This window comes from Gossypium arboreum, chromosome 11 (assembly GCF_025698485.1).
Source record: "Gossypium arboreum isolate Shixiya-1 chromosome 11, ASM2569848v2, whole genome shotgun sequence".
In the NCBI taxonomy this organism is placed as follows: Eukaryota; Viridiplantae; Streptophyta; class Magnoliopsida; order Malvales; family Malvaceae; genus Gossypium; species Gossypium arboreum.
Window position 1 is genome coordinate 12,612,162 of NC_069080.1, and position 120,949 is coordinate 12,733,110.

Below are 120,949 nucleotides of genomic sequence, written 5' to 3' on the forward strand. Positions count from 1 at the left end.
AATTCTATGTGAATCCTCAATTGTTGGGAGTTAGGCTAACTTAAGTGTTTTTGAAGCGAATGAATCGCCTAAAACCGCACGGATTACGAAACTAAAATTCTAGTCTCATAACACTAAGTCCAATATCACTAAAAGCTACTAGCCCAATAAAAGGCAACAAACCTACAAAATTTCCACATTATCATTTAAATCTAAATCCATTTTTTTCAACTCAAATTCAAATAGATATCCAAACAAAATATATATATATAGAAGTTGCACCAAACATTCCTAAATTATGATTCTTATTTTAAATTAGTTTTTAAACTTTAAAATATTTTAATTACATCCTTAAACTCTGATGTTATATCAAGCAAGTCTTTTTATCATTAAAATAATTAATTTCATCATTAAATGACATGTCAAATATTATGTGGGATAAGTAAAACACCACATAACTTTGAAAAGTAAAAACTAAAATTAAAATAAAATTGAAAAAGAGAGAGTGAACGATAAAACTTTTTAAAATATTTGAAAATCTCAAAAAATTACAAAATATCCATTTTCACAATATTAATTTTTGTTTAAAATTTTCATTTTAAAACATGCCACATAAGATCTAACATCTCATATAACAGTTAAATTAACAATTTTAGCAAAAGGACCTTATTGATATAATCTCGATAACTTGGGATGTAATTAGAATGTTTGAAAGTTTGAAGACCAATTTAGAATGAAAGTTATAGTTTGGGGATGCACAGTGAAATTAACTCGTATACATTTAAAAATCTACCCTAAACTATAACATTATCCCCATTTAGCTACCTAAACTTTTTTCGGTCAAAAGTGGCACCTAAAGTTTGACTATGTTTCACTTTTGACCCAACAGTTAACTTCCGTTAAAAAAAAATTCTTATTCCATTAAAGAAAATTATTACCCAATCATATTGTGACATGTGGAATTTTTAATTAAATAAAAAATTTAATATTAAATAAAATTAAATTAAATTAAATTATCATTTAATATGATATTTCTCCTCTATCTCTTTTATTCCTTAAATGATAATTTAGTTCATTTTATTTAATATTAAATTTATTTTTATTTAATTAAAATAACACATGTCATAATATGACTGGATAAGAGATTTTTTTTAATGGAAGCTAACAATTGGATTAAAGTGATAACGGAATCAATCTTTAGGTACCACTTTTGGAAAAAAAAAAGATTAGGTACCTAAATGGGAAAACTTCATAGCTTAGGGGCCAATTTTTATTTAAGCCAAAATCTAAATCCCATTTTTTTAACCTCAAGTAAAATTTCTAAATTTAATGGTAATTTTTTTGTTTCCCAAATATCCACTGAAACGAGCTTAGTGATTAATCATCTGTGTTCTGTAGACCCATTAAGGGGATAAACATTGGTCGCAATTTTTTTAATGATAATTTTTTGCAAACTTTTAATGGTAATTTTTATTATAACATTTCAAGAGACTTCAAATTGTATTTTTTAAAGTTACAAGTGCAATTCACAATTATAAGTAATCTGCATAAGCACAATTAGACTCAATCACTACAATGCACAAATGGAATTACAATTAATACATTTGTTTAACTATTTATAAAATTAAACTATTACATGCATCATCTTTGTTAACATTTACGGTTTAAAAGATATTGTTTATTGTTTAACAAAGTTAATATTTTAAAAGTTTTTATTATTATGTAAATGAAATATTTTATTTGAAATTCAACCGCAATTGAAAAAATAATTTTCAATAAATTTTATACCGTCAAATTTAACCCTATTACAATTTAAATTTATTTGATTTTCTAATAATATAAAGGCTAAATTAATTTATTTAATAATATATGGGCTAATTTAATCTAGTCACTTTCAAAATATTCTAATTTTATTTTAACATAAAGAGAGATTAACAAATAATCTTTATCAACGATATAATTTAGAAAAGAATAGAATAATAAAATCCATGAGATTTTGAAATCACAATGTGTTTATTTTTAAAAGATTTAAGAAATGGGTATAGTTAGGAGGGCTGACAAGGCCCTGGCTCCTCTAAAATGAAAAAAATTTCATTTAGGCTTTTTATATTTTTAAAATTTTAAATTAATTAATATAAAATTGCACTTTGACCTCCTTTAAAAATGATAAAAATTTAATTTAATTTTTAAAATTATAAAGATATAGAATATTCAAATGATGAAATTGTATTTTTATTATAGTAAAAATTAAAATTTAATTTCGACACTCCATAAAAAATTTTTCGACTTCGCCTATGATTTAAGATTAATGTTTTAAAGTTTAAAAGTTTTAAAAAGTTTAAGTTTAAATTTACGAGTTAGAATTAATATTAAAGTTTAACATTTAATGTTCGGATTTAAGATTTAGTATTATTATATTAATAGTAAATTGTTACAAATGTAAGTGAAAAATAAAATTATAAGGTGTAGCCCATTAACTTTTGTAAAGCTTCATTATAAATTAACAACATAAATCTACCTCTTCATGGGAGTTTCACGTGACTAACAAGTGGGTATTTCCTTGGTCAACTCTGTCTTTATTTATTACTGATATTATCTTCAGCTAATAGTGGTTCCAATATGTAAAGCTTTTCTTAGATTATATATGACCCTTATTTTATATATATGCGATCGCTTAGTTTCGAGTAGCGAGGAATCCCATGGCGATTCTCCCACGTCCACCATCAGGCAGAAATCCACCAGGCCTACTCTCGTCGCCAGTTCCATATATTATCCTCAAAATTTCGGCCTGCGTCCGTGAATACGAAAGGGAATCAGCATCCGCCGATAGAATGTTACTGGTAGTTCGGTTCTCTGCACCAAGTTGCATTGGTACTATCAAGCCTTCATCTTTCGTCCCACATCTGCCAAGCCTGTTCCTTATTTCCGATATACGATCGGTAAAACCTGCCACGGTTAGTCCATATGGCTTCACTGTTTCATTAGCCCTCAGGTACAGTAATGTCCGTATCACTGCGTCTTGTCCAGACTCCACCCCCAGCAGTGAAGCAGCCAGCTAAACCACAAAGTAATATACCATAAATACAGAAATTACGGAAGAATATACATAGCTTTTGGACAAAGAAGTTAATGTTCTTACTGCTCGGTTGGTGCGTCCGACAAGGTTAGGGATAGTGCCAACGTAACCTACGAGTCCTACATAAGGTATAACGTAGGACGCCAAGAGATAGTTGAGGGAATTGGCGTACGGATTGAATGGAGGAGATAATGTGGTATTCATTGCTTGATCAAGTAATGTGGCAAAAGCCCCGGCACTTATATTGAGTCGAGGCCTTGGGACTCCTCCTACAGACTCTGTGATCGCCCTGCAAGTTAATGTTTTACAGCATTACTTCATACACATATACAAGTAACAAGATTTCGTCATTGATTAATTAATGTTTGAATAATTAATTCCATTTGTTAGTCTCATGCAAATATGGGATGCATAGCTGAAGGGGAACCTGAGATGTCCAATTTCCTGATAAGCAAATTCCTCTATAATTGTACGGATGACGGGATCCAGATTGGCCTTCCTTCCACCAACTGGAGGAGGACCGCCTAGGGCCAAAGAAGGTGCGATGTCATCAAGCCCAGTACCAAGTGCACCGTACAGAAAAAACTCTGCTTCCAAGAATTCCAAGTTTAAAGCGAATTGGACTTGGTCTCTATCGACAGCCACAATGGGTCTGCACTCAGGAAGAGGAAGAGGAGGAGTAACCCCCATAACAGCAATGAATTCCAATGGGAGAAGCAGAAGCAGGAAGGCAAAGAAGCAAGTGCGAATAGCCATCTTTTGTTTTGACTACTTTAAAATGAATGTATAAAACCAGATTGGAGGAATGGGGTGAACACGCACGACCGAACACACCGTTGCCTTTTATAGAAAAACAAGTGTAAGAAAAATGGTTGGAGCTGGAAGGGAATTAATGTGAGATATATGGGGTTGAAAAATATTTAGCTTCAAATTAAATTGTATGTTTTTAATAGTTTATATATTTATATTTTTTAAAGAATTAAATTAAAATTTTGTTATTTTTAAAAATTAAAGTTTAATTTTATCTATGCTAACAATAAAATTTTATAATTAAATTATAAAAGATAAAAAATCAGTTTTATTTTTGAATCCGAACCCTGTGAACCGCCATGACGTCGCCCGAATAGAAGAAGAGGTCTAAGCTTCGTAAGATCTTACGATCACACTGCAAGCATGAAGCATCCAAATCCCAAATGACGCAGAGCCTGTTCTAGATTTCTAGTTGGATACCAGAAGCTCCAAAGTCCAAAGCATTCTTAAATGAAGCATAATTACAAATGTACGAAACTTAATAGGGGCAATATTTTGTAGGCTTTTTTTCTATTATTTGGATTTAACTTTCGGAAAGATAACTGAAAAAATTCTTATGGATTAAAATACATAGAATATCCTTTTAAAGTATACTACATATTTACCAAAAAATTGTAGTAGATAAAAGGTTTAAATATGAGACATTAAATCTATGTTTTTTTTTAAATTTTAAAATTATGATTCTTCGTCTAATTTTGCAATTATAAAAAGAAAAAACATTTTTTTAGCTTTTAACATTTTTATATTTTTATCAGGCCCTTTTTCTTTAAAAATAAATAAAATTATTTAAAAATTCAAATTTTATATTTTAAAAATCCTAAAAAATAAAATTATAAAAAATATAATTGAAAAATCGTATGAAGAATCAAAATTTTAAATAAAAAAATACAAAGGAGATAATACTATACCGAACTTAATAGGAACTGTTTTGTTGACTTTATTCCTTTATTTGGCAAAAACCTTTTGGATAAAAATACATATAATTTCTTTTGAAGACAGTACGCAAAAAGTTTAAATCTGTCAAAGATGTTTATATTTTTATGAAATTTAAATTTTAGTTTTATATTGTAATTTTGAGATATTCATTTTTATATATTTTTAATTTTAAAAATACTTGATTTTTTTTGTTCAATTTTTCCATTATAAAAGACAAATTTTTATATCTAAATGTTTATATTTTTGTAATTTTTTAAATGCATAAAAATAATTTAAATTATTAATGTTTTATATTTTTCAGAAAAATTCTGCATGTTTTTGTAATTAGACTTTTAAAACTATAAAAGGTTTCAAATTACAAAACTAAACGAATTACTCAAGATTTTAATTAAAAAAATACAAAGAAGATAATAGTATACCAAACATAATAGGGCGTTCGGCTTTTACATCTGGAAGGACTTCCCAAAAACAATTCTTTTGAAGCATAGTATTGTTAATAGTTTAAATCTATAAAATTTAAATTTTACTTCTTATATTTTATATTTTAATTTTGAGTCTTTCTATTTTTAAATTTTAAAATCTTCATCTCTTTATCCAATTTTTCAATTATAAAATGACAACATAACTTTTTTGGCTTTAATATTTATATATATATATTGTCATTTCTCGTTTAAAGTACATAAAAATTTATTTAAAGTTTATAGTTTTTTATTTTTAGAAAACCCTTAAAATTCTAAAAATTATAAAAAAAATTTAAAAACATTACAAAAAAACTCATTAAAATTTAAAAATAAAAATATAAAAATAATTCATTTGGAAAAATTCAAAACATTATAAAAAGTATAAACTGTTTGAAATTGTAAATATAAAATAAATTTTCTAAAAGAAATAAAATAATTCAATATCTCAAATTAAAATATAAGTACTAAATTTTAAGTTTCGAAAGAGTGTAATAATTTTAACAAAATACAAGATTTCAATCATAGGAATTAATTATCTTCAGTTATTTCTAATTATTAGAATTAAAATTTTTAAACATACAATACCTAACTTTTGGTGTCGTTGGTACTTTAATTTTATTATCTCAACTTGTATTTTGTGATTCATATTGTTTTAATTTATTAACAACATTAATTTTAAAGGATTAACACATAATTTGTCCCTAAATTTGTTAAAAATATCTAGTTAGTAGTTGAATTTGTCCAAAAATTTATTCTTTTTTACTTTAATTTATATTTTTAAAAGAGTTTTAATTTTTTAATTTATATTCACCTCATGTCATATTGAGAGGTGCCACATCATTATAGGATTGGCCATCAGTATCACGTCAGCACAAACTAACAAGATAATACGGAGGTATCAAACTATGTGATAGAATACAAGTTCAGATACCAACTAGATTAAAAAAAAAAAGTTTAAGTACCAATTAGATAGTTTTAAACAAGTTCAGGGGCAAATTAATATTAACCTTTAAATATATAATATTTTTAGTTAAAATCTTAAATATATATATAATTAAAATTGCAACAATATTTAGAAGTAAAAATTTCTTAAAAATTTAGAAAACGTCAAATTTTGAAGGACATGCATCCAAATAATTAATAAATATAATTAAAAATATAATTAAATTGACTTTAATTAAAAAATAATGATTAGACTTTTACCGTTTAAATCAATTACTATGTTATATTTAATTAATTCTCTGAATAAATTTATATTAATATAAAATTTTAATTAGACTAAATTTTAAATAATTTAAAATAGTAAGCAGGACTAATTATTAAATATTAATAACAAACTTTTTAAAGTAAAATAAAATTTTAAAACTGTTGAAAATCTGTTTTGAAAAAAAATTAAAAAGACATTTTTAACAATATACTTTCATTTTTTTTAGGAAATGACAACATTAAGCGATTATATTAGATAAAACCATAATCAATAAGAATTTCTTAGACAAGTTACGATCTCTTCTCAACAACAGGGGCGAAGCTAAGGGGGCTGGCATGGGCCCCGGCCCCCTAAAATGTAAAACTTCTCTTTTAGCCCTTAAATTTTTTTTAAAAAATTTAAATTAGTAAATGTAAAATTGCACTTTGTCTGTAGCATCCCGATTTTAGGCTTAGTCGGAATAGTAGTTTCAGGACCACAAATTCGATGAGGAAAATTTCATTTTTATTATATTTTTATGGTCTATGATTTCACGAAATGATTTCGTGAAAATTTCGTGAAAATTTCATTCGAAAATTTCGACGTTTGGGCACTCAATTTAGAAAAAGGACTAAATTGTAAAAAGTGCAAAAGTTGAGTTTTATATGTTAGAGGTGTCTAATTGTCATGAAATTTTAAATGGGAGGTCCTTAAATGATAATTAAACCATTGTATAACTTTTTGGACAAAAATGACATTAGTTGGGTAAAATTTGAAAGAATAGTAAGAAGGACATTTTGGTCATTTAAAGGTAAAATGAATTAAAAGACAAATTTTAAACCCCAAATGTGTCCCTTTCTTCTTGCTACAGCATAATGTGCCAAGAGCAGCCATGGTTAGGGTTTGGCCAAGCTTCCGAGCTTAATAGTAAGTGATTCCGAGCTCCGTTTTTAATGTTCTATGTATTTTTGAAATCCCGATAACATGATCTGCTCATTTCTACCATTATTTTGAGCTAGGATTTATGTTTAAAAATTTACCCATGAATTATATGCATGTATTTTGATGTTTAATGGTAGAATATGAAGCTTTAAATTGTGTTAAACAACTTTTGCTAAGCGATTTTACGTGAAAACAAGTAAAACGACATAATCGGTAAAAATACCTAATGTTTATAAGTACATGTTAGAGTGAGAATTTGATGTTGCCATAGAAGAGAAAAATTATCATCATGTCATAAAACATAATAAAATATGAAGAAGTTTAATTTCTGAACCTTGGGGCAAAAATGCAAATATGCAAAAGTTTAGGGGTCAAAATGAAAATTTTTAAAAATATGATTTTTAGACCCATGTGAATATTGTGACTAATTATTAGGCTAAATGTGATATTATAGATCAAGAAAATTGAGATTTGGGCTTAAATCGGAAAAATACAAGGTTATGACTAGAATGGTAAATTGCCATTTCTGGATCCAAGGTAAGTTTGCGTGATTTAATAAGCCTATTATTCATGATATTATTGATATACATGAAATACAATTTGTTATAATTGTATTGAATTTGATGTTAATAGAAATTTGATGGGATATGATATTTAAAAGAAATTGGTGATTACCGAGAATATGAGATCTTGCATATGTTGCAATAAAGGTTGTCCCTAAAGGATAATCTTGTGATCTCATTATGAAAAGGAAATGTACGCCTTGTTTGTACAATGTGAAAAGTGGTAGCTTCGGCTACCTGATCAGTGAAAAGTGGTAGCTTCGGCTACCTGATCAGTGAAAAGTGGTAGCTTCGGTTACCTGATCAGTGAAAAGTGGTAGCTTCGGCTACCTGATTAGTGAAAAGTGGTAGCTCCAGCTACCTGATCAGTGAATAGTGATAGCTTCGGCTATCGAATGTGAAAAGAGATAGCTTCGGCTATCGAATGTGAAAAGAGATAGCTTCGGCTATCGAATGTGAAAAGAGATAGCTTCGGCTATCGAATGTGAAAAGGGATAGCTTTGGCTATCGAATGTGAAAAGGTTAGGTATACTTTGTGTATATCACATGAAAAGGTTATGTACACTTTGTGTGTACACTTGAAAAGGTTATGTACACTTTGTGTGTACACTTGAAAAGGAAAGGTATACTTTGTGTATACCATATGAAAAGGAAAGGTATACTTTGTGTGTACCACTCAGAAAGAAACGTACACCTTGAGTGTACAATTGGAAAAGAAAAGGTCCATCAGAAATTCAATAATTCAGCGATAATGACATACATAGTGATATAAAGAAAAATGGTATGATAAACTCATCTGTACTTAGTTGATACTAATATGACGCATATGATTGTCCTGTTTGCATGAGTGGTTGTGCTAAGAGATAGCACAGTGCATTGCTCGAAACTCATGAGTACATGTTTGACATGTGAAATGAAATGGACTTGTGAAGAGAGTGCAAATGAATGAGTGATATTTATGAGAATAATTTTTATGACAAGCTTGTGATAATGATCATTATATTGTACCAAAATAGATTTGGACAGCAGCATTGATCCGACTTTGAAAATCCACTAAAAATAGTGGAAATTGAGTTAGAAGCTTAATAAATTATGAAATTAAATCTTAATGAGTCTAGTTTCACATAAAGGAAACAATGAAAGCAAAAGAATTCTGTATCATGAGATATTTGAATTCTTGTGAGATAGAGTCGGAGTGATTCCAGACTCCCTTGTCTCAATTTTGGAAAATCACTAGAAATTGTGAAAAAATAGTTACGAGTTAAAATTCATATTAATGAAATCTTTAATGAGTTTAATTTCAGGAGAAAGAGATGGGAACATTATCTGAGTCTTGTACTATAAGATAATTAAATTTTAGTAAAGAAAGGTCGAAGCTGTCAAACAGCAAAATAGGGGAGAGTTTAAATAATAAACTGTACTTATTGGCTGGACCAAAAATTATGAAAATTTTATGGTGGAAATATATATGAGTATAGTTTCTAGAAAAATTTACGGATCTTAAATTGAAGTTCCATAGATCCAGATATAAATGATTTAGTGACTGTGACTCAAGAAAACAGCTTAACCAAAACATGTGTAAATGTACAATTGGGATAGTTTTACTATGGAAAGCATGTTAGTAAATTGCTTATTATTTTCATGCGAGCTTACTAAGCGTAAAGCTTACCCCCTCCTTTCCATTCCTTTTAGTGTTGTCAGGTTAGATCAGGGTTGGAGAATCGTTGGAGGCAGCATCACAATATCAAGCCAACACCTTGAGAGTATAAACAAATATGCTAGAATTATCAAGTGAGTGGCATGTATAGGGGCTTAGTTTTATAACATGTGTTATTATAATTTGGCCAAATATATTGGTCTTTAGTGAGCTAATGATTCTAACTTATAAATCTAACTATTCATGTTATGTTTGATATTGGTGATGTACATATGCTTGTTTGCCATGCATGGTTGGTAATATGTTATGTGTTGTTGTGAGAATGCCATGCTTGTGTCTTGATTGTGGATATATAATTGCTCAAATATGCCATGTCAATTGCTATGAAAATGTATAAGTGTATGTAGGTAATTAAGGGTGACAATTGGCTTGGACAATAGCCTTGAAATTGTCTACATGGATAGAAACACGAGCGTGTGTCTAGGCCGTGTGAGACACAGGGCTTAAGCTTACGGGTGTGTGCCTTGGTCGTGTGACCCTAACTTGTTCACGACCAAATGGACAGAGAGCTCCATGAGCACAGGACACGGGCGTGTCCCAAGCCACACGGACGTGTGTGACCAGATGGCCCAATTCCACAAGGGCGTGTGACTCTCCGAAGCAAGAAAATTTAGTTAATTAGTTGCCCAAAGATTTTCAAAGTTCTTAGTTTAGTACCGAACCACCCCAATGTATGTTATAGGTTTCGAAGACTTATATAAGGGATGATATACATGTGTTCGAGATGTTTTAATTTTTGGTGATAATTTTTGTGGCCCAGTTTTGCATGTTGTGAATGTTTAAATCTGGTAACACCTCGAACCCTGTCCCGACGTTGGATACAGGTGAGGGGCTTTACATTGTCCCCCCTAAAGTTATAAAAATTAGATATAATCCTTTACAAATTATAAAGATATAAACTATAAAAAATTAAAATTTTATCCGTCCCCCCTAAAATTTTGTTCTGGCTTCGCCCTTGCTCAACAAGTTCATGACCGAAGTCGTTGGGGATCTAAATAAACCTATCAAAGAACTACCTGTATCAGCACATTTAGTCATGTGATCAACAACACCATTAAAAGTTCTCGGGATATGTCGAATATGAATCTCTCATTTCCGACGCAGAACTTGATGTAACAGCCGTAGTTCCACTAAACTACTATTAGCTCCTCCACCAAACAAAAGTAATTCAACCAACAAAGCATTATCACACTTAACTTCAACTTTTTGAAACCATTTATCCCAAGTTTAGAATAATCCTTCCAACATCGCTCTTATTCCAACTTTAAAGATTGACTCGTAACCAAAACTCATTGCTACTTTCATATTTTTTTAAAACCTATAATTAATAAATTTTAATACAAAAAGTGCTTTCTAATATTTAGTAATAAAAAATTCCTAAATTTTATTAAAATATTTTTAAAATAAAATATTTTTCATAATTTGTATTTAAAATACTATTTCTAATATAAATTTAAAACTATTTAATTAACATATTTTATTTTATTAAAAAATTAAGCATCGATTTAATAAAGAAATGAATACATATATTTATTTATTGAATTAATATAAGTATTTGTTATATAATTTCCAAATTACATTGGTGCTACTTCAACAATGTTGTTTGTGATTTTTAAAATTGAATTAAATAAAATTTAATTTATAAAATCGCATAAAATTAAAATTCATGTATGAGATTGCACATTGAATTAAAATTTATGTATAGTTTTGATATTTATCCCTTCTAAAACTCTTTAAAAATTACTTATAAATTGGGTTGCACACTATTATTATTAAAATTTTTTATATTATTATAAAGTTGTTTCCACGATTAAGTAAAAATTGGTGGCTTGAAATTGTTTCTTAATTATTTTAACCGACTTATTAATAAGCGAGAAGACATATATAATCTGTGATTAATTCTGAAATCAAGCTCGATGTCGCATCCAAAATTAAAACTTTTATTAGTTTGATTTGTCGAAACCACTTTTTGATTTTGAAAACAAAGGTAATCGACTTTTTGAAAACAAAACGTGGAGTCGCCACCAACTTTTTGTTTTGGTGTGATTGGATCGCTTTAATAAAATATTTTATTTCATTTAAATCGATTTTGGCCTATGAAATTTGAGAAAAAGGGTTTGGGAGCCGGTTACGTACAAGGAAGGATTAGCACCCTTGTTACGCCCACCAAATTGATCAAATAATGTCCTTATGTCTAAAAAAAATATTTTGAAATATGATTTCTTTTGAAACACTTGAATGGCTTAAGTTGGTCGTCAAAATTCTCTTGTTTCAAAGGTATACAGCATCACATCCAGCACGATAGGACGTGATCCTTTATACCCTCGAAAATATGATAATTTTTTTACTCCCAAAAGTTTATATGTTGAAAATTACAAAAGGATGGCTAATTATTTAGTCCAACGAAAAACTGAAACTCAGCACGGTAGGGCACGATTCCTCGAATTTCCAAACATTGAACATTGCCTTGCTTTAGAATTTATAAAGCACGAGTGAAATTCTAAAGGAATATTCAATTATTTGGAACAAACAGGAAATCGAAACCCAGCACGATAGGGCACGGTTCCCCAAATTTCCAAACATTAAATATTACCTTCATTTTAAGGAATTTTCAAACGAATAATTGTAAAACCAGCTTAAAAGCATTAATTTGACTTGAAATAGAATAGAATAATTATTTTTTTTAAATTGAAAATTATAATGCAACATTTGTAGACTAAAGGAAAAATAAAAACATGCGGTAATATTGTAACACCCCCACGCCCGAAACCATCACCGGAATCAAGCTTGAGGTGTTACTAAACTTATCTTACCTTTTAAACAACTCTAAACCACTTATTTTAATTTTTGGAATAAACTATTTTTCTGCGTCATGGTTGCTTAAAAATTCATTTCTTGAGTTTCAAAACTCAAAATTTAGATCCGTAAATTTTTCCTGAAACTAGACTCATATATCTATCTACTAATTTTTTTCTAGAATTTTTGACTTGGCCAATTAGTACAATTTATTAGTTAAAGTTTCCCCTGTTTTAAAACTCAACTACACTGACCTATTCTTACTACGAGCCATGTTTCTTCCTGTAAAAAATTCATATGACTAAGACGTTTGTTTCTATAAAAACTAGATTCAACAAGGATTCTAACCATATAAATTACACCTTCTAATTAGTTTTGTACAATTTATGGTGAATTTCCAAATTTGAAACAGGGGATCCAGAAATCGCTCTGACCCTGTTTCACTAAAACTCAGATATCTCATAAAATATAATACCTTTACCTGTTTTGCTTATTCCATAAGAAAATATACATAATAAGATTTAATTTCATATATTATTCATCTTCAAACTATGTTTCTACAATTTTTAGTGATTTTTCAAAGTTACGTCATTTCTGTTACTTGAATCTGTTTTTAGGTTACTTTCACATTTTTCATAATTTTCATGTGATAATCATCAATCAATCATACATATTAATAAATATGTATATCATCGGCTATTTTATTAGCTAATCACTAGCAAGTATTTACACATCATTCATTGTTCATATTATAGCAAAAGTAGCTAAGTTTCTATACATGCCATACCCAAAACAAAACGTCTAGTTATACCGAGTTATTTCTTTGATAGTGTGATCGGCCTCCGACGTTTCCTTCGATCCCCGAGTGACTAGATAAGTACTATAAGAAGAAGAAAATAAAGATATTAAGAACTAGGCTTAGTAAGCTTACAAGCAAATAAATCACAACATTCAACATAATGGATAATTATGCATAATATCATCTAACATCATAAATTTCTTTACTTCTCAATTTCTATCTTCTTCTTTATTCCCTTACCTTCTTTCTTACGACCTTTCCTTTTCATAAGTATAATCTACTTTTCCTTTGTTGTTAATTCACTGTAATTTAACTCGTATCCTGACCCGTTGAACCACTCGGAATACTAAGGATACTAGGGTCGTTCCTGTCTATCAATATCCTGCCAATGCCATGTCTTTGACATGGACTTACATGAATTATTCTGTCTCCAATGCCATATATAATATGGACTTACATGGCTCAATCCTGTCTCCAAAGCCATATTTCTAATATGGACTTACATGTCTCATTTACATTACATCTGTCAACCTAATATCCTAACATTCCTAGGGTTCAACCGGCTTTCTAACACTTTTCCTCTGTCACTCCACCTTAAATTCGACTTTACATATTTTCATAACATAAGTATATAAATGCTGGAAATTGACAATAATAATGTAAAATAAAAGAATATTGCATTTATTTACTGTAACTTACCTTGATACAAAATGTGACTAAACTTTACAATTTAGTCCTTTACTTTTCTTTTCCCGATCTACTCCCGAATTTTGTTCTTCTTGATCTATAATAGCAAATTTAACTTATTTAATATTCACATTTATTAAAACAGTCCTTGACCCAAACTTTTTCAAAATTATATTTTTACCCCTAAACTTTCACATATTTGCACTTTTTCCCCAAGGCTCGTAAATTAAACTTCATCCTATTTTCTTATGTTTTATGACATGCTGATCATTTTTCCCTTCTATGGCAATATCAAAATCACACTCTAACATATACTTATGACTATTGGTATTTTTTCCAATTTAAGCCATTTTACTCGTTTTCACTTAAAACCGAGTAGCATAAGTTGTTTAACATAATTTAAAACCTCATATTCTATCATAAAACACCAAAATACACAAATTTCAGCCATGGGTATTTTTCCAAATATGAACCCTAGGTTGAATTATTGCTAGAATAAGCTTAATCAAGTTACCGGGACTCCAAAAACGTAAAGATCATTAAAAACGGGGCTTGGAATCACTTACTATGAAGCTTGAAAGTTGAAGAAACCCCAGCTATGGAGGAGAGCAAAAATCGGCAGAAACTAATTGAGAAGATGACCATTTTTGTGTTATTTTTCCCTTTTTAATTCATTTAATATCCAAATGACCAAATTACCCCTCCTTACTAAACTTTCAAAAATTCCTTCCATGTCCTAATTTTTGTCCATGAACTTAAAATTGGTCAAATTGTTATTTAAACCCTCCTAATTAATATTCCAAAGTAATTTCATACTAAAAACTTCTAGAATGCAAGTTTTGCAAATTATTCAATTTAGTCCCTAACCTCAACTTAAGCACTTTATGCATGGAATTTCATCACGAAATTTTCACACAATCATGCAATCATACCATGATCCTTAAAATAATAATAAAATAAATTTTTTTCTACCTCAAATTTGTGGTTTCGCAACCACTATTCCGTTTAGGCCCTATTTTGGGATGTTACAAATATGCACTCATAAAATACAATGCCAATTAACAAACTAATAATTAACAGATTAACAAAACCAATAATTAAGTATAACAAATCTAAGACAAATGTAATCGAACTTCTAAACATGGATGGAGAACAACAATACAACAAATATACATAAAATAATGTAAAACAATTAACCCATGAGACACCAAACAACATTAAATTAATATGATACAAAACAACTTCTAAAGAATGATGCATTGATGAGTAAACAACACATGTTAGAATTTCAGATAATTTATAGAAACTATGAATATATAAATAATTTTTAAAATAGATGTTACAAAATGAAGACATTTGAATCAAATAATATGCAAAATGATTTGGAAAAAAACATTTATTTACAATTGGCAATATGTACAAATAAAGATAAATTCAAATAATGTATGAAATAAAAAAGGTATGCAAAGGTATATAATAACGTATAACTTTAGGAAATAAGCTATATACATAATAGATTTAAAAACATATATAAATAATTTAAAAAGACAACTAAATAAAAATGGAATTCAACATGTAAATGGGATCAAGTTAATTTTACTATGAATAATATATGTTCATGTAGACATAAGACATTTGAATCAAATATTATATAGAATGTTAAATAATATACTAAAAAACTTAAAGGTGATTTTACAAAAACAAAATAAAGTTATTAAAATAGCTCAACACATATACATATATATATATATAAAATGTTAGGAACTTTAAAATAATAAGCATTTATGAATTAAAACCTCAATTAAAATAATATATGTACAAATATATAGAATATTCAAGAAATATTATACAAAATGCTAAAATAATATGATAAAAGAAACTTCAAACTAATTGTACAAATAAAAACAAACAAAATCATTAAAATGGATTAACATATAAAAATATTGAATGTATTTCAAAATGATAAGTTATGCAAATAGAAAACTGAATTAAAACCGAATTAAAATAAGAGGGATAATTTATAAATAAAATAATCAAAAATAGGATCAATAAGCAATCCGCGCAAATATATAAAGACTAGAAACAGAAATATCCCCAAGACCAAAATGCTGCCTTGTACCTTGGACTAAAATGCAAATACACACAAATTAAAGAGCTAATTTAAAAAAGAACAAAGCAAAGTAGATAAGGTGTAATTGAATGCCCATGCGAAAGGGGAGGACCTATCGTGTAAATATCCCCTCTCCGCAAGAACATGCGGATCCTAGGGGCAAAGAACCGGATCGGATCGGGTATGGACAACATGGCATCATTTTGGAGCTACTGAAACAAGCTCAGAACGTCACTGTTTTTGGTCCCTTAAAGAGGCTAAAACCAAGCCTCATTCAGCCGAACCAACCCTAGCCTCACTTCCTCTTCACCAGCAAACCCTAAATGCTCCTCTTAAATGCCGATTCACCACCATGAACGGCGACCAGCCTACTCGAGCCTCGGAGTTGCTTTTTCAACCTTAAGACACCCTCTATTCTTCGATTTCAACGAAGTAGAAGATGACCCATGGCACATTTACAAGGTAAGCCCCTTTTCCTTTTTTTTTTCTTTCGAATATAAAAATCACAAATCCAGAAGAATGAAACTAAAGAAAATAAAGCATTTAGAGATTTTTTAATTGGAAATCACCTTGTGTATTTTAGTATGCGTAATGTGTGTAACCTCTTACAAGAATCAAATCTCTTGGCTTTATAGCTGAAAAGAAAAAAATCAAAATAAAAATACAATTTTTTCTATTATTTCCTATTTGCTGTTGTGTTTGTCTCTTTTTGCAGGTACGGGGTGTGCCTGGCGCGTGTACGAGGGTTGTGCGCTGACGTACGGAGGCGTGGGCATGGCTGTGGCGCCAGGAGGCCATAAGACGCTGCGGCGCGAGAGAAACCCTAGGCTTCTGTTTGGCCGAACCTAGGTCTAGGTTTTGGGCCATTAGGCCATGTATTTTGGGCTGTAATTGGGTTTTTTGTAATGGGTTTTAAATTTGGGTTTGGGTTTGTAATGTCTTGTAATTTGGACTTTGATGATGGACTATTTAAAAATTGGGCTTTATATTTTATTTAGCTTTATTATTGTTTTTTGGTTTGTAACGGGCCGAGCAAATTGGGCCTGTTACATTATTTATTCTATTTAATTTTGAAATCACTTTTTATTTACTATGTCACTGTTTTTTCGATTTTTACTTATTTAATTTTATGATACTTTAATCACTTTTTTTTTAGGCAGGACTGCAAGATTAGTGGGCATGGAACTGTCCACAAGTGTCTTAATTATGAGAAATTCGAACTCAACCAAATCAATATCTGTGGAATTTACCTTATATCCTATATTTGCAAATTTTATATTATGTTTAGGTTTAAGCTTTATTAACGATGGATTCGGCACCCATCACTCTGTGTATTACTGTGAGACGAGGAGCGGCTGGATTTATGGTGTGAAACTTTAACAGAGGGGTGAAAAAGGTGTCCCGTTTTTAACACGAGCTGACGAATTTCACCCAACATAGCAATGAAATCGATGGCTTAATGTTAAATCGGTACATTGCCTTATTTTTGAAATTAATTAAAACATGAGAAAAAATATTTCTAAAGTGAGAATTTAAAAATAGATAAACGACACAAACAATGATATCATTAATGAAAAATATTAACATGGAATACTAGAATATTAGAATAACAATAATAATGATATTTACAAAAAAGAAAATAAAAAGAAATCATGTACTAATAATAAAATAAGAAAAATGATATATTTGGTAATAATAATATAAAATAATAATATGTACATAAAAATACATGTATATATGCATATAATAAAAGTATATAATAATAATAATAATAATAATAATAATAATATCTACAATAAAAGAAAATATTAGGAGAAATACATAAAATATATATCTAAAAATATTTACAACAATAATATAAAATAATGATATGTACAAATATATATATATATATGTATGTATATATAAGTTAATAATGATAATAATAATAATAATAAAAGAATATAAAAATATAACTTAATAATATTAAAAATAAAATAATAGGTAATAATAGTAAAAAGGGAAATATATATAGTAAACACAATATTAAAATAATACTATAAATATAAACGACATATATATAATGAAAACACACAATAATACTAATATTGATAATGATAGCAATAATAATACTAATATAATAAATGTAATAGTGGTAATAATATAATAATGATAGCATGAATAATATATACAAAATAATAATAATATAATAATAATATTATTAAAATACAAAAGTTACTATAATAAAAATATTAAAATAAAGTAATAAAACATTGCTATATATATATACACATACATAAAATATACACTAATATAATAATAATAATAACAATACTAGCAATAATAATAATTAGTAATAATAATATATACACAATATGGTATTAAAAAAATATATATATATATATAATAGTATTTAAGAATATATACATAAGATGATATAAAGTACATACATGGAATAGTATAAGAAATATATAACTAATGACATTAAAAATATATACATAATATATATAAAATACATATAATATATACACATATATACACATAATGGATCGGGTCGATCCGACCCAGGGCAAAACGACGTCGTTTTATTAATGGGGGACCAAAACGCACCGTTTTGGTCCCTATAAAAGCCAATTTTTTTTTTAAAATCATTTGATAGCTTAGGAAGAAAAAAAAAAGGGGGAAGGGGGAGGGAGATTTCCAGCCATGGGCCGGTCACAGGTCCGACCGTCGGACCGTCATCCGTCGCCGAAATAAGAGATAACTAAAATAACCAAAATTCGAAACGAAATAAAAAAAATACTAAATAAGAAATCACCTCTGATTTGGGCTTGGTGCTTTTGATTCCTTTTTTATTCTTACTATTTTGGTGTTAATCTATGCCTTTGCTAAGTTTGTTGAGTAAAAATCACTTTTTTATTGATGAAAAAATTACCGACCTTTTTACAAAATTTTAAATCGAGTTTTATAGCCATTGTACAAAAATTTCTTTCTACTTTCTGTCTTTTCATTGCTGCTTGTAGGGGATGGGCATGGTGTGAGGACGGTGGACGTGACCTTGGTAGAGGCAGGTGGGGGTGACAGAGGGTTTGTGGTGCGGCGCTAGGGGTTGATTAGGGTTTCAGCTTTTTGAAACCCTAATCTGGTTGATTGGGTCTAGAGTTTGGGCTATGTGGGTTTGGGTCAGGGTTTGTTTGTAATGTTGGGTTTGGGTTTAATTTTGTTGGGTTCATTTTTGTAAAAGGCCCGGGCTGTTTGGGCTTCTACATTTACTAAAATATAATAATATTAACTAATTTAAATATTATTTAAATGCATATTTGTTACTTTATAATAACATTCTAAAATAGACATTTTATTTCTTAAAAGTACTTTAATAGCAATGCTAAACACTCAAATTTTAAACCAAACTTTTCAAAAGAATTCTCAAAAGTACTTTTCCACAACATTTTTCAAAAATGCTTCTCAAAAGCATTGCCAAACTAACCTTTCCTCGTGACATAGTAACACCGCATGTCAAACAATAGAATGTCTAGGAATATTAAGATGGCACCATACAATTCTGTGCCATTTTACCTTCTCCCTTTGATGCCTTAGCTCATTACAGACTTGAGCCGCTTTGTTTATAGAACCACGTAATTTCCAAAGGATTCTATCTCCCTGCTGCTGGACATAAGGCAACTGCCAAAATTTGTCTTAAAATGATAGAGAAAAATAGACGCAAACACACACACGACTCTTTGTTAGTAAGATTTTGTTAAACAAGTAGATACTTCACTGTTTATGGGCAACAATCAAAAGAAAACCAAGTAAGTTCGATAACCTCAAGTAAACGGTACAGTCGGGAATTCTTATTTACAAAACTGGTCAGGCATAAGTCTCGTCTATCTTCTCTTCACTCATATAAAACCTCGAAAATATCACTTCCCACTATCAAGAATAGTTAACTGATATAAACAGTTTGAATCCTCAAGTTGGTTGTGATCGTAGTTGTAATAGCCCAAATTCACCTGGGCCCGTAAAATAAATAAATAAATAACAAAAACAAAAAAAATAATAATAATAATAAAGTTTTACAGTCCTTTTACAAAACCCAAAATTGTTAGCCCGTTTACCTAGCCCAAATACTTAAATTACCCAATGCCCAATTACACCCAAGCCCGTACTAGAGACCAAATGCTGCCCAAAATACACAGGGCCCAAGTGGCCCAATTTGTTAACGGAAGACAGAAGACCTAGGGTTTCAGAAACCCTAGGCGCCGCAAGCACTCCAAACTGACGCGCCTTTTCATTTCGCGTCGTTCCAGTGACTTTCCATCAACGTCTCCACTGGCGCCGTGACTCCAGCCTTGTATCACGCTGCAATCAGTGCACAAATCAACGCCAGCACTCATCGCGGTGAGATCCTCGCTGATATCTGCAAAAGAAGGAAAGAACCACAGTAGCAAAAGAAGCAAACTTGGAAAGAAATCAAAGGATTCTTTCCCCAAAAATGTAACAGAGGGTTATAAAAACCCTTTTTTTCTAATTTGTAAACACGAATTTTCATATACACAATAAAATACAGCAGTTTGTCAAGGATACGAGGTTTTTTAACAGGCATATATACAATAAAAATAAAGAAACAGAGGTGAATTACTTTTACTTTGTTTTTTTGTTTTCGTTGCGAATACATATAAATATTGCTAAGAATATAAAGAAAGGGAACTTGCCGATGGATTTGCACTAAGAAACGAAGCTTTCTAGCTTCCAACCGCCGTAAGAGGCGATGTTGACGGTGGAGCGTAGGCGCGTGTAAGCCCCAGGACGGAGGCTCGACAGAGCTCCGAGGGCTGCACCCCAACCCTCCTTCAGAGATTTTTTTCTTTTTTTTTTAGAATCGGTTTTAAAATGAAATTTTAGGTTAAAATTTGGCTTATATAGCCTTATGAAAACGGTGTCGTTTTTGCTTAAAACAATAAGCTTTAAAACGGCGTCGTTTCAAAGCTAGAATCCGCGCGTTGACCCGAGATCCGGGTAGGATCCACGCGTTTTTGTTTAAAGGGCTAATTGCCCAATTGATCCTCCCGTATTTTTATGTTTTTAAAATTCATTTTATTTTGATTTTGATTTGGCCCTAATCTTTTGCATTTATTGCAATTTGGTCCCAATAGCCATTATAAGACACATTACGAGTACGACGTCGTTTTTGGGGTTAGGGCTAATTGCCCATGAGTCCCTCAAATTTTGGTGCGCATTTCAATTAGGCCCCAATTTTTATTTATTTGTAAATTAACCCTAGATTTTTAATTAAATTCAATTTTAATCCCTTTTATATATTTAATTTATTATTTACTTTTTAATTATATATAAAAATAGTATATATTATTTTATTTATATGATATTTTATCATATTATTTATATTTCATTATATTTTATTTATATATTTTATTATATATCATATTTTATTATATATTATTCCTATATTATCTTCCTTTTATTATATATTATTTCATTATTTATTATTTATTAGTATATAAAAATTAAAATTTGTAAATTATTATAAACTAACACATATATTGTTATTATATATTTAATGTCTAATGTTTTAAAATTTACTACAAAACTTTGTTCCAATTTAACATATTATTATTTTTATAAGTATATTAAGCTCTTATATCATATAATATATTTTTATTATTTTTAAAAAATTTCTCTTTTATTACTTATATATTGCTTAAAATATCTTTTTTAAATTTTTTATATTTTGTTTTTATCCTTTTGTATTTATTAGGTATTGTTTTAACATGTTAATTTTATCTCATAGATTATTTGTTATCTTTATGTTATTTTTTATTATTATTATATATTCGTATGAGAATTGATTATTTATGTTGTTATTTAAAATTATATTCACATGAAATACTATTATATATGTGTAATTTATATTGTTATATTCATTATTTTGCTATTTTGTATTTTTTGCATGAAATAATAATGTGTTTATATTTATGTTATTTATAATTATATATGCATAAAGTGATAATGTATATTGTGTAATTTTGTCATTATTTATTATTTTTATATTATATTTGCATGGAATGATAAAGTAGGTATCATGTAGGTTAATTTGTTTAATATTGATCCTTTGTAATAAGTTGAATGCATCATCACTTTAAAGAACTTTTATATCTTATTCAATCCAAAATACTTTTAAAAAAGAGAGGCAATGTTTTTGGTATTTAGGAATTCGGGAAGTAGTACCCTAACATGCTGGGTTGCGATTTCTTGTCTGTCTAAATGTCTAAAGTATCCTCCTAAATAGATTTTGTAAATCACAAGATAATTTAAATTTCGAAAGACTAAGAATATCATGTCCAATCATGTTGGATGTGATGTTTGTACTCTTTTGGAGCGAAAGAACCTCGATTTTCAGCAAATTATTTTAGCTTAAAAAAGGGATCTTATTTCTAAATTCCTTCAAACTTTTGACATCAAGACAGAAAAATAATTTGGTACCAATTTTGGGCATTGCTAGGGTGCTAATCCTTCCTGTAACGGCCTAATTTTCAGTGGTGTCGGAAATGGTGATTTGAGATCACTAAATTCGACAAATAAGATTGAACAAGATAGTAATTTAATATTTATGAGTCAAGTAAGAATTTAGAAGAATTTGTGAAATGGTGAAATTAGTGAATTAAAAGAATTTATTTGGTCAAACGGGTCAAAAACGAGGTATCGAGACCTCAAAGTTGAAAATCGAGCTATAAATATTTTTATAAATATTTATGGAGTGTCATTGAGTTAGTATTAAAGTTTCGTTAGAAAATTTTAACGTTTGGATGGCTAATTAATTGAAAAGGATTAAATTGAAAATAGCACAAAATTTGTTAAATTGTGAGTAAATAGCTTAAGTATTTAAAAAGATGGATTTAAAGAGCAATTAGACCCAAAGGTTAATGGCTGGACGGTTTGGGTATGAAATAAGCAAGAAAACAATGTGAACAAGGGCAAAATTGGAAATAGATAAAAGTTAATAGTTAAATAATGATGTAATTGAAAAATCTAGACATTTTCTTCATAATTTCTCAGCCAAAACGCCATAGAAGGTCTGGAGAAAGCTGGTTTTCATATTTTTACATCATGTGAGTCTAATTCTTGCTTTTTCTTGATAATTTTATGTTTTTATGACTTTTACAATTAGGTCCACTTGTAGAATTCATTAGTTTTTGATTTTATGGGTGAAATTGGAAGTTACCCTGGATGGATAAGGGAATTTTATGATGAATTATTATGAAATTTAAGTTCTAATTTCATATTAAGGTGGTTTTATTAAGTGATTTTGATAGGAAATGATATTTAGGACCTAATTGTGAAAAAGTTGTGAATTGAAGGTTGCTGTTGAAATTCAGAATATAAAAGGTTTTGAAATAGTTTATAATGATAAAATAAAGTGTTAATTGAGAAAATTAGTTCAATTGATGGGTGAATTGAGTAGGGACTAAATTGTGAAAGCTGTAAATTTTGGGGTAAAAGTGCAATTTCGAAATTTGAACAGCATAAATTGTGAAGTGAAATAGAAATCAAATAAATGCTAATGAGTAGAAATATTTTATATTATAGATCAAGAATCCAAAGAAGAACGAGGAAAAGAAAAAGTTGCGAATAGTCCCAAAATTTCAATATCTTCTACAAATTAGCCGGTAAGTTCATATGGTTGAATTTAGATGTTTATTTGTGAATGATTGAAGTTTATAATGTGTTATTATATACGAATTTGTTGTGGGATTGTGTAGATTTTGTTAATGAAAGAATAAATGTGGAAATGCAAATTAGGAAAACGCAGGATTGAGTACGTTCAGTATCGTGACGTGTGATGAATTGATTGGATAAGACCATGGTTGTTCCATGGCAAAGTGTGAAATGTAGGTATGGTATCATCCATACTGAGTTGTGAAATGTAGGTATGGTATTATCCATCTTGAAGTGTGAAATGTAGGTATGGTATTATCAAATCCATCTTGAGTTAAGAAATGTAGGTATGGCATTTCCCATACCGAGTTGAAAAATGTAGGTATGGTCTTTCAATGAGGAAAACCATACTGAGTTGTGAATCGTGGCATTGAGCAACGACGTACTCAATTTCGTAAGCCGTTTCCTAATTTGATTATAAGAAATAAAGAGAAGTGATCCAAATGGAAGAGATTGAGTAGTTATTCTTGTTGAGCTCAACTATGTGAATTATTATAACAATGGTTGTGAATCGCAGGAAACTTTAGTAAGTGTTTTGGTATTGTTTGGAAATATTATGTTTGGTAAGCATTACTTTTAACCTATGAACTTACTAAGCTTCAATAAGCTTACTTGTGTGTGTTTAATATTTTTATGTAGATTGACTTGAAGTGAAGTGGGTAGATCGGATCAACACAACAAAGCACACTATCCAGATCAATTCCGGTAGCTTTTGTTTTATGTTTGAAGATTTATATGGCATGTATAGAGTTTGAATGAATTGAAGTAAAGATGTTATAAACTAGTTAACAATATTTGTACTAAAATAGTTTTCGGTAAGTAGCAGTAGTTTGACTTTGAAAAATCACTAAAAATAGTAGAATGGAATTAAATAATGAATAAATTATGAAATCGAATCTCGATGAGTCTATTTTCATATGGAAGAAGCAAAACAGGTATATGAGCTGTATTTTATGAGATGTTTAAATTTTTGTGAAACAGGGCCAGAGTAATTTCTGGATCCCCTGTTCTGACTTTGGAAATTCACCATAAATTTTACAAAGATAATTAGAAGTCGTAATTTATATGTACAGATTCCTTATTGAGTCTAGTTTTATTAGAGACAAACGACATAGTCATTGAAGCTCTGTACAGAGAGATATCTGATTCGTAATACACAAAGGTCAGAGCAGCCGAACCCTGAAACAGGGGAGACTTCAACTAATAAACTGTACTAATTGGCCCAACCAAAAATTCTAGAAAAAAATTAGTAAGTAGATATATGAGCCTAGATTTGGGGAAAATTTACAGATTTAGATTTCGAGTTTTGTAACTCGAGATATGATTTTTTTGCATCTGTAACGCAGTTGGACAGCTTGTCCGGAAAGTGTGATATAAATTGTTTGAATTTGTTTAAGTGCTCAAATAAGTTTAGTAATGCCTAGTGCTCGACTCCGGCGACGGTCTCGGGTAAAGGGGCGTTACATTTATTGGTATCAGAGCTTCGGTTTAGTCGATTCTCAGAATATGTATGATGTGAAAAGTATCTAGAATTACATGCCATATAAATCTGTGATAGTGTGCTGTGTATGATCCGATCTAATCCTTGTTTTTATTATAGATTATCTTCGATTTGAAAAGATGTCAGATAGACCAGAACAAACTGAGCAAGAAGAAGTTAATAGCAGAGTACAAACCTCTGAACAAGGAACAAGTAGTGAGGCTCCAATTTCATTGACGCGAGAACAAGAACTCAAAAATATGATTTATGGATTCATGAATCAGTGGTATAATGAGAATGTGCGAGAAAGAAATCAGACTCCGCAACCTCCTCCCCCTATCTCAACATCTGTAGTACCCCTGGTTGCTCCTCCTTTAATAGATGAATCTAGCAAAAGAACACCAATTGAAAAACTCAGAAAGTTTGGAGCTGAAGAATTTCGAGGGAGATCGGACGATGATCCGGTTAAAGCAGAGTATTGGTTAAAGAGTTTGAGAGAGTTTTAAGCAGATGATGTGTTCTCCGGAGGACTATTTGGGATGTGCAGTTTCGCTATTGAAAGAAGAAGCGTATAATTGGTGGGAAACCATTGAGGCAGTGGTACCTGCAGATAAACTTACCTGGGAATTCTTTCAAAACGAATTTAAGAAGAAGTATGTGGGAAAGAGATATTTAGATAAGAAGAAGAGAGAATTTCTTGATATTCGACAAGGGAATAAAACAGTGGCCGAATATGAAAGAGAATTTGTGTATCTCAAGAGATATGCTCGGGATGTTGTAATTGACAGAGGAAGAAATGTGCATTAGATTTGAAGAAGGGCTTAATGATGAAATCAAAATGATGATTGGAGGTACAGAGATTCGAGAATTTGTGATTCTGTCTGATCGAGCTCAAAAGATGGAAGAAGTGTATAACTGAAAGATGCAAAGAGAAAGAAGAGGTAAAGAGGTATACAAAAGAAGTTTCTCTAGACCAACTTCGACTTTTTCGCCAAAAAGTTCGAAATGATTCGTCGACTGTTATAATCCCGAACGATCGAATAAAAGTAAAACGACTCAACAAGATGTCGGAGTAACTAAGAAACCAGCAGACTAGTGCTAGTAGTGTGCAAAATATTCGAGATTTAGATGTAAAATTGTGGTAGATTTCATATTGGTGAGTGTTAGGGAAGAGCGGAGCTTGCTATAAATGTGGTGGAACCGATCATTTTATTCGGATTGTCCTCAATTATTAAAAGAAGATAGAGACCAAGGGAGAAGCAAGCAAATACTCCTCGAAAGGTAAACGTTCGGGTCAAAGTAGTCTTCTTGGGACTGTTCATTCGGAACGAGAATCTGCACTCGATCGAGACAAGAGTACTGCACGTACATATGCTATCCGGCAAGGGAAGAAGCTTCGCTCCAAATGTGATAGCTACTAATTTCTATCTTTTGATGATTCTCAGATATGCTTTAATTGATCCCGGATCTACACATTCATATATTGCACTTTGCATTAGTGTCGAAAAGAAAATGAATATTGAGTCCATCGACCTTGAATTGCAAGTCACTAATCCACTAGGGCAAAGTATGTTGGTTAATTTAATATGTCGGAATTGTCCTTTGAAAATACAAGGTGCGAATTCTCTGCTGATTTAATGTTGTTACCTTCCGAGAATTTGATGTTATTCTTGGAATGGATTGGTTGATTGAACACGATGCCATAGTGAATTGTAGAGAAAACGGATTGATTTAAAATGTCGACGGGAAATAGTTTCATTGAGTTTGGGGATAAAAGAATGATGTCGAATTATTTCACCTTTCTGACTCAAAAATTGATTCGGAAAGGTAATGAAGCATTTTTAGCTTATATTCTTGATACTCGGGTTCGAATTGAAGATGGAACAATTGTTAGTTGTTAATGAGTTTCTTGATGTGTTTCGAGGAATTACCGGTTTACCCCGGATCGTGAGGTTGAATTCACAATTGATGTAATTCCTGCACAGCCCAATATCAATAACACCGTATAGAATGGCACCGGTGAGTTAAAAGAGTTGAAGACAGTTGCAAGAGTTATTGGATAAAGGGTTCATCAAACCGAGTACATCACCTTGGGTGCACCTGTCTTATTTGTGAAAAAGAAAGATGGTTCGTTGCGATTGTGTATTGATTACGAGCGGTTGAACAAGGTAACAATTAAAATAAATATCCATTACCTCGTATCGATGATTTGTTTGATCAACTGAAAGGTGCTGCAGTGTTCTCAAAAATAGATCTTAGATCTGGGTATTATCAGCTGAAGGTTAAAGAGTGTAATGTGCCAAAGACTGCTTTTCGAACTCAGTATGGTCACTACGAATTTTTGGTAATGCCTTTTGGTTTAACGAATGCCCCTGCTGCATTTATGGATTTAATGAATCGAATTTTTTAGTCTTATTTGGATAGATTTGTGGTGGTATTTATTGATGACATATTGGTCTATTCAAAGACAGAATTCGAACATGCACAGCACTTGAGAATTGTACTACAAACTTTGAGAGAAAAATAGTTATATGCGAAATTTAGTAAATGTGAGTTTTGGCTTCATGAGGTTGGATTTCTGGGTCATATTATATCAACTGAAGGAATTCGTGTGGATCCAAGTAAAGTTTCGGCAGTGGTGAATTGGAAAACACCAAGAATGTAAGCGAAGTGCGAAGTTTTCGGGATTAGCGAGGATACTATCGCCGTTTTGTAAAGAATTTTTCCATGATTGCTTCACCAATGACTCGTTTATTACGAAGAATGTTGAGTTTATGTGGTCTCGATGAATGTCGTGAGCTTTGATCAGTTAAAGAAAATGTTAACTGAAGCTCCAGTCTTAACTCAACCAGAATCAGGTATACCGTATGTTGTGTACAGTGATGCATCTTTAAGTGGTTTGGGTTGTGTGTTAATGCAGTCGGGAAAGGTAGTGGCTTATGCTTCACGGCAATTAAAACCACATGAAAAGAATTACCCTACACATGATCTTGAGTTAATGCAATTGTTTTTGCCTTAAAAATTTGGAGACACTATTTATATGGTGAGAAGTGTTATATGTATACGGATCACAAAAGTTTGAAATACTTAATGACTCAGAAGGAACCGAACTTAAGACAGAGACGGTGGTTAGAGTTGCGTTGAAAGACTATGATTTGGTTATTGACTATCATCCAGGGAAAGCTAATGTAGTTGCTGATGCACTGAGTCGAAAGTCATCCTTGTTTGCACTTCGGGCAATGAATGCTCATTTGGCTCTTAATGAAGAAGGTGTTGTATTAGTAGAATTGAAGGTAAAACCAATGTTTCTTCAACAAATTCAGAAGCTGCAGAATGAAGATCCAAAATTGGTCTTTGAAACGACAAATGGTTCGGGATAATTTAGATTCGAGTTCAAGATTGATGATGAAGGTATATTGCGCTATCATAATAGGATTTGTGTTCCCAATAATTCGATTTAAAGAATGATATTCTTTTCAAGCACATAATAGTATGTATTCTATTCATCCGGTAGTACAAAAATGTATGGTGATCGAAAAAGACATATTGGTGGCTGGTATGAAAAGAGAAATTTCAGAATTTATTGCAAAATGTTTGATTTGCCAGCAAGTTAAAGCAGAGCATCAAGTGCCAACGGGTTTATTACAACCCATTATGATTCCTGAATGGAAGTGGGAGCATATTTCAATGGATTTTGTGTCAGGATTGCCTGTGACTCCGAGAAAGAAAGATTCGATATGGGTGATTGTTGATAGATTGACAAAGTCAGCACACTTTATTCCAGTCAGAATAGATTTTTCACTTAATAAGTTAGCAGAATTGTATGTGTCAGAGATTGTGAGACTACATGGAGTTCCAATATCTATCATTTCAGACCGGGATCCGAGGTTTACTTCAAGATTTTGGAATAAATTGCAAGAAGCCTTAGGCACCAGATTGAATTTTAGTACAGCATTTCATCCTCAAACAGATGGACAGTCAGAGCGAGTGATTCAAATTTTAGAAGATATGTTAAGATGTTGTATACTCGAGTTTGGTGACAGTTGGGAAAGGTATTTACCGTTGGCTGAGTTTGCTTACAACAATAGCTATCAGTCTAGTATAAAAATGACACCATTTGAGGCTCTTTATGGTAGAAAATGCAAGACTCCATTGTGTTGGTCTGAATTGAGTGAATCAAAAATAGTTGGGGTTGATTTGATTCGAGAAACCGAAGAGAAAGTCCGGATTATTCGAGATAGTCTAAAAGCTGCTTCAGATCGTCAGAAGTCATATGCGGATTTAAAACGAAGAGACATAGAATATGCAGTGGGTGATCGAGTATTTTTAAAAGTTTCACCATGGAAAAGGGTGTTACGATTTGGTAAAAAGGGAAAATTAAGTTCGAGATTCATAGGGCCATATGAAATTGTGGAAAGGGTTGGTCCTGTGGCTTATCGTTTGGCTTTACCTCCTAACTTGAGAAGATTCATAATGTGTTTCATGTGTCTATGCTAAGGCAAGTATAGGTCAGATCCTTCACACGTAATTCCCCATACTGAAATTGAGCTTCAACCAGATATGACTTATTCAGAAGAACCAGTGAAGATTTTGGCTCGTGAAGTTAAGGAATTGCGGAACAAAAGAGTACCATTGGTTAAAGTATTATGGCATCGACATGGTATGGAGGAGGCAACCTGGGAAACAGAGGAGTCAATAAGATCACAAGATTCAAATCTATTTTCGGTAACAAATTTCGAGGACGAAATTTTTAAAGGGGGAGAGTTATAACTACTAATTTTCAATTGGTGTCGAAATGGTGATTTGAGATCACTAAATTCGACAAATAAGATTGAACAAGATAGTAATTTAATATTTATGAGTCAAGTAAGAATTTAGAAGAATTTGTGAAATGGTGAAATTAGTGAATTAAAAGAATTTATTAGGTCAAGCGGGTCAAAAACGAGGTATCGAGACCTCAAAGTTGAAAATCGAGCTATAAATATTTTTATAAATATTTATGGAGTGTCATTGAGTTAGTATTAAAGTTTAGTTAGAAAATTTTAACGTTTGGATGGCTAATTAATTGAAAAGGATTAAATTGAAAATAGCACAAAATTTGTTAAATTGTGAGTAAATAGCTTAAGTATTTAAAAGATGGATTTAAAGAGCAATTAGACCCAAAGGTTAATGGCTGGACGGTTTGGGTATGAAATAAGCAAGAAAACAATGTGAACAAGGGGCAAAATTGGAAATAGATAAAAGTTAATAGTTAAATAATGATGTAATTGAAAAATCTAGACATTTTCTTCATAATTTCTCAGCCAAAACGCCATAGAAGGTCTGGAGAAAGCTGGTTTTCATATTTTTACATCATGTGAGTCTAATTCTTGCTTTTTCTTGATAATTTTATGTTTTTATGACTTTTACAATTAGGTCCACTTGTAGAATTCATTAGTTTTGATTTTATGGGTGAAATTGGAAGTTACCCTGGATGGATAAGGAATTTTATGATGAATTATTATGAAATTTAAGTTCTAATTTCATATTAAGGTGGTTTTATTAAGTGATTTTGATAGGAAATGATATTTAGGACCTAATTGTGAAAAAGTTGTGAATTGAAGGTTGCTGTTGAAATTCAGAATATAAAAGGTTTTGAAATAGTTTATAATGATAAAATAAAGTGTTAATTGAGAAAAATTAGTTCAATTGATGGGTGAATTGAGTAGGGACTAAATTGTGAAAGCTGTAAATTTTGGGGTAAAAGTGCAATTTCGAAATTTGAACAGCATAAATTGTGAAGTGAAATAGAAATCAAATAAATGCTAATGAGTAGAAATATTTTATATTATAGATCAAGAATCCAAAGAAGAACGAGGAAAAGAAAAAGTTGCGAATAGTCCCAAAATTTCAATATCTTCTACAAATTAGCCGGGTAAGTTCATATGGTTGAATTTAGATGTTTATTTGTGAATGATTGAAGTTTATAATGTGTTATTATATACTGAATTTGTTGTGGGATTGTGTAGATTTTGTTAATGAAAGAATAAATGTGGAAATGCAAATTAGGAAAACGCAGGATTGAGTACGTTCAGATCGTGACGTGTGATGAATTGACGGATAAGACCATGGTTGTTCCATGGCAAAGTGTGAAATGTAGGTATGGTATCATCCATACTTGAGTTGTGAAATGTAGGTATGGTATTATCCATCTTGAAACATGAAATGTAGGTATGGTATTATCAAATCCATCTTGAGTTAAGAAATGTAGGTATGGCATTTCCCATACCGAGTTGAAAATGTAGGTATGGTATTTCAATGAGGAAAACCATACTGAGTTGTGAATCGTGGCATTGAGCAACGATGTACTCAATTTCGTAAGCCGTTTCCTAATTTGATTATAAGAAATAAAGAGAAGTGATCCAAATGGAAGAGATTGAGTAGTTATTCTTGTTGAGCTCAACTATGTGAATTATTATAACAATGGTTGTGAATCGCAGGAAACTTTAGTAAGTGTTTTGGTATTGTTTGGAAATATTATGTTTGGTAAGCATTACTTTTAACCTATGAACTTACTAAGCTTCAATAAGCTTACTTGTGTGTGTTTAATATTTTTATGTAGATTGACTTGAAGTGAAGTGGGTAGATCGGATCAACACAACAAAGCACACTATCCAGATCAATTCGGTAGCTTTTGTTTTATGTTTGAAGATTTATATGGCATGTATAGAGTTTGAATGAATTGAAGTAAAGATGTTATAAACTAGTTAACAATATTTGTACTAAAATAGTTTTCGTAAGTAGCAGTAGTTTGACTTTGAAAAATCACTAAAAATATTAGAAATGGAATTAAATAATGAATAAATTATGGAATCGAATCTCGATGAGTCTATTTTCATATGGAAGAAGCAAAACAGGTATATGAGCTATATTTTATGAGATGTTTAAATTTTTGTGAAACAGGGCCAGAGCAATTTCTGGATCCCCTGTTTTGACTTTGGAAATTCACCATAAATTTTACAAAGATAATTAGAAGTCGTACTTTATATGTACAGATTCCTTATTGAGTCTAGTTTTATTAGAGACAAACGGTATAGTCATTGAAGCTCTGTACAGAGAGATATCTGATTCGTAATACACAAAGGTCAGAGCAGCCGAACCCTGAAACAGAGGAGACTTCAACTAATAAACTGTACTAATTGGCCCAACCAAAAATTCTAGAAAAAAATTAGTAAGTAGATATATGAGCCTAGATTTGGGGAAAATTTGCGGATTTAGATTTTGAGTTTTGTAACTCGAGATATGATTTTTTTTGCATCTGTAACGCAGTTGGACAGCTTGTCTGGAAAGTGTGATATAAATTGTTTAAATTTGTTTAAGTGCTCAAATAAGTTTAGTAATGCCTCGTGCTCGACTCCGGCGACGGTCTCGGGTAAAGGGGGCGTTACACTTCCTTGCACGTAATCGACTCCCGAACCCATCTTCTCATATTTCCGTAGACCAAAATGTTTTATAAGGTGATCCAATCACACCTAAAAAGGTTGGTGGCGACTCCCGTTTTCAAAATACCCTCCCCTTTTAAAAAGGGTGGTTTCGACAGTAGTACCTATGGATTGATAAATAATATATTGCTGCTAACAAAGCTCCCTCCCTTGAAAGCCACAACTCAATCCATGTCAAGGGCAAACCTTTCCTGCAAGTCGTGAAGTGATCTAGTGTTATCTATCACTATGTATGCTAGTATCCTCTTTGAATCTAGAGATATATGAGCATTGATCCTATTCCTGGCATCCTCCTCTGTTGAATAATCTCTTCCCACGAGTCTTCGAAGAGGTATGTTGGGTTTTTGACAGTAGCAAAAGAAGAGAATAATACAGAGAACAAAGGAGGAAGAAACAAAGAACAATTTACTTGCTCACAAACATGCAGCAAGCAATCTGCTTTACACAACTGATATGCTTGCTCATTTAATATGTAAACAATACATTTATAGTCAAAATACATCACCAAATATTAAACTAACCCTAGTAATCAGCATTAGGATTATTAGAACATTGCTTGTACACATGGATAAACTCACTTATCAACTCAATCATCTCATCAAAACATCAACATCAAAGTTCATTTTCAACCAAACTAAATTACATTGCAACTAAAACAAAAAATATGTTGCTACAACATGCACAATTACTGCAGCATGCATACAAGCTGTATGCACTCAACAAAATCATCATAGTAGCATGTACTTTAACAAAACATAACAGCAGTATGGTTGGCCATTTTTCAACATAGTAGGATCAACCCATACAATAACAATGGGTTTCGTCCACTTATCCATCTTGGCCTCAAACAACAGTGGAATATCAAGAATAATTGCCTTATTCCCTTCTATCCAAAGCTTTAGAATTTCTAAAACGATGCCAGAACAAACTTCACCCATATTTCCAAATCAAAGGAATCCACAGTTTCACGACAAGGTAAATGATAATGGTCATATGGGATGACTTGAGTATGCCAAGTATTTAAGCAACCTAAATAAGAACAAACTTTACACTAAAAGGTCGATTAAACATTTTGATGGTAAACGTTCCACCTCCAAGACTAGTAGACTACAATAGTAGTCTAATAGTAGATAAGCATTGTAATAGGCCTATTTTGCCCGGCCCAGACCCAAATTAGACAACCAAAATAAATAATATTCAAACAGTCCATATTACAATTCAAATCTAAGCCCAAATTATTTAAAACCCAAGTATCAAGTTTTACAAGCCCAAACCATAGGCCCAAATTAACCCTAGACTCAAACTAGACCCTAACCCTCAATAGTTTCTAGTAAAAGTACCCTAGGGGCGCCGCTCCCCCACGTGCCTTGTCATCGCATCCAAGGCCCGAGGCCTAACCCCTTTTTCTAACCTTACACCAAAATGACCAAACCCCTGGCCCGTTGACTCCCTAGGCCTGCAAAACAGAAACAGAAAGGAAAATAGAGAAGCAAGTCTACAGAGTAAAGAAATAGAATAGAGAAACAACAAAATAAAATGGCATGAATAGTAATTAAGCAGTAGCAAAACAGTAACTTGTAAATCGGCTATATAAGGCCGTAACAAGCGGATTGTAAGAGAGATTTTTTAATACGAAAAAGTGAAAATTTAATATATAAAAAAATAGAAGTTTGAAACAGTTTCAAAAAAAAATAAAAGGTGCCTCTTTTATTTATTTTTATTTTATTGGAAATAAATAAGTAAATAATAAAGCTTACTGTCGGTTCGTCTTCCGTCACTGCTGAGAAAAGCTCCCACGACTTGAACGTCTTAGAATCCACTGGGGTTTCGACGAAGGCTCGGAGTGCAGCAAAGACGAAGGCTTCCCTTTGAGATCGATTCCCTTTTTTCTCTTTTGTGGTTTGTTTATTTTAAACCTTAGATCTAGGTTTTCAAAAGGTTTTTTTTTGTTTAAAAAAAGGGAGAGAATAGAAAGGGCTGAAAAGGCCCGATTTCGTGAGCCTCCGACATCCGTTTACGGCAGGGCCACGATGGGGCCATGATGGAGGGCCATCGGACCCCCTTGGCCGACTCCAATCCCTTTTTAGAGAAAATAAAGGGAGTAAATTAAAAAAAAAAAAGAGGCTGAATGAATTTTTTGTCAAATTTTTTTTAATTTATATAGCTTGCAAACAGCGTCATTTTGGGGTATAAGCCCACTGACGTTAAACAGCATCGTTTTAATGTGGAATGGACTAACCCGACCTGCTCCAGCTTAGATCTGCGCGTTTTAGACCAGATGGTCTATTTGTTTCATGGGTTCTTTCGCAATTTTTAACCTTTTTAATTTAGTTCTTTTCTTATTTTTAATTTATCCCTTAAATTTTTATTTCTGTTTCATTTCGGTCCACCTGATAGACACACGCATGTGGACAAAGGGATATTGTCCCATTCAGTCCTTGTCTTTTTTAGCGTGCCTTATTTTGGTCCTTGCTTCTTTTTATTATTTTCAATTTGTACCCCAAATTTTATTTCGATTTCATTTTCATCCTTAATTGGTTTTACTTCATTTTTTATTTTTAAAAAAAAACTTTCTTATTTAATATTTTATTTCAATTTTTTATTTTATTGAATTTATATTAGTTTTTTATTATTTATTATTTATTTCTTGGCTCGTTTTTATGGTGTATTCCTTTTTATATATTTTTTATATGCATATTTTTATTCCGTTTATCTATAATTTAGTCATTTACTTGTTTTATTATTATTATATATGTTCCTTTAAAAATATAATTGTTTATAATCTCGTATTTACATAAAATTTTACTATTATCATCATTATATTATTTTAATCCTTCTTTGTTACTTATTCATTTTTTTATACTTTCATGTTTATATTTTTATGCATATTCTACTTTCTTTCATTATTATTTTATGTATATCATTGTTTAATTAACATTAGATTTAATTGATTATTGCCATTGCTTATTTGTTGCCTCATTATTACAGGCATATCGCCAGTTCACTTATTCATGTTATCATTCTATTGTTATTCCAATCATGTCGCGAGCCGTGTTTAAATATCCATTCTTTACACTATAATCCAAATAAAACAAATACACATTGTTTTAAACATTAGACGTGTATTCATTCGAAAAACTTTGAAAATAAAGGCAATATTTTGTGTTAGGAGTTTCGAGAAATCGTACCCTAACTTGCGGGGTTTCGATTTTCTCGTTGATCCTAAATAACCGAATATCCTTTAGAACTAACATACACAAATTTTGAATAAAAAATTAAAAGGCAAGCTTATTCTCGAGGTTTCAAAAGGTCGTGTACTAGCTTACTGGATGTGACATTTTATTACCTCGAGATAAGATTTTTTTTCTTAAAACAAAGACAATATTCCATATTTGGAAATTCGAGAAATCGTGCCCTAACTTATTGGGTTTCGATTTTTTCTCGTTCAATCTAAATAACTGAATATCCTTTTAAAATTAAAATACATGAGTTTTGAAAATTAAAAAACAAGCTTATTCTCGAGGGTTTAAAATGTCGTGTCCTAACTTACTGGATGTGTCATTACTTCGAGATAAAAAGGTCTTTAACATCTATTTCGATTTATCTAAGCATTTTTGTAAAATTAACATTAATACAAATAGGAATCGTATTTTAAAACTCTTTCCAAGTTTTCTACTTTCGACACTAAGACACCAATTAACCAACTAGGTACCAATTTAGGGCGTTACGAGGGTGCTAACCCTTCCTCATACGTAATCGACTCCCGAACCCATTTTCTGAATTTTGTAGATCAAAAACGTTGTTTTAGTAAATCAAACATTTTATTAAAACGATCACGAAGTGATCCGATCACACCTCATAAAAAGGATTGGTGGTGACTCCCATTTTTTCGTTTTCAAAATCAAATTCGACCTTTTTTCAAAAAAATGGTTTCAACAAGCATTGCTTAGAAAGGCTATTACCAATGTTAAGCTGGTCAACCCGTCAAAACGAGAAAATTGCAGAACGTTTATCGACTAAGGAGTTGACGTTTGGAGTCATCAGAGAAGACAATTTGGCCCAAATTCAAACCATCAACTCGACTATCACCTTGTTAAATGTCCCGGCCCAAATGCAGCCACCACCTTTTTGTACCCATCTGTGCCCCTCTTCAACGCATCATGCAAAACCAAAACTAATTACTATAGATAAAATAACATGGAAGAAACTGTAGACTTCACCAATGCTACCCTCCGATTAACCCTACTATTAACATTTTCCCTCTATATTTTTCCTTTTTTCTTCAACCTCTGAATGAACCTCTTGTTTCCCATGCAGGTCTGGTTAACTTCTCTATTAAAAAAAAAAAAAGGACTAAGTTTTATACTTATATTGATAAGCATGAAAACAGTGGACAGCGCATCTAGTGTAGTGGTATCATAGTACCCTCCCACGGTACTGACCGGGGTTCGATTCCCCGGATGCGCAATTATTTTCACTTTAGTTTCCAACTTTTGCTCTCAGCCCAACAACCACTGTTAAATAACATAAGATGTTAGAACTTATTTCCTTTACCTTTGAAAGCTACCCTTTTTGCTTGACCCACTTCGGTGGTTTCTTCGAATAAATTCAGACTAATGTGCTGAACCTTCAATATAAGTGGAACGGAACAAGAAGGCTTTAAGAATGATGATGTAACTTTAGCTGGGCTGCGTTATGCTTGTTTAGTTCAAGGGAAGTTTGGATTTTTGCCTGGTCTAAAAAACATTATGCATAGTACATTGATCTCTTGGCACGTTGGGGGCTTCAGATTTATCCGGGTATGCCTGTTTGAGCATAGGGGTCTATCCCGGATCAATATTAATGCTTGTGGTGATTTTCCCACTTGAATTAAGAATTGATAATCTGTCCAACATATTTAATCGATATTTTAAAATCAAAAGAAAATTGAATTGATAAAAAATTGGTCAAATTGGATAAAAAACGATTTTAAAATCTTTTAAACAGAATTTAAGTTATTTTAAATATTTAATTTTATTTATTATAATTTACAAATTGAATGTTTATGTTACTATTATTTATTCTTATTTTCTCCTAGTTTCTTTTTAATATAATTTTTTATTTTATAACTATTAAATCAGTTAAACTAGTTTCTTTTTAATATAATTTTTTTTATAACCATTAAATCAGTTAAACTGAAAATTCTAGCCTATTCTTACAACAATGCTGCTTGATGCTCGTAGAGCATATGGGAATTTGGAATGCAGTGAGATTGGTGCTAAGAAACTTGCGAGTTGGAGCCAGCTATCAACGCTTACTTTATTGTGTTGTTCAATTTGTATGCAGAGATGGGGAAATGGGATGATGCTGAGAAAGTGAGAGCATTCGTGAAATTAATGCTCATTTTCCTAGAAACTAATCAATAATGCTTTCGTTTTTCTGCTTTCCAGCCTTAGACAAATAATGGGAACTAGCTCAAACTCAATATTTTATGATCAGCCAGCTCTGCCTCAGCCATTGAACTCCACCCCATGCATTGTGACAGCAATTTTACCACATTTCAGGTTGAGTTTTCGACATTATGAACGTGGTCCACTCGACTAATTTCAAAACACAACCACCGCTCAATAAAAACTTAGGTGAAGGTTGCAGAGTTAAGCTGTTGGGTTCAATCTCCATCCACATTTGAGTCTATGTCTTTGACATAACAATGCAAAGCTTCTTTTAGATTTTGGTGCATATATTATATAATGGGATCAAAAGTACTGTTGTTTTCCTTTACATTTTTTTAGTCGATTACCATTAAATCAAATTAAAATATTATCCGATACCATCGTGCTTATCATTAGCAAATACAAAAATTAAGCTACTAGGGGAGTCTTATACAACCAAAATAAATTAACATGTAGACAAATTAAATTAAAAATTATTCCCAAATCAAACTAGTGTATCAACACATTTATTTTCTTCCCAAAAGATATGTTTGATTGACTTAAAAATTATATTGTGGAGGAGCATCCGACACTAACAATTAAAGAGGATAAGTAAATATTAGAGACTCTATCGGTGTGCATAATTGTAATGGCATCCATTTCAATCTTTAGATGAGTAATTTTAAGTTCCCAATAAATTATCTTTTAAAACTCAAAGTTCAACCTCAACACTAGTGATTTTTGGGATATGTCAATAAGCTTCAATTATCTATCTAATCATCAAAATTCTTTTTTATAATAGTTCTTGTCTCGTTTTGATTTATTACTTTATTGTCTTAATAAAAAATATTTTTTCTTAATATATCTACTAAAGCGAATTAAGTAATTAATATTTCGCTTTGTGTAAACTCACTAAGGGTAGAAAAAATGTTGATGTAATGAAAATATGAATGATGACAAAAGCATGTATAATTATACAAAAGTTGTTAATTTTGAATTTTGTAGATGAAAATAACTGAGCTTTGCATCCCAACTTCGACTTCAAATTTATTAGTGCCAAAACAGAAAACCGTGCATTCCCATAGAAAATTTTTTACAGCAGACGATTTGGACGACGAAATTTTTTAAGAAAAGGACAAAAAGTTAAGGTAGGAAAGAGTACAAAGTTGTCAAAACTCAAAAGAAAATTCCACATGATCACCATTTTCTAGCACCGAAGAGCCGCAAGCAAAGATTTTCTTATGTTCAAATGGAAGGGAAAGAACGCGGTAATGTATAATTGAAAAGTGGATTAACTCCACACCTTTCTGAATGGGAGACAAAACAGCAGATTTGCAATGGGAACTCTATATATAAACATGATGAACGTGAAAGTAGATTTTATGGATTATATATAGAGGGTTTAATTATATATAGCAGAAATTCAGATGAACAATCAAGACACGTGGTTTCACTTTCACAAGTGTATGCATTATGATATGTATATAGATTTTTCATTTTAAAATTCCTGAAGCGTATGAATAACATCGTGGGTTACGCCAGATCACCTCGATATAATTGCATCACAATCTCCCATAATATATCAAACAAAGTTCTCTATAATTAGCAGTTTAATATACAGTCAATGAGCTCAGAATCTTCTGCATATATTGTCACATTGATATTAGTATAGTAATCAGGGTCAGAGAGAAACGCCACAAGCATCACATTTTGAAATTATTATAAATTTTCATAACAATCAAGTGAAAACAACCAACCCTAAGTCCCAACAATACCAAAACTTGTTTCAAATTTCATAATAATTAAAAAAAGTTAACCCTTTGATGATCAGTTTAGTTCCCCTTCTCGCCGAAAGTCATGGCTGAAGCCACCTTCTGGAAAGCAGGCCTGGAGGAAATATCTTCCCACCAAGCCTTAACATGTGGACGCTCATTTATCAGGTTAGCACAAGGGGTTTTCATGAAATAGTAAGTGAAAGACAAGTGGAACAAATCGGCCAAGCTGTAGAAATCACCCGCAAGGTACTTGGTGCGGCTCAGTTTCTCCTCGTATACGGTCAGCACATTGCCTAGCTTCTCTAAGTTTTCATCGATGATTGCTTGATCGGGGACTTTTCCCTGCAGAGGTGCCGCAAAGAACTGGAATATGATCGGGGAAATTGCGGGATGGTATTGCTGGGATTCCACCTCCATCCACACTTTCACCTCAGCCGCTTCTTTTAGGCTTTGGTACCTGATTAGATCATGGCCTGCTTCCTTATACTTTTCAGCCACGTATGCTGAGATGGCTCTAGATTCTGATGTACATAAACATTACAAAAAACAATGATCAAAACAAGTGTTTATTTTATTTCTATCAAATATTTGGATCACAAAGTGATAACAGCTGCCTACCAAAAAGACTGAGATCGCCATCTTCTAACGCTGGAATCTGACCAAAGGGCTGCAAAATATATATCACAAAATTAAAAAGAAGCCATGAAAACTCTAAGCAATTATCAAATGCTCGCAATATATAGTGACTAAAATAAAAGAATAACGGCGGGTTTACGTTCTTGGCTAGGAAAGGAAGCTGCTTATGTTCACCGGCAAAAAGGTCGATTGGAATGAGCTCGAAATCAGCTTCTTTTTCATGCAAACAGGTCATCACACGAGAAGTGCAGGGGGACATGGCTGCCCCGTACAACTTGAGGGCCATTTTTTATTATTATTGAGATTTGAGTGTGAAAGTAAATAAAGGAGAAGAAGTAAGCAATGAAGCTGAAAGAGATAAAGAACGCAAGTGAAAGGAAGGGAGCTTCAACTGTCTTTATAGAATACTAGGTCTGCAAATGTGAAATAGATGGCTACTGTATGGATAGTGCCTTTACCTCGATATTGTATTAGGAAAAGCTTTTTGATTACCCTTATTTTGAAAAATAAAAAATTGAACCTAAACCCAAATTGGTAATACATTATTATTGAGTGGGATAAAAGTATAATAAATATGTAATAAAATGTGTAATTCACTAATGACTTGAAACTTTATCCTGTAGAAAATTTTGATTTGATGATATGTACTCTACCCATAAAAAGATGAATTTTTTTTAATATTTCTTTATATTTTTAATAAATAAAATAACACTTTAAGAGTTTTGTAATCGTTATTAAAATTTTTCATTTAGATTGGTTATAATATATATTCAAAGAATTATTAGATCGGTATCTTTATTGAATTCTAATCTTAATCAAAGACTCAAATATCATTTCTTTAATTGATAATGTCTTATAAATTTATGATTAATTAAGATGGTTTGAAGTTGGAAGAGATTAATTTATATTTTTAGGATTGTATTACAAAACTTTAGTATAATTAATAGGTTGATAGAAAGTTTGAATGGGGTGATTTTTGAAATTAAGATAAAAATTGAAGGGATGGTTAGGGGTTTTGAAACTACCTTTCCAGGATGTTCATCCTGTTGATTTAAAAAATCTCCCTTCTATAAGTATATCTTTCCTTTTAGAGGTAAGTTTCATGGGCAGTGTTAGCATGTGAAGTCTCAGTGGACATATAAGTAGGGACCAATACTTATTCTCTCACTATTGTCTTATTTATTCACCAATATTTTTTAGTTGGACAAAAAATTCTAACAAAACTTGGTTGAGCAAGAGCAAGATTATGAACACACAACATAATACAATCTTATAGTTATCACACTCTTTCAAATTACAAGGGAAACAAAGTCTAATCATAAAGTAAAATTGTCTCTTTAAAGAAAATCTTGACATCTCCATGTATCATTTCAATATTTGGAATCAACAATTGGTACAACAACAAAAAAATCATAAATTATATTATTATAATTATTATAATATTTTATAGTGTCTTAAAACATTATTATTTTTTTGACCAAAACTTTTATATAAATATTTTAACAAATATATTTTTCAATGTGTTATAATTTAGTATTATTAAAACCTGTAACAGGGAAAATGAAAAGAGAAGACACATTTACTAAAGAGTAATTTTAATATTTGTAAGAAAGTTAAAAAAATAAGAACCTACTCTCTTATTAATAATCATGTATTAATACATAAATGAATTATTAAGCTTGATTAGATAATTGATTTAGCCTTTATTATACATAATAAATGTTTAAGTGATGTCATTAATAGATGATTTATATAATTTCTTGGGAATATGAAATTATTTGGATAGATTAGCAAGACTGAATAGGAAGTTGATTTAGCATAATAGTGACAGAGTCTAGTCAAACCACAGTTTTCAGTGCTCTGCAGAAAAAATGGTCAAATAACAAACCAAAGCATCATCTTGAGATTTGTTCTTTAGATTATGTTATTCGGACATTTATTCATACGAGGAGAATCAACAGCTTTCGGTTATGACTTCTACACTGGTCTAAATTTATTTTTATATTCTGTTTTATTGTATTGAAATAAGTTAATCTCTTTCTTTTAATTTAAATAACAATTATTTCCAAAGGAACCTTACTATATTAAAAATTTTATTGCTACTCATTCATTGGAGAATAAACTCAACTTTGTGAATTGATTTGTGCATAAATTAAAACATACAAACATTTTTTTACCATCTAAATTGATACAACTAAAAAGCATCTTTGAAATTTAACCATTATTTAAGCAAAAACCATTTCAACATTCGGTCGAGTTTTCCAATTTCTGATTTTGCTACAATCAGATTTCAAAGATAATTACGCACTGGATCCAAAAATTTATCTATTTTTGATATTATGAAAGTGTTTGACCAAATTAAATATTAATTTTTACAAAATAGAAAATTCTTATAATAATAGTTTTACCTTTTAAAAGTAAAAAGATCTTGACAAAATAGTTTTCAATGTTACCATTTTATTTCTTAGATTTTACATCAAACTTTAATAAATATATTTATTACATTTTTCACATTGAACAACAAAACCGTGATTTAAGCTACCAGTAACAAGGTAATGATCAAAAGAGCTACTAGTAATAAGATTTTTTTTAATTTACCAAAAGTAAAATTTTAATTAAAGAAGCTAAAATTCATTAAAAACTATACTAAAACTACTTTTAGGGTAGGATTAAGCATTGTAAATTTGCTATGCCGCCTCTACGTACCTACCCTAAAAAGAAAAGGAAATTAAACAATGAAATGAACAGGTGTTTATATATAAAATATCTTTTGGGTACACTGTTACAAACTATACAAATCTATATATAGTTTTGTATATTTACAAATTAAGAATACATTAGGCAAATTAGGGAAAAGGTGGTAGAACCTTAAAATATACAATATATTTATATGCCCGATAAATAGAAAATTATTTTAAATAAATGCAGCACATTAGAAAGCTGCCTCAGGCTTCAGAAAGTTGTGATATTCCAGCTGGGTCATTTCCCACCATTCACCGGGTCAAATTGGCATCGGTAGAAGCTTCATCCATAAAACCCCATTACACTTTAGTCAGTGGCCTTTGTCTCGTAAAACTCTCTTTCAACAAAATAAGAAACTAAAACAAAAGGAACATGTAGCAGCAGCAAACAACAAATCTAACACACACACACACACACACACAGAGGAGAAGACAAAGGTTTTGGCCATCAAGAGAAACCACCTTGAAAACATACAGATACTTCAACGAAACTTCCTAAGCATGTACTGATGAAATTTCATATGGATTGTGCTTCTAAAACATTTAACTCTAGGAAAGTGGCGGATCAACCACTCCTATGCCAAGGTTATTGATTAATCACAAAATACCTACTATAGCCGCCCTATATATTAGATTGTTGATTTACCAGAGCATTATAAACTCAATTTAACATAAATATGGAAAACTTTATTCTCATGGTCATAAATAGATGCTCTAAGCAATTTTAAATAACATCTACTAGTATTTGATTTTTCTTACCTTCCATCAATGCCAAGAATTACCACTGTATTCTTTTGATGACCAAAAGCAACAATGTACTGAGAACCTTCAACCAGGCGGAATTGAGCCACTGACCACTCTGAACTGAAGTACTTGGGTAACACACCTGCAAATGGAAAATCAATTTAGGATTTTAGATGCTTTTCTTGGTTTACTGCCCCCAAAAAACCAAACAGAAGAAAACCAAATGCATAATTCCAAGTAAATATATTTGACACAATCTTGTTCGATGTCACATTCTATTGAAGTGGATTACCTTCTCTGCTAGATGAAGAACTTCGACAACTCTCTTATAAACAGAAAGCCCATTTTAGATGCTCATCATATCACTCACAAAATTTGAAGACATTATTTAATGGGTTAAACCACTTTTTGGGGCCTAAACTTTTTTTTAGTTCAAGTTAGGTCTTGAACTAGGCAATTGTTCTAACATTAGGGCCTGAACATTTTTTGTCCAAGTTAGACCCAAAACTTGGCAAGTGTTTCCAAATTAGGGCCTGCACTTTTTGCATCCGAGTTGATCACTGATATTTCCTTAAGAACCCTAAAGTTCGGGACCCGATATGGTAACAATTGCCAAGTCCAAGCCCCAACATGGGAAGAATTATCAAGTTCAGGAACTAACTTGAACCAAAAAAAAAAAAAAAGATTAAGCCCCAATGTGGAAAAAATTACCTAGTTCGGGCCCCAACTTGTTGCCAAGTTCAGGTCCCAAATACTGATTTAACCCTATTTTAAATACCAATTAACTAGGAGCTCATCATTATTAGAATGCTGATTCCCCAGCAGCATCAACTAACACTTGTAATTTTGTTTCTCATGCAAAGGTGACAATAATCTCAGAAAATCACGAATAGGAAGTTTTAAGGGACAATTGGCATCGAATTTTTTCCTATAATAGATTCTATTCCGTTGCCCAAAAACTTATCGATAAGAGAACTGTTCGAATAAATTAATTGCTTTAAAACAAGATTACAAGTTCGAATAGATGGCAACAGAAAAAGTAGTGGGCTAAAGAGAGCACTGTACCTTTGATAAAAGAAAGAGAGGAATGGGGTGATGTAACAGGGTCGGAAGCACTTTGTGACCTGTCAATACCTGGAGATCCACCATTAATCTTAAGGCTGAAAACATGGACTGTGCCTTTGTCACTTGAAACTGCTAACCACTGGGCATTTGAAGAGAACGCCAAACTATAAATTTCAGCTCTATCTGCCCCCCTTCTTACCTATATTTATATACATGAAAACTTCCAGAATGTCAGCAAATATTTTGAATCATAGTAAGTAAGATGATAATTATGGAATCTCAATATAGCCCAGAGCCGTAAGAATCACTAAGCCACTAAAATCATTTTGTGAATATGTTGCACTCACTGCATCTAGAAAACTCAAAAGAACAATATCTAACACTCGTAACACATGACATGATAGTTTAGTAGAAAGCCATAAAAAACTGGATTACTTAGACACATATTTAACTATGAACTAGTTAGAATCCCCATCTGTTCGATTAGAAAGCCCTAATCTTGGTCCCAGTTTCTCACATATAACTCAACTTGCTAGCATTTGCAAGTAACTCGGAAAAATACATTAACCTTTTTCAAGCTGACATAATAAGATGGAAATAGAGCAGATGCAGCAAAACGTACAAAATTCTAGTTTGAGCATCATTGGGCGAACATTCTAACGAAATCTCTTACAAATTATGTGTCTTCGTATTAATTTGACTAAAAAATTACAGTATCACGAGTCAACCAAAAGAATTTTGAAACAATTCCTCGCATTATCAGAAATTTAAACCCACCCAATCTGCTTAATTCAGTTCCAAAAAAAATGAGAAAGAAGTAACAAAATAGTATTAAACGGTATACCTCTTGCAGCAAGCTACCATCAACAGTATTAAAAATTCGAACCAGCGTCCCTTTCGAGCTAGCGGTAGCAAGCAACTGCCCGTCCTGCGAAAGCGCGAAGCACACAATTCTTGAATCATGAGCCATGATAAACTTGGTCCTCTTCGAGGCGTAATGCTCCACCCTAACTTGCCCCTTTTGCAATCCAGGGCAAACCAAAACCAAGGACCCAGCCCCCTGAGACACCGCGCAGAGTCCCTTAGGATTCGCGATAGTCTCAATCTGGTGCAACAGCTTCAAATCCGCGAAATTGTAGACGAAAATCTTTTGTTCCAAAACGACTACGATTCGATCCCTCCGAAGCCGAACCGATCTTACTTCGGAACGGAACGAAAGCTCGCCGATGCATCGGCTCTGATGATCGTCCCATATCATAACCTTATTGGGTGGGTATTGCGGGTCAGGTCCACCGCCAACAAGAGCCAAAATATTGCACCGGAAAAGCATCTCAACGACTCCGATGCCTCCCCCACGATCGAAATCCCGGCGAAATATCTCGCGGAATGGATCGCAATTGTAAATCCGGAAGCCATGATCAATCCCGGCGGCGAAGCAACCGTGGTCCTGGTTGAAGGAGATGTGGAGAAGAGAGGGCGCTGCCGCCGCTGCAGGAGCAGTCGCCTCGGGTGGAGTCGGAAGAACGGCGTGGAAATTACGGTTAGAGTTGGGGGTGGGCTCCTGGTCAGAAGAAGGATGAAGCTCCATTTGAGGTAGAGATTCCGGGTCATGGTCGGTTTGGTCTGTTGGGGAACGGAAGTTAGGGTTAGGGTTAGGGCTAGGGCTAGCTGAAAGGGTAGCCATGGAAGGATTTAGAAACGAAATATGGATGATTCTAAGGGGCCAAAGATCAAAAAATAAAAAAAAAAAGAGATAATTAAGAGGAAGAGGACGGAAACAGATGGATAGATAGAGAAAGGGGAAAGCAAATCCCGATGGTGTCGTGCTGGAAATCGGAGGAGGAGGACAGTTGTTTGTTTTGGATTGGACGTTATGGTTTATTTGGGGGCAACAGTTAAAAAAGAAAACAGTTTATACATACAAATACATACATGTTGGGTTGGGTTTTGAATGATGCATTCGTTAATTTAGAGATGGCGAATAGACAAAAGCGGCCAAGTTTCGCTTCGTCCCTACGCCAGCTTCCCTCTCCCTGTATTCTCATTTATTCCTTAATGAAAACCAAGATTTATTCCATCAATTCTATCTTCAACATTGATTAGATTCGTAATGTCACTATACTACTTTTTTATGTATATTTAATTTATCCAAATTTTTTACACATAAAAGGATTTACCTACAATATAAATTTAAAATTATAATTAATAATTAATAGTATTTTAAAAGAAAATTGATAATTGAGAGAAAAGAGTGGATTGATAATTCTCTTGCTTTAAATTTTAATATTCATAAAAAGTTAACAACAATAATTCTTAAAATCAAAAACATTACATGCATTGTTTTCTCTAACCATTTTACAAATTCAAATAATCAAATATATAAAATAGAAAAAGAAAACAAAAGTGGATTGAAACACTTAAAATGTGTATTATAAAATAAGTGTAAAATTAATTAATTTTAATATAGATATCAAATGACATTTTGGTTTTAATATTATTTTGAATGTATTAATAGTTTATAGATATTTTTTCTGTTTTATTACACTCATAGTACGAAAATACAAATTAGATTCGAACAATTTTAATTATAAACAAATAAAATGAAAATTATTTCAAAAATATTTCTTTTAGAAAAATAAAACTCATTAAAGCAAAACAAAATAAGCCAACTAAAACCAACTCAACATTTTTACTCCATACCCTATTCTACGTCATTTGCTCTTAGAGTAAACATAATTAAAGTTTTAAATCATAATTAAGAAGTATGTTTATATAATATTTGAAAAATAATATGAATTTGAGTGTGTTTGCATTGATTGTGCGTATTTTATGAAGTTTGGTGAAAGTAACCGAGCGGTAAGGATTTGCAATACTATTACCAACTAAACTCATCTACTCTACTTATATTAATAATGTTTGCAAATTTGATAAAATTCAACTTTTCAAGGCAGGTGCTACAAGTGGCAAGGTTTGATATTTTTGGATCAAACTTGCTCAAATTAGTCTTAGTATTGGCTTCGTACAGTTTGCTCATTGTACCACTTGACCTGTGCTGTTACACATGGAAGCTAGGATAATTGGATAATAGCATCTATAACTCTTCTCTTAATTTTTATTTATAAAATCTCTTTATTTAAAATATATTTACTTTAATATTAAAATAATAGACTTTTATGAGTAAAAATAATAGGTTAAGAACTTATTTAACTACAAAAATAAGTTGAGGGTTTGATTACATACAATTTAATGAGTTGAAGAAGAATAAAAATAATAATAAATAATGAGGGTTTAGAAGGCAATTAGCTACATTTAAGCTTTAGTGCCACAATCACTCAACATGGTAAATTTACATATAAGGTCTCTGAATACTTTAGATCATTACATTTCAATCCGATGCCACCAATTTGACAGGAGGCATCAGTAAAACCATACCATTTTGATAAATAATCTAATGGCCATGCCATTTCAATTATTAATTTTACTTTTTGTATTATTTAAGTAAAAAAAAACCCTATTTCGAGTTTTAGAAACATTGTATTAAATTGTAAATGTCTGGTTTTTAAGAGTTGATGTTGCAATATCAGTGGAGATCCATAAACCTCATTAGAAGCAAGAAACTTTGAAGTAATCCATAAACCTCATTAGAAGCAGAGGTTGCAATATCAACAGAGATCGATTGCGTTAAATCATGAATGTTCCATTTTTCTTTCAATACCTCTACTAGATCCTCATTACAAGATATCAATTTTTCCACATCAACCATGCTTGTAAGTACCCCCATTTTCTTCTTCTTCAAGTTTAAGCACAACAATAAAAGACAAATTATTGACAAAGAGGTGAATGACGTTCACGTTTAAAACTAGAACTCATATCAAATTGAATATCAATGAATTTCCTTTGATTAATGTATTCTTTTGAATCGAGTAACTGAATTTTTTTCAAGTTGAGTTTTGAACATATTATTCTCCAAATGTTTTTTTTTTTAATACAAGGTATTTTTATAAGTTAATATTTTTTTTGGTTTTATTTTTTAAAATTAGTTTATTTAACTCAGTCAAAATGAGTTTTTGAAAGGAAACAACAATGACAAATTCAAACGGTTTTTTGAAATGAAAATTGTTGAATCTAAAATTGATTGCACTTTTTTGAAATGACAATGCCTGAATTTATTTTTCATTTAATTCACTTTATTTTTAATCACTTTTACAACATGACATCTCATAATTGAGTTATACGATAAATGAAATTAGAAATTAATACAGCTAGAGAGAGATACTTCTTTGATAAATGAAAAATAAATTCAGGCATCAAAATTAACCTATGAAAGTAAATGTACTGTATACCAATATTTAGTAAAATTCATGGACAAAATTCATCATTATCCCTTATTATTATTACTTATTTTGATATTAACAAATATTCATTTTAATTATATAAAATATAAATTTTAAATATCTTTTAAGAAAACAATATAAATGATATTTATAATTCATAATTAATGGTGAAGCTTTCAATTAGCTGACACTGCTTCGAATTGTGAGCACTTTTTGAAAGTGGCTTAACTAATGCACCAAATTTACTGGTACGCATTTTGTTAAGTTTGGTGAAAGCAACCAGGCGGTGAGGATTTGCAGTACTATTTTGACTAAAGTGGGCTCCTGCTCTACTTATATTAGTAATGTTGCAAAATAAGTAAAATTCAACTTTTCAAGGCAGGTGCTACAAGTGGCAAGGTTTGATATTTTTGAATCAAACTTGCTCAAGTTAGTCTTACTACTGTCTTCATATAGTTTGCTAGGATAATGGTGTGATAGCATTTATAACTCTTGTATTTTAGCAATTTTTTTATTGTGGTACCTAAACTTTCAGAATATTATCTTTTATATTTAAAATTTCATTTCATTTATTAAAATTGGGATTTGCCTTTTTAGCATCGTCAATGATTTGGTGTCCGTCTAGTAGTTAAATGGCGGGTGACAATTATTGCATGTCACTTTACGCCTTATTATCAATTATCAATTTTAAAGAGTAAAAATTAAATTTCCCTACCTTTATTATTTTTGATAAAAATAAGAATAAAAATTCAAAACCGATTTCGAGTTTTAGAAACATTTTATTAAATTGTTCAGTTGAAACTCAACTTAATAAAATAATTAAAATGGTGAGAAGTGATCGTCGTGATGAATATGTTGGACTATTTGGTAAATTTTGTGCACAACATGGTATTATTCATGAAGTGACACCACCATATTCTCCTCAATCAAATGGAGCAGTAGAGTGAAAAAATCGAACCCTAAAAAAAATGATAAATGCAATCCTAAGAAGTTCTGGGTTGTCACAGAACATGTGGGGGGAAGCTGTTTTATCAATGAATTACCTTTTAAATAAGGTGTCCCGCAAGAAAAAGAACAAGACACCATATGAGTTATGGAAGGGTAGGAAATGTAATACCCCTAACACGAATCAATCGTCAGAACAGGGTTACAGAGCATTATCAGGGTTTACAGATCAATTAATCAGACATTTCATATAATATAGCATTTATATCAAAAATCAATCGAAATCAAACATATTGTCCTTTATATGAACCATCAGGGCCCAAAATACACGTTAGAAACAATTCGGGACTAAATCGAGTACTCGAAGATTTTTTCAAAAAAATTTGAAAATTTTCAAAGTTGCAATGGACACACGGCCGTGTGGGCATTCGAAATAGGGACACACAACCGGGTCCCAGCTCGTGTCTGTGCCCATGTAACTTCCTGACTTGGCCACACGGCCAAATTATACACCCGTGTGTTAAGCCGTGTTGAGCATACTGACTTGTGCATTTTTAAATATACAGGGGACACACGGCCGTGTCACCTAGCCGTGTGTCATATACGGTTGAGACACATGCTCGTGTCTCTGCCCGTGTGGACAAAAATAGGCCATTTCCAAGCCACATTTCTCACCCGAATTAGTACAAACCTAAACACAACAATTTGCATATCAACAAGCCAAAACAAGGCATTCAAATCAAGCCAAAATCAAATCTTAAACATGTATTATCACAACATACAACCAATATACTCTTAGGCACCTCAAATGACAACTTAATAACATGTCAACCAAATATCCAAAATTTACATAGATATTCAAATGCATATATGCATAATTGTACCAAATATCCTATTTGGTACAAATTATCAATATACCTAAACACACATTAAATATGTTAAGGCCACATATATAAAACACATCAAAATATATCAAACACAAACCATTCATACGGCTTTTCTCAACAAAACATTTATATACTACCATTGGCCAAAATATCCTATACATGCCATTATAACTGGAATTAATTTATTGAAAGTACCAAAAGAGCCGATGGATAGTGTGAAATAGCTCCGACCAGCTTCTGACCCGTACGAGTTTTAGAATTACTATAAAACACGAAAAATAACACAGAGTAAGCATTTAAGCTTAGTAAGTTCGTATAATTTGGAATGTAACTTACCATTTATTCACATTTAAGGTAAGCATACTAACATGTCCAAACCAATTTGGCCAAAAGCCTAAACACATGTCCGCTGTAACAGCCCAATTTTGACCTTAATTGGAACGATGGTTTCAGGACCACGAATCCGAGTCAGAATAATATTTAAATTTTATTTTCTATGTTTAAAATGTGTGATGTTGCTTTTGTGAAAGTTTCGTTTAAAAATTTTAGTGTTTGGAGGTCGATTGATGAAAAAGGGTTTAATCGCGTAAAATAGAAAATTTAAGGGTTAATGTATAAGGGCCAAATTATGATTGTTTTTATACTATAGAATATTAAGGTTGCAATTTCGCCATAAATAGGAATTACTGGCCGGCCAATATGCATGAAATAGTGGCTTGAATTGTTTATTATATTTTATGGGGTTATGGTATATTTTAATACATGTTAAAATATTATATTTGATAAAAGATGAAAGTGTTAATCTTTCTTATTATTTTTGGCCGAAACTAAGAAAAAGAAAAAGAAAGTTTAAGCTTTGAGATTTTCGGTCCTTGCAAGTTCAATTAGGTAAGTGATTTGAGTTCGGTTTTTATTAATTTGTACATTTTTGAGATCGTTGCTTTGAATACTATAAAGCCCATGCTCGAATTTTGAAATTTGATTATGTATTTATGAAGTGTCATTGTTGATAGTTTGATGAAATTTATGTTTGATGTTAGAAAATAAAATAAATGTGTTAGATTAACATTTTTTGGTATTGGGATTTTTGGTAATTTTGAGCATTTAGGGTTAAATAGCAAAAATACTAAATTGAAGGACTAGATTGTGAAATTAGTGAAAGGGGACGACTTATGTAAGCCTAGTGAACATTCGGCCCTAGCATTGTATATGCAAATTCTTCATATTTTGTGTTTTGTGAAAATTGGATTAAATTGTAAAAGTACATAATGTTATGGGTAAATTCGTACATTGCTCAATTATGTATTTTTGGACCTAAATGAATGAAATTCTATTTGAATGAGCTTAATTTGGATCTTTTTAGCTCAAGAACCAAAAAGATCGGACGTGGATTGGGGAAAATAAAAAATCGTTGAGTAGTCGAATTTAACTGTCCGTCTATATCCAAGGTAAGTTATTAAGCAAATTTTTATTTTGTTGTTGATTAAATTTAAATAAATTTAAGTATATGAGCCGAATTGAATTACATGAAAGATTGATGTTGCCAAATTTAAAGGAAATTGATGAATTTAAATTGATGTGTATTGAGTAATAGAATTTAGGAACTAAGTGTGCGAGTATAAACGATTACGGGTGTGAATCTTGCACTAAGTGTGCGAATGTGGTTATTGAGCACTAAGTGTGCGAGTTTAAATATCAAGCACTAAGTGTGCAAACTATATATATATTTTCCGAGTAAACATTAGCACTAGGTGTGCTATTTATTTGAGTAGATAGAAAATGGTTGAATAAATTAAAGCTTCAAATTTCTTGATGAACAACTATGATGTATAGCTCAAGTTTGTGCAGGTGAGTATCGATTCTATGTAATGGATATTATAAATTGAAAGTATGTATAAAGATAGATTGGTTTTAATGGCTTTGTGCTCAAATATATTAATGTTATACGATGATGGAATGTTAAATGCATTCGGTTTTGTGTTTGAGAGTAATGTAGTATATTGTGGTTGAGCAGGTGCATATTGGACTTAGTTGAAATTGAGTATATGATTAATAAATTTCCTTGAATGTGGTAAGATATTGACTAAATGATCTAGTAGCATGACTTAGTTAGATGATACTAGACTATTAAATTGAACTTGGAGTTTTGATGCTTATAACTTACTAAGCTATGGTAGCTTACTTTGGATGTGTTTTTTTTTTTTCTTGTCTCTATTTTATAGATTTTGGAGATCGTTACGCGCTCGGGAGATAGTTAGTAAAGTCATCCACACTATCTTCAATATTTTGTTACTTTTAAAAGTTGGTTTGGTACTTATGGCATGTATAAGCTAATAACTATTTTGGAGATGTTTAAATTTCATATATGTATAATGGTTAAGTCATGCGAAAATGACTTAATTTACATGTTAAAGTTTGGTTATGTTTGGTTGTAGTTTGAGTTTGCCTTTATTTGTGATACCTAAACTATGCGTATTTGATTATAGTAATGATCAATATGGGTTATAATATTAGTTTGGTAAAATTTGAATATGATGGAATAATGGGCCTTAATCGAGTCTAAGTATTATATGTTATAGTGGTGTAAGTTTAATCATGATATGTATATTTTGTGACAAGTGAGTTGTTTTTTTATATATATATATATATATAAGCTTAAGATTTTGATTAAAAATATATTTATTGTTATTTTTAAATTCGGTTTGGTAGCATAGTCTTGTATAGTTTAAATTTTGCTATGTGAGTGTTCAAATGTTGTTGTAATCGTTAGGTAATACCTCATAACCTTCCGGCGACGGAATTGGGCTAGGGGGTGTTACATCCTCAACATGTTAGCCATGTAAATCACATAAAGGATCCAACACACATGAATGAATTAATCAAGTAATCACATTTCATGAATTTCATGTTTATACTGGTAATAGTTCATATCGAACTCATATAATTTCATAACAGAACTGTGCCCGTTAAACCATTTAAAATATCGTTGGATACAAGGGTAGTACACACGAGGTGTACTGAATTGTAATCTGTCAATTCATATTCATGTATGCTCATATGAGCTGAATAACGGGACATTCATGTGAGTTGTGGTGTGTCCGCAACACATGCAAGACCCCAACCAAATCGGTAACCCTAATGACAAGTCATTTGTATCCTACGAATTTCATAAGGTTCATATGGGACTCGATAATTGTTAAATATACAACTAGTATTTATTCATGGAAAATGTATAATTCACAAACAATAATTCAAATTAACACAGATTAATGTACAATTTAATTACATGAACTTACCTCGATAATGTACGTAGATACGAAGGCGACTAATCTGATATTTTTCCTTTGCCTCGATCTAATTCCGTACTAGGTCTATCAGAATCTATATAAATGAATTTAACTCAATTCAATACAATTTATATTCAATTTAGTCTAGCACATATTTTTGGCAAAATTATTATTTTACCCCTATACTTTTAATTCATTACAATTTAGTCCCTAAGCTCGAAAAATAACATTCATACAATTTAATCATTACTCAAGCCTAGTCAATTTTTATACATATTAATAGCAGCTCATATATTTTATAAAATTCATAATTTTACCATAAATTTATCATATTTTCAATTTAATCCCTAATTGATAATTTCATCACAATTCTCTTTATAAAAGTTGTTTATCTAACAACAACCTTTCATTTTCTATCATAAAACTTCATAACTCAAGCACACTAATCAATGAAAAAACTCTAATACTTTAACGATTTTGCAAATTAATCCCCGAGCTAGCTAGATAAAGCTATTATGATCTCGGAAACATAGAAATCATCAAAAAAGGGGACAAGGATACATACCTAATTGAGCAAAATAAGCTTGCTAATATCTCAAGCTTCCATGGCTAGGGCTTTTTTTTTTATGTTTGGTGGATGATGATGATAATAGATTTTTTTAGTTTATTTAATATAACTTTATTCTTTAATTTCCAAAATTAACCCTAGTGTTTCATGAAATTTCCAATAATGACTATTCATGCTTGACTACTAAGCATTTTAATGGGTTAATTACTATATAAGAACCTCCAATTTCAAATTTTATAGCTATTTAATACCAATAGCTATTAGAACTAAACTTTTGCACTTAATGCAATTTAGTCCTTTTCATCAAATTATGTATGTAAACAGTAAAATTTCTTGACAAAAAATTTATATTGTATTTCTATCATACAGTCGACCATAAAATAATAATAAAATAAAATTTTCTCTGACTTCGAATTTTTGGTCCAAAACCACTATTTGATTTCATTGAAAACGAGTTATTACAGGAAACATTTCTATAACTACTTGAAAGTGTGAGGGTGTCTTGCAAAGGTAATGGTTCATTTACTGAATTAGATAAAAATAAGCCTAAAAACAGTGGATTGTATTTTCATTGGTTATGTACGCCACAACAATACATTTCGATTTCTTATGCATGAATCAAAGAATCTTGAAATTCACAAGAATACGATATTGGAATCTACAAATGTCTCATTCTTTGAATAATATATGCCCTTGTAAGACTAGGGAAGTTGGGCCAATTTCAACAAAACGAACTTTAGAGACTATTGATAGTCAAAACTTTCAACAATACGTTGAAGTCGAGACAGAGCCAAGAAGAAGTAAAAGGGCAAAGGTGGAAAAATCCTTTGGATAAGCTTTTCTAACCTATATTTTAGAGACTAAACCTCAAATTTATAGTAAAGTTTTACGTTCATCTGCAAGCACTTTTTGGAAATATGCTATCAAGAGTGAAATTGATTTCATCATGAAAAATCATACGTGGGAATTAGTGAATTTACCTCAGGGAATTAAACCACTGAATTCTAAATGGATTTAAAATTAATAAGTGTGACAAATATGTGTATGTCAAAACCAATGACGGATATGTAATTCTATGTTTATATGTTGATGACATACTCATTATTTTTAATTAAATTCCATTCTATTTGTAAATTATTTTTTTATAATTGGGTGTCAGAGTTAGGAAGCGGGCTATCAATGTCTCAGCACCCCTTTTTTTTTTTGTAAAATCGGGTACAAGGGTGTTAGCCATCAATATACCAACAACTAATTTTTTTAAAAATTTAAAAGAGTGTCGACCATCAAAGTACCAAAGACCAAAAAAGTTTTTTTTTTTAAAGGGTGTTGGCAATTGGTGTGTGAGCATCACAAAAAATAATTTTTTAATCTGATAAAGGGGTGCTGGGCATTAGTGTACTAGCACCCCAAATTTTTTTTCAAATACTAATATAATCGTATACCAATTTGTATTACAAAACTTTAGTATAATTAATAGGTTGATAGAAAGTTTGAATGGGGTGATTTTTGAAATTAAGATAAAAATTGAAGGGATGGTTAGGGGTTTTGAAACTACCTTTCCAGGATGTTCATCCTGTTGATTTAAAAAATCTCCCTTCTATAAGTATATCTTTCCTTTTAGAGGTAAGTTTCATGGGCAGTGTTAGCATGTGAAGTCTCAGTGGACATATAAGTAGGGACCAATACTTATTCTCTCACTATTGTCTTATTTATTCACCAATATTTTTTAGTTGGACAAAAAATTCTAACAAAACTTGGTTGAGCAAGAGCAAGATTATGAACACACAACATAATACAATCTTATAGTTATCACACTCTTTCAAATTACAAGGAAACAAAGTCTAATCATAAAGTAAAATTGTCTCTTTAAAGAAAATCTTGACATCTCCATGTATCATTTCAATATTTGGAATCAACAATTGGTACAACAACAAAAAATCATAAATTATATTATTATAATTATTATAATATTTTTATAGTGTCTTAAAACATTATTATTTTTTGACCAAAACTTTTATATAAATATTTTAACAAATATATTTTTCAATGTGTTATAATTTAGTATTATTAAAACCTGTAACAGGGAAAATGAAAAGAGAAGACACATTTACTAAAGAGTAATTTTAATATTTGTAAGAAAGTTAAAAAATAAGAACCTACTCTCTTATTAATAATCATGTATTAATACATAAATGAATTATTAAGCTTGATTAGATAATTGATTTAGCCTTTATTATACATAATAAATGTTTAAGTGATGTCATTAATAGATGATTTATATAATTTCTTGGGAATATGAAATTATTTGGATAGATTAGCAAGACTGAATAGGAAGTTGATTTAGCATAATAGTGACAGAGTCTAGTCAAACCACAGTTTTCAGTGCTCTGCAGAAAGAAATGGTCAAATAACAAACCAAAGCATCATCTTGAGATTTGTTCTTTAGATTATGTTATTCGGACATTTATTCATACGAGGAGAATCAACAGCTTTCGGTTATGACTTCTACACTGGTCTAAATTTATTTTTATATTCTGTTTTATTGTATTGAAATAAGTTAATCTCTTTCTTTTAATTTAAATAACAATTATTTCCAAAGGAACCTTACTATATTAAAAATTTTATTGCTACTCATTCATTGGAGAATAAACTCAACTTTGTGAATTGATTTGTGCATAAATTAAAACATACAAACATTTTTTACCATCTAAATTGATACAACTAAAAGCATCTTTGAAATTTAACCATTATTTAAGCAAAAACCATTTCAACATTCGGTCGAGTTTTCCAATTTCTGATTTTGCTACAATCAGATTTCAAAGATAATTACGCACTGGATCCAAAAAATTTATCTATTTTTTGATATTATGAAAGTGTTTGACCAAATTAAATATTAATTTTTACAAAATAGAAAATTCTTATAATAATAGTTTTACCTTTTAAAAGTAAAAAGATCTTGACAAAATAGTTTTCAATGTTACCATTTTATTTCTTAGATTTTACATCAAACTTTAATAAATATATTTATTACATTTTTTCACATTGAACAACAAAACCGTGATTTAAGCTACCAGTAACAAGGTAATGATCAAAAGAGCTACTAGTAATAAGATTTTTTTTTTAATTTACCAAAAGTAAAATTTTAATTAAAGAAGCTAAAAATTCATTAAAAACTATACTAAAACTACTTTTAGGGTAGGATTAAGCATTGTAAATTTGCTATGCCGCCTCTACGTACCTACCCTAAAAAGAAAAGGAAATTAAACAATGAAATGAACAGGTGTTTATATATAAAATATCTTTTGGGTACACCGTTACAAACTATACAAATCTATATATAGTTTTGTATATTTACAAATTAAGAATACATTAGGCAAATTAGGGGAAAAGGTGGTAGAACCTTAAAATATACAATATATTTATATGCCCGATAAATAGAAAATTATTTTAAATAAATGCAGCACATTAGAAAGCTGCCTCAGGCTTCAGAAAGTTGTGATATTCCAGCTGGGTCATTTCCCCACCATTCACCGGGTCAAATTGGCATCGGTAGAAGCTTCATCCATAAAACCCCATTACACTTTAGTCAGTGGCCTTTGTCTCGTAAAACTCTCTCTTTCAACAAAATAAGAAACTAAAACAAAAGGAACATGTAGCAGCAGCAAACAACAAATCTAACACACACACACACACACACACAGAGGAGAAGACAAAGGTTTTTGGCCATCAAGAGAAACCACCTTGAAAACATACAGATACTTCAACGAAACTTCCTAAGCATGTACTGATGAAATTTCATATGGATTGTGCTTCTAAAAACATTTAACTCTAGGAAAGTGGCGGATCAACCACTCCTATGCCAAGGTTATTGATTAATCACAAAATACCTACTATAGCCGCCCTATATATTAGATTGTTGATTTACCAGAGCATTATAAACTCAATTTAACATAAATATGGAAAACTTTATTCTCATGGTCATAAATAGATGCTCTAAGCAATTTTAAATAACATCTACTAGTATTTGATTTTTCTTACCTTCCATCAATGCCAAGAATTACCACTGTATTCTTTTGATGACCAAAAGCAACAATGTACTGAGAACCTTCAACCAGGCGGAATTGAGCCACTGACCACTCTGAACTGAAGTACTTGGGTAACACACCTGCAAATGGAAAATCAATTTAGGATTTTAGATGCTTTTCTTGGTTTACTGCCCCCAAAAAACCAAACAGAAGAAAACCAAATGCATAATTCCAAGTAAATATATTTGACACAATCTTGTTCGATGTCACATTCTATTGAAGTGGATTACCTTCTCTGCTAGATGAAGAACTTGACAACTCTCTTATAAACAGAAAGCCCATTTTAGATGCTCATCATATCACTCACAAAATTTGAAGACATTATTTAATGGGTTAAACCACTTTTTGGGGCCTAAACTTTTTTTTAGTTCAAGTTAGGTCTTGAACTAGGCAATTGTTCTAACATTAGGGCCTGAACATTTTTGTCCAAGTTAGACCCAAAACTTGGCAAGTGTTTCAAATTAGGGCCTGCACTTTTGCATCCGAGTTGATCACTGATATTTCCTTAAGAACCCTAAAGTTCGGGACCCGATATGGTAACAATTGCCAAGTCCAAGCCCCAACATGGGAAGAATTATCAAGTTCAGGAACTAACTTGAACCAAAAAAAAAAAGATTAAGCCCCAATGTGGAAAAATTACCTAGTTCGGGCCCCAACTTGTTGCCAAGTTCAGGTCCCAAATACTGATTTAACCCTATTTTAAATACCAATTAACTAGGAGCTCATCATTATTAGAATGCTGATTCCCCAGCAGCATCAACTAACACTTGTAATTTTGTTTCTCATGCAAAGGTGACAATAATCTCAGAAAATCACGAATAGGAAGTTTTAAGGGACAATTGGCATCGAATTTTTTCCTATAATAGATTCTATTCCGTTGCCCAAAAACTTATCGATAAGAGAACTGTTCGAATAAATTAATTGCTTTAAAACAAGATTACAAGTTCGAATAGATGGCAACAGAAAAAGTAGTGGGCTAAAGAGAGCACTGTACCTTTGATAAAAGAAAGAGAGGAATGGGGTGATGTAACAGGGTCGGAAGCACTTTGTGACCTGTCAATACCTGGAGATCCACCATTAATCTTAAGGCTGAAAACATGGACTGTGCCTTTGTCACTTGAAACTGCTAACCACTGGGCATTTGAAGAGAACGCCAAACTATAAATTTCAGCTCTATCTGCCCCCCTTCTTACCTATATTTATATACATGAAAACTTCCAGAATGTCAGCAAATATTTTGAATCATAGTAAGTAAGATGATAATTATGGAATCTCAATATAGCCCAGAGCCGTAAGAATCACTAAGCCACTAAAATCATTTTGTGAATATGTTGCACTCACTGCATCTAGAAAACTCAAAAGAACAATATCTAACACTCGTAACACATGACATGATAGTTTAGTAGAAAGCCATAAAAAACTGGATTACTTAGACACATATTTAACTATGAACTAGTTAGAATCCCCATCTGTTCGATTAGAAAGCCCTAATCTTGGTCCCAGTTTCTCACATATAACTCAACTTGCTAGCATTTGCAAGTAACTCGGAAAAATACATTAACCTTTTTCAAGCTGACATAATAAGATGGAAATAGAGCAGATGCAGCAAAACGTACAAAATTCTAGTTTGAGCATCATTGGGCGAACATTCTAACGAAATCTCTTACAAATTATGTGTCTTCGTATTAATTTGACTAAAAAATTACAGTATCACGAGTCAACCAAAAGAATTTTGAAACAATTCCTCGCATTATCAGAAATTTAAACCCACCCAATCTGCTTAATTCAGTTCCAAAAAAAATGAGAAAGAAGTAACAAAATAGTATTAAACGGTATACCTCTTGCAGCAAGCTACCATCAACAGTATTAAAATTCGAACCAGCGTCCCTTTCGAGCTAGCGGTAGCAAGCAACTGCCCGTCCTGCGAAAGCGCGAAGCACACAATTCTTGAATCATGAGCCATGATAAACTTGGTCCTCTTCGAGGCGTAATGCTCCACCCTAACTTGCCCCTTTTGCAATCCAGGGCAAACCAAAACCAAGGACCCAGCCCCCTGAGACACCGCGCAGAGTCCCTTAGGATTCGCGATAGTCTCAATCTGGTGCAACAGCTTCAAATCCGCGAAATTGTAGACGAAAATCTTTTGTTCCAAAACGACTACGATTCGATCCCTCCGAAGCCGAACCGATCTTACTTCGGAACGGAACGAAAGCTCGCCGATGCATCGGCTCTGATGATCGTCCCATATCATAACCTTATTGGGTGGGTATTGCGGGTCAGGTCCACCGCCAACAAGAGCCAAAATATTGCACCGGAAAAGCATCTCAACGACTCCGATGCCTCCCCCACGATCGAAATCCCGGCGAAATATCTCGCGGAATGGATCGCAATTGTAAATCCGGAAGCCATGATCAATCCCGGCGGCGAAGCAACCGTGGTCCTGGTTGAAGGAGATGTGGAGAAGAGAGGGCGCTGCCGCCGCTGCAGGAGCAGTCGCCTCGGGTGGAGTCGGAAGAACGGCGTGGAAATTACGGTTAGAGTTGGGGGTGGGCTCCTGGTCAGAAGAAGGATGAAGCTCCATTTGAGGTAGAGATTCCGGGTCATGGTCGGTTTGGTCTGTTGGGGAACGGAAGTTAGGGTTAGGGTTAGGGCTAGGGCTAGCTGAAAGGGTAGCCATGGAAGGATTTAGAAACGAAATATGGATGATTCTAAGGGCCAAAGATCAAAAATAAAAAAAAAGAGATAATTAAGAGGAAGAGGACGGAAACAGATGGATAGATAGAGAAAGGGAAAGCAAATCCCGATGGTGTCGTGCTGGAAATCGGAGGAGGAGGACAGTTGTTTGTTTTGGATTGGACGTTATGGTTTATTTGGGGCAACAGTTAAAAAGAAAACAGTTTATACATACAAATACATACATGTTGGGTTGGGTTTTGAATGATGCATTCGTTAATTTAGAGATGGCGAATAGACAAAAGCGGCCAAGTTTCGCTTCGTCCCTACGCCAGCTTCCCTCTCCTGTATTCTCATTTATTCCTTAATGAAAACCAAGATTTATTCCATCAATTCTATCTTCAACATTGATTAGATTCGTAATGTCACTATACTACTTTTTATGTATATTTAATTTATCCAAATTTTTACACATAAAAGGATTTACCTACAATATAAATTTAAAATTATAATTAATAATTAATAGTATTTTAAAAGAAAATTGATAATTGAGAGAAAAGAGTGGATTGATAATTCTCTTGCTTTAAATTTTAATATTCATAAAAAGTTAACAACAATAATTCTTAAAATCAAAAACATTACATGCATTGTTTTTCTAACCATTTTACAAATTCAAATAATCAAATATATAAAATAGAAAAAGAAAACAAAAGTGGATTGAAACACTTAAAATGTGTATTATAAAATAAGTGTAAAATTAATTAATTTTAATATAGATATCAAATGACATTTTGGTTTTAATATTATTTTGAATGTATTAATAGTTTATAGATATTTTTTCTGTTTTATTACACTCATAGTACGAAAATACAAATTAGATTCGAACAATTTTAATTATAAACAAATAAAATGAAAATTATTTCAAAAATATTTCTTTTAGAAAAATAAAACTCATTAAAGCAAAACAAAATAAGCCAACTAAAACCAACTCAACATTTTTACTCCATACCCTATTCTACGTCATTTGCTCTTAGAGTAAACATAATTAAAGTTTTAAATCATAATTAAGAAGTATGTTTATATAATATTTGAAAAATAATATGAATTTGAGTGTGTTTGCATTGATTGTGCGTATTTTATGAAGTTTGGTGAAAGTAACCGAGCGGTAAGGATTTGCAATACTATTACCAACTAAACTCATCTACTCTACTTATATTAATAATGTTTGCAAATTTGATAAAATTCAACTTTTCAAGGCAGGTGCTACAAGTGGCAAGGTTTGATATTTTGGATCAAACTTGCTCAAATTAGTCTTAGTATTGGCTTCGTACAGTTTGCTCATTGTACCACTTGACCTGTGCTGTTACACATGGAAGCTAGGATAATTGGATAATAGCATCTATAACTCTTCTCTTAATTTTTATTTATAAAATCTCTTTATTTAAAATATATTTACTTTAATATTAAAATAATAGACTTTTATGAGTAAAAATAATAGGTTAAGAACTTATTTAACTACAAAAATAAGTTGAGGGTTTGATTACATACAATTTAATTACATGAACTTACCTCGATAATGTACGTAGATACGAAGGCGACTAATCTGATATTTTTCCTTTGCCTCGATCTAATTCCGTACTAGGTCTATCAGAATCTATATAAATGAATTTAACTCAATTCAATACAATTTATATTCAATTTAGTCTAGCACATATTTTTGGCAAAATTATTATTTTACCCCTATACTTTTAATTCATTACAATTTAGTCCCTAAGCTCGAAAAATAACATTCATACAATTTAATCATTACTCAAGCCTAGTCAATTTTTATACATATTAATAGCAGCTCATATATTTTATAAAATTCATAATTTTACCATAAATTTATCATATTTTCAATTTAATCCCTAATTGATAATTTCATCACAATTCTCTTTATAAAAGTTGTTTATCTAACAACAACCTTTCATTTTCTATCATAAAACTTCATAACTCAAGCACACTCATCAATGAAAAAACTCTAATACTTTAACGATTTTGCAAATTAATCCCCGAGCTAGCTAGATAAAGCTATTATGATCTCGGAAACATAGAAATCATCAAAAAAGGGGACAAGGATACATACCTAATTGAGCAAAATAAGCTTGCTAATATCTCAAGCTTCCATGGCTAGGGCTTTTTTTTTTATGTTTGGTGGATGATGACGATAATAGATTTTTTTAGTTTATTTAATATAACTTTATTCTTTAATTTCCAAAATTAACCCTAGTGTTTCATGAAATTTCCAATAATGACTATTCATGCTTGACTACTAAGCATTTTAATGGGTTAATTACTATATAAGAACCTCCAATTTCAAATTTTATAGCTATTTAATACCAATAGCTATTAGAACTAAACTTTTGCACTTAATGCAATTTAGTCCTTTTCATCAAATTATGTATGTAAACAGTAAAATTTCTTGACAAAAAATTTATATTGTATTTCTATCATACAGTCGACCATAAAATAATAATAAAATAAAATTTTCTCTGACTTCGGATTTTTGGTCCCAAAACCACTATTTGATTTCATTGAAAACGAGTTATTACAGGAAACATTTCTATAACTACTTGAAAGTGTGAGGGTGTCTTGCAAAGGTAATGGTTCATTTACTGAATTAGATAAAAATAAGCCTAAAAACAGTGGATTGTATTTTCATTGGTTATGTACGCCACAACAATACATTTCGATTTCTTATGCATGAATCAAAGAATCTTGAAATTCACAAGAATACGATATTGGAATCTACAAATGTCTCATTCTTTGAATAATATATGCCCTTGTAAGACTAGGGAAGTTGGGCCAATTTCAACAAAACGAACTTTAGAGACTATTGATAGTCAAAACTTTCAACAATACGTTGAAGTCGAGACAAAGCCAAGAAGAAGTAAAAGGGCAAAGGTGGAAAAATCCTTTGGATAAGCTTTTCTAACCTATATTTTAGAGACTAAACCTCAAATTTATAGTAAAGTTTTACGTTCATCTGCAAGCACTTTTTGGAAATATGCTATCAAGAGTGAAATTGATTTCATCATGAAAAATCATACGTGGGAATTAGTGAATTTACCTCAGGGAATTAAACCACTGAATTCTAAATGGATTTAAAATTAATAAGTGTGACAAATATGTGTATGTCAAAACCAATGACGGATATGTAATTCTATGTTTATATGTTGATGACATACTCATTATTTTTAATTAAATTCCATTCTATTTGTAAATTATTTTTTTATAATTGGGTGTCAGAGTTAGGAAGCGGGCTATCAATGTCTCAGCACCCCTTTTTTTTTTTGTAAAATCAGGTACAAGGGTGTTAGCCATCAATATACCAACAACTAATTTTTTTAAAAAAATTTAAAAAGAGTGTCGACCATCAAAGTACCAGCACCAAAAAAAGTTTTTTTTTTTTTAAAAGGGGTGTTGGCAATTGGTCTGTGAGCATCACAAAAAATAATTTTTTAATCTGATAAAGGGGTGTTGGGCATTAGTGTACTAGCACCCCAAATTTTTTTTCAAATACTAATATAATCGTATACCAATATGATACGAGATAAAAAAATACAAAAGTTAAGGCTATTTAATTTCCAACACCTAAAAATTATTATTTTTAACACATGATTGTGTCATTAACTCCCACTATTTTACTTTTAATTTCAAGTTATTTAGGAAATTGGTTTAGAACTAAGATAATTTATATAATTACTTATTAATTTGGATAATTTGAGTTAGATAGTAGAAATCACTGATATGAGCTATCCTTACTATATAAAGCAAGTACGTTTTTTAGGGAACTTGAAACATTTTTGCAAAAGACTTAAAATACTGTTCTTTTTAATGTATTTTCCTGTCACACTTTTTAAGTCAATTGGTTTCCTTGTTTTTGTTTTGATGTTTATGTTTTATTCCCCTTATTTTCTATCTTCTATCTTCCACTATGATGTGAAAAGGTTTGCAGGTGGCAAAGGCACTGCAGTTTATACATGAAAGAGGAAATAGGAATAGTTCATTTGGCTGTTACACATGGAAGCTTTGATGATGGGTTATTTTACCCTAATATCTAAAAAAATAGTTATTTACGTAAATGTTTTTAGTTAATAAATAATTATTTAAATTATTTAAAATAAACAATAAAAATTGGATAAAAAATACTAAATGTTCAGCACTACTAAATATTTTGACACAATTATTTTTAATGATTGTCTTTTGAGGTGAAACACTAAATGGTTGACACTAAATTATTATTATTTTTAAAATTTGTAATATATTGATATACATTTATGTCAATTTAAATTTTTTTGATGTTGAACACTAAATGGTCGATACTATTTTTTATATAATTTTTTTATGTTAATACAATGATATATTACACTCACTTTATCATATTATAAAAAATATATTGAGTTAAAGGAAGAAGATAATCAACACCCACTTTTTCGAGAACCAAATTTCTTTTTAGATGTTTAGACACTGATAGCCAACATCTCAATACTAAAATTGAATATTAAAACCTCATACTCTTTCGAAATAATTATTAAAATATTCTTTTTAAATAATATTAGTTTTAATATATATAATAATAATTTTATATTAATATTTTAAAATTTACGCAATGGTTGCATATTGAATTGGACTTAAGTATACTTCAATTTTTAAATTAAAAAAAAGATAATTGGTATTTAATTTAGAAATAGATGGACTTATGTTAGAATCGAAAAGGCATGATTAAAATTGATATATCATTCATTAGCAATTGGGTAATGTAGAAAGAGTTCAAGTCTAATTAAAGAGTCAAAATTGATGAACAGTTGACATGAGTTCAATGGGTAATATAATAATTGAAAGAAAAGCTGATGGGTCACATCGGCCTGACACAAAGTGATAAAAAAATAAAAGAATGGAAGAGAAAATGATGGGTCACACCGGCAGCAGATGGATGAGTTGAACTTACTAAATATAAGGCCAACTAAAATTTGTTTTGGGGGCTTTTTTATAAAAATAATTTAAATAATTTAATTAATTATTAAAATGGCTTATTTTTTAATTAATATAAAAATAACTTGAAATTTACAATAAAAATTAGTGGAGTTAAATGATTTGACGTCACTAACATGCCACATCAGTAGAGAGCATAAAAAATTAATTTTTTAAGCGAGTCATGTAGAATGACGCTACATGTATAAATATTAAAAAATACTAAAATTTTAAAAAATGAGGAGACTTAAAAAATTAACTAATTTTTGTTGGAATCAATTGCTATGTTAGTTTTTTTTTTTTTAACTTTTTTACTTTTTTGACTTTATTTTTTATGTTTTGTTATTTATTTATTTATTATTATTAACTTTAAAAATTTTAGAATATTTTATTAATATATATTTTCTAAATTTTAAATATATATTTTGAAATTACTTTTTAAATTTTAAATATTATTTTTAAATATTAAATATATTTTTAATAATATAAAATATTTAAATATTTTAACTTTCAAATTTGTTATTAGTTTTATAATATTTTAAATATTATTTAATTTGTTAGTTTTATAATTTATTTTAATTTGTTATTAACCATTCTCTAGTGGAGCCAATTAAATTGGAGCCACCGGATTCCTTGACACTGTTGTTACTTTGTTTTTTTGTTTTTTACTTTTTTTCACTTTCGTTTCTTTTTTTTAAATTTTTTTATGTTTTGTCTTTTATTTTTATTTATTTTATTTTATTTATTTTTTATGATTAATTTTAAAAACTTGAAATATATTCAAACGTTTTTTTGGGTTTTTTATCCTAATATTATAAAAAAAATTATACACGAAAATGGGTTGTCAGCCAGATTAATTACGAAAATGATATATTTGTCGCTACTTACTTGATGAGGGCAACCCATTTTTAATATTAAACTTATTTTGTTTAAAAAATTATTATTATTTTAATATTTATATTAATATATGTGTAAAAATACGGGTTTTATACAGGTAAAAATACTCAAAACGGTCGAGCCTGTCTGTAGGCACAACACCCCCACTCGCACTCCCGTCACGGATAAAGTATGCATTATTAAAATTAAATTAAAATATTAAATAAGAAATAAAATTATAAAACAATATATTATTTAGAAAATAACTATTATTGTAATGAGATGCATGTTTTATTAGGTATAAGTATTTAAATTTTATTTTTGTAATGTGATACATGCCTAAATCCATATATATATATATATATATATATATATAATCATATTAGTGAATCTACTAATACATACTTCATCCGGATAAAGTATGCATTATTAAAATTAAATTAAAATATTAAATAAGAAATAAAATTATAAAACAATATGTTATTTGGAAAATAACTATTATTGTAATGAGATACATGTTTTATTAGGTATAAGTATTTAAATTTTGTTTTTGTAATGTGATACATGTGTAAATATATATAATCATATTGTTGAATCTACTAATACATACTTCATCCGGATAAAGTATGCATTATTAAAATTAATGGTTTGTTTAAACATACTAGTTGAGTCTGTCAAATAGGCGCAACATGTATGTAGGTTCCAGTACATATACTTGGGTTCTATACTAACTCCAAAAAAAATAATATAATATTAATTTTTTAAACGAAAAAATTTTAATATTAAAAAAATGGGACGGACTTAATTCATTACATAAACAGCTCATACAATTCATTTTAAAATTTCCAGACAAGCTGGCTAACTGCATCACAGTCTCTTTAAAAATCATATCTCGAGTTTCAAACTCAAATCCAATTCTGTTAATTTTTCCTGAAACTAGACTCATATATCTATCTACTAATTTTTTCTAGAATTTTGGTCAGGCCAATTAGTACAGTTTATTAGTTAAAGTTTCCCTATTTCAGGTTCGACTACTCGACCTCGTGTATTACTTAATCGATATATCCCTTTACAGAGCTTCAATGACTATGCCGTTTGTCTCTAATAAAACTAGGCTTAAGAATGAATCCATACATATAAAGAATGACTTATAATTATCTTTGTAAACTTTATGGTGAATTTCCAAAGTCAGAACAGGGGATCCAGAAATGGCTCTGGCCCTGTTTCACAAAAATTTAAACATCTCATAAAATATAGCTCATATACTTGTTTCGCTTCTTCCATATGAATAGACTCATCAAGCTTCGATTCCATAAATTATTCATTATTTAATTACATTTCTACTATTTTTAGTGATTTTTCAAATTCACGTCACTACTGCTATCTGAATCTATTTTATGGTAAATTTTACCTATTTCATGGTTTCCATGGATTAGCTAGCAATTTGACATACATAACACCAAATATGATCATGATTAGCCATTCCAATGGCTAATCATTACCAAGCATTTCCATACCACTCAATAACCATATCATAAGGCCATATATACAAAATGATTATAATGCTATACATGCCATACTCAAAATATACAAGCCATTATGCCAAGATGGTATACGGATAGTGTGAGCGAGCCTCCGACCGCTCCCGATTTCCGAAGTGGCTTGTCAAAACTACAAGGAATGAAAAGGAGGAGTAAGCATAAATGCTTAATAAGTTCACATGCAAATAGCAAGTAACATAACCATATAAGCAAACATAAAACATCATTTGCATAATCATCACCAAGACATTCATATCACATTTTCATTTATCATCTTACCATATTGTTGTTATATCAAGTTTTCAACTCGAGGGTTAAGTACATACTGCTTAAAGTATCCATTTCACAACACTTACCAATACGTCCCTTTCATCTTGAGTATTCCTCCATTTGAGTAGAACTTTACCCGTTGAACACATCTAATATAATTCGGATACATGGAAAGTTTGCACATAAGTGCCACATATGTAGCCAAACTACTATGTAACCCGCCCATAGCGAACTCGGACTCAACTCAACGAGCTCGGCGTTCAGATCCATGAGTGAACTCGGACTCAACTCAACGAGTTCGGATGCCTAGTTACATCTCACGAACTCGGACTCAACTCAACGAGTTCGGACATTTGCATCCATAAGTGAACTCGGACTCAACTCAACGAGTTCGGATGCTCAACCATCCTAGTGACATGTCACTTGTATCCTAATCTATTCCTAAGGTTCAAACGGGATTTTCCTCGAACACATATCCTTGCCATCTTCCGTAAAATACCAAAACCAATACTCGATAATACTTTATATTTAACAATTAATACACATAATTTGCATTTTATTCAAAATAACCACAAAGCATATATTTCATAATAAAATCAGCATATCATATAATTAACATCAATAACTTAAAAATAACAATTATGCTACATTATTTACACATGAACTTACCTCGATGTAAAATGGCTACTTTTACCATTTCGTTCACAACTTGGTATTTTCCCATTTTAGCTCAATTTTAGTTTTCCTTGCTCTATCATTTAAAATATAGTCTAATTAGGACTCACATTATTCAAATTGACCCAAAATCATATTTTGAAAAATTAGAATTTTGCCCTAAACTTTTGCATATTTACACTTTTGCCCCAAAGCTCGTAAATTAAACTTCAGCCTATTTTCTTATGTTTTATGGCATGCTGATCATTTTTCCCTTCTATGGCAACATCAAATTCTCACTCTAACATGTACTTATGACTATTAGGTATTTTTACCGATTAAGCATTTTTGCTCGTTTTCACTTAAAACCGAGTAGCACAAGTTGTCTAACAAAATTTAAAACCTCATATTCTATCATAAAACATAAAAATACACAAATTTTACCTATGGGTATTTTTCCAAATATAAACCCTAGGTTAAATTATTGCTAGCATAAGCTTAATCGAGCTACCGGGACTCCAAAAACGTAAAGAACTTGAAAAACGGGGCTAGAATGGACTTACAATCGAGCTTGGAAGCTTGAAAAACCCTAGCCATGGTTTATCCTTGCTATATTCGGCCATGGGGTTGAAGATGAGCAAAATTGGCTTTTAAATTTTGTATTTTAATTCATTTTACCCCTAAATGACCAAAATGCCCTTACTACTAAACTTTCCAAAAATTCCATCCATGTTCAATTTTTGTCCATAGACTTAGAAATTGGTAAAATTGCTATCTAAGACCTCCTAATTAATATTTCAAAACAATTTCATACTAGAAACTTCTAGAATACAAGTTTTGAAAATTATTCGATTTAGTCCCTAATTTCAATTTAAGTACTTTATGCATAAAATTTCTTCACGAAATTTTCACACAATCATGCAATCATATCATAGACCTTAAAATAATCATAAAATAATTATTTCTATCTCGGATTTTATGGTCACGAAACCACTATTCCGACTAGGCCCAAAATTAGGATATTACAACTCTCCCCCCCTTTAGGGATTTTCGTCCCCGAAAATCTTACCAGAAAAGTGGTCTTCACTTTTAATCTCATATTCAGTGCTAAAGAACTTTCACTTAGACTGTACCTCCAATACATCTCTTTAATTTCTCCTATGATCTGAAAGTTTACAGTCTCAACTCTCAACTGTTCTTAAATTTTCAACCCTTCTCAATTTCCCATGATATCATGACATAAAACCCGGATCTCAACTTGATTTAATGGAGACCGGCATTCCAAGAAATCCAACAATCAAAGAGACCTGAAATTCCATGAATCTGATGAGTAGGAATTCATTCAATACAGATATGATTTATAGATCTCGCCAAACATTTAACAATAGGATACATCACATTTTCCTCTTTCCGCCATAGAAATAACTCTGATATGGCCTCAAGAATAATCCTTCTCATTTCCATCCCAATATCAACACTGACAAGGATAATTTTGATAGATCCCAATGCTCGGCTTTAACCCCTTTAACAACTCCGATTTTATGTAACATCGGATGCTCTAAACTATCACATTACCTCACTGTCTTGAAACACATCACAATTCATACAACAGTACATTACTGAAAGTCAGGAAGTCTTTACTCAATGTAAACTAGTCTAGTTCAGACGCTTCGGTTACCAATATTCTCATCTATCCGAACTCTGTCAACATGTAATAAACTTTTCAGCTTTCACAAGATGAAAACCTTATCATTCAGTAGTGACTTTAACTAATATCAAACTCTTTCTAATAAGTATACACTTCTCGCTCGACTATTTACTCTTTTATTCGTACAAAATGAAATTCTATTATCGACTTGGGAAAAATAATCTCGAAATAATTGTCACATGAAATCTTTCAAATAGATAATTTACCATACCAACTCAAACTCGCTTTTATCACTTATGCCTTTCTCGATGTCAAATCCTTACGTAAATTAGAAAACCCCAATACTAAAATCACCACATTACCAAGATCAAATTAGAAGTATAGTCATATTTGACATGATTATCACGAGCTGAAGAACGCACTTCGAACACGAGTCATAATTGATAAATTATGGAACAAAGATAACAAGGAAACCGAATAAAGAAATCCAAGATAGAGAAATCTAGAATAAAGAAATCCAGAATAAAGAAACCCAAGATACGATACTATGCTGGAGAATCGAAAACCAAACTCATAGAGAAAATACAGAATGCCCCGATAATTCTTCAAAGAAAGAAAGTCCAGAAGAAAACATCATTTAATCCCACTGAAATCAAATATAACAAGATCAATATATCTTCCCATACATATATATCAGGTAGGCGCGATCTAAAAAAATATACCATTTTCGTAATTAATCGGCCGATAACCCATTTTCGTATAAAATTTTTTATAATATTGGGGTAAAAATCATTTTTTAATTTTAAAGATAATTTAAAAATCATAATTTAAAATATTATAAAATAAATTAAATAATATTTAAAATATTATAAAACTAATAACAAATTTGAAAGTTTAAAATATTTAAATATTTTATATTATTAAAAATATATTTAATATTTAAAAATAATATTTAAAATTTTAAAAAGTAATTTCAAAATATATATTTAAAATTTAGAAAATATATATTAATAAAATATTCTAAATTTTTAAAGTTGATAATAATAAATAAAATAAATAAATAAATAAACATAAAAAATAAAACATAAAAAAGTTAAAAGAAAAGAAAAGGAAACTGACATATAGATAGGAATCTGTGGCGCCATATTAATTGGCTTCACCAGAAAATTGTTAATTTTTTTTAAGTCTCTCCATATTTTCAAAAATTTCAGTATTTCTCTAGTATTTATACAGGTGGCGCCATTCTTAATTAAGTATAAGAATAACCTAAAATCTACAGTAAAAGTTGGTGGAGCCAAATGATTTGATGCCACCAACATGCCACGTCAGCAAGGAGCATAAAAAAATTAATTTTTTGATGGAGCTATGTAAAATAGCGCCACCTGTATAAATACCAGGGAAATATTAAAATTTCTAAAAATATGGAGGGACTAAAAAAAATTAACTATTTTCTGGTGGAGCCAATTAATATGGCGCCACCAGATTCCCTGCCTGCCATGTCAGTTTTTTTTTTTTTTTACTTTGTTGACTTTTTTGACTTCTTTTTTTTTATGTTTTGTCTTTTATGTTTATTTATTTATTTATTATTATTAACTTTAAAATTTTGAAATATTTTATTAATATATTAAAGAAAATATTTTAATATTAAAGTAAAGATATTTTACCCAAAGTAAAGCTATTTAAAAAAAAAACTAATTCACAAAATTTTAAATACTTTATCCGGATGAAATATGTATTAATAGATTCACTAATATAATAATGCATACTTTACTCCGGATAAAATATGTATTAGCAGATTCACGAAAATGACCTAAACTCTATAGTAAAAGTTAGTGGAGTCAAATTAAAAAATAGGTCATTTTGATAATTAATTAAATTTTTAGGTTATTTTTTAAAAGCGAATATCTTTAAAATTAATTTAAAATTATAATTAAAAATATTATAAAACAAATTTAATAATATTTAAAAGGTCATATCTTTAAAATATTTAAATATTTTATATTATTAAAAATATATTCAATATTTAAAAATCATTTTAAAATTTAAAAAATCTAAAATATATATATTTAAAATTTAAAATATATATTATAAAACAATTCAAATATATATTTCAAGTTTTTGAAATTAATCATAAAAATAAATAAAATAAATAAATAAATAAAGATAAAAACAAAACATAAAAAATTAAAAAAAAGAAACGAAAGTGTAAAAAGTAAAAAAAGAAGAAGCAAAGTAGCAGAGTGAATTTGCTAATACATACTTCATCCGGATAAAGTATGCATTATTAACATTAAATTAAAATATTAAATAAGAAATAAAATTATAAAACAATATGTTATTTGGAAAATAACTATTATTGTAATGAGATACATGTTTTATTAGGTATAAGTATTTAAATTTTTGTTTTTGTAATGTGATACATGCGTAAATATATATTTATAATCATATTAGTGAACTCGCTAATACATATTTCATCCGGATAAAGTATGCATTTTAATAACACATGAAAGATGTGGAGATTAATATTTAAGGCAAATTTGTGGATTATATAGTCGATGAAAGTTGGTAATATTATAAAGTTATTTTTAATACTCGGTTTTATTAGGTATAAGTATTTAAAATTTTATGAATTAGTTTATATTTTTTTAAATAGCTTTACTTTGAGTAAAATATATTTACTTTAATATTAAAATATTTACTTTAATATATTAGTAAAATATTTCAAAACTTTTAAAGTTAATAATAAATAAATAAATAAACATAAAAAAAAGTTAAAAAAGTCAAAAAAAGTAATAAAAAAAAAGAAACTGACATGGCAGGTAGGGAATCTGGTGGCGCCATAATAATTGGCTCCACCAGAAAATGGTTAATTTTTTTTAGTCCCCCCATATTTTCAGAAATTTCAGTATTTCCCTGGTATTTATACAGGTGGAGGCGCCAAATCATTTGGCTCCACCAACTTTTACTGTAGATTTCAGGTCATTCTTGTACTTAATTAAAAAGGTAGGTCATTTTGATAATTAATTAAATTATTTGGGTTATTTTTATAAAAAAGCCTGAGAATCCACAATATTGCAAAGAAGTAACATCAAACAACTATATTAAATTTGCAAAAAAGTCCTTGAATCTCATCCAACTAACTATATTAAATTTCTGCACAACACTCACAGGTCACAGCCCTGTAGTGCATATGGTCTTCCAAATGCTATGGAACCATCCCAAAGGAGAAGGCTTCCGTCGCGGCCAAGTTGACCGGGGAGGAGGCTTTCTCAGTAGCCAACGCATCCTTCTCCATCGACGAGGACGACATCGAGATCCTTCTCTGTTCAATAGGCTTTGTAAGCAATTTGTACCTGGAGCTCGAATGTCGACATTCATATGATTACTAAAAATTATAAATGTCAGCAATGACTTGAGCTTCATACTTGAACTTTCTTTCTTTTCGATCTCAAAATGTTGAAAAATTGCTATGATAGTTTTTTCTATCCATATAAAATCCCTATGTTTGTAATCAGGATCCTTTGAAGTAAAATTCAACTCCAGAGCTGTTTTTATGCAGTATTTTTCTCTTTCCTTTTGGTGAGTGTAGTTCTTTTTACTCAATTCTTGAGCAGACGGATACCACTCTTTTGGATAAAGATATAGAGGGCCATGAAGAGGGATCTGCTGAAGAATTACTTGCTTCATATTCGTTTTTAAACGAAATTTTTGGATATCCAGAGGTGGTGCTCGTGTTGGATATCAATACCAAGCACAAGTTCCCCCATTAGTTGAAGATTGTCATGGTTTACAGGTTGTAAAGGAATAACTTGATTCAAAAGACATAGTGAATGTGCCAAACCCTATTCCAATGGGATTTCCTATCCCTATTTTCTAGACAAAGACCAAGGTTGAAAGATTAAACGGTGCTTTCAAATTTAGAAAAAGCAAAGAGAGACTTTACATCATGCCATTTATGTGCAGGATACAAAGTTGAAAGTCTGTATTCTGCATAAGGTGATCAGAAAGAAGAGGAAGGGTATACAGAATTTCATCTTACAACCAGATCGAAGATGGACGTTGATTTACTCTTTCCGCAGGAGCCAAATTCTAAGCTGAATCGGTATTTTTCTAACCTAGCTCATTTAATCTTTCTAAATAATTAGGCATATATTTAATTCATTAATTAGTCCTTTATATGTAATTTGAGTGCTGTAAAGTGCACACATATATGCTTCTTCATCTATTTATTTTTCCTTTGTTTCCTTTAAACATGAATGGAACACTGCATTATGTTCATGGGGACCTTAATTTTGTTAATTAGCATGGTTTGTCATCTTCTGAATTTTATTTCAGTGTTGCTTGTGTAAATTTGCATCATGCAGGATTGCAAATTTAGTTTCAACTGTATGTATGCGTCTTTCGTTGATTGTGCAACTTTTCAGGGTGATTGAAGTTAGATCACTTTGGAAAGAAGCATACTAGAGACTAGTAATTAGTGATGATTTCGTGGAGTATAAAGTTTTAAACTAAAAAATAGTATAGATGCTATTTAGGGTTTGAGATAGAGAAAAGTTGAAACGGATTATTGAAGAATGTTGAAGTTTCTCGTTACACTGAACCATTGAACCTAATTTTGCAGCAATTTTGGTCTATGATTTGACAAAAATATTTCATCATGATGGTTTACGAGTTCTGGTTATTGCAGGTTTCTAAGACATTTGGTGAGGGAAAAATTTACTTTGAGGAATTCGTGTTTACTATAAAAAATGCAGTTGGCCTTGGTATGCTCATAGAAGCTATAAGTATTGGCAAAGAAAAGAGAGACCTGACTACCATGGAGCCAGTGAAAGCCAATCATATAGTTTCTTGGCATCCTGAAATACCAATTGGCAAAGCATGTTCTGCTCTTACCTCAGCAAATATTATCAAGTTTTTAACAGGAGATTTTAGGTTGAGCAAAGCTAGATCCAGCGATTTTTTCTAGGAAGCTGTTTGGCCTCGCCTTTTAGCCAGAGGTTGGCACTCTGAATAGCCAAAGGATCAGGTTTTTTCTAGTTTGAAGAACTCTTTTGTGTTCCTTATACCGGTTGTAAAAAACTTTTCAAAAAGGAGACTAGTGAAAGGGAACCATTATTTTGATTCTGTTACTGTCATTCTAAATAAAGTTGCTTCAGAAATGATATTTCTTGACTTTGAAATCGAAGTGCCTGAAGGCAGCAAAGAGAACAAAGAGAATAAGTGGGAGCCAATAATAGATCAAGCTCTTGATTTTGTGGTAGATAAAAACAATCGTTACCTCAAGCCATGAAATTCTGGTTGCAATAGGGATATAATATAATTTATGATTGTAGATACTAGTTTGGCCCAAAAGGGATGAACAATCCAAGGTTCGAGAGTCGAGAAGCTTACCTCTTGAAGCTACTAGCTTGTCCCACCCTACTGATACATCCAGTGATTCAGGGGAGGACATATCTGATGACTCAGAATATGAAGCAGAAAAAACAAGTACTTCAAATGCTGTGGTGGCCATAGTTGATGGAGAAGAATGTGTGGACTTCTCAGATTGTGTAAATAGTAATATAAATATTAGTATTCCCCGCACCTCTAACTGCATTGTATCAGTGGAAAACCATGTAATGAAGCTGCGGTATTGGAAACATGGCTTTTGACAGGATGTTAAATGAAAAACATTCACTCTGTAGCTTCAACCAGCCTGATGCTTGTCAAGATACGGCTTTTTAAACAGGATCGTGAACTTGTTACCTGTGACTTCTTTGCCTAAAAGCGATACCGATAGGGAAAGGAAAGCATTGTCACTGAAAGCTGCCTGCATGGAGATGAATATTCAACAAAAACTCAGTCACATACATTGATAGACGTTCCTCAAGTTTTAATAGGTTTTGAATCTGACTGACCATTACTTACAGAGACGGTGCAAAATAGTGACAAATCGTATCTACATGTATTGTTCTTTCAATCAGAAATAGTGGTATAGCCTGAGCCATAGAGGCATCCTGATATAAAGTTTCGGAGGTCAGTCAGTATACTACAATGCACAATCAGTGGCAGAGCACTAAGAACCGACCGTTAACCACAAAAGCATTAAAAGTTCTTGAATGGTTGCAGGGGCTCCACAGAATAACTCAAGAATAGTTCATGGGAGGCCTGTTGTTAGTTCCCTTTTTAGAAATGGTGCTAATAAATCCAACATGGAGGAGAGTTAGGATGGTTTGCAGATTGCCAAGTAATCAGATGAAAGCAACATTGGAGAAGCACTTTCAAGTTCAGTTCCACCACCACCAATCATCTTCCGCCATCTCATCCTCCATCTTCACCCAGAGCCTTTTAGATTTTGGATGTCGGGATGACCCTTTCACTTCTGTTCCCAACCTCGACGCCGCTATTGACAAAGATTTCATTGTCAGTCAAGACTTCTTTTGGTAAATCTTCTTACACTTTGAATAGGTATTTTTCTAATTCGTTGTTTTGCTTCTTCAAATTTTTTTTTTTTATGATGGATGTAGCACTCCTGATTATATCACCCCTGATCATCAGACCTGATGAATGACTTTGATTGCAACAAGGTATTACTATCATTTATAACTTGTCGAGGAATATCTGTTTTTTTTTTTGAGTTTTGAAATGGTTGTATTTTTTGTTGCATAATCTCTTGAAGCATCTCTTCTTTGGCTTGTTCCGTGTTCTCAATCACGTTGCGTTCGATTTCTCGATTTGATTCTCTACCTGTTTTGGACATGTTCTTACCGGGAGATACTGTTTGAATTAGCATCCAAGTTTCTTATTGGATGAATTCTTTTAGCCTTTTAATTAATGTCTCTTCAAAGCTTACCTCCCACACATCTTTGTATCCATATTGAACTTCGCACTAAAAGGTGAAGATCTCTCTCGGTTCGACTCTTCAGAAAAAAGTTATATTTTCTCTGCTGAAACTTTCTTATTATTGTTGGACTGATTTTACAGAAACAAAGATGTTGGAATTTAACGCTGGTACTGTAAAGATCGGCCTAATTAAGCAACGAACAAGAAAAATAGCGGAATAAATTGAGAAATTGAACACGCAAATTTAACGTGAAAAAATCCCTCCAAAGAGGATAAAAAACCACGGGCAAAGATAATTTTACTATAATGGCAAAATAACGAAGAGTACAAAGGATGGAGATAAAGACTAAACCTCGAAAACCCGAAAATAAAAAGAACCCTCAAAACGTAAACACAAAATTCTCTAAATGTGTTATGAGTTCTAATCTCTAATAGGTGTTTTTTCTAATGTTGTAAAAGAGTCTATTTATAGACTAAATTCATAGGTCAAATAATAATAAAATAATCTAGACTAATCAGAGTTTAATTGAAATAAATAAATAGAGTTTAACTAGAAGATTATTTTTAAAATTTAACTGAAAATAGCAGTCATATTTAACAAATCTCCACCTTCACTCATATTTTCACAACGCCATCTTTGCCAAAGCTCGTTACGAGCCTATCTTGAACCATGCAGAGAATTAACTGAGTCGAATCTGTGCTTAGAAACTAGAAGACTTCTAGCCTTCGACTTCTACATTTCCAAATCAAAACTAACCCGGGTATGATTTTCACGAACACAGTGCCCTAACTTTTCAAAACCTGCATCCAAAAAGAGAACCTCTCTTCAACGAAACAGTTATACATTTTTCCCTCCTATAACCAAGTTGCCTCCGCTCCAAACGAATTAACTTCGACTCTGCAACGGACGAGAGATGTCTGATTTCACCGGTCACTATAGAACCTTTTAAAATATAAAGACTGCCAGTTATTTTACCTTTTAACAAAACGAAAGCTCCACGAGATACTTTAATGCCGCTCGACTCAATGTTGATCCTGCATCTTTTCAAGTCTAAAATACTCAAGGAGATGAGATTCTTTCGTAAATCAAGTACATACCTGACATCTGAGAGTGTCTTAATCATCCCATCGTGTATCCTAATTTTAACTGTACCAATACCAATTATCTTACTAGATGAATCGTTTCTTATGTGCATAACTCCACCTTCAACCGAATTGTATGTGGAGAACCATTCTCTATTGAGACACATGTGGAAAGAACATCCTGAATCTAGGATCCACTCGGACGTGAGCTTGGAGTTATCGCTCGTTCACACTAACAAGAAATCATTACTGTTTTCATTGGCCAAATTAGCACCAGATACATCTTCCTCGTTACTCTCAATAGCTCTTTTATTTCGCAGTTTATAACAATCTGCTTTGACGTGACCTAACGTTTTACAATAACGATACCTTTTGTCTCGTTTCTTTGATGCTACCAAAACGGAAGCTTGCCTATCTGTCTTACTATCCAAATAAAACTCATTGTCGAGTTTGTCTCTACTCAACAAGTGACCCTTTACATCTTCGAACGAAAGTTTGTCTCTGCCATAAATCAGGGTCTCCCTGAAAGACTTGTATGAAGGGGGTAAAGAGCACAATAATAGCATAGGCTGATCTTTATCGTTAATATGAACCTCAACATTCTTTAAATCATTTAAAAGAGTAATGAATTGACTGATTTGATCTCTAAGATGCTCACCTTCGTCCATGTGAAACATAAATAGACGTTGTTTCAACACTAAACGATTAGCCAGAGACTTAGTCTCATAAAGAGTTTCTAACATTTTCTACAAAGCAGATGAGGTCTTCTCCATCAATACCTCCTGCAATACCATATTCGCGAGGCACAACTGGATTGCAGACAAAGCCTTTTCATCAAGCTCTTTCCATTCTGTTTTATTTATATTCTCAGGCTTTTTCCCGGTAACAACTGGATTGAACTGGAATTGTCATCATCCGAACTTGTCACAGATTGAAATTTATCTCACCATCGAACTTCTTAATTTCAAATTTTGTTGCTGTCATTTCTAAATGGGCTTATCTTTGAAAATTAAACTAGCTCTGATACCACTTGTTAAGATCGACCCTATTAAGCAACAAATAAGAGAAATAGCGGAATAAATTGAGAAATTGAACACACAAATTTAACGTGAAAAAACCTCTCCAAAGAGGATAAAAAACCACGGGCAAAGATAATTTTACTATAATGGCAAAAGAACGAAGAGTACAAAAGATAGAGATAAAGACTAAATCCTGAAAATTCTAAAACAAAGAACCCTCAAAACGTAAACACAAATTTCTCTAAATGTGTTATGAGTTCTAATCTCTAATGGGTGTTTTTTCTAAGGTTGTAAAAGAGCTTATTTATAGACTAAATTCATAGGTCAAATAATAATAAAATAATCTAGACTAATCAAAGTTTAATTGAAACAAATAAACAGAGTTTAACTAAAGATTATTTCTTAAATTTGACTGCAAATAGGAGTCATATTTAACAGGTACATTGAAAACATAATGCTCGAATAGGGGTGGATGTTTGCAGTTTCATTCATGTAATAAAATAATTATTATTCTACGTGAAGCAGATAGATGTTCTAAAGTTGGTAAGTATTCTAAATTTAAGCGTGTACTTGTGAGGAATATCAAACTTTGCCTCTCTTTACCTCAGGTTTCTCCTTAACAAATTATAAGCATAATCAATGAAAATCCTCTTCACAATCTTTGATTCTATGCTTGCAATTACCTCGTTCTGTCCAATCAAATGAACAATAACAACTTCTTCCCATGCTTTCTCCACTTGTTCTATTTCTTGTTGCATTATCTCTCGAAGCTTTTCTTCTTTTGCTTGCTCTACGTTCGCAATCTCGTTGTGTTTGACTTCTTGGTCTGATTCTTTACCGATTTCAAACATGTTTCCACTGATGGATACTGTTTGAATTTTCATCGAAGTTTCTTCTTGGATGAACTCTTTTAGCCTTGTAATTAATGTCTCCTCAATGGCCACCTCTTACACGCCTTTGTATTTGTATTAAATGGTGTACTGAAAGGTAAAGAGCTCTCTTAATTCGTCTCTTCGGAAAATGTATTTTTCTTTTGTCAAAACTTTGTTAATGTAGAGCGATTTCATGAAACAAAGAATCATAGTGCTTAAATATGGATGGTATACCTTGAACCAACTCTAATTGCAAGTCTAGGAATACCAGACCATGTTTTTGTTCGTAAATATATCCGTTAATCTCGTGGGAGAAATCTTGTTGTCTAGCTAGTAATGGTACTTCCTCGGATATACATTGTTCCAAACATACATTATAACCATTAGAGAGGCTGAGAATGCCAACGTTAAGTATTTTTACAAGGTAAATTTATGGAGAACTGAACTCAAATACATAAGGTCCACAAACCCAGTGGTGACAACATATAAGACTATGCTAGTTTTCTATCTAATGGTCATGATGACAACCAACAAGGCTAATGTGAGTGTTATTATAAACACCACCGCAATCCCTAGCACGTTCAGTAATGGAATAAAACACAGAGATGATGTGTTGGGAATCCTTTCTTTGGTTTTTTATTCCATTATTGAATGTGGTAGGGATTGTGGTAGTGTTTGTAGTGACACTCACATTAGCCTTGTCAATTCTCATCATGATCATGATATGGAGAACTAGCAAATTCTTGATATTCTCGTATGTTGTCACCATTGGGTTTGTGGAGCTTATGTGTTTGAGTTCAATTCTTTATAAATTTACCTTAGGAGGGTAATTGTCGTTGGCATACTCGGTCTTCATAATGATTGTAATGTATGTTTGGAACAATATATATTCAAGAAAGTACAATTACTAGCTAGACCACAAGATTTCTCCCACGAGGTTAACGGAGATATTTACGAACGAAAACATGTCTAGGATTCCTAGACTTGTAATGTTCTATTTGGAGCTGGTTCAAGGTATTCCACTCATTTTGGGGCACTACATTTTGAATGTACCTTCATTGCATTTTGTCTTTATTTTCATGAAATCGCTCCACATTAACAAGGTTCCGACAGAGGAATGATACTTTTTCTGAAGAGTTGAATCGAGAGAGCTCCTCGCCTTTAAGTGCACCGTTTGATACGAATACAAAGATGTGCGGGAGGTGGCTTTTGAGGAAACATTAACTACAAGGTTAAAAGAGTTCATCCAAGAAGAAACTTGATGCAAATTCAAAAAGTATGCATCGGTGGGAACATGTTCGAAAGCGGTAGAGAATTAGACCTAAAAGTTGAAGACAACGAGATTGCGGATACGAAGCAAATAAAAGAAAAGAGATAATGCAATAAGAAATAGAACAAGTGGAGAAGAAACTAATATTGTTCATTTGATTTGATAGAATGAGGTAATTGCAAGTAAAAAATCTAATATAGTGAAAGGGATTTTGATTGATTATGCTTATAATTTGTTAAAGAGAAACCTGAAGCAAAACGAGGCGGTGTTTGATATTCCTCACAAGCGCATGCATAAAGTTGGCATGACTTACCAAATTTAAAACATCTGTGAGCTCCATGTAAAATAATAATTTATGTATTAAGGGATTGAAACTGACAATATAATTGCAATTGATTTTTTTATCAGTGGGATTAATGTAAAACTACATCATCAGCATATATTATATCCAATAGTTTCCATAATATCTAATTTTACTTCCACCCCTATGTTCTTAAAATTTTTGAAATATAGTCTCTCTACATGTTTAATTTAAAAATTAAAATTCAATTAACAATATTTTTAAACCACTTTTCTTTAATAGGAATATATGTTATTAATTAGATTTTTAAATAAATACTTTATATTTTAATTTAAAATTAATAGAATGTCGTCAATTGAATTTTAATTTTAAATTAAACCTTTTAATATTAAAATATCACAATTAAAGTTAGTAAAATTTAGGGAAAAAATTATGTTCATGAAATTAAAACTAGAGAACTTGTTATGCCATACTCATAAAGTCCAAAAGTAAAAGGGCCTAAAGAAGTTATTAAAAAATGTTAAATACACGTTTAATAGCAAGAGAACAAACGGGAGTTGTCAAATACTGATGGTAGATGAGCAAAAACACTCTGACCACACAAAAGATTAAAGCTAGGCAAAACTGGACACGGTTTAATAGCAACAAAATTTGAATTGTACTCGCAGGCATTGGTACTAAAGTTATTCTTTGCAGGATCTCATGAAAATATTGTTGCATATTGCTCTTCTTAGTTTGAAAACAAGCAACTTTATATTCAAATGGAGCTATGTGATTACAGCTTGTCTAGAAAATCGTCTACTCAACTGTTCACAGAAGGAGAATTCCTGAGAGCCATGCATCATGTTTGCATTAGCGGAAATACAGCATCTCTACAAAAGGAAAAAAAATGGTTGGGGATTTGAATTACCCTTATCTGAGAAAAAAAGTATAGATAATGTTTTGAAAATGAAAAGGTTGGTTCGAATCACCTTCTTATGACTCAACATCACATAATCTTTGCCAAATATATCTTCTCTTTGCACCTTTCATGGTTATTAAAGGACTATACATGACCTTCATTTTCTGCAAAGAATGAGAATAATATCTTTCAACCTTTAAACTTATGCTTACATGGTTGTATTTGGAATTTAGGATCAAAACAATAGTTTCCTGCTCACAGTCCTCCATGGTTTTTCCTTCTACTTAGTACACAGTACTTTTTAATGTATTTTCTTGTCACACTTTTTAAGTCACTAGGTTTCTTTGTTTATGCTTTTATGTTTATGTTTTACCCCTCCCTATTTTCTATCTTCCACTATGATGTGAAAAGGTTTGCAGATGGCAAAGGCACTACAGTTTATACATGAAAGAAGAATAGTTCGTTTGGATGTAAAACCTGATAATGCATATGTGAAGAATGGTGTTTATAAGCTTGGTGATTTTGGATGTGCAACTCTCCTAAATAAGAGCTTGCCAGTTAACATTATATGCCTCAAGAAATCCTAATGAGAACTATGATCATCTTGACAAGGTTGATATCTTCTCTTTAGCGGTTACTATTATGTAAGTGGTCATAAATTAAAAAAAATGCAAGGCAAAACCGATCTGGTGTTGTGAGGAAGAGCTTGTCAAACAGAGAAGCTTTATATTACAATATATAATCTGATCGGATTATTACATGTAATGAATCTTAATTCGTGAGTTTAATGAATCTTAATTCGTGAGTTTAGTATAAATAAATTCCAAATGTGTAACCCTATGACGTATGAAACATACAGAATCCATACCATATATAGAAGCAAGTTTCTCTTTGCTTCATCCTTGGCTGGTCCATGTTGATTTTTTCATCTGATGGGTCTAATAATTGTTATCAGGTCATGGTGGATCATGATCCAATACGGCGGCCTTCCACAAAGAATTAGTTGAAAATCTAATTTTTGACAAGGTTTCGAAAAATATAAAAGCCTGAGAATATTTATTATATGTGTCGATGCAGCTAGCTAGAAAGGCTGTTGAGTGGAAGTGGTGAGACCTTGCAATCAGCTGATCCTGTTTCGAATTGTGGGCATTTTGTGGAAGTGGCTTAACTTATGCACCAAATTTACCAATATGCATTTTATAAAGTTTGGTGAAAGCAATTAGTGCGCTCCTATTCTACTTATATCAGTAATGGTGCAATTTTTCTAAAATTTAACTATTCAAGGCAGGTGCTACAAGTAGAGGTGATTATGGGCCAGGTCGGGCCTAAACAAAAATTAATATCTATTTATTAGGTTTGAGTCTGGCCCGGTTTGAAAAATGTGCCTAAAATTTTGTCCAAGCCCAATCTGAATAAAAATGTTAAAACTCAGACTCATCCTGCCTAGATTAAATTTTTTTATAAATATTTTTTACATAATTTTAAATATATATATTACATCAAAAATACTACAAATGTTAAAATAAATATTTCGAACAAATTGAATTTTTTTTTAAAAATGTGTATACTTATATAATAAAATAGATGCAACTTAACAAGAAAATGTCTCTAAAATAATAACAAAATTAACAATAAAACAAGGTTATATAATATTCAAACACTAATAACAAAATAATAGCAATATAATAGTGAAATGGTAGCAAAATAGGGAGAAAATAACAAAAAAAAATCATTAAAATAACAAAAAAATAGCAGTTTTTTTTTTGGCATTTAGTGAATTCGAGTCAGGCCGGGTCGAGTTCAAGCAAAAATGTCTTACTTTAGGCCCAGTCTATTTTTAAAACGGGCCTTTTTTTGCCTAAGTCCATTTTTGGGGCCAATATTTTTGCCTAAACCCTCTCACTTTTTGAGCAAATCTTCAGGACGGGCCAAGTGGCCCGACCCATAAGCAGGACTAGCAACAAGTGGCCTGGTTCTTTTGATATTTTTTGATCAAACATGCATAAATTAGGCTTAGTACTTAACTTGGGCTGTTAGGCTTAGCACTTGACTTCGGCTTGTAACACAAGGAAGTTAGGATTAGAGGTGTTCATGGGTCGGGCTGAGTTTGGGGTCAGGCTCAACCAAAAAATTTAGGCCTATTTGCTAGGCTTGAGTCTGGCCCAACCATAAAAAATGGGTCTAAAATTTTGCTCAAGCTCGACCCGGATAAAAATGTTAAAACTCGGGCTCGACCGCTCAGATAATTTTTATATAATTTTAAATATATATAATATATCAAAATATTAAAACATTAAAATAAATATTTTTCAACAAATTGAAAATAATTTTTAAAATATATATACTTAAATAATACTAAAATATATACAAATTAACAAGCAAATGCAAATATGAGTTGTAGTTATTATATACAAAAGTAAATATGTTTTTTTAATACAAACGTAAATATATATATATATATATATATATATATATATATATTTAACTCCAAACAATGAAAATCTACAAATTTGTGAAAGAATTCTCATCTCGTCCGATCAATTAAACTAAAATTGTGGAAGAATCTACAAGTGGCATGGTTCCTTTGATATTTTTGGATCAAACATGCATAAATTAGGCTTAGTACTTTACTTGGGCTGTCAAGCTTAATATTTGACTTGAGCTTGTTACACAGGGAAGTTCGAACTATGCATGTAGCCATATAGCCATATGATATCTAGGAAAGTAGATCATAGGCATGAGTTGGACTTGTGATGGTCACTAAACTCACTAAAATTACGACAAAGGCAAGCGCACCTATTGAATAATAGTATAGCTATGGTGAGTCGGGAATATCGTATCCACAATGACTAAAAGTACTAGTACTTACTATTTTTCTATTATCTAGCCGGTAAATTAAAGGAATTGTTTACGCAATAGAGAATGAATTAGGAAAAATAATCGAATAAAACCAATGAGATAGGCAATACCCAGGAAAGAATCCATTTAGACTTTACTTATTATTCTGAATCTGAATTAAACGATTTATTCACTTGCGCATTGATCCGTAGAAATCCCTAAATTATATTAATATCTCTTTCAAGAGTAAAAACAACTGACTCTAGGTTGATTAATTAAAATTTTTTCTATTTAAAACCCCTATTGTCGTATTGACTCGATCTATAGATTATTCTATTAGATTTGACTCTAATCCAGTAGATTTATGTCGTCATATTTCTAGGATTGATCGAAATTCCACTCAATTATGCTAGATCTATTCTTAAACAGAGACTTTTGCTCTACTGAAATAGACATATTAAGCATGAATTAATATACAAGACATAAAGAAACCCGATAAAACTTCTAAAGAAATTAAATGGAGATCTTCAATCTTAAAGGAGATCCGCTTCTGAAATGAATCCAGTGGCGTTCTTCGAGTCTTTTCTTCGTTCTTCTCTACGTGCTTCCTTTAGGTCATTTTCTACTATGTATTTATAAACTTTAGAATGCCTAGTATCATTAAAAATTGGCTTTTTCCGCGTAAAAGAGAAATAGGGTGCGAAATCGATGCGAGTTGGCACATGGGCGTGTGGCCAACCTGTGTGGCTCACACGAGTGTGTGCCCAGCCCGTGTGGATCCTGAAAATAGCTCTTTTTTGTTCGATTTTGGCCCATTTTCGCTCATTTTGTTCCCCTGTGCTTACCTAAGTATAGAAACATGAATTTAAAGGATTAAGAGTATCAAATTCATTAATTTACATAATAAATCATAAAAAAACGCATCAATAATAAGATTAAAAATATGTTACTTTTATAACTTATCAACTTACTATATATAAAAGTAAGCAAATATTTTTGGGTAATGTTTGGAATCACGTATTTGCAAAAGAGTCAATAAATCAAACAAATGGAAATAAACAAATTTACAAAAAAGTCATTGAATCTCACCCAACCAACTAATTTAAATATTTTTACAATCCTCATAGTCTTGTGCTGGATATGATCAAGCTTTTGGTTTTTGGAAAAAGGGTGTTTGATTATTAGATTATTATTGAAGGAATGATCAACGCCACTGTCGAAACATGGCTCGAGATTCCAATGTCCGATGGCCTACTCGAAGCCAACATTCCTTCAGTTCCATTGTGTAAACGAAATGGTTCAATGGACATCATTTTCGCCAACTAAATTGATTGCAACAATGAAAAAATACATTCAATTATTGATTTGGTTGCATGAACATTATATTTGTACTTAACTATTGAATATTGTGATTTGTGAATGGAAAAAAAATGTTAAATAAAGTAGTTTTGCTTGGCCTTTCTAACATAACTCGCTCAAGGGAAATCCATTGATGTGAAATTCTAATGAATGGAAATCTCAGGTCTGGCAGGTCTCGTATGTACGGTTAAGATTAAACGATTTGATGATCCTACTTTAGTCCCCATCACCCTCGATTACTCTGCCAATGAATAATGACAATTGCCCGCGCAATTTCAAATTCATTTTCTCCCTCCTCCCACCCACCAAAAAAGTAGAAGTAAAAAAATACTGTGAAAAATGCATTTTATATAATCTCCCGCACGAGCGTGCCAAGGAGAGAAAGAGAGATTGGTTGATGAAGAGGAGAGGAGCGAAGCGGCCAAGTAATAAGATGAAAGGGACATTGGGGAAGCACTTTCAAGTTCAGTTCCACCACCACCAATCATCTTCCGCGACCTCATCCTCCATCTTCACCCGGAACCTTCTAGATTTCGGATCTCAGGATGACCCTTCCACTTCCGTTCCCGACCTCGACGCCGCCGATGACAAAGATTTCATTCTCAGTCAAGACTTCTTCTGGTAAATCTTCTTACACTTTGAATAGGTATTATTCTAAATTTCTTATTTTGCTTCTTCAATTTTTTTTTTGATGATGGATGCAGCACTCCTGATTATATCACCCCTGATAATCAGAACCTGATGAACGGCTTTGATTGCAACAAGGTATTACTATCATTTATAACTTGTCGAGGAATATCTGGTTATTTTTTCTGTTTTGAGTTTTAAAATTGTTTTTATTTTACTTATCAATTTCACAGGAACATATTCCTTGCCCTAAGTCGCCGGAGAAGCTGAATACTCTCAAAAGCAAGAGACCTCGACAAGGTAATATCCAAGTAAATGATGAAAACTAGAATATTTAGAAGGATGGATTGTGGATTTGTAGTTGTTGAAAAGTCCTGATCTTTTATTTTGATGCTTTACTTTATACATATACACAACTTGGAGCTTCGTCATTGCGAAACGATGAAAACAAGTTCGCTTGTCCACATCTACTTGCAATATATGACAACATGGAGCTCCATTTGAAAGTGATATTTGATCCGACTTTCTTAAGTTAAAGTGACCAATAAAGATAAGCTGTGGCATTCCCCTGCTCTTTATCAGAGGGTAAATTAGTAACTTTAGTCATCACACGATATTTTGCATATTCATTGTGAAATTTGGTGGCTGGGTAAAGATCATAAGATTTAAAATAGGGACTCTCCTGCTTAAGGTCATTGAACATGTTTAATGACCAAAACCATAATCTTTATATGATGATATAACACGGTGAAAGAGTAGAAAAATGTGGCCCAGCCTACAACATGAAGTTTAACTGATGGGGAACTTTGTTACTGGTCTAGAAATGATTCAGGATAGTGGTAATAGAAACTAGTCATATTATTCATCATTTTCATGTGGAGTACATTATTAACGGAATAGTTGAGATCATAGTTTTAGTTTTCGTGTTTTCAGTTTTCTTTTTCTTCCTAAAAATTTTGTGTTTCTGACTGGATTTAATATCTGATCTGTTAGCACATATTCCTGTCAAAAGTTTAGGCATAAGAACTTTCTTTTTGTCGTTTCTTTATATTTATGTACAAAAATTTAAGAACACAAGTGGTTTTTATGAACAAATTTCAACTGGATATCCATTCTTCTCTCAGATGGTATCCTGGTAAATCCCCTCAGCCCTACATTATCTGGCTCTCAACAGATAGTGGAACTTGCCAGTGACAACTTTGATGCAGATGAAGGCAACCTAGAAAAAACAATAATATCTGGAGTACAGAAGACGAAAAATTATGTTTCTCAATCTGCTGTTGCTCTACGATGTCGGGTTATGCCACCTCCTTGTATTAAAAACCCATATCTAAAGGATGCTTCAGAAGTTGACACTGATCCTTTTGGAAATCAAAGATCAAAGTGTGCAGGTACAATTCTAGTTTGTAAAGATCAAAGATTTGAGAAAGAAGATACCCATTTGAAGAAACTCTTCACTTCCTAAAATTCTTTATCCAAAAGATTTTAATAACATATCAATACAATATACAGGTTTCTTCCCTGCAATCATTGGTGGAGATGGCCTTTCACGCTATCACACAGATTTTCATGAGATTGAGGTGTCTATCCCTATTTTATATTCCATAGGTTTTCGAACTTATTTGGAATCATATGTTTCAACGCATGTATTAATATCTAAGCTCCAGGCTATTATATTCTCTTTCTTTTTGCCTTGTTTTCCAGCAAATTGGTACTGGGCATTTCAGTCGAGTTTTCAAAGTTTTAAAGAGAATTGATGGTTGCTTGTATGCTGTGAAACATAGTACACGGCCATTGCATCAAGAAACTGAGAGGTAGCGTTCAGTTTTTTTTTTTAATTTCTTTTGCGCAGGTTTCTCTGCTACTAATTGTTAAGAAAATTTTATTATAAAATAATGTTAATGTTTTGCAGGAGAAAAGCCTTGATGGAAGTTCAAGCTTTAGCAGCACTAGGTATAAATCTGTATATACTCTCTTTTTCTATTTCTTAGTTTTTTCATGTTGTTCAATTTAAGAAAAAAAATTGAATTGTAGTCTCAGGCATTGATACTAAAGCAATCTTTTGCAGGATCTCATGAAAACATTGTTGGATATTACTCTTCTTGGTTTGAAAACGAGCAACTTTATATTCAAATGGAGCTATGTGATTACAGCTTGTCTAGAAAATCGTCTACTCAACTGTTCACAGAAGGAGAATTCCTGAGAGCCATGCATCAGGTTAGCATGAGCGGAAATACAGCATCCCTACAAAAAAAATGGCTGGGGATTTAATTACCCTTATCTGAGAAAAAAGGGCAGAAATATAAGTATAGATAAGGTTTTGAAAACATGAAATGGTCTCGTTCCCATTTATTAGCTTGCTTGGTTCAAATCACCTTCGTATGACTTAACATCACATGATTATTGCCAAAGATATCTTCTCTTTTCAGCCTTCATGGTTATTAAGGGACTATACCTGATCTTCATTTTCTACAAAGAATGAGAATAATACCTTTCAACCTTTAAACTTATGCTTACATGGTTGTATTTGGAATTTAGGATCAAAACAATAGTTTCCTGCTCACAGTCCTCCATGGTTTTCCCTTCTACTTAGTACACAGTACTTTTTAATGCATTTTCTTGTCACACTTTTTAAGTCATAGGTTTCTTTGTTTATGTTTTTATATTTATGTTTAATTCCTCCCTATTTTCTATCTTCCACTCTGATGTGAAAAGGTTTGCAGATGGCAAAGGCACTGCAGTTTATACATGAAAAAGGAATAGTTCATTTGGATGTAAAACCTGATAATGTATATGTGAAGAATGGTGTTTATAAGCTTGGTGATTTTGGATGTGCAACTCTCCTAAATAAGAATCTGCCAGTTGAAGAGGGTGATGCACGTTATATGCCTCAAGAAATCCTAAATGAGAACTATGATCATCTAGACAAGGTTGATATCTTCTCTTTAGGAGTTACTATTTATGAGCTTATTAGGGGATCACCTTTGCCAGAATCAGGACCTCAGTTTCTTAGAGAAGGAAAGCTGCCACTGCTTCCTGGGTATTCCCTACAATTTCAAAATTTACTCAAGGTATCCTATTTTCTGCTCTAAGTTCTTCAGTTTTAGATATAATTAGCTAATTATGTTGTTTTCTAACTGCCTGTAAAGCATCATTGGAGATAATTAGTCCTGATTTTCCTTTCTAATATGTCAGTGATTCTAAATTAAAAAAATGCAAGGCAAAATTGATCTGGTGTTGTTTGGACTTGTCAAACAGAGAAGCTCTATACTACAATATAGAATCTGACAGGATTATTACATGTAATGTATCTTAATTTGTCAGATTGGTATATATAAATCCCAAATGTGTTACCCTATCACATATGAAACATACAGATTCCATACCATATATATGAGCAAGTTTCTCTTTGGTTCATCCTCGGCTGGTCCATGTTGATTTTTTCATCTGATGGGTCTTATAATTGTTATCAGGTCATGGTGGATCATGATCCAGTACGGCGTCCTTCCGCAAAGGAATTAGTTGAAAATCCAATTTTTGACAAGGTTTCGAAAAATACAAAAGCCTGAGCATATTTATTATATGAGTCGATGTAGCTAGCTTGAAAGGCTGTTGAGTGGTAGTGGCGAGACCTTGCAATCAACTGGATCCTGCTTCGAATTGTGGGCCCTTTGTGAAAGTGGCTTAACTTATGCACCAAATTTACTGGTGCGCATTTTGTAAAGTTTTGTGAAAGCGACCAGGTGGTCAAGATTTGCAGTACTATTTTGACTAAAGTGAGCTCCTGCTCTATTTATGTGCACCGAATTAAGTTTGTCCTAGTAATGGTGCAAATTTTGTAAAGTCAACTATTCAAGGCAGGTGCTACAAGTGGCATGATTCCTTTGATATTTTTGGATCAAACTTGCTCAAATTAGTCTTAGTACTGTTTTCATACAGTTTGCTCCTTGTACCACTTGGCCTGGGCTGTTAGGCATCGAAGCTAGGTAACATAATGATATTGGCTGGCGCGGATTGATTTTGAAGAAAATTGAAACTATCATTTTTAATTTTTCACTTAATTAATTGTGAAATGATGTTTTTTTAATATTTTATTTTTTTGAAAAATCGTTTTCTATGCATGCATTCTATATATGGTATGTATTTGGATATAGGTCACTTGGTAATGTTAAGTATGGTGCATGCGAACATGTGGTTATAATTTTATTATTTAATAAAATGATTTTATTTTATATAGTTGATTTAACTAATTATTATTAAAATAATTAAACTATTCTATTTAAAAGTAAAATAATTTTAAATCATAATTAAGAAGTATATTTATATAATATTTGAAAAATATTTTGAGTTTGAGTGTGTTTTGCATTTATTTCTTATTTAAGATTTAAGAAGAGTTATGAGAAATTTTAAGTTTTAGTATAAAAAAAGTTTTAAGAACAAACTAGATTTGTACTATTTAATAATTTAATATTTTTTGGCAAAATTGATGTAAATTAATTAGTTTTATTATCAATCTATCAAATCATAATATTTTTAGTTACAAAATAAATTATTCATGTGTTTTTATAGTAACACATTTTTTATATTATACCAACAATAGAATTAATATTAGTTTGGTAGAGATCTATTTATATTAGTGTAAAATTTAAGTGATTTTATATAATTTTGTAACTTTTTACAAGAGTAATATTTTAATAAATTAATCATCATATTTTATTCTCTATTCACATAGATTATGTATGCCAAGTTTAACATAAATTAAAAATTTTCATCTAATTCTTTTATGTTAAAAAAACTCTTAGCCATTAAATATATATTAATGTAGACAATATTCTAAATTAGTATGATAGAGATATCAAATGGATTAAAATATTTAAATGTATGAAAATTGAAAAGTACAAATATCTTAATAAATTTAATGAATTGTTAAAATATTATTAGTAGACAAAGTTACCAAAAGCATAAAACCACTTAAATTTTACACCAATTTAAATATATCCTCCTTTTAAATTACAATGGAAGTGTTATTTAAGATCATAATATTTCAACATATAGATAAAGGAAGTAACTTTGTCTAAAATTTATGTAAATACCTTAAAATTAACTACCAAAATTTTAAAAAATATTTTGATAATTGAGATTAATTTTAACATGCGTGACTTTATTTTTATCATCGTAATAAATTTTGGGAACATATGATTAAAGACTAACTTCCAAAAAAAATATTTTGAGAATTGAGATTAATCTTAACATGTCTAAGCTTATTTTTATCATTTAATTAAATTCTTATCATATTATATATTATATAATTACAAGGTCTACGACCCAGGCGATCTCTTTTAACAACAAATGACATCCCCTATTTAATGGCAAATGACATTTTCTTCTTTATTTTTTATATTAACTTAATTAAATTATTATTGTTAAAATTTGTTTTAAAATAAGACACCATAAATTTAAAATTATATATGATGTTAAAAATAATTTTAAAATAATTAATAAGTAATTGGGTGTAATGTGTCGTGCAATGGTAAGGCACATTGCACTCTCAAAGGGGAGGACTCAGGTTCGAACCTCGAAGACAACATTATTAAGAGAATAGTCATAAATCTTAAATATAAACCTTAAAATAGAAATAAAGAATATAAAAAAATTAAATTAAATAAATCAATAATTAAAAAAAGAAAGATAAACTGTATTCTAAAAGGAAAATTTATGTTTTGATTTTCATATTTAAAATAGTTTTAGATATTTATTTAAAATATAGGATGGTAGAAAATTTTAAGAATAAAAGATAAATGATCATATGAAGACAGATATTTTAATAATTTCTTTTAAAAAATATTTTTTAAAGATTTGGATAATTTTGTTTTAAAAACAAATTGTGATAATTTTAATTTAAAAAAATTAAAAAACTAATTTAAAATAAATTGGGTTAATTTTTTTGATAATTTTCATTTTAAAATAATTTTAAAATAAATTGAGATAACTTATTTGATTTCACGATAAGAAAACTAGGAGAACATATGATAAGGATAAACCAAAATTTGGAAGAAATAAAACAGAGTTAAGTTATTAAAATTTATTTGACAAGTAAATAGAGGATAATGCACATAGCCATATAGTCATATGGCATGTAAGAAAGGAAATCTTGGATATGAGTTGTACTTACTATATACAAAAGCAAGTATGTTTTTTTTTTGGTAATTTCAAACAAATGATAATCCACAAATTTGCAAAAAAATTTCAAATTTTATCTCACCAATTAAATTAAATTTCTCTACAATTTTCACAGCCTTTAAATTATAAAAGTTATAGAGTCCTCAAATCTCATCTATATTTGAATTGTTAAAATATTAATAGTATTAAAAATTATAGAAGATTATAAAATCAAGTTTTACACTAGTTTAAATGAATCATTTCTCTTTAAACTATAATAAAAGTGTAATTTAATATCATAATATTTCAACATATATTATGAGTTTAAATAAAGGTAAAATAATAATTTTGTTAAAAAATATGTAAATATCTTAAAATTAATTTTCAAAAATAAAAATTATTTTAAGAATTGAGATTAAATTTAATATGTGTGAGATTAATTAAATAGTGCGCTTACTTTAATCATCTATTAAATTCTAATAATATCATATATCATATGTTAATAATTTACAATAATCGGATAAAATTAAAATTTTATGTATACAATTGTACAAAATCAAAGTTCATGTATACAATTACATATTAAATTATAGTTTATGTACAGATTTGTAATTTATCCCATTTAAAAATATATATGATTTTACAATAATTTTAAAATAAAATAAACCAATAATTTAAAAATTAGATAAACTGTATTCTATCTATTTTTAAACATTTCTATTTTGATTTTCATATTACTATTTAAATATTTAGGAGGTTGGAAAATTTTAAAAATAAAAGATAAATGATCATATAAAAACATATACTTTTAATAATAAATTTCGATATTTTCTGTTCTAAAAATAATTTAAAAATAAATTGAGATAAATTTATTTTAAAAATTTTGGATAATTTTTAAAATAATTTAAACAATAACTTGGGATAAATTTTGCTTTAAAAAGTATTTTTAAAAATTCAGATAATTTTCATTTTAAAAATAATTTAAAAATAAACAGAGATAAATTTGTTTGATTTTACTATAAGAAAATTAGAGAGAATATATGATAAGGATAACCCAATATTTGAAAAAAAAAAAAAACAGACTCACCATATATAAAATTCTGTGGTGCATATGGTCTTAAGGTCTTGGTTTTTCAAAAGAAAGTAATTAATTATTTGATTGTTTTTGAAGCAATGGCCAGTGCCATTGTCGAAACACAGCTCGAAATTCCAATGTCTGATGACCAGCTCAAAGCCAACAGTCCTTCAATTCCATTGCGTAAACCATATGGTTCAACGGACCTCATCTCCACCAAAACCCCACCTCACCATGGCAGACACTCTAAGGTCTTTGCTCCACCCCTTGTTTATCCTACTCTTTACAAATTTCTTTACAATTTCCACTTACATACTATGTATACATAAATGTAATATATATTGGATTGAAGGATACGAAGTGGTGGGTGGTGTTGAATCTAGCATTTCAAAGCATAGGCATCGTTTACGGAGATCTTGGAACGTCACCACTCTATGTTTACTCTAGCACCTATGTTTACTCTAGCACCTTTGGGAGTCCTTTCTTTAGTCTTTTATACTCTTACCCTCCTTCCTCTGATTAAGTATGTTTTTATTGTCTTACGAGCTACCGATAATGGCGAAGGTACGTCCAACCTATACGTTATTTATTTATTTATTTATTTTTGAGTTTCCAGTAAAGCTGTTTCGGTTGCCTTTCTCTACTAAAGTTTTGGTTCTACCAAATTTTGTTGCAATTAATTCACAGCATCTATGTTTTGACTAGAATTAATATTTGGGTAAATGGTTCCATTTGCTTTTAATTAATGGAGTTTAACATGGATCATCAAATCTTTATATATTTATAATATAATTGAATTATGACATATTCAAGTCAATTTAAATAAAGCAAAAAATAATAGGATATTTGTTCTGAAATTAGAAAAAATTGTTATATCAAATCAAATCTCATATATTTAATAGAAAAGTTAGACAATAACATAAGTGTTGTTTTATAAGTTTAAAACGTAATTCTGAATCTTGAAAACGATATTATTGGAAGAAACAAACATAATTTTTGAACATTATACTTTCTTATAAACATTTTACATTATTTTTTAAAATAAAAATTTAAAATGAATTGGAATATAAATATGGAATAAACTATACTATTAAATGTAAAATATTATAAATCTAACATATTATACTACATATAAAAAAATTGAGTAAAAGAAGAGGACGTAAAGTGTTAAATATTAAATTTTATGGAAGAAATAAATTTATTTACTTGTATTTTAGATGAAATGGAAAAACGTGAATGCTAGAGATAGTGAGATGAATAATGGCGCAAGCAATAGTTAATGGAGGAAGCGTATTTTAATAATTAGGCTTAAAATTATAATTCAAATAATTGCTTATATTATAATAAACACTAAAGAAAACTCAAAATCATTTTAGACAATGCATTAACAAAATGAAGAAAAATCAATAAAAAAAATTATGATAATTAACATAACAAAACCAAAATGATAAAAGAAATCAAAATGCCAAAACTAAGAGTTATATATGCTTTTGATAAATTTTATGGACGTGTAATCTAAAATTAGGAGGAACGTTCGCACTTTATTCGTTGATTTGTCGTTACGCGAAAGTGAGTTTGATCCCCAGTCAACAAGCTGAAGACTGCCGAGTATCGAATTACACACTGGAACTGCCAAGCAAGCGGCTGAAACTAGCATCGGTTCTCAAATCTAGCTTAGAGAATAGCAAATTTGCCAAACTTTTCTTATTGCTCATCACCATGCTCGGTACTTCCATGGTCATTGGCGACAGTATCCTCACTCCTTCCATCTCTGGTAATTCACTAATCATTTTATTAATTATACTTTCTCGTTTATTTCTTTACATTGTTATTAATTAATATTTCATGTTGTAGTTTTATCTGTCGTGGGGGGTGTCAAGGAAGCAACATCTGTCTTGACACAAGGTACATATATTTCATTATTATTGTCTTACGTCGACTATGTATGAAGTTTAGACTAAATTTGGTGTGTAATAAAACAGATATGATAGCAGGGATATCAATAGTGATATTGGTGTTCCTCTTCATGATTCAAAGATTTGGAACTTCTAAAGTGGGTTACACCTTCGCTCCTATTCTTAGCCTCTGGTTTATTTTAATCGGTGGAATCGGTTTCTACAACATCATAAAACATGATACCACAGTGCTTAAAGCCATCAATCCAATCTACATTGTTGAATACTTCATCAGGAACAAAAAAGATGCTTGGGTTTCCCTTGGTGGAGTTGTTCTTTGCACCACCGGTTCGCTTTCATCCCCATACTTCCTCCATTGTAGTTTTGTCATACTAGTTTTTATTGCTTTTCTCAATGCTTTCATTCAGGAGGCGAAGCACTATTTGCTGATGTTGGCCATTTCTCGGTTCGGTCCATTCAAGTTAGCATGTGCTCCATGGTGTACCCGGCTTTGATTTTTGCTTACATCGGACAATCCGCTTACTTTCGTCAACATCCAGATTCGGCTTGTGATGCATTTTTTAAATGAGTTCCAGGTCCATGGACATGGACATGAAATAGTCTTGTCTTTTTTCTTTTTATATACTAAAGTAGCCTCTTACGATTATTATATGTGTGCATATATGCAGGTCCTATGTATTGGCCAATGTTTGTAGTGTCCATTTTGGCTTCAGTCATAGCAAGTCAAGCAATGATTTCAGGAACTTTCTCAGTAGTTCATCAATCACTCTCCCTAGGTTGTTTCCCACGTGTCAAAGTTGTCCACACATCTGCAAATCATGAAGGACAAGTTTACATCCCAGAGATCAATTACTTTTTGATGTTGGCTTGTGTTGGTGTCACCTTTGGTTTCAAGACCACTGTAAAGATTGGCAATGCATATGGTACCAAATTTACTTCTTTCATTCAATGCTTTAAATCTTTTTAGTATTAATTTAATTTTCCATTTGTTACAGGGATTGCGGTGGTGTTTGTAATGACACTCACATCAGCCTTACTGGTTCTCATCATGATCATGATATGGAAAACTAACTTAACTTTGATAATCTTGTACATTGTTACCATTGGGTTTGTGGAGCTTTTGTATTTGAGTTCAGTTCTCTATAAATTTACCTTAGGAGGTGTTAGAATGTGGCCCTCCATGCAGCTCATGCAACAAACCATCAGACCATGCAGAGTAGGCCAAGACCAGAAGCTGCCGAGCCAAGAGCTAAAGTCTGTTTCCAGTTGTTCATTTTGTCCATTTTGTTACTTTGGTTAATGTAATGCATTCTAGTTCATTTGGAACTATGTTTGTTTTATGTTTGATGTAATTAGGTGCTGATAGGTTGATAAATCAGCTTTACCATGTGTGCAAGTTATGTCTATCAAGTTTCAATGTATCTTAGTGGTATTAGGTATACATTAGGTGATGTATTTGACTTATTTTGATCAGTCAATGACTGATATATGTAAGGGCTACAAGCCAAAGTTTTCTTTTAATGAAAATCCATTGAATTTCATTCAAGTTTTTATGCTCCATATTTCTTTGCCTTCAAAAACTTCAAGGTTCTGTTCTTTATTCTTAATAGCAAGCTTAAAGCTTGAGCTTCAAGCATTTTTTTTCCTTCATATTTTATTCGGGTATAATACGTTGCTGCTGGTGCTCTGTTTGCAACTCTTACTTTACCCGGTTAAAGTACACTCAAACTCTAACAATTGGTATCAAGAGCTTTCATCTTAGAGGACCTGTTGTTGAAAATTAAATGGCTTCATCAGGTTTTTCTCCTGCTGCACCACCAGTCTTTAATGGTGAAGGGTTCCACATATGGCAGGTTAAGATGAGGACTTACCTGCAGGCCTTCGATCTGTAGGAAGTTGTCAACACAGATGCTGAGCCAGCTCCACTCAGAGCCAACCCAACAGTGGCTCAAATCAGACAACATGCAGATGAAAGGACCAAAAGGCACAAGGCCATGTCATGCATTCAGAACTGTGTTTCTGATGTTATCTTTACTAGAATAATGGCTTGTGAGACTCCCAAGCAGGCTTGGGACAAACTCAAGGAGGAGTTCCAAGGCACTGAAAGAACTAGGCAGCAGCAGTTACTAAACTTGAGAAGAGACTTTGAAAATCTCAAAATGAAGGAAGAAGAGACAGTGAAGCAGTACTCAGACAGGATAATGGCTGTGGTCAACAGCATAAGATTGCTAGGAGAACAGTTCAATGAGGCAAGAATTGTGGAGAATGTGCTCTCAACATTTCCTGAAAGATATGAGGCAAAGATCTCATCCTTGAAGGATTCGAGAGACCTGGCAACAATCTCCCTAACTGAGCTCATTAATGCCCTCTATACTCAGGAAAAAAGGAGAGCCAGTAGAATGGAGGAGCACCAGGAGGGTGCTTTCCAAGCTAAGGCTAAAGCAGCCTCGAGCACCTCAGTCTATAAAGGCAAAAAGAACTTGAAAAACAGGCCTAAGCCTGATGCTGCAAGAGGAGGAGATCGACTCTGCAGATTTTGTAAAAGACTGGTCATCCAGAGGCGGATCTTTGGTTCAAGCGGATGTTGTGTGTCAACACCTTGCAAGAAGAAGGGCCATGTTGAAAGAGTCCGCAAAGAAAAGGCAGACTGGCCAAAACCAACCTCAACACAAGAATGAAGAAGCTCGGTGGTGAAGAAAGTAGTGACCATGAAGAACAAGTCTTTCTTTGTTTCATGCTCACCGGCGTAAGAAAGGTACAAAAGGTGGTTCTTTGGACGGTGGTCGCACCAACCACATGTCACCAGATGAAACAATTTTCGAAACCTTGGATAGATCCTGCAAAACCAGGGTAAAAATTGGGAATGGTCAGTTAATCAAGGCTGAAGGCAAGGGAGATGTGCAAATATGCACTACCACAGGTGACAAAATCATCAAAAATGTGCTGTTGGTACCTGAGATTGACAGGAACCTACTTAGCATTTCTCAACTGCTAGGAAAGGGGTACTCAGTTGTGTTCAAGGGCCAGGAGTGCCAAATCACCGATCCAAATGGATCAAGCCTCATGACAGTCACCATGAGTGACAAATGCTTTGAAGTCAACTGGTCAGGTGACTCACACTCAGCTCATGTTGCTTCAACTGAAGACACCAAGCTTTGGCATCAAAGACTTGGTCATGCCAACTTCAAATCTATGACTCAAATGGTCAGTAAGGAAATGGTTGAAAACTTCACCAAGATAGTTCAGAGTGAAGATGTTTGTGAAGTCTGTCAGATGGGAAAGCAAGCCAGGCTTCCATTTCCTACAAACACAGCATGGAGAGCTTCAAGCAAGTTGGAACTGGTGCACAGTGATGTTTGTGGCCCCATGAGGACAGAATCACTAAGTGGTAACAGGTACTTTATTCTCTTTATTGATGACTATACCAGATACTGCTGGGTTTATTTTTTGAAGCATAAGTCTGAGGTTGCTCAAGTGTTTATAAAGTTCAAAGCTGCAGTGGAAACAGAAACAGGCTACAAGATAAAGACTATTAGGTCAGATAATGGAACTGAATACACTTCAGCTCAGTTCCAATCTTTGTGCAAAAATGCTGGCATTAAGCACCAGCTAACCAATGTCTACACACCCCAGCAAAATGGGGTTAGTGAAAGGAAGAACAAGAGTTTCATGGATATGGCCAGATGTGTAACGCCCCCACGCCCGAAACCATCACCGGAGTCAAGCTTGAGGTGTTACTAAACTTATCTTACCTTTTAAACAACTCTAAATCACTTATTTTAATTTTCGGAATAAACTGTTTTTCTGCGTCATGGTTACTTAAAAATTCATTTCTCGAGTTTCAAAACTTGAAATTAATATCCGTAAATTTTTCATGAAACTAGACTCATATATATATCTACTAATTTTTTTCTAGAATTTTTGACTTAGCCAATTAGTACAGTTTATTAGTTAAAGTTTCCCCTATTTCAAAACTCGACTGCACTGACCTCTTCTTACTACGAACAATTTTTCTTCCTGTAAAAAATTCATATGACTAAGTCGTTTGTTTCTCTCAAAACTAGATTCAACAAGCATTCTAACCATATAAATTATACCTTCTAATTAGTTTTGTACAATTTATGGTGAATTTCCAAAGTTGAAACAGGGGATCCAGAAATCACTCTGACCCTGTTTCACTAAAACTCAGATATATCATAAAATATAATACTTTTACCTGTTTTGCTTATTCCATAAGAAAATATACATAATAAGCTTTAATTTCATATATTATTCATCTTCAAACTATGTTTCTACAATTTTAGTGATTTTCAAAGTTACATCATTTCTGTTACTTGAATCTGTTTTAGGTTACTTTCACATTTTTCATAATTTTCATGTGATAATCATCATTCAATCATACATATTAATAAACATGTATATCATCAGCTATTTTCTTAGCTAATCACTAGCAAGTATTTACACATCATTCATTATTCATATTATACCAAAAGTAGCTAAGTTTCTATACATGCCATACCCAAAACAAAACGTCTAGTTATACCGAGTTATTTCTTTGATAGTGTGATCGGCCTCCGACATTTCCTTCGATCCCCGAGTGACTAGATAAGTACTATAAGAAGAAGAAAATAAAGAGATTAAGCACTAGGCTTAGTAAGCTTACAAGCAAATAAATCACAACATTCAACATAATGAATAATTATGCATAATATCATCTAACATCATAAATTTCTTTACTTCTCAATTTCTATCTTCTTCTTTATTCCCTTACCTTCTTTCTTACCTGACCTTTCCTTTTTCATAAGTATAATCTACTTTTCCTTTGCTGTTAATTCACTGTAATTTAACTCGTATCCTGACCCGTTGAACCACTTGGAATACTAAGGATACTAGGGTCGTTCCTGTCTATCAATATCCTGCCAATGCCATGTCTTTGACATGGACTTACATGAATTATTCCTGTCTCCAATGCCATATATAATATGGACTTACATGGCTCAATCTGTCTCCAAAGCCATATTTCTAATATGGACTTACATGGCTCATTTCATTACATCTGTCAACCCTAATATCCTAACATTCCTAGGGTTCAACCGGGCTTTCTAACACTTTTCCTCTGTCACTTCACCTTAAATTCGACTTTAAATATTTTCATAACATAATATATAAATGCTGAAATTGACAATAATAATGTAAAATAAAAGAATATTGCATTTATTTCTGTAAACTTACCTCGATACAAAATGTGACTAAACTTTACAATTTAGTCCTTTACTTTTCTTTTCCCGATCTACTCTCGAATTTCGCTCTTCTTGATCTATAATAGCAAATTTAGCTTATTTAATATCAACATTTATCAAAACAACCCTTTACTCAAACTTTGGAAAAATTACATTTTGCCCCTAAACTTTCACATATTTGCACTTTTGCCCCAAGGCTCGTAAATTAAACTTCATCCTATTTTCTTATGTTTATGACATGCTGATCATTTTTCCTTCTATGGCAACATCAAATTCACACACTAACATGTACTTATGACTATTAGGTATTTTTACCGATTAAGCCTTTTACTGTTTTCACTTAAAACCAAGTAGCACAAGTTGTCTAACATAATTTAAAACCTCATATTCCATCATAAAACATCAAAATACACAAATTTCACCTATGGGTATTTTTCCAAATTTGATTCCTAACTTAAATTATTGCTAGCATAAGCTTTATCGAGCTAAGGGACTTCAAAACGTAAAGATCATTAAAAGCGGGCTTGGAATCACTTACTATGAAGCTTGAAAGTTGAAGAAACCCCAGCTATGGAGAGAGGTAAGGTTCTGCTGGTAACTTGAAGAAGATGATACAATTTTATCATCTTTTTACCTTTTATTAATGTTAATAACCAAATGACCAAAATGCCCTCCTTACTAAACTTTCAAAAATTCCTTCCATGTCTTAATTTTGTCCATGAACTTAAAATTGGTCAAATTACCATTTAAGATCTCCTAATTAATATTCCAAAATAATTTCATACTAAAACTTCTAGAATGCAAGTTTTGCAAATTATTCGATTTAGTCCCTAACCTCAATTTAAGCACTTTATGCATAGAATTTTATCACGAAATTTTCACACAATCATGTAATCATACCATGAACCTCAAAATAATAATAAAATATTTTTATTTTATTTTTTTACCCTGAATTTGTGGTTTCGCAACCCTTTGTTCGTTTAGGCCCTATTTCTAATGTTACATTTCTCCCCCCTTTAGGGATTTTCGTCCCAAAATCTTACCGTGAAGAGATTTTGGTACTATTTTGTATAGCCTCTTCGGGTTCCCATGTAGCCTCGTCTACCCCATGTCTATTCCATAGTATTTTCACAAGTGCAATACTTTTGTTCCTTGATTGCTTTACCTCTCGAGCTAGAATCTTTACCGGTTCTTCACCGTAAGTCATGTCTGGTTGAATCTCAATCTTTGTCTAAGAAATCACATGTGACGGATCTGAATGATAACGACGTAGCATAGACACATGAAATACATTTTGAATCTTCTCTAACTCAATCGGGAAAGCTAACCAATATGCTAATGGTTCGACTCTCTCAATCACTTCAAACGGTCCAATAAAACATGGACTTAGTTTGACTTTCTTGCCAAATCTGAGAACTTTCTTCCACGGGGATACTTTCAAAAAAAAACTTTGTCACCAACTTGATATTCGATCTCTTTTCTTTTTAAATCAGCATATGACTTACGCACGTCTCAAGTCGCTTTTAAACAATTTCGATAACTTTCACTTTTCTTCTTTCTTTAACTAGATCAACCTCGTAAATCCGGCTTTCTTTAAGCTCATCTAATATAAAGGTGTGCGACATTTACGTCCATACAAAGCTTCATAAGGTGCCATCTTCAAACTCATTGATAACTATTATTGTAGGCAAACTCTACTAATGGTAAATATTTTTCCCAACTGCCTTGAAATTCCAGTACACAACATCTAAGCATATCTTCAAGTACCTGAATAACTCTCTCTGACTGACCGTCGGTTTGAGGGTGGAAAGCTGTACTAAAACTCAACTTTGTGCCCAAAGCCTTCGTAATTTCTTCCAAAATCGTGAAGTAAATCTTGGATCTCTGTCTAAAATGATCGATAATGGTACCCTGTGTAGTTTGACTATCTCTGACATATACAACTCGGCCAACTTGTCAAGTGAATAATCCATACGAATTGGGATAAAATGAGCCGACTTCGTTAACTTATCAATCACAACCTATCTGCATCTTTCTTTCTCGGTAAACGGCAATCCTGTCACAAAATCCATAGTAACTCGATCCCATTTCCACTCGGGGACTAGCACAGTCGCAATAAACTCGAAGGTACCGATGTTAAGCCTTTACCACCGACAGATCAAACATCTAAAACAAACTCGAAATGTCCCTTTTCATTCCTACCCACCAAGACATTTTTTTTAAATCATTATACATCTTTATACTACGGATGAATAGACAAAGAACTACTATGTGCTTCTGTAAAATCTTTCGAATAAGCTCATCATTCTTGGTATGCATACCTGTCTCGGTACATCAAACAACCGTCGAATCGATCTGAAAATCGACTCTACATCCGACTTGCATCGATCTCTTTTGGTTAACAACTCACACATCATTTTTTTTAGCTTCACAAATTTCTTCAAGAAACATCGGTTTAGCTCTCAACTCAGCTAAGATAAAACCATCATCGATAAGGCTAGACTAGTGTTCAAAGCTCTTAATGCAAATAAAGATTTCCTACTCAAAGCATCAGCAACAACGTTTGCCTTACAGGTGATAATCGATCACTAGCTCATAATCTTTAATCAACTCTAACCATCTTCTTTGCCTCAAATTCAAATCTTTTGAGTTATCAAATATTTCAAACTTTTGTGATCGGTGAATATGTGGCACTTCTCACCGTACAAATGATGTCTCCAAATCTTGGCAAAAAACAATGGCGCTAGCTCTAAATCATGTGTCGGATAGTTCTTCTCATGTGGCTTTAGTTGTCTAGAGGCATAAGCAATTACCTTCCTTCCTGCATAAGTACACAACCAAGTCCATTCATGGACGATCATCAGAATCACAAACTCCTTACACGGTTCTAGTTGCACTAAAGCAGAGCTTTAGTCAACAATGCTTTTAACTTGTCAAAACTCGTTGACACTTCTCGATCCATTCAAACTTGACATCCTTTCACAACAATCTTGGTAGCGGGGTAGCTATCATGGAAAATCCCTCTACAAATCGCCTATAATATCCGGCAAGACCAAGAAAACTTCTAACTTTTGATACATTTCTAGGAGGCTTCCAATCAACAATGGCTGAAATCTTGCTTGGATCAACCTTAATACCTTCACCTGAAACAATATGTCCAAGAAAACCAACTTCTCGTAACCAGAACTCACTTTTGCTGAACTTGACATACAACTGATTATCTTTCAGAATCTGTAAAACTGTTCTCAAATGCTCTGCATGCTCAGTCTCATCATGAGAATAAATCAAGATATCATCAATAAACAAAACTACAAACTTATCCAAGTACGGTTTGAAAATTCGGTTCATTAAGTCCATGAAAATGGCAGGAGCATTAGTCAAGTCAAATGGCATCACAAGGAACTCATAATGACCATACCTAGTCCGGAAGCGGTCTTCAAGACATCGACTCTTTAACTCACAACCGATAATATCCGGATCTCAAATCTATCTTGAAAACACAAGAGCTCCTTCAATTGATCAAACAGATCATCAATTCTAGGCAATGGATACTTGTTCTTTCTTGTTACCTTGTTAAGTTGCCGATAATTTAAGCGAGAATATCATCGATCCGTCATATTACCTTGTTTCAATTCCAGGAATTCCTTTCTCTTCTGGTCAATAAACCTCTGACTGATATACTTTTTACGAAATTCCTCCTGAAAGAAATCCCAAGTGACCCTCTCCTTTGGTACAACTAATACAAGTGTCTTCCACCAGTAGTAGGTGAGTCTCTAAGAAGTGATACTACACATTCCATACATTCCTCGGTGTACAAGATAACTCATCAAAGACTCGATAGTATTTTCTAACCAAAATTCGCTCTTTCGCATCATCATCTTTTGTTGCTCGGAACTCTTCCGCCCTTGTTTCTGATTCTATCAACTGGTGGCTTTTCTCTTATCACTGCACACGTGATTGGGGAGCTTGAGCTACATGGGTAGCCCGAGAGTCATTAGGGGTGGAGGTCTAGCACGGATTCGCATGCGAACGAACTCGGCAAACAAATCATTCAAAGCTTGGAAGAGAGCTTCTCGAGTCACTCCTCCCCGATTAACATTCTTGGCCTATTCTCGATGGCGCTACCCTTCTACGAGCAAAGCAGCGCATTACTTTCTACATCATCATCACCAGCTCACTCGGGATCCATTACAATAAAACAAAATATTTAAAAATCGTCAGAGTCGTCACACTATTAAAATACAAGTATGGCATGTATAGCTAGACTTTTCTCACACTAGCTGTTCCGAGAACCGACTAAACCTGCTCGATACCAATAAATGTAACGCCCCACGCCTGAAACCATCACCGAGTCAAGCTTGAGGTGTTACTAAACTTATCTTACCTTTTAAACAACTCTAAATCACTTATTTTAATTTTCGGAATAAACTGTTTTTCTGCGTCATGGTTACTTAAAATTCATTTCTCGAGTTTCAAAACTTGAAATTAATATCCGTAAATTTTTCATGAAACTAGACTCATATATATATCTACTAATTTTTTCTAGAATTTTGACTTAGCCAATTAGTACAGTTTATTAGTTAAAGTTTCCCTATTTCAAAACTCGACTGCACTGACCTCTTCTTACTACGAACCATTTTTCTTCCTGTAAAAATTCATATGACTAAGTCGTTTGTTTCTCTCAAAACTAGATTCAACAAGCATTCTAACCATATAAATTATACCTTCTAATTAGTTTTGTACAATTTATGGTGAATTTCCAAAGTTGAAACAGGGATCCAGAAATCACTCTGACCCTGTTTCACTAAAACTCAGATATATCATAAAATATAATACTTTTACCTGTTTTGCTTATTCCATAAGAAAATATACATAATAAGCTTTAATTTCATATATTATTCATCTTCAAACTATGTTTATACAATTTTAGTGATTTTTCAAAGTTACATCATTTCTGTTACTTGAATCTGTTTTAGGTTACTTTCACATTTTCATAATTTTCATGTGATAATCATCATTCAATCATACATATTAATAAACATGTATATCATCAGCTATTTTCTTAGCTAATCACTAGCAAGTATTTACACATCATTCATTATTCATATTATACCAAAAGTAGCTAAGTTTCTATACATGCCATACCCAAAACAAAACGTCTAGTTATACCGAAGTTATTTCTTTGATAGTGTGATCGGCCTCCGACATTTCCTTGATCCCGAGTGACTAGATAAGTACTATAAGAAGAAGAAAATAAAGAGATTAAGCACTAGGCTTAGTAAGCTTACAAGCAAATAAATCACAACATTCAACATAATGAATAATTATGCATAATATCATCTAACATCATAAATTTCTTTACTTCTCAATTTCTATCTTCTTCTTTATTCCCTTACCTTCTTTCTTACGACCTTTCCTTTTCATAAGTATAATCTACTTTTCCTTTGCTGTTAATTCACTGTAATTTAACTCGTATCCTGACCCGTTGAACCACTTGGAATACTAAGGATACTAGGGTCGTTCTGTCTATCAATATCTCGCCAATGCCATGTCTTTGACATGGACTTACATGAATTATTCTCTCTCCAATGCCATATATAATATGGACTTACATGGCTCAATCCTGTCTCCAAAGCCATATTTCTAATATGGACTTACATGGCTCATTTCATTACGTCTGTCAACCCTAATATCCTAACATTCCTAGGGTTCAACCGGGGCTTTCTAACACTTTTCCTCTGTCACTTCACCTTAAATTCGACTTTAAATATTTTCATAACATAATATATAAATGCTGGAAATTGACAATAATAATGTAAAATAAAAGAATATTGCATTTATTTACTGTAAACTTACCTCGATACAAAATGTGACTAAACTTTACAATTTAGTCCTTTACTTTTTCTTTTCCCCGATCTACTCTCGAATTTCGCTCTTCTTGATCTATAATAGCAAATTTAGCTTATTTAATATCAACATTTATCAAAACAATCCTTTACTCAAACTTTGGAAAAATTACATTTTTGCCCCTAAACTTTCACATATTTGCACTTTTGCCCCAAGGCTCGTAAATTAAACTTCATCCTATTTTCTTATGTTTATGACATGCTGATCATTTTTCCCTTCTATGGCAACATCAAATTCACACACTAACATGTACTTATGACTATTAGGTATTTTTACCGATTAAGCCTTTTTACTCGTTTTCACTTAAAACCAAGTAGCACAAGTTGTCTAACATAATTTAAAACCTCATATTCCATCATAAAACATCAAAATACACAAATTTCACCTATGGGTATTTTTCCAAATTTGATTCTAACTTAAATTATTGCTAGCATAAGCTTTATCGAGCTACGGGACTTCAAAAACGTAAAGATCATTAAAAGCGGGCTTGGAATCACTTACTATGAAGCTTGAAAGTTGAATAAACCCCAGCTATGGAGAGAGGTAAGGTTCTGCTGGTAACTTGAAGAAGATGATACAATTTTATCATCTTTTTACCTTTTATTAATGTTAATAACCAAATGACCACAATGCCCTCCTTACTAAACTTTCAAAAATTCCTTCCATGTCCTAATTTTGTCCATGAACTTAAAATTGGTCAAATTACCATTTAAGATCTCCTAATTAATATTCCAAAATAATTTCATACTAAAACTTCTAGAATGCAAGTTTTGCAAATTATTCGATTTAGTCCCTAACCTCAATTTAAGCACTTTATGCATAGAATTTTATCACGAAATTTTCACACAATCATGTAATCATACCATGAACCTCAAAATAATAATAAAATATTTTTTATTTTATTTTTTTTTTACCCTGAATTTGTGGTTTCGCAACCACTGTTCCGTTTAGGCCCTATTTCGGAATGTTACAAGATGCTTATTGTTTGAGAAAAATCTACCCAAGACAATGTGGGCTGAAGCTGTCAATACTGCTGTCTACATTCAGAATAGGCTTCCAACCAAAGCACTTGCTCACAAAACACCTTTTGAAGCCTGGTTCAGGTTCAAGCCATCATTGGCTCATATGAAAGTCTTTGGTTGTCTATGTTACAGCCAAATACCAGTTGTAAAGAGGGACAAGTTGTCTAAAAGAGCTGTTCCTAGTATTTTAACCGGGTATAGTATGGTCAAAAAGGGTTATAGGATCCTGGATCTTTTAACCAACAAAATCCAAGTGAGCAGAGATGTAGTGTTTGATGAGAAGGCTTGTTAGAACTGGGAAAGAAATGAACCTGAAGCCATTCCTGAAGAACTTGTGACAGATTAGTTTGAAGCTGATCAAAATGATCCAGAGATGGATGTTGATGATGAACCAGTCAGGGGTACAAGGACTTTTGCTGATGTTTATGAAAGGGCTCATGTTGCACAAGAAGAACCATGCTGCTTTGAAGAGGCTGAAGCACACCAAGGCTGGAAGCAAGCTATGGGTGATGAAATTGCCATCATTGAGAAGAACAAGACATGGGAATTGGTTCCTACACCAACCAATAGAAAGGTTATTGGAGTAAAATGGGTCTATCGAGCCAAGCAGAATGCAGATGGGAGCCTAAACAAGCTTAAAGCTAGGCTAGTTGTGAAGGGCTTTAGCCAAAAGTATGGCCTGGACTACATGGAGACATTTGCACCAGTGGCCAGGCTAGACACCATCAGATTGCTGATTGCCTTAGCAGCTCAGAAGCAGTGGAAAATCCACTAGCTCGATGTGAAGTCTGCATTTCTCAATGGCTTCCTTGAAGAGGAGATCTACATTGATCAGCCTCAAGGCTTTGTTGTGTCAGGCAAAGAAGACATGGTATACAAATTGAAGAAGGCTCTGTATAGCCTAAAACAGGCACCAAGGGTCTGGTATAGCAGGATCGACAGTTACCTAGTCAGCTTGGGGTTTGAAAGGAGTTCTAGTGAGCCAACTCTGTATGTTAAGAAGAACCAAGCTGAAACACAGCTTATTGTGTCCCTCTATGTTGATGATCTTTTAGTGACAGGAGGAGACCAAAATATATTGGCTGTTTTTAAGGCCAAAATGAAAGAGATGTTTGAAATGTCTGATCTAGGGCAAATGACCTACTTTCTTGGAATGGAGGTGCAGCAAACTCATAGTGGAATCTTTTTGGGGCAGAAGACATTTGCTGCAAAAATTCTAAGCAAATTCTCTATGGAAAACTGCAAACCAACAAGCACACCTATGGCTGTTGGAGCAAAACTATCAAGTCAAGAAGGCTATGAACAGGTTAGTGAAACTGATTATAGGAGTCTAGTTGGTTGCTTGTTGTATTTGACAGCAACCAGACAGCAACCAGACCAGACATCATATATGCTGTTAGTGTGCTGTCAAGATTTATGCATTGCTACAACAAACAACACCTTCAAGCAGCAAAGAGAGTGCTCAGGTACATCAAAGGCACCCTAAGCTATGGATTGAAATTCAGCAGGAATGAAGACCTGAAGCTGATAGGCTACACTGACAGTGATTGGGCCGGTTCAAAAGATTATATGAAAAGCACCTCAGGGTATGCTTTTACCCTTGGTTCAGCTATGTTTTGCTGGAGTTCCAAGAAGCAATCAATTGTTGCTCAGTCAATAGCAGAAGCTGAGTATGTAGCTGCTGCTGGAGCAATAAACCAAGCCATCTGGGTTAGAAAAATCCTTGGTGATTTAAACCTATATCAAAAGGAAGCAACAAAGATCTTTTGTGATAACAAGTCTGCTGTTGCAATTGCAAAGAATCCTATCTTCCATGGTAGAACCAAACATTTCAGCATTAAGTTGCATGTGGTAAGGGAGATGGAACAAGCTCGAGAGATAGAGCTGGTTCATTGCAATTCAGAAGACCAAGTTGCTGATATTTTTACAAAGGCCCTATGTACTTCAAGGTTCATCAAGTTAAGGAAAGAACTTGGAGTTAGCAGCATGGAGACCAAGGAGGAGTGTTAGAATGTGGCCCTTCATGCAGCTCATGCACCAAACCATCAGACCATACAGAGCAGGCCAAGACCAGAAGCTGCCGAGCCAAGAGCTAAAGTCTTTTTCCAGTTGTTCATTTTGTCCATTTTGTTACTTTGGTTAATGTAATGCATTCTAGTTCATTTGGAACTATGTTTGTTTTATGTTTGATGTAATTAGGTGCTGATAGATTGATAAATCAGCTTTACCATGTGTGCAAGTTATGTCTATCAAGTTTCAATGTATCTTAGTGGTATTAGGTATACATTAGGTGATGTATTTGACTTATTTTGATCAGTCAATGACTGATATATGTAAGGGCTACAAGCCAAAGTTTTCTTTTAATGAAAATCCATTGAATTTCATTCAAGTTTTTATGCTCCATATTTCTTTGCCTTCAAAAACTTCAAGGTTCTGTTCTTTATTCTTAATAGCAAGCTTAAAGCTTGAGCTTCAATCATTTTTTTTCCTTCATATTTTATCCGGGTATAATACGTTGCTGCTGGTGCTCTGTTTACAACTCTTACTTTACCCGGTTAAAGTACACTCAAACTCCAACAGGAGGGTACTTGCCGCTGGCATTCTCAGCCTTCCTAATGATTATAATGTATGTTTGGAACAATGTATATCGGAGGAAGTACCATTACGAGCTAGACCACATGATTTCTCCAGCGAGATTAATTGAGATATTTACGAACAAAAACATGGCTAGGATTCCTGGGATTGCAGTGTTCTACTCGGAGTTGGTTCAAGGGATACCACCCATATTCGAGCACTACGTTTCGAATGTACCAGCGTTGCATTCCATCATTGTCTTCGTTTCCGTGAAATCTCTCCACGTTAACAGGGTTCCGGCAGAAGAAAGATACTTTTTTCGAAGAGTCGAACCGAGAAAGCTATTTGCCTTTCAGTGTGCCGTTCGATATGGATACAACGATGTGCGGGAGGTGGCCTTTGAGGAGACATTAATTACAAGGTTGAAAGAGTTCATCCAAGAAGAAACTTGGATGCAAATTCAAACATTATCCATCCGTGGAAAAATGTATGAAACCGGTAGAGAATTAGATCGGGAAATAGAACACAACGAGATTTGGAAAGAGAAGCAAGCGAAAGAAGAGAAGCTTCGAGAGATAATGGAACAAGAAATATAACAAGTAAAGAAAGCATGGGAAGAAGTTGGTATTGTTCATTTAGTTGGACAGAACGAGGTAATTGCAAGCAAAGAATCCAATATGATGAAGAGGATTTTGGTTGATTATGCTTATAATTTATTGAGGAGAAACCTGAGACAGAGGGAGGTAGTGTTTGATATTCCTCACAAGCGCATGCTTAAAGTTGGCATGACTTACCAGCTTTAAAACATCTACTTGTTCCATGTAGAACAATAATTATTGTATCAAGGGATTGAAACAGTAAGATGTGAAACTTTAACTTATTGCGTTGCATTGGATTCTTTTTTATCGGTGGAATTAACGTAAAACTATATCATCAGCATATATTATATCTAATAGTAGTGAATATTTTGGGAGGCCGGATGAAATTTTAATTTTTTATAGTTTATATTTTTATAATTTGTACAGGATTAAATTAAATTTTTATAATTTTAGAGGGACCAAAGTGAATTTTACCTTTACTAATTTAAAATTTTTAAAAAATTTCAAGAGCCTAAAATAAAATTTCCATTTTAAGGGGGGCCGGGCCATGCAAGCCCCGACTACATACTTGTGACTAATAGCTACCTTAATATCTAAATAGTTTAATTTTTCTTCCGCTCTCTATACTCTTCATATTTTTGTTCTTTACTTTTAATATTAAAAACCAAGTCTTTTAACCAAAAATTGAAATATATATTAAAATATCCAGGATATTATTTTAGGAGTTCTATTAATTCACTTACTTTATGTATTGAATAAATTTGATAGTCTAAATTCAGTGGCTAGTGGTAAAATTTTAATCTAAGAAATTTATAATTTATAAAATTTTATATTAGTAATGATAAAATTGTATTTTGACTCTCTCAAAATGATAAAAATTTGATTTAATCTTTTAAAATTATAAAGATACAATTTTACTATTGTAAAAGTATACAATTTAATTCCGGCCCCCAAATTTTTTGGCTCCACCACCGGCTAAATTGGTAAAACACATAAATGCTAAAATTGCATGCATAGACAAGCAACTTGACTATTTGAAGAAGCATATTAAGCTTCTTACGAGGCAAAATTGTTGTGCAGTTTGCTATAAACCAGATATTCTTGCTTGTGTACTGTGAAACCTTTTGAATTTTTGTCCAAAAATGGGGAGATAAAGTTTAGTTATGGAGGGGGAAGTGAGCTTGCTTAGGAGGTGTGCGTTGATTGCTTTGGGTTGGTTCTTCTTCTTCTTTTTTAAGTTGTTTTTCTTGCTGTGACGGTACAAACTATTTTCTTTACCATGTATGTTCTTAATATGGTGGTTTGATACTCCTACTTCGATGTTGTGATAACTTTATTTTGTTATGACTTCGGATTCCATGGTTTGTTGATTCGTTTTAATAGTTTATGATTTTAAGGGGAGATTTCATCTTGAAATTTTTGTTTAGGGTGAATATTCGACCGAGTCGAGTTGAATCGAGTCAAATTTTTTTGTTGACAAATCTTATTTTAACAACTAAACTCAATTTGAATTTTTTTCGAATCGAATTGAATCGAATCGAGTCAAAAAATTTTGAGTCAAATCGAGTAGAGTTAACGAATCCTATTATTTATACTTAAGGTTGCATTTAGATGGACCGATTATTTAACTAGTAGACGAAGTACAAAATTATTTAACTACATGAACAATATAGTGATTTTGCCTTTTAACTTAAAGGGTAAATATTTATTAAAACGACGTAATTTTATTTTTAACTCAATTATTTTAAATTTTAACTTTTAAAAAATAAACATTTATCATCTTTTCTTATTCGGATTTTCAGATAACTCGAATTGTGTAATTCATATTCAGGTTAAACCAAAAACTTAATTTTTATTTGAGTTGATCCAAATAACTTGATTAACTCAAATAACTTGAACTATTTAATTCAAAATTTAAATTTTTATCAAATTTTTCGAATCAAATCAGATTTTACTCACCTTATATAGAAATTATTGTACAAGTTTTTGGTGAGAAATGTTAAAAGGGAAAATGTTATAGTTTGTAATTGGATAAAATACAAATTGCTTATTTTATTTTCATACTTTAAAATGATCACTTTAACTATTTTTATGATTTTTTAAGGATATTGAAATATAATTTAGGTTATCATAATTGGTGAAAATATCCCAGAGATTTTTGAAGACTTTTAATACGATTCACTCTACATTGTTTTAAGAGATTGTGATTGAAGAAGTTTGATTGGTGGAGATATAGGCAAAATTTCAGCTGTTTAGATTCACAACTGCTTATATATTCGATACTTGTTTACTATTTTATCTACGAGTTTTAGAGAGGGCGAGGAATCTATTTGAATTCATATTATGTCGCTTGCAAGGGAGAAAAAGTCTATAACAAATAAATAAATTAAACATAAATGAATTATTCAATTTTAATTTTTTTTATTATTTTAATTTTTTCAATTTCAATTTCATCTTTTAACTACAACTCACAGTATAACTGGCTACCACAAATTAAAGATAAAAAAAAAAAAACACTAAACATTATTGACCGAGTATTCTTCACAATTCATATTTTTTGTGCATCGTATAACTATTTGCCTGGAAATAGTGTTTACTATGGGTAAACCACTAGCAATCAAAACCATTTAAAGAATTTATATCAAAGTCGAAATTAAATTTTTATATATAAAATTCTCAATTAGGCTGCAGTTGGAGATCTAATAAAATACCTTCAATAGAAACTCAATATATAATTCAAGGAAGAACATACAGGAGCTAGCTTCACTTCTCATAATCCTTAAAGCTTACATTAGTCAATCAGAAAACAAACACAAGATTTTAAGCTCACAGAAGCAGAAATATTGAAAAAACGTCTACCACATTTAGGCTTTAGCTTAGGCCCCCAAACCCAAGCCCTGCTACTTTATGATCATACCTATCATCAGAAACATAGTTAATGTAAACTCAAGTCGGGAAATATAATCACCATATGCTTTTACATATTTCAAAACGCCCTAGAGAGAGCGAGCTCTGCAGTTCGCCTCTGTAAGTTGACGTTTCTTCCTTTCCTTCGTGGACGTTCCCTGCGCTATTCTGGTTAGCTCTTTCTCCTTCCTGTTCCCTATACCTTTGCAAATACCTCTTTAATTGCTCAGCATAGTTATCAAACCCCAGTGTTGCAAGTGCCCAACAAATGTCATCCCCGTTAACAGTCTTGCGCTTTTCCCTGTGACACTTATCCGATGCTTCACCTGTGACGAAGCTAATGAACTCCGACACACATTCTTGCATGGTTTCTTTAGCTTCTTTGGACACCTTTGCATTAGGAGGTAGTATCTGCTTCATGATTCGTCCAACGTTGGCTATCGGTAGCAACCTATCTTGTTCCTTAATGAACCCATCCTCGCCTGAGGCACCCCCACCACCACCAAAGTCGTACTTGTGCCCTTCTCTATATGAATCAATCCCTATTTTATCCGTCATTTGAGAAAATTAAATATCCTCTTAAGTTTAGACACGTCGTTTCTGATTACTAACTTACGATTATATAGATAAATATTTATATACAATATATGTAAACAATAAAAATAAAATTTACTCGACTTAACATGACAAATCATAATATTATAAATCAGTCAACCTTAAATAATTTTCCTTTTCGGGTTTTCTTTTGGAGTAATCTAAATCATAAAGAGCTATGAGAAAAGGACATGGAGTTGTCAATTATAGGCATTGGTCCCCCACTTTGGTCTTCGCTACTGTTAGTGCTCTCAAAAGAGTTCCAAATTCCAATTGAGAAACCTTAAAAAATTGATGCAAATTTGAAATTTATGGACTAAATACATGCACTTGTGCTTCTTGAAGATGATGCAAACCAACCTCTCTCTATGGCCTAAAGTGAGACCCAATTTAATTAAACAAAAACATTAAAGTTGGATTACCTACCAGTTAGGTTTTAACTTACATGATAAGATTACTATATATGGTTGTCAACAAGACAACAGAAATCATATGTTTTACATATTTTTATAATTCTATTTTCTAGTGAGATCATTTTGTGGGGGTTACTCTTAAGATTCTGGATTTAGTACATAATGCCACGTAACCTACTAGGATCACTTAAAAGGTTTAAAATATAGGGTTTGCATGTGGCAGCTGGTGGAAGGTTTGATCAAGAGATAATCAGAAGAAGTTATGATTTGATGTTAAGTTGATAATTAAGAGGTCATTATCTGTTAATCATCATTATTTATCATGCTTTATTAAACCATATCACCAAACCCAACACCAAGAACTTTACTCTATAGTTTAGTTATTAACTCAAGCAACTTGTTGTAATAAGCGTCTAACTTTAAAGCTCTGTTTGTTTTACTAAAATAATTTTTAAAAATAATTTATTTTTTAAAAAAATTAATATTTTTGTATTTGAATGAATCTATGTAAAATATTTTCTATTGTTCGATGAATTTTCTGAAAATATTTCATAACAATTGTTTTCAATGAAACAAACATGCATTTGAGATTTTCTTATTTTTCATTGTTTAGTTAAGTTTATTTTATATCTATAAATTTATACTTTACATTCTTCTTTGTAAAGCAAACACAACATAAATATATTTGTTATAGAATATTATAGTGCAATTTACTTTTAACAATTGAAATTTATTTGATAATAATGCCATATATAAAATTAATAATAAATAATGTTTAATTAAAACTTAATTTAAATTACATATATTACATATAAGAAAGTACATATTGACACATTAGAGTTGTAAGGGACAAATGAAGCTAAGCATTGTTTAATCAAATACTGATATTTATATAATTAAAATATTCATATTTTATACTAGGTTAAAATATGTCACAAGTCCTTGTGCTCTTTATAAATTTGAAATTTAGTCAATGTACTTTTATTTTTGGGTTAGTCCTACTTTTTAGATATCAAAATTCAAGTTCAAATTGTTAGCACTATTAAAAATATTTTGTTAATTTCATGTTCATTATAACATCATTTTTAATTACATGAATATTGAGTATCTTTTATTTAAAAATATGACCAATAAAATTGACAAAAGAATTTAAGAATGTTAACAATTAGACATAATCTTTAAATCTGAAAAGTACAGGGACTAAATTCTTGAAAATAAAAGTACAGAGACTAAATTTCAATTTGTAAAGAGTACATAGACTTATGGCATATTTTAACCTATATACTACAAAATATTTATTATTAATATATTTATAATTGTACAAATATTTATTATTAAAAATTTGATATTAAATATTTTTCACTAATATAAAAATAATATTTTTAAAATTTATATTAAAATAAAATTAAAATATTAAATAATTTATTAAAATAATAAATTATATAGATATAGACAATTAAATATTTATTTTAATAATATTGAAAATTATAATATTTTATATTAATATTTTATTAATTTTATATATTTTAAATAAAAATTAATAATAATATACTAATGTTAAACTTGACTTAATTAGTTTTTATATAAAAATAAAATCATCAATAAAAGAGTTCGATGGAAGATGATTTACGCTTTTCAAGATGATAAGTCATTTTATAGGAAAAATGATTTATTTTCCGTTGACCCGTAAGTCAGTTTCCATTTATTAAGATGTTTTCTATGAAACAAACATAAGAAAATGCAGAAAATATTTTCTAAAAGCTATTTTAATAAAATAAAGGGCGTCAAAATTCTAATTCAACGATTGAAGAATGAAGTTTGCTTAATTAGATTAAGACAATTATTAGCTATGCTTTGAATTATAAATTTAATTTTGATTAGGTTTTTTAATAATAAAGAAAAGAGACGAGAATTAATATATATATATATATATATATATATATATATATATATATTTGCTATTTCACCAATAATTTAATCGTAAATATTATAATTAATTTATACATTAAAGATTTTCGAGATTAGAAGTTTGAAAATGAATAGTGGCAAAGAATGTGACCAAGAGGTTGAATAAATATAGATTGTGCACAACTTTATATATATTCAGACCAAATAGATGTATGCGTTGTCAAAGAATATATCCTTTCCCCAATTTCATATATATTTAAATGGAATTTGCTGGTTACCCATAGCCAATCTTCTTCATCAAACTGTACTTCCCAACGTGAAACTACTGTTAAGAGAACATGATTTTGGTGGTCCATGATTATTTAGTAGTAATTAAAAAAAGAAAAAGTACTCGGATGCTTACAAAGTTGAACAAAAGCAGGGGGAAAGGAAATAAAAAGTAAAAACAACATACTTTTTTTGGTCATCTTAGACTGACCTTTAATTTTAAAACACTACTTTCCATTTATATTCTCATTTTATATTAACTGATGGCTGCTATTTGTTTAAAATATGTTCATAAATTTAAATTTTAGTATCTTTATTTTTATTTTTAAAAATTTAATTTTTTTAAATTTTAAAATTTAACAGTAACACTATTAAAATTATTTTGTTAAATTTATTTAGTTGCATGGCAATTAAGTGATTATTTTTTATTTCAAAATGTTACACTAACAAATTTAAAAAAATAATACTAATAATTGAACTCAAATTTTAAAATTTTAAAATAGAGAGATTAAATTCTAAATTTATAAAGAGTAGAATATATTTTAACCGTGATATTTAATCAAACTAAAATATGCCCAAAATTTACTTAAAATAAAATGAAATATACTGTTTGATATTATTTTGTTAAATTTAGTGAAAGCATCCATGAAATTAATGTATTAGGAAAGAAAAGAGCCCAGACACAACCCCTGATAAAACCCTAATTGTAAAGTCACCTTAGGAGCCGTTCGTGTGAAATGCGGACAAAATAATGTTATTTAAATTAGATCAAATTTATTGATTTGATGGTTAATTTAAAATTTTTAATTTTTTTTATATATTTTTATATTTTTAATATTTTTTTAATAAGATCAATTGAATTGATTGAGTCTTCATGATTTTTGAGGATGCTTAATAAACATTCTGCATTTTTCTAAGATTTGTTGTCTAGTCTAGTGGGCATCTTAGCTGCAGATTTGAGTATGAAGCTTTTGTTACAGTGTGTCTTAGTAATAAATTTTGTTTAAATTTCAGTTTCAACTCTCCGACGTAGCCATATTTACTTGCTTTTGAAACATCTCTTGATTTTATTGCTGTCTGTATTCTTTCAGTGCCGCACTAGCAGGAACTGCTTTTTTAAATAAATAAAAAAAACTTTACGGGATGCTTGAGCTTTATTATATTCTAGAAAATAATATATGATACAAGAAAATACAGTTAATTAATTAGTTAAGACAGTGTGAAAGCAAATTCAGAAAATTCAAATAAAAAAAGCTAACGACATAGTAAATTGGTAGGGGAGATTATGAATGCTTTAAAATGTAGTAGTGTGTGTCGAAACTATTTTTTATTTTGAAAAAAAATGGGATTGACTTCTAAAAGTTTATATGTTAAAAATTACAAAAATATG

At 31.5% G+C, this 120,949-nt stretch overlaps 4 protein-coding genes, 3 long non-coding RNA genes, 1 other non-coding gene and 5 pseudogenes across 9 annotated transcripts; 5 read left to right on the forward strand and 8 right to left on the reverse strand.

The window, feature by feature from the left end:
* Positions 1-2,445: 2,445 nt before the first annotated feature.
* Positions 2,446-3,901, reverse strand: LOC108473019 (ferritin-like catalase Nec2). The gene is made up of 3 exons (XM_017774589.2): positions 3,483-3,901; positions 3,119-3,344; positions 2,446-3,034 (listed from the first exon to the last, which is right to left on the reverse strand). Exons 1-3 carry the CDS (start codon positions 3,809-3,811, stop codon positions 2,654-2,656), a joined length of 936 nt encoding a protein of 311 aa, XP_017630078.1. The 5' UTR covers positions 3,812-3,901; the 3' UTR covers positions 2,446-2,653.
* A 3,397-nt stretch (positions 3,902-7,298) lies between these two features.
* LOC128284023 (uncharacterized) lies at positions 7,299-9,896 on the forward strand. The gene is made up of 2 exons (XR_008274315.1): positions 7,299-7,375; positions 9,646-9,896. It is a non-coding gene; the product is annotated as an uncharacterized LOC128284023 (long non-coding RNA).
* Positions 9,897-13,139: 3,243 nt separating this feature from the next.
* On the reverse strand, positions 13,140-14,598 carry LOC128284024 (uncharacterized). The gene is made up of 2 exons (XR_008274316.1): positions 14,519-14,598; positions 13,140-13,346 (listed from the first exon to the last, which is right to left on the reverse strand). It is a non-coding gene; the product is annotated as an uncharacterized LOC128284024 (long non-coding RNA).
* An 18,299-nt stretch (positions 14,599-32,897) lies between these two features.
* On the reverse strand, positions 32,898-36,988 carry LOC128283832 (dephospho-CoA kinase-like; annotated as a pseudogene).
* Positions 36,989-37,129: 141 nt separating this feature from the next.
* Positions 37,130-37,200, forward strand: TRNAG-CCC (transfer RNA glycine (anticodon CCC)). Its single transcript has one exon. It is a non-coding gene; the product is annotated as a tRNA-Gly (tRNA).
* Positions 37,201-39,852: 2,652 nt separating this feature from the next.
* On the reverse strand, positions 39,853-41,019 carry LOC108472684 (glutathione S-transferase F13). The gene is made up of 3 exons (XM_017774234.2): positions 40,695-41,019; positions 40,538-40,586; positions 39,853-40,440 (listed from the first exon to the last, which is right to left on the reverse strand). The coding sequence occupies exons 1-3, from the start codon at positions 40,839-40,841 to the stop codon at positions 39,977-39,979; spliced, it is 660 nt and encodes a 219-aa protein (XP_017629723.1). The 5' UTR covers positions 40,842-41,019; the 3' UTR covers positions 39,853-39,976.
* A 2,264-nt stretch (positions 41,020-43,283) lies between these two features.
* On the reverse strand, positions 43,284-47,231 carry LOC108473965 (autophagy-related protein 18a-like; annotated as a pseudogene). Its single transcript, XR_008274317.1, has 4 exons — positions 45,950-47,231; positions 45,106-45,304; positions 44,056-44,182; positions 43,284-43,577 (listed from the first exon to the last, which is right to left on the reverse strand). The product of XR_008274317.1 is annotated as an autophagy-related protein 18a-like (transcript).
* An 11,155-nt stretch (positions 47,232-58,386) lies between these two features.
* Positions 58,387-61,939, reverse strand: LOC108473964 (autophagy-related protein 18a-like; annotated as a pseudogene).
* Positions 61,940-82,647: 20,708 nt separating this feature from the next.
* On the forward strand, positions 82,648-85,157 carry LOC108471475 (wee1-like protein kinase; annotated as a pseudogene).
* A 3,415-nt stretch (positions 85,158-88,572) lies between these two features.
* On the forward strand, positions 88,573-93,008 carry LOC108470992 (wee1-like protein kinase). Its single transcript, XM_017772540.2, has 10 exons — positions 88,573-88,972; positions 89,056-89,116; positions 89,212-89,278; positions 90,103-90,369; positions 90,491-90,558; positions 90,683-90,792; positions 90,891-90,931; positions 91,047-91,195; positions 91,702-92,049; positions 92,452-93,008. The coding sequence occupies exons 1-10, from the start codon at positions 88,599-88,601 to the stop codon at positions 92,545-92,547; spliced, it is 1,581 nt and encodes a 526-aa protein (XP_017628029.2). The 5' UTR covers positions 88,573-88,598; the 3' UTR covers positions 92,548-93,008.
* Positions 93,009-96,310: 3,302 nt separating this feature from the next.
* Positions 96,311-113,674, forward strand: LOC108471474 (potassium transporter 5-like; annotated as a pseudogene).
* LOC128284025 (uncharacterized) lies at positions 102,490-103,411 on the reverse strand. The gene is made up of 2 exons (XR_008274318.1): positions 103,361-103,411; positions 102,490-102,740 (listed from the first exon to the last, which is right to left on the reverse strand). It is a non-coding gene; the product is annotated as an uncharacterized LOC128284025 (long non-coding RNA).
* A 2,494-nt stretch (positions 113,675-116,168) lies between the features above and the next one.
* LOC108473051 (nuclear transcription factor Y subunit B-4-like) lies at positions 116,169-117,027 on the reverse strand. Its single transcript, XM_017774617.2, has one exon. The coding sequence runs from the start codon at positions 116,933-116,935 to the stop codon at positions 116,435-116,437; it is 501 nt and encodes a 166-aa protein (XP_017630106.1). The 5' UTR covers positions 116,936-117,027; the 3' UTR covers positions 116,169-116,434.
* Positions 117,028-120,949: the final 3,922 nt, after the last annotated feature.

Bases quoted from the DNA above. Each gene is read 5' to 3' on its own strand.
- LOC108472684 (XM_017774234.2), bottom strand. From the start codon at position 40,841: ATGGCCCTCAAGTTGTACGGGGCAGCCATGTCCCCCTGCACTTCTCGT. The intron at 40,587-40,694 runs GTAAACCCGCCG...TATATTTTGCAG, and splicing joins TTCCTTTCCTAGCCAAGAAC to CCCTTTGGTCAGATTCCAGC. The intron at 40,441-40,537 runs GTAGGCAGCTGT...TATGTACATCAG, and splicing joins TGGCGATCTCAGTCTTTTTG to AATCTAGAGCCATCTCAGCA.
- LOC108473051 (XM_017774617.2), bottom strand. From the start codon at position 116,935: ATGACGGATAAAATAGGGATTGATTCATATAGAGAAGGGCACAAGTAC.
- LOC108470992 (XM_017772540.2), top strand. From the start codon at position 88,599: ATGAATAATGACAATTGCCCGCGCAATTTCAAATTCATTTTCTCCCTC. The intron at 88,973-89,055 runs GTAAATCTTCTT...TGATGGATGCAG, and splicing joins CTCAGTCAAGACTTCTTCTG to CACTCCTGATTATATCACCC. The intron at 91,196-91,701 runs GTTAGCATGAGC...AAAGGTTTGCAG, and splicing joins TCCTGAGAGCCATGCATCAG to ATGGCAAAGGCACTGCAGTT.
- LOC108473019 (XM_017774589.2), bottom strand. From the start codon at position 3,811: ATGGCTATTCGCACTTGCTTCTTTGCCTTCCTGCTTCTGCTTCTCCCA. The intron at 3,345-3,482 runs GTTCCCCTTCAG...ATTAACTTGCAG, and splicing joins CAGGAAATTGGACATCTCAG to GGCGATCACAGAGTCTGTAG. The intron at 3,035-3,118 runs GTAAGAACATTA...TTTGTGGTTTAG, and splicing joins TCGGACGCACCAACCGAGCA to CTGGCTGCTTCACTGCTGGG.